The 106,925-nt window shown below is 35.5% G+C and overlaps 5 protein-coding genes across 22 annotated transcripts; 2 read left to right on the top strand and 3 right to left on the bottom strand.

Moving 5' to 3' along the window:
* Window positions 1-2,024: 2,024 nt before the first annotated feature.
* LOC18431876 (uncharacterized) lies at window positions 2,025-18,688 on the bottom strand. Of its 8 annotated transcripts, none has more exons than XR_016056591.1 (9): window positions 17,736-18,688; window positions 16,325-16,568; window positions 15,755-16,096; window positions 15,441-15,502; window positions 15,214-15,291; window positions 12,583-12,692; window positions 12,421-12,492; window positions 12,198-12,308; window positions 2,025-2,765 (listed from the first exon to the last, which is right to left on the bottom strand). XR_016056591.1 is itself a non-coding variant. In XM_020665795.2 (9 exons), exons 2-9 carry the CDS (start codon window positions 16,508-16,510, stop codon window positions 2,337-2,339), a joined length of 1,377 nt encoding a protein of 458 aa, XP_020521454.1. In that variant the 5' UTR covers window positions 16,511-16,568; window positions 17,736-18,688; the 3' UTR covers window positions 2,025-2,336. The 8 variants fall into 8 exon arrangements, 4 of the variants coding, with proteins under 4 accessions (XP_020521454.1, XP_006842059.1, XP_088724547.1 ...); XR_016056589.1 differs by having other exon boundaries at window positions 12,583-12,695; XR_016056592.1 differs by having other exon boundaries at window positions 16,325-16,561; window positions 17,736-18,096.
* Window positions 18,689-33,919: 15,231 nt separating this feature from the next.
* APX6 (ascorbate peroxidase 6) lies at window positions 33,920-43,379 on the bottom strand. Of its 10 annotated transcripts, none has more exons than XM_088868427.1 (11): window positions 42,950-43,151; window positions 39,641-39,754; window positions 39,161-39,283; window positions 37,259-37,329; window positions 36,995-37,040; window positions 36,376-36,434; window positions 36,196-36,292; window positions 36,030-36,113; window positions 35,354-35,475; window positions 35,139-35,205; window positions 33,920-34,663 (listed from the first exon to the last, which is right to left on the bottom strand). In XM_088868427.1, the coding sequence occupies exons 5-11, from the start codon at window positions 37,033-37,035 to the stop codon at window positions 34,561-34,563; spliced, it is 573 nt and encodes a 190-aa protein (XP_088724553.1). In that variant the 5' UTR covers window positions 37,036-37,040; window positions 37,259-37,329; window positions 39,161-39,283; window positions 39,641-39,754; window positions 42,950-43,151; the 3' UTR covers window positions 33,920-34,560. The 10 variants fall into 10 exon arrangements, 8 of the variants coding, with proteins under 8 accessions (XP_088724553.1, XP_088724552.1, XP_020521559.1 ...); XM_088868426.1 differs by lacking the exon at window positions 36,995-37,040 and adding an exon at window positions 42,541-42,558 and having other exon boundaries at window positions 33,920-34,917; window positions 36,376-36,418; window positions 42,950-43,075; XM_020665900.2 differs by lacking the exon at window positions 36,995-37,040 and adding an exon at window positions 42,541-42,558 and having other exon boundaries at window positions 36,376-36,418; window positions 42,950-43,074.
* Window positions 43,380-48,562: 5,183 nt separating this feature from the next.
* On the top strand, window positions 48,563-51,121 carry LOC18431874 (Nucleoside transporter family protein). 2 transcript variants are annotated; one of them, XM_006841994.4, is made up of 2 exons: window positions 48,563-49,908; window positions 50,107-51,121. In XM_006841994.4, the coding sequence occupies exons 1-2, from the start codon at window positions 49,422-49,424 to the stop codon at window positions 50,886-50,888; spliced, it is 1,269 nt and encodes a 422-aa protein (XP_006842057.2). In that variant the 5' UTR covers window positions 48,563-49,421; the 3' UTR covers window positions 50,889-51,121. The 2 variants fall into 2 exon arrangements, with proteins under 2 accessions (XP_006842057.2, XP_088724555.1); XM_088868429.1 differs by having other exon boundaries at window positions 48,578-49,854.
* Window positions 51,122-52,433: 1,312 nt separating this feature from the next.
* On the bottom strand, window positions 52,434-56,192 carry SD2-5 (S-domain-2 5). The gene has a single exon (XM_006841993.4). It carries the CDS (start codon window positions 55,081-55,083, stop codon window positions 52,612-52,614), a length of 2,472 nt encoding a protein of 823 aa, XP_006842056.3. The 5' UTR covers window positions 55,084-56,192; the 3' UTR covers window positions 52,434-52,611.
* A 17,410-nt stretch (window positions 56,193-73,602) lies between these two features.
* On the top strand, window positions 73,603-97,778 carry LOC18431883 (ubiquitin carboxyl-terminal hydrolase). The gene is made up of 5 exons (XM_006841991.4): window positions 73,603-73,694; window positions 74,682-74,931; window positions 91,081-91,328; window positions 91,419-91,794; window positions 97,272-97,778. Exons 2-4 carry the CDS (start codon window positions 74,688-74,690, stop codon window positions 91,770-91,772), a joined length of 846 nt encoding a protein of 281 aa, XP_006842054.2. The 5' UTR covers window positions 73,603-73,694; window positions 74,682-74,687; the 3' UTR covers window positions 91,773-91,794; window positions 97,272-97,778.
* Window positions 97,779-106,925: the final 9,147 nt, after the last annotated feature.

Consider the following 106,925-nt stretch of genomic DNA (forward strand, 5'->3'; position numbering starts at 1 on the left):
TCTTTCAATATCTTTCACCCATGTCTACCGCGAAGCTAATGACATCGTTGAGGCATTGGCGAAAAAGGGTGTTCACTCTCTTCTTTTGTTGTTTCGAATAAAGTAATTTCCCTTTAGTTTTTTTAATGAATTTGTTGAACCTTGGTCAAAAAAAAAAAAACAAATTTGTAAAAAAATAAAGAGGAATTGAAAATTAAGTATACCGATTTATATGAAAAGTACATTTCTATGGATCATAAACCCCACTGAAATTAGATCAAAATCGACCAAAATCTGCACTGTCATCTTCATTTTTGGTTGACTGTTAAAATTCCAAGAACTTTTCGTGCCTTTGGAAGCAAAATCAATAGGGAACCATAGTTTAATCGAACAAATTCCAACAAGAATATTGTCTAGAATTCAATTATCTTCAAATAGAAACAAATTTCATAAGATTTGGTTATAAATGGATGCTAAAATCTCAGAAAAGGAGAATTTGTACAAAACCTTCAAAAAAACCCATTTTTCAATCCACAAATCTCATATTGTTACTTATAATCGATTGAGTCTAGGGGTTTATAACCATTTTTTATTGATTTGAGAGCACTAATTCTCCAAAAAAGTGTCGTGGATGAAAACTCATAAACAAAGTACATCATTGTTCGCGGTTGAAAAGTAGAATTGCCTACTCTACTGTAGCATCACTACGGTGGAATTGTCGATTGTAGGGGTTACACGGCCGAATTCCGATATATTGCGGGAATCGGCTTGGGTAGAACGATTCTTGATCCAAATAGGCCGATTTTGATCTACATCGATGATTTTTTAAACTTGCCTCTAGCCATTAAATTCCAAATTGAATAGCGTAGAACGTGCCATAAAGTTCGAAAAAGAAATTTGAAATTGAATCTAGTCAATAACATGCTCACAACTACTCAGTTTAAAATCTAAAAAGCAAGAGTGATTGTAAAGAAAAATTGTTTCATGTGAGCTGAACCACATTTCTACAATATGTGGTCCCAAGGTATAGAGCAACCATCTTAAAGATGGATGCAAATAGGTGATCCATCTAAAAAACAATTGAAACTACCTGTCCAAATGTTTTTTTAAAAGGATTATTATTTCTAGTTTTCAAAAAAAAAATTTATTTTTTTATATTCATGATCTCTACGTTAGTGATTATATGTTCTTAAAGTGTGCCGAACCAACTTCAGGCTTCGAATTCTAGAAGCTTCACTATCAGTCCGGCATACTTTAGTGCCGAACTTTTTTTTATTATTTTATTTTTACCACGGTCTAATAAGAAATGTGTTAGATCAAAGGAACATGGCAAAAAATACCATTCAACAAAAAATGTACAGGACCGATTATCAGAATTTTTGATGACCGGTCCTGCACACATTTCTACCGGACTGAATTTTTAGCCATGTTCTTCCAATCCAACACTCGTTTTATTTGAAGAGTTTTTACATTTCAAAAGGATATCCATAATTTTCCCTAAATTATCAAATTACAAAATACAACACTAGTGAATGGATATCACCATTAGTACTAATGACCAGTGAATTCTAATGACCGGTCCTGCACACCTTTCTACCGGACTGCCACGTTCTTTTCTTCAAACACTTGTTTTATTTGAAGAGTTTTACATTTCAAGAGGATATCCATAATTTTCCCTAAATTATCAAATTACAAATTACAACTCTAGTGTACGGAAATGCCATGGATATCACCATTAGTACTAATGACAAGCGGTGGGGATTAATCCATCTGATCCAAGTGATTGTCAAAGGGTGATCTTCCAATCTCTGATCAGAAACGGACTGTTGATGCCAGTGGTATACTGTATACCGTACATCAATGGCGTATAATTCACATGATGTATGCAACTACAATTATATGCAGTGCTGTAAAAGAAAACATTAATTTGTAAAACATAAAAATAAAATAAAAATAGGAAGAAATTCTACAGGGTTACTAATTAAATATTTGATAAGAAAACGTACGTAAAAAAATGCATGTAAATAAGAAAGGGGAAAGCAAAAGCAGGTGAAAACTGACACAAATTACAGTATAAAATAAGGTAATGTTAACAGTAGAAAGAAAAGGAGAGGATAATTAATACAACAGAGGTAGTGCTCGACATTCAAATTTACCCAGCAACAGAAGAGAGAGAGAGAGAGAACAAAACTCTCTGAAGCTCATGACACTATGAACAAAAGAAGCACCCACAAACCGTAGCATTCTCTCTCTAAAAGTTATAAATAGACTTCCTCGACAATCTTTGCTACTCCCAATACTCAATGGCGACCTGACCTCTTTTATTTACTGGCAATCAGCCTTCACATTGCGTTGTTTCAACACTTCTCGGTTGCTGGTTCATCCTCAGGTACAACAACTGGTTCACTGACTTCAGTCTCACTCTCACCTTCTTTGTTCTCCGAAAATTGAATCACCGCTTTTCCTTCTCTTTCTTCCACCATGGACTCAATTTCATCTGGTTTAGCAACAAATTCTGGCGTCTCATCTGAGTTTGGAATCTGATTATCAAGGGGTCTTTCCTCTGATTCGAGGAGGGTGTTCGATTTCTCGGAGGGCAATTTGGGGAGAGATTTGCGTTGCGATTTTTTTGGATTTTGAGAGGGAGGTGTGCTATTATTGTTTGTCTTGGTCTCGTCCAGGCTAAGGCGCGCTGATCGGCAAGAGCGCCCAGTGCTTCCATCGCTATCGCCGCTTGAACTCTTGTGGCGGCCAAGCTTCGGGGATTTCGCTCTTGTGGGCGGTATCTAAGTGTGTAATAAATAGCAAACATACCTTTAATAAACTATACATACATTATAAACATGTTTTATCAAATATCTATTACATGTTTCTAATAGGGAAAAGTCATTATAAACATTATAAACACGTTTTCAAAGGATAGTTTGCAGATTGAATTGTATCAGGAAGAAGTATTCATATATTCATGCATAAAGGCTGAAAAAAGCTTTGGATAAATAAATCAGACACAAATAAACACAGCATCCCCTTGTATAATAGTGTTGCCGACATTGTGATTACAATCTCCATATTCCACAGATAGACATAAAAGGAAAAAGATCAGGGATCCTCCTAAGGTTTAGTCAGGTCAGGTATAGCAAACACTGGTTTAGGGCGATGGCCGAACATGATTGTCACATTGTGCATATAGATTGGGTGGGGGTTTTTGGGGTCCATTCTTTATAGAAGGTGTCTCCATCCAAGACAGCCAAGGCATTCTCTTTCTTCATATCTCCTTCCTTGAGCTCAGAAACAGAACTATGGATTCATAAACCAACAACATATGCAATCAAAGATGGTTGCTTACATCAATAGACTGCACATGCATTAAACAATTGTTGCAGCAAACTTGTTCCAAAAAATGGTCCAATGGAATTCATTTCTCAGCTCCTAATGCACAAGTCCTTCGGCATGCACACTTTTCGTTCCAATGTGTTAGCCAGGCAATGTGTTTTCTTGAAAGACTAGAGGCCAAGGGTTGCAGTTGAAACATTAAAAACAGGGCTCAAAAGAACTAGATGGAAAACCGCAAGGATGCAGAAAATCTAAACCAAATTGAAGGTTCAGGCTCCCAAAAAAGTTAATACAAGGATGAAATTTTTGATATGCAGTAAGGTATGATCCAAGACCTTGTTAACTTCTCTATGAACATGCCAACAAGAAAAAGAAACCCTCCCAGCTTGATCTCAATTCTCCTCAAGAATAACTACCAGGCAGCAACTAAAACATTTCCCTCAAACTGATCTCATGACACTAAAAGCACCCCTGAATGTCAGCCTGCCATCTCAATATCAAACACTCTATAAGCTTGTATTGAACCACAGTGTTCTGCGACTAAGGCACCATCCCCATTGTTCTGCATAGCATCACTAAAGTCCCCCTCTCATCACCGATCTGAAAGGAAAAAAATTCAGGCTCACCTCTTATCATTGAAAAAACAACCAATATCCCGAATAATTTTGTACCACCATACCTGAAGGCAGGGCCAGGGTGTCGTCTATTGCATACAACCAATCCTTAAAACAGTTTTACCAGCTTTATCCTCTCAACTCACTTTGACAATCGAGGAGGATTCTAAAAACATAATCGCCTGGGCCTTAGGATCCCCCCCATGCCTTTGGAGGCTGGATCACATTTTTTACGAAATTTCCCATATTTGCAAGCATATTCACTTTGTTTGGAGGCATACCTGGGGGGAAGACAATGCAGTAGATGATGCCCTGACTAAAGAGGGAGCCACACAGGATGCAACGCATGGGACATTTTGGGCACTTCTTTAAACACCTGAGCCCCATCTTTCGTATATCCTTTCTTGTTGTCTATATACTGGATGTATAGCATTTTCTGAGCATGGTTGGGGCTAATCAGGCACCCAGTCTGTGGGTTCCCAATCTCCTGTAATTTTCTTCACCTAAACAACAGTTTTTTTTTTTTTTTTAGGAAGTTAATGGTTGTATTAAAAGTTAAAAAATATTATAAAAATGAGTCTCTGAAGAGGAAGAGACTATGTACAGCCAAAAAATGGCAACTCATCGAGTGGGAGCACTATACAAAATTCACCTATGGTGTAAAGAAAATAGTAAACCGGGGACAAAGTGCCAAAAGCCCTGCAAGATGTGGACTGAGTCTGCAAAAAATTACTAGTCACTAGCATTAGAAGCACCCACCTTCGCAAGATTATCCGCTTCAAAATTGCTGTCCCTCCATATGTGGCTCCAGTAGATAGTGTAACCCTTACTGAGGTGGGTGATTTCATCAAAGATATGCGCCAAGTACCAGGGACAAGGTGCTGAGCCTGAAGCCCATGCTATTACATTGCTAGAATGACCTTCTGTGATCAGTCCTGGACTCCATGAGGGGTTGAAGAGTTTTGAGGCCTTCGAGTAGAGCAAGGATCTCAGCTGTTTAAGAGTCTGAGTGACCACTAAATTTCAACAATTTAACAATTTAAAAACAAAAAACTTTACCCTCTCAACTCTTTGCAAATAAAACTACGATATCCCCAATCTAATCCTATGTCTCACACTCTATTACAAAGAAGCAACTCTCTAGAAACTATACTATTGCTCTCTATGGTGGCATGACCGACAATTCGCCTAGGTGTAGCCTAGGCAAGGGGGGTCTAGTCGGGCAATGCCCAAGGCACCCCATTAGGTTTTTTAGTGAAATTTTGAAACCAGTTGAAACTTCACCAGAAGCCCATCTCGAGAAAGACTAGAGACCCCTTTTTCACATATTACATTAAGTTAAATCAGATGCATCCGTGCGCGTTGAAGACAATACAACAAGCAATAAAAATAGCTCCATGCATTGCCTGAAAGTAGTCACCAGTGGTAACACACTCTTTGAAAACCCTAGTAGCCTTTGTCAAACTAACGACAACCATCCCTTTATTTGGATCAGTCCGGTGAATCCTCTCAACTACCTTTATTCTATCATTATGCTTCGGCAAAATATATTTGAGTTCCCCTGCCATCAAATACGCTCAGGCAGATAGGAAAGGTCCACTTTCCTTTAGTCAAAGGAAAATTGTTTTATGCGGGCTAGACCGCATTTCTACATATGCAGTCCAGAAAGTGTAAAGCATCCATCTTAAACATGGATGCAAGTGTAAGTGTTCTATCTAAAAACAGTGGAAACTAACGGTCCAAATGTTTTCTTACTAGAATTATTATTCTAGTTTTTCAAATTTATTTATTTATTCATATTCATGATTTCCATGTTATAGATTACATGTCTTTAAAAATTAAGTCTTAAAATCCATCTAAAAAAATATTTATTAAGAGGCCCGCATTTCTACATATGCGGGCTTGGCCACATAGAAACCGGGTCCTTAGTCAAAACCTTAAAGATAGGAACCCGCACCTAAAACTCCTTTCGGTAATACTCCTCTATCGACCCATGACCTCTCAAGAGATAAGTCACAAGGCCTAAGTTAAATTATATGTTTCGGAAGGAAATCAAAGGTTCCAACCTTAAGAAAACTCTGGTGAAATATGAAATAGCACTGTCCACCAGAAGTCTTCTATCAAGACATGAGCTATAAGCTTACATGGCAGAAGTGATGTATGAAGTCCTACTTCAAAATTATCTAGATTATATGTGGCCCCACGAGGATCAATATTTGTTGACAAAGAAACATGTGTCAGCATATGATCTCTTTAAAGTTGGTGAAATCAGTTCCCATAACGAGTACTATGACACAATGACCGGGGATGACGGTATAACTACCTGGCACAAGTCTATAAAAGAGACCAATAGTGTCAAGCCTCAACATATAGATGGTCAGACACTCACACAAAGATGCATATACAAACAGCCATATAGCCACAGTTCACTACCTGAAACCCAAATGTCAAGAGAAATGCAGTCAAAGGTGAAGGTAGTATATTGTAACCTATATTCCGTTTCCCTTTCAAAGTTGTCATCTATTATCGATAAATAGAGTGTTTTGTCCCTCCATTAATTAACATGTGAATGTAACCAACAAGGTATCTACAGAGCCTAGGAACAAATTTACCCATAAATTAAAAAAAAGAAAAAGAAAAACTTTGTCCAAGAATAATTACTTGGCAGGGTGGGAATTTTAAGCATTTCTGGAGTCACATTTGTTTATCCATTCACGGGCTCCAAAAATCACCCAACACTAGGTGCCCAAGACACCGTCGAGGTGCCCACGTACAGCGGGTACCTAGGCGGCATCTTGGCAACCCTTGGCCAAGAGCGGAAATAAGCCCTTTGCCAAAGGGGTTTTTCATCATTTTACCCCTTAAAACTCTCTTAAAAAAAAAAAATTGCAATTTATCAAGAAATAAAAAAAAAAAAAAAAATCAACGTTTTCAAATCAAAATCGAAAGATATTCTACCAGATTCTTTTTGGAGCTTGGAGTGGTTGCAAAATAGGACTTTTGGCAACCAAAACTCGCTGATTTGGGTCAATGTCGATTCTATTTTGAGAAGGTTCGTGTACTACAACATTTTTAATTAGGGTTTTGTGTTTTTTGTGTAAAATGTATTAAGATTATTCTTCCTTCCCTTTTGGTTTTTTTATATTTTTAATAGTTTCTATTTGGATTACTATCCCATATTCACTAATCACTATGGTTTTGATTTAGGTTCTTTCAAAAAAAAAATTCAATTGGGAAATCCAATTATTGAAAAAAGGCATTAATCTCATGGTTTGATACTTGTGATTTTTAGTTTGGGAAAGAAATTAAAGGGGAAAAGTCCATTGCCCCCAAACCTTTTTTTTTTTTTTGCATGAGTTAGTTTACTTACATGATTCATAATTTTTTTCCCATTCTTTCTTTAAATCATTGCCTTATTGATGGGCAGGTTTTACCTTGATATTATTTTGTGATTGTTAGATTGAGAAACCAAATCAATAGAAAAAGTCCATTGCTCCAAACCTTTTTTTTATTTTTTTGGATGAGTCAGTTTACTTGCATGATTCCTAATTTATTTATTCAACTTGATGCTTTAGATCGTTGCAATATTGATGTGTAAGTTCTACCTTGAGTTTTTTAACATTATTTTAGGTTTCTTTTCTCAAGCATGCTAGCTTTACTTCTTCCTTGGATTGTCAAAATATTGAAAAGGGGCAATATATTATTCTTTCTATATATTATTCTTTCTAGTTTGTCACCTATTGATAATTTTTCAGATAATCTTTTTTTAATATTCTTTGAATGATCAATTTTAAATTTTAAATATTTAGACAACATAGTCATGAGTTAATCTCACTTTTGTGAATTTATCTACACATTGGACTTCTTGTTAATATATTCAAGTTTGTATTTGGTAGTCTTGTTGGTCTAAGAAGGGTGATGACCTTAAACTTTCCCTTAACCCATCCACAACCAACATAAAATTGTGCCAAAACCCACCATGAATCCTGATAGAGCAGAATGGAGAACCATGATTCAAGTAGCCGACCCCAATTAATTGGGAAAAGGCTAAAATGATGACGATGATAATGATGATGATGATGATTTGGTAGTCTTGTGTAAGTTTAGGGATTCGGTGATAAGTCGATAACTAAGGGCTGTAGTTATGTCACAATGTCTTCTTCAAGTTCAAATAAAAACATTTATCTGGATTGGAACTATGAACTCTGCCCCAATCATAATGACAAGAACAAGGTAGCTTACAAATTCTGTAAACAGGAGTACAGCTGGCATTAATTGATTGAAGAAACATTTGGCTAGCATTAGAGGGGCCGTAGCACCATGTACTCAAGTCCCTAGAGATGTTAGGAAAGCGATGTTGGACATTTTACAAGCAGTCCAAAAGAAAAGAGAAGAGGCAACAATATGAGGCATTGAGAGATTTGTAAATATTTATGGAATAAACATGATGAGAAAGGGACCTCCATATCCAAAACAAGCACATTTGGGTATAAGAGGCCTCAAAGAAGGGGACCTATTGGTACATTCTTTACCCCTCCCAATCATGAGGCGATAGTTCGAGAAAGCGCACAGGCGTAGACTAGTCTGGAGAGTCAAGCAAATCTGTCATTTAATATTGCCATTTTGAAGAGGTTCCAAGCTATGTTGGAGGCAGTAGGGCAGTTTAGCCCAGGATATAACGCCCCTTACACCTTATGAACTCAAGGTTCCTTTGTTTAAAAAAGAAGTGGAGCTCACAAATGAGTACCTGAATACACACAAGGATGCATGAGGCAAGTGTGGGGTAACCATTATGATAGATACTTGGAGCCATAAGAGGGCAATAAGCATTATGAATTCACTGGTAAATTGTTCTATGGGAACTTTTTTTTTTAAGTCCATTGACACATCTGCTAAGATTCCTGATGTAAGTTTCATATTTGGAGTAGTGGATAAGTGTATTGAGGAGGTGGGGGGGGTGGGGGTCACATTTTGTGTGAGTTGTCACTGATATGGCTACGGTAATATGGCAGTTGCTAGATTATTGGGGATTAGGAGGCCACTCATTTTCTAAACGCCTTGCACGATGCATCACATTGACCTCATGCAAGGCAATTAGCAAGAAAAAAGTGAAGAAGGGGATAATAGATAAAGCAGAAGCTGAAACAATTTCATTTACAGCGACATCAATGTCTTAGCCATAATTAGGAAGTATAAGGGAGGGGCTGACTTGGTGAGGCCAGGGATCACAAGGTTTGCAACTTCATACTTGTTTTTGGATTCTCTTAATAAACAAAAAGACAAGCTTCGAATCATGTTTGTCTCTTCAAATTGGAAGGAAAGCAAGTGGATTAAGGAGGCAAAAGGGAAAATTGTGTATGACATTGTTATAACACCTTGGTTTTGGACAGGGGTTCAACATTATCCTCTTGTAAAGGTGTTGCGCATTGTGGATAGTGAAAAGGAACCGGTAATAGGACATGTTTACAAGGCAATGAGGTTGCAAAAGAATAAATCAAGATAAAGTTGAAGAATGATGAAAGTAAATATCGCGCCATTTTGAAAATTATAGATGACAAATGGGATTTACCGTTGGAGAGGCCCCTACACCTAGTAGAGTACTATCTCAACCCTACTTAGTACTATAGTGATTCTGAGATAGAGAGTATTGGTTGTTCCAAATGTTTAAAAAAGCGGATTGGACGTCAAGGCAGTTTGGGTGCCTGGCTGCCTAGGCAGTTGGGGGGCTGCCTAGACAGGCACCCAGGGACAGGTTACCCTCACCAAAATCAAACTCCCCCCCCCCCCCCCCCAATCCCAAACATAAAAAAGAAGGGAATTCTTAAATGAATAACTAAATATATAAAACATTTTAAGACTTTAGTTTCACTTTCACATAAGACTTAACCCATTAAGAAATCACATAATCAATTATTTCTCAAATAGACTAAATAAAAAAAATAGAATATCAAAATAAGATACATTGTACAAAAAAGGAATCAATTATTCATAAAAGAATACGATATATGCTCAATTTCATCATCCAAGTGAAAAAAAAATCTATAAATCACCAAAAAAAATCAATCTTTTAACTACAAACATGTAAATATATCGTAAAAGAAAAAAAAGTAAAAGAAACAACGCATGATTCATAACATAATATATTGTAGCAAAATAAAATCAAAACCCCTTTCAAATATGATAATACATTAAAAATTTCAAAATCAAATCGATGTCGGTGCAAACCTTGTCTATTGGGTCGCCAAAAGTTTCCAAAATCAACTACTAGAAGCTCTGAATCTACACACAAACTATTGCCTTTGATTTGGAAAGAAATCGAAAAAATAAAAAATCTATCGATCTTTCGATAAATCGCAAAAGAGTGGTTTTTGAGGGGTTTTTCTCACCCTAAAGGCCATGAATTTTCTATTGGGGGTTTAGAATACCCCCTCGAACCCTTCTCGCCCCTTTTTAGGGGGGGGGAAATTACTTTTTTTATGCTCACCAAGGGTTTTTTTCCACCAACCCACAAGTTGTCACGGAGTGGCGCCTAGGTGGGCGCTCAGACAATAGTGCTTAAGCAGCGCCTTGACTGCCTAGGCGGGCGCCCAAAAGCAAAACGCATAATGCCCCCACCCAAACTGCGCCTAGGCGTTTAATTTTCGCCAAGGTAGTCGGGCAGCCAAATTTTCGAACATTGGTTGTTTCATGGAAACAATTACAAATGTAATGTGAAGCTAAACCTCGATTCAAAGTGTCTATAGAACTTGACTTGTATCATTACTCAATGGGGACAGTTAGGATGGACATTACAATAAGGCAAAAGATGAAAACATATCCATGTAAGACGAAGATATAAACGTTATTTAAGTTTGTACTTTATCATCATCATCAGAGCCTTTTCCCAACTATGTGGGGTCATCTCTACAAACCATTCTGCTCTATCAACATACACTCAGTGAGTCTATTAATCCCCATATCTTTTCTCACTACTTCCAACCATGTCCTTTTAGGCCTACCTCTTGCCCGTTTTGAGCCTTCCACTCGAACCAACTTGCATCTCCTAACATGTATTGTATTGGGTCTGCGTTGCACATGGTCAGCCCGCCTAAGTCTACTTTCTCTCATCTTATCGCCTATTGGAGCCAAACCTAAATTCTCCTGAATGTATTTATTTCAAATTATATCCCTTCTTGTCTTGCCACTTATCCATCTCAACTACATTCATCCTATGGGTATGTTGTTTCTTGACCGCCCAACATTCCACCCTATAAAGCAAAGCTCGTCTAAATTGAACTTGACTTTTAATTTTCCACATCTGCTCATATGTATGTATTCCATTTAACTTGAATTCTAATATATACGTTTACTCATATGAAAGTATTCATTTATTTTTAATGTATTGTAGCTTCATAATGGACCCACCACGAACATATTAACCTCTCACAATTACCAATTCAGCCAAAAAGGATAGCCTAATGCAAGCAACACGAGCGATTTCTTATTATTATTCTTTGTTGCTGTTGCTACTACTCCTACTACTACTTCTCCTACTATTGTTATTATCATTATCATTATAATTATTATTATTATTATTATTATTATTATTATTATTACTATTATTATTATTATTATAGTTGAGAACAATATGATCTTAAACAGTAATGGTAAGGAGATTCGATAGACAGATAGATAACCGAAGTACAGCCAATGACATGAGAACTGGAAACAAACACGATGATCATAAGGCTGCCATCCAAATTTAAAGATCAGCCTAAAAGGAAAGTAGCTAAACAATCAGCTCTTTTGAAAACAACATGGCTGCTGGATTAACATCAAAACATTAAGGACCAGTGATTATAACTAACCTTCCAATTATTCATAACAAATCAAAGTAATGCCACAGATGCTATGATTTAAATATTCGAACCATCACTTGTTACCTCAAAATCTCATGAATTACAAACTGCAATCATGAACCAGTTTCCTAATTGACGTTTAGTCTATGCAGGACTTCCCTGTAAGAGGCGTGGATTGCTAATATGGAAGTGCAGAACTGGCCATGATCCAAGTGCCACTATTTCAATGAGTATCAATATATTCTCAATTTGGCAGTATTGAAAAGGATGCACAAACTTAAAGCCATACTGGATATAACTTACCACAGGTACTGCATTCAGGATGACAGAAATTCAAGTTGGTATAATGTAAGAACATTTCATGCCAATTGCCAATGAATAAAAAAATTGATCAGTTGGAGAAAGACCATTTTCCATAATGCATTGTATTTACCTTCTTCAGCTCAACTTTTGGTGGTGCAGGTTCCTGATAAAAGGTCGGCATGGGATTGGCCTTAAATGTCAAGCTCTTCCTAAGAAGCTTGATCTCAGCCTCTAGAGTCTCCTACAGAATGAATACAGGATGTCACTTACACCTATGTTAAAATTAGTTAAATGTATATGTACCATAATCAGCAAAAGAAAAATTGTTCAATACATTGACTTATATGCATCACCTTTGATTTGGCCTGCAAGTTACTTTTCTCCACTTCTTTTGCATGAATCTTCTCCTCTAGCTTTGAATAGAACTGGTGGATAGACAAATGAGACAATAGTTAGATACCTGAATGCAGATGCGTGGTATAGAGATGTTTTAATTAAAAACATGATTAACGCACATAGTTATTGCACCTCTTTTCTTTTCTCAGCTCGCTCATCACATCTGAAGCTAAAACCATAGGAAGGAGTTGTACCGACTCTTCCGGGCTTAGTTTCTGCAAGGCTAGGACTGCTTAAAATCCTTAAGGTTTCACATAGACTACGGCTACAAGTAGGTGAACAATCCCAAAAACTATTTATATGAATGTATACAGGATGTGGCTAGAATACAGCTCAGGCTTTACAACAAAAAGTAAAGCCGCATCTCAAACCCCAGCAAAAATGCAATTTCAATGGAAAAAATCTTTATGATGGCCTGAAAATCCATTTCCACCCTTGATTATGAAATCTAAACCTCCAAAAATGGTGCAGATCACAACAATTGAAGTCTAGATTATGTATCACAAGATACACTATTTTTACGGCTTGAAATCCATTTTGTTTTTAAAAATCCATAATTTTCAAGGTCGAGATGACCAATTTGTAGGTTTTTTGGTGCAAGAACAACATTTTTCAATAGTTTTCGAGGTGTGATTTAACTTTTTGTCATAGAACAAAGGCTCCTTTCTATATATATATATATATATATATAAGGCCTAAGCTTTATGAGAAAAAGTAAAGCTAGATCTTAAATCTCATTGAAAATTGCAGTTCTGGCATTGGAAAATCATCAATTGATCATCTCGACCTTGACCATTATGGATGTTTAAAAAAAAAGGACTTCAAGCCCTAAAAGTAGTGTATCTTGTAACCCATTATCTAAACTGTCCATTTTCAAGTGTTGATAGATCTACAAGCTCTGTACCATTTTTTAAAGCTTTAAATTTCATAACCAAATGTGAAAAATTTTCGAGCTATCATAGGGGTTTTCTCATGCTAGAAAATGTTTTTTTGCCAAGCTTTTCAAGTGAGGCTCTAAAAAGCCAAGGTCCAAAAGGACATTTGATGGAAGTCATGGGAAGAGATTTGATAACCTATGGACTGATTGAGGATATGGTGCTTGATAGAGCGGAATAGCAAAAAGGATTCATACAGCCAACCCTAAATAGAAGGGATATGCCTAGCATGATATATATATATATATATATATATATATATATATATATATATACCTGATCGAATTAAGATGGTTGGGATCGCATGATAGTATTCAAAATTTTTTTTTTGGTTAATTAGATAAATTTGAGGCGTGTATCTCACACCATCACACACCCAATAAAATATAAAAGATATTTCACCTAAAATAAAATAACCAAAAGAACCCTAACTTATTATAGAAGTATTATAATCATTTATCTTATGTGAAATATTTTTTAAATTTTTATTAGGTGTGCCTATGAGGGCACACACCCTCAAAGTTTCATGTGAATTGGATTTGTAAAAAAATAAAATAAAATTCAAACACTATCGGACAACCAAGGCTATCTGATGGAATTTGAACGGTGATGAACGCACTTGTTGCACCCCAATTTTGAAATGTACACTTTGTTCATTCAGATGAACAATCACAAGAAAACAAAATTCAAAAATGCAACCCTAAAAGTGATTACTTAACTTACACTGTTTTCATTAAGATGAACACTCTTAAGAAACCAAAATTTGAAAATGCAACTATAAAAGTGATTTCTTAACTTAATAAACATACGGCCTCCATTTCATTGGACGCTTAGATCTAGGCTTTAAAGGGATTCCTTTTCATCCCAAATTTAATTAGATGAACAATTTTAGGAAAAAAAATGGATTTTGAGTTTTTAAGGATCTTCATCTCAATGTCCACTAAATGGACAACTAGATCCTTAGTTGGGAAGGACTCATTTTGACCTTTGCTAGGGTGCAAATCTGGGTTTTTTTGCTCTTTATGGGAGGGGGATTATCGGGATGAAGAGTGCATGTGCGAAATTTTGGGTCATACAAAACATTGTTTTCAAAAGGAGTCATGTCATTATATTATTATGAAACACTAACATGAAATCCCTTCCTCTTATATGTGTGTGTGTGGAAGACTTGCATACTCCGAAGCTAATCTCTACATCATCAGCTCACAAGCCAAAAACTCCTGAAAAAACTGATCCATGATGTGTTTGACCCCATAATTTGCACATATACACTCTTGAACCCACTAAACAATATTAAAAATAAAAATAAAAATAAAATAAAATAAAAATAGATGAAAGGAAAATAGATTGCATTAGATGAGAGAGAATTTAGTGAACAATGGCTGTCCATTTTATATCCAAGTCTTTAATAACTCAAAATCAACTTTTTTTTCTATTTTTAAACTGGCCATCTACTGATGATAAGAACATCTACAAAATTTGGGGTCAAACAAATCCCTTATGGCCTTGTTTTAAAACCGCTTATTCTTTGACTTCTTTCCTAAAACAGGAGGCTTTATGCATTGCATTTTCTCTCTCCTAAAAAAAGACCATTTTGAGTGGATTCCCTTCCGCATTTTTGTTCATGAGCTTGTTCATTGGGATGAATATGGGTCCTCTACAAAACTTGGGGCCAAACAAATCTCCCCAGATGGATTTTTTTTTTTTTTTTGGAGTTTTTGGCCTGTGAGCTAAGGATGTAAAAATTACTCGGCAGTGCATGTTCTGTTTCCATTTATATGTGTGTGCCTGTCAATTATAAATCAAGAAGGATACGAAGAAGTAGAATGAGCATCTTCTTCATCTTTGTTGGATGATTCTCCCTTGGACGGCTTTAGATTTTGGTCCTCTAATCTGCAAAGTGACATGTCCCAGGAAGAGAGAAACAATCTGATCAGAATCCAATCACACACAGAATGGAATTGATTTCAATACTCGATAAATGACATGTTACAACAAGTCTTGCATAGCTTAACGTAAGACTTGAGTGCAAGCAAACCTACTTGGTGCTTTCTGACTGTGAGGCCTTAAAAGCGGAGGAAGCTGATCCACTATTCCCAGAATGCTGCTCAATCAAACATAAGCCACACATATCAGTACAACCAACACAAAGAAGCAAGCCAAAACCAAAACTAAAACAATATTTGCACGCTATCATTCACAATCACACCCACTAAATCAGTTCCTTACTGAAAGAATAAGAATCTTAAGACACACAAGGGAACAAAACCCAATCATCGGTATTTCTAATATGTTCTCAAAGTATTCTCAAAAGGATACAGGTCCTATTTTTAAGTATCCAGGCAAATTTATCTACCTTGGGCTGCCTTGAAATTGGCATAGACTTGGATCTAAGCTGTTGACCTGAACCACCATCTAAATTACTGTCGACAGGGTGCACCCCATTGAGAGATCCCCTGTTGGTTACAAGGGCAAAAGGCTGGATGGCATTGTGCTTTGAACGAGAAGTCGAAGTAACAGAACCATTAGAAACATGTGATGCTATCCCATCTGTATGGTTACCATCTTTGTTCTTTTTCACCCAAGTAGCCACAACTCTTTTCGGGCTTTGGGGCTTCTCAATGCTGGAATTTGATTTCCCAGATTTCCCTTGAGCCTTCTGTGACTTAGAGCGATTGGGCTTTTCACTTCCTAAGTCCTACATAACACAAAAGAGTATGCCATGTCAAGCAAGGGTCTGTATAGTCATGCAATACTCTGTTTTTAAAATGTATTTGCTTCTTTTCTCTGTAATGAAGTATAAAAGAAACTCGGCTCACATCAATCAAAACACAAGCAACCCAACCAATAGGGTCATATTTGGCAGTGGAAAATAGAGTAATATTACTGATCAGAAAGAAAAAAAAAAACAGAAAACGATAGCTACCTTGGCATGGACAGAGTTTTTGCTTTTGGTAGAAGTGGGTCCAGCTTCCACTTCCCCTTTGAGCGAATTGAACACCACCGATTCATCAGTTTGAGGTGAAGTCTCAGAATTTCCATCTGCTTCTTTACCCAAATCAGATAGCCCATTTACCTGGTCTGATGTGTACATTTTTAGGCCATCATCCATTTTGTGAAGCTCAATTTGCAGGTTTTAATAAAATCCTCAGTTTCTTCACAACTGGCAACTACAGCAATAAGCACCCCCAAATCAGGCCTCAATTTCCATGTGCAAGGAATACCAAAATATAATAAAGCAAATAATTTGCACGCTCCAAGAAAGGCAATATATAGTCAGAAAGGGATTTCATTTCAGTAGAAAAAGGGCAAATAACTTGAAACCATTTAATCCATGAAATTAAATCCTACTTTTATGAAAGCCATAAATTGAAGATATGAAGGAAAAGCTGATAAATTAAAATTTGTTTCCCTGAGAGAACAAGAGAGACGCTGGAATTAGGGGCCAAAATAAAATTTCCTCAACTTCATAACTATTCCAATGTAGTGACATCCATTTTGAGCACTGCCAGAAACATGCTTATTCAATTCCTCACACGAATTACTCTAAAAAAAAAGATCAAAATAAATGAAAGGTATTCCTTGAGAAACATTTTCAATTCGACCAAACAACCAGGGGATCAAAAAAATTAAATGGAAATTAGCCAAATGCCTTATATTTCAAATCAAAATTATATCCTTACACGAGTACTAAACATAAGACAATGGTCAAATCATGAAACCCCAAATGTCACCACAATGAATATGAATCAACCAAAAGAGTACTTAACTACACTTTTACAGAGAAACATAAATAATTTTTTTCTCTACAAAAGAAAAAAGCACAAAATAAAATCAATCAGCTCAAAAGTTAAAAATATCAAAATAATAATCATAACAATAATAATCAGCTCACATAAAAACTTAAAATAAAACAAGTACACCAGGAAATCAATCGGTTCAAAAAAAAAGGTTAAACAATGAATAACTTTCTACTTAAATAAATAAAATCCAAGAAAAAATACAAAAAAATGAACCAGGTGAAAACGATAATCAGAATCCATTTCTTACTAAAAACACAACATGCATAAATGACTGAGAACAAAGGAAAAACAGTGGAGGTTTTCAAACCTCAAAGGATTATGCAAGCATATTATATAATCCACAGTGGATTAAAACTGTCGTCGATCCAAACACGTCCAAGACACAAAATGGACAATCAAGCACAAACATAAATCCATAATAGATTGCTAGGACTCTCGCGGTTAGAGATAGCGGATGGATCATAATGCATTCAAATGCATAACGTTTTGGACACACACAAACAGCAAAAAGTAACTTTCACGAGTTTGTGTTACCTTAGTTTACCGGATTTGAGTATCAGAACGCCATTAAAGCTCTGGATTAGAGGGAGGAGCATAGATCAAGAGGTCTACAGCAAGAATAAATGGGTAACGAATCGGTAGAGAAAATGCGAAGCCATCGTTTCCAGAGGGAGAAAGATCGAGGAAGGTCTGCAACCTCCTTGCTCCTTGCCAGCGCCTTAGGATCTCACTCCTTCGAGATTTAGAGAGAGAGAGCGAGACAGAGAGAGAGAGAGAGGGACAAGTGAGAGGAGGGGAGGGGGAATCGTGAGACGGTTAAATAATTGCAAAAAGGAGAGAGAGAGAGAGAGAGAGAGAGGGGGGAGGGAGGATTTAAAAAGCGAAAATTGAAGACAGGCAGGGGTGGAGCGGGACGGTTAAATAATAAGTGAAAATATCAGAGAGAGAGAGAGAGTGTAATAATAAGTGAAAATATCAGAGAGAGAGAGAGAGTGTGTGTGTAATAATAAGTGAAAATATGTGAGAGAGAGGGAGTGTGTAATAATAAGTGAAAATATCAGAGAGAGAGAGACAGAGAGTGTGTGTGTGTTAAAAAAGGAGGGAAGAGAGACAGTGAGAGACGGTTAAAAAAAAAAAAAAGTGAAAATAGGAGGTAAGAAATGAGGAGAGAGAAAGGGGGAGTGATTGATACTTGATAGTGATAAGTGAAAGAGAGAGAGGGGGGATGGACGGTTAAATAAGTGAGAAAAAAATGAGAGAGGAAATATAGTGAGAGGAAGTTAAATAAGTAAAAATGGAAGGGACGAGCTACGGAGAGAGAGAGAGGGTTTGATGAGAGAGAGTGTGTTAAATAAGTGAGTGAAAATGAAGATGGAATTTAGTGGGACGCTGTGAAATGTGTCAAAATAAGAGGAGGGAAGAGATAGAGAGGGAAAGATGAGAGACGCCTAAATACGTGACAACTGACAAGTGACTAGAGAGAGAGAGAGAGAGAGAGGAGAGGATAATAAATTTATTTTAAAAAAAATTGAAATAGAGAGAGACGGTTAGATAAGTGAAAATGAAAGAGAGGCAGTTAAATAAGTGAGAACTTACGAGGAGGGGATGGGGTCTGTTTAGGTGAGAGAGGGAGACGGTTAAATAAGTGAAAATGGAGGGAAGAGAGAGACGGTTAAATACGTGACAAGTGAAAATGAGAAAAGAAAGGAGTTTAAATAATAATAATAATAATAATAAGAATAATGTGGGAGTGAAAATTATTTATAAAAGCTAAATTGTATGTATATTCTATTTACTGTAGCAATTTTGATGATAAATATTTAAAACTATTATTTAATTTTAAATATTTATTCATCAATATTATTGTCAATAATCATTAGATTTTGCTACAGCCATTGCGAGGGTTGAAATAAAATAAAATAAAACACAAAGAAAAGTTGGTTTTCTTCTTTGTTTATTATTGTTTGAAAAAGGGTGGATAAAAAATAAAAATAAAAATCTAGTGCGTGGGGTTGATTTGGTTTTTAGGTAATTTATAGGGTGGTGTCATATATGATTTTTTACAATTACATTTTTTTTTTTTTCGAAAATACATGAGGTCCTAAAAACATTTTTTTTTTTTTTTTTTTCACGATTTTTACAAAAATACATTATATAACTGAAAAGATTTTTGTTTCAATGAATTTCGGTCACCTCAAATAAGAAGATGAATTTAGTCACCTCAACTAAAAAGAACGATGAACGCTTCCCAAACACCAGCAAACGAGGCCGTCAAAATTTCCGGAGAACGAATCATTCGGCGAAAGGAGCGCGCGACTTAACGTTCCACTTTAATTTATTTATTTATTTTTATTTTATTTTATTATTATTATTTTTTTATTTTATTTTTTTTCAGGTGGGGGGTATTACAGTGACGTGGTAAGAAAGTGTTGGATTATGAGGTCGATAGAGAGAGACAATAATGACGTGGCGACAAAGCGACAGGCGAGAGCCTGGCTGAATCAGTGGGGTCCACCCGCTCAATTGAAACCGAACCCACCCCGACCACACCCCTTGCTCCCCGATGGCTCCGGCGCGGTCCAAACCCACATGACTCGCGCCCCCTCTCTTCTCTCTCTCTCTAAGAGTAACCAACCTACCTCGTGTTCATAGACACGTGTCCCATGCGTCTTTTTATCTTCTTTAGAATCGGTTAACCATTGGAAACTCTAATGTTAATCCATCTCTTTCTAATTAAAATTAAAAGAAAGAAAGGTTTACATTAGGTGTCAACAACTTTGTACCATAAAAGTAAAACATACTCCAAAAATTCGTACCCTTTTTTTTTTTTTTAATGTTAAGATTTGTTTCATTAATTAAAGGAGCTAAGCTCCAAAACTACAAAGCAAAAAAAAGAAACCTAGAAAAAATACAAAGTACTCCCAACATTTAAAGATGGACAACAATATTTTTAAATCTCTATCAAAACTCTAAACCTCGAAGTATCCAAAACCACCCACGAATCGAAGCCTCACAAACAACCTAACTTAAGAACTTGCACTCAATAAACAACTTTCCTTTTGCAATCTCCTCAAGGATAAGGGTTGGGGCGACGTGAAGCCTATACTAAGGCGCCGCCCGTATGTGAAAATTAGACAGACCATGGCGGCATGCAGGAGGGTGTCCATAGACAATAAGTGACCAAACAAATATGAACAAAATATCTATCCATAAAAAGCAAGAGAAATAGAAAAAAAAAAAAGGAAAAGAGAAGAACATAAAGGCCAATATGAAGGAGAGGGACCGAAGATGTAAGAAGTAAAAGAAACCAGCTCAAAAAGCTCACTAAACAACTACTATCTCTCCATCGAAATTTCAAAGGCCCAATAGGGAGCTTAAAATACCACGACAAGGTACACTAATGCTCAGAATTAGGCACGGCCTCATCTGAAGCGTTAACCTCATACACCTATAATCATTCATCTTAACCTCGAGAGATGTGTATAGATATGAATAAAAGGGTACTTGAAATCCTAATGTATCTTGTGGTGCATTATTTAGACAGTTTATCTTTCAAAATTTTAGAATGAAAAAATTTCAAATGTGTCAGTGAGAATGAAAATCTAGACTAATAGTATGAAGTTCTAGTAGTGCTACCATCACGACCTTAACCCCATTTCCAAAAATTATACATATTTTCAAATTTCTATAAGACGGCACAGGAATGTCGTATTCTTGGAATGCCAAACATGCAAAGTCCCTTAAAATACATCCCCCTATTAGAAACATCTACCACAATGGTCTTTTTCCTGGATACGCTTGATATGAGGAGAAGAAGGTGCATTATTCATCATCAGTTACGTGGCCATGTGGCACATCGACAGCCATAGATCATGTAGTCATCAAAGGAGATTGATTGCACGTGCCGCCCCATACAGGTAAAACAGCACGAGTGAGAGAGACGAGACAGGAAGAAGCAAAAGTCTGGAAGAAATATGTGTGTTTTGTTGGGACATGAAGGCCATTTTCATATGTGCATGTCTGCCTTGTCCCTTTCACAACAACATTCCCCAAACAACACACGTGTGTATTCAGTAATGAATGAAAGATGGCTCCTAAGCCCGATATTTGGGTCCCTATAGTATAGTTGGGGGACCATGCCGTTATTTCGCATAATAACTAGGGTTGGTAATGGGTCGGGTCGCTTCCAGGTCCGACTGGACCTGGACCCAATTGGATCTGACCAAAATAATAATAATAATATATATAAATATAAATCTATTAAAATATTATCTTAAATATATAGATATATTATTTAAATATTATAATTAAAAATATATAGTTACATTTATTTAAATATTAACTAAATATTTAGTTAATATTATTTAAATAACAATGCTACTCGGGTTCGGATCCACATGGGCCCGGACCCGAGTTGGGTCTTATCGTTGGTCCTGGGTCCGGGTCCCTTTCCACCCCTAATAATATGTTATTTTCAATGAACAATTTATTGTGTGTCCCATAAATGCATGTCTGCCTTGTTTTTTACATGGACTCAGGATATGAAACACATCTTAATCATAGAAACTTTATTTTTGCCATAGATCCATCCGTTTGAAGATCCAAAACTATGGTAGATTTGATGTTCGGCAAAGAAATAAACAGAAAGGTGATAAAGGGTTTAATATAGATTTTCTCTTTACAAATTTGTAATCACGGTGGTCTAGATATAATATTCCTTCAGTTCTATTATTGTGGTTTATACAAGGTGTCAATTGGAGACAATCAAAATAAGGCATGCCTCTAAATCTCGTTAAATGTATTTCCCGTGCCGAAAATCCATGGCCTAAATATCTATTTTCACAACTAATTATAAAATTTAAATATCAAAAAATGACGCAAATCGAGCAAATCTATAAACACTCTAAAATTTTGAATTTGGATGATTTAGATAATAGTAAAAATTACAAAAAACCCCAAGATTATACTTTTATGCAACTTATCCTTAGCCTAACTTTTTTTCTCACTTTTTTCCTCAAAATACACTTTTTATGCAAATACGCTTAACCAAATAAAAAATAAAAAAAATACCTAAACTACCCTCCCTTATTTTTATCTTACCCACGCCTCTCTCCTCTATCACACCAAAATAGGGGCTCCGGGTATTAAGTGTAAAGTGCGGTCTGGTAGTAGACGCCGGTACTATGTAAAGTGTGGTCCGGCAGTTGCAAAGGGAGGTATGGCAATAGATGTTACTGGATTCCAAGGTTTCGATACTATGTAAACGGCAGTTCGACATACTCAATTTTGGTCTGGTAGTTGTCTTAGGGCGGTCCGGCACTTATATGCTCTGGTAATGTGATGATTGTGCTCCGACAATGTGTTATTGGGGTTCAAAAGTCAACGTTAAATCTGGTCAAAATGATTTTTGTGTATGAGAAGGGCATTTTCATATAAATAAAATTGAACTTTTTTACTTGGGAGAGTATTTGCATAGAAATATTGTTTTGGGGGAACAAGTGAGAGAAAAAGCTAGGTTGGAGGTAAGTTGCATAGAAAGTGTGGTCTTGGGTTTTTTTTTTAAAATTTTTTTTCTTAGATAATATATTACAAGATGCACTACTTTTATGACTTAGATTTTTTTTTATTTTATGCATCCATAATTTTGGAGGTCATGACGATCAATTGTGGGGTTCTTTAACATCGAAACCATCATTCTTGAGCGGATTTTTGAGGTGCACCTTAGTTTTATGATACAAGGTTGACACCTAATACTAAGTTTTTACTTTACTAAAAACATGACAATGCTATATGTTTTTTATGAAAAAAAGTTTACATGAGGTGTCAACTTTATTATGTAGAAGTAAGGTGAACCTAAAAAATCCACTTGAAAAGGTTGTACCAATATTAGAAAACTCTATAATTGATCATCTCGACCTCAAGATGTATAATCATCATCATCAAATCTTTTTCCTAACTAATTGGGGTTCGCTACACAAATCATGTTATGACATTCTGCTTTATCAAGGGCTATACCCTCAGTGAGGCGATGAGGCTCATAGTTTTTCTCACTACTTCTAACGATGTCCTTTTGGGTCTACCCCTTATCTTTTTTTAACCCTCCGCTAAAATACCTCACACCGCCTAACCAATGTTATACTGGGTCTATGCCATACATGTTAGCCCACCTAAGTCTATATTATCTTATATTATTATTTATTGGTGTTACACCTAAATTCTCTTGAATGTATTCATTTTGAATTATATCCCTTCTTATCTTGCCACTCATTCATCTCAACTACAATCATTCCATGGGTATGTTGTTTCTTGATCATCCAACTTTCCACCTAATCAAACAAAGTTGGTATCACAGTTGTCATATAGAACTTGCCTTTCAGCCTCATTGGTATGCAGTGGTTATATAAAACTTCGGTTGCACATCTCCACTTCATCCACCCAGCTCTAATTATATGTGTGACATATTCTTCAACCTTTCTATTTTCCTTAATTCTCGGCCCAAGATATCCAAATTTTGTATTTTTTGGCTGCCAATCTTTAACTACTTCTTCGTCTCTACTCCTATTATTACTAAACTTACATTCCATGTATTCTGTTTTAATCCATATAATTTTAAAACATTTCAAGATATATGAATATGAAAAAGAAAAGAATTTCAAGTCTAGAAATCGTGCATCTTGTACTCAATTATATGACTATCCATTTCAAAAAAATTCAATTTCATTTTTGAAACTTGAAATTTCATAATTAGATATCAAATTGAAATTTTAGGTTATCTCAAGGGTTTCTGGTACCAGAACTATATCTTCTAGTAAGATTTAGTGGTTAGTTTGATTATTTAAAGTTGATACCTTATAAAGACCGTAATCTTTTCTTAGAGGCATGTTTTATAATTACAAGCCCATATTTCAGTTGTCGTGCCTATAAATAACGGCCGGTACTTTTTGAAAAGAGTGTGTATATTATGCTCCCTTAGGAGCATTCTATACATTTACTTCCTTGGGTAAAACACTTCGTAAAATAATTTTTATTTGAAATTTTGGCATCCAATCAATTATAACTAGATAATTATATTCAAGTAAAAAAAAACTGAATTTTGAGTTTTTAATCATCTAGACCATTCCTAGAAAAGTTGGATGGTTACAATGCAATCTTGAGATGCCATTTTTTTAGGCACATAGAAAGTTAGGGTTTTAATTTTTTTCACTGAGGTTGGTTGCTTTGTTCTAAATATCACATTCCCAAAAAATTTGGGATCTAAAAGATCCTCCTAGCTTTAAGTTTGCCCAAGGGAGTATATGGATACTATACTCCCGTAGAATCTTTTATCTCAAAAGGAAAAGTTTATATAGAGCCTAGGCTCTAAACAATCTAATTAGAACCTACTTCAAAACTTTCACTAGAAGGGGTTGTTTTGATGCCCAAATATCCTCAAATTGATCATCTCGATATCAAGATGTATGGACTTGAGAAAAAAATGGATTTCATGTTGTGGAAATAGTGCATCTTGTAACTCAATTTTGGACCATCAATTTTTACGTTATTAAAGTTTTCATAGATCTGCCCAATCTACACTATTTTTTAAGCTTTAAATTTTATAATTAAAGATGAAAATATCTTTTACATCTAGTCAAATATCTCTAGTAATGAAACCACATTTCTCAACATTATTTGAAGATGGACTCTAATTTGATTGTTTAGAGCCCCGGCTCTATACAAACAGCACCCCTGAAGAAATGCACCATATTTGACCAAACGCGACAATTTTGATTTCATTATCACTTGATGTATCTAAAAACGAGGGAGGGTCAAGAAATTATATGTGTAGCGCCCAAATTCATTTAGTCGGTGTAGCGATCCCTAGTCCTAGGTGTGAAGGCTTTAAAAGCCCTAAAATTTGGCCTAAAATTGAAAATTTTGGATGTCTTCTTAAATTTGAATTGTAAAGTTCCATTTGAAGGTATGTTTGAATTTCTCTTTTGAGGAATGTTTGGGTGGGCAGGATCACCCATGTATCAAGATATGGATAGCTAGGGTGGATCATTCGACCCATAGGTTCATATCAGATTGCTGGATCGGTCTAGAGCGGTCAGAATCAAAGTAAAATAAATAAAATAAAAATAGAGGTTTATGAAGTGGAGATTTAGGATGACTTAAAAAAATATTAGATAAGCTTACAAAAAAACAAAAAAAGGGAATAAAAGAGGCAGGGCTTTAGGGGGGAATCAGGTCAATACCCATACCATCTCAGAACTTGTTCAGTTACAACTGATTCTCCATACCAATCGGCGATTCAAAACTAGGATTACCGAGTTAAAATACTATTTTGGATTATTGGGTGGAGGTAGGTGCATCTATGGAGGTCTCCTTGTCGAGTGGTGCATATTAATTTGCCCATGCATTCAACAACTATTAATGTGTCGGTAAATAATGAAGAGCTTAATAATACAAGAATTTTTTTTTTTATCAAAAAGAGCTTACCATCACTTTTAATTGTCAAATGTGAAATTGGGTGGTTAGAACTCCACCATTGTCTACAAGGGTGCTGTTGGCATACATATGCATTCGGAGGTATAGAGGTACGGTGCACCTTCAAATTTTATCATGGTATATAATTTTGATGTAAAATGTTCTATAATTTTGATGTAAAATGGTATATAATTTTGATGTAAAATGGTAAATAATTTTGACGTAAAATGGTATATAATTTTGATGTATATAATTTTGGTGTAGAGGTATATAATTTGATGTAAAATGTAAAATTTTATCATGGTATATAATTTTATCAAATTATAAAATGGTATATAATTTTGATGTAAAACGTATATAATTTTGATGTAAAATGATATATAATTTTGATATAAAATGAACTATTTATAAGACTTAAAATCTTTTTATTTTTCATAGCCATACATCTTGATGTCGAGATAATCAATCAAAGGGTTTTTCAACATTAAAACTACCTTTTTTCCGATAGATTTTTGAGAGGCATCCATAGTTCTACATTGTAAGGTTGCATCCTTATATAAACTTTTTCGTTGTCTACAATCAAAGTCTGAAATGTTATATTCTAACTTTCTGCCAAAAAAAAAAAAAAAAAAATCCATGCCCCAACCATCTGATTTTGCATATGATTAGTAACCGTTGCACAACATAAAATCTCTTCAAGACTTCCTAATTTTCACACAAGGTGGTTCACATGGTTTGAGGTGCCACTTTAGCTGGTCCCATTGGGAACATGACATGACAAATTGAACCAGTTGTGCCAGTACTACTGCTGTGTAAGTTTTAAACAAAGCAGTTATTGCTCTTCTTAAAAAAAACAATAAAATGGAGAAAGGGGTACATATCTATATCCCAGTCTAGGGAAAGGAATGCACATTTCAAGAAATTGAAGAATAAATATGTGCTAACAAAGAAGATGGTTGCCAGTGTATTCGTACCCCTCATTTATACCACCCTTGCTTATTCCTTGTTACCTTATGTGTGTTACTTATGCTGGGATCTTAGATAAGCCATAAGAACATATGCTTCTTCAGGTGCATGTCATGCAATTACTTCCTTGGGTAAAACACTGCTTAGGAGTAATCTTTTGATATACTGAATTTTTAGTGCGTAACTTCCATTAACTCAATGACCAACATTAAATAATTCATATGCACACTATATTTACTAGAGAAAACTAATGTTTAAAGTAGTGCTTCGAAAACTGTTGATCCGGATTGGGAATTGGTGGGGATCAACTTAGTTTCTAATCAAAACTAGGAGTCACTCCGATTTTGATAGACATGCATGATTCTGTTGATAGAACGAGGCGAGTCCATCAAGGAAATGGACGATTTGGATCATCCGAATTCACCAGTTCCTATCCATTTTATTTTATTTTTTTCAAATTTGAAATTATTAATTAAATTCTTCTTAGACCGTTTCCATACAGGACAATCGGTCTGATCCAACCAGGATGGGCAGTTTGGATTAGTTGACCGTTCGGCCTCCCATTTTAGGTTTTAGAACGTTGGTCCTATGATGGAACAGAGATCTGTCTAGCTCTGGTACAATCAAATATAAGTGTTTAGAAAATAATTTTTATTTTTACTTTTATCTTTTGAAGACATTCATTTGCTAATTTTAAAATGGATCCCAAAATTACATATCGACAAAAACTCCTAAGCTCTTGAGTAGATCTTTTGCCTAAGGCAGCACCTTAGATAACCATATGAGGAGGTTATAATTGAGAAAATTATCAAAATACCCATGAGAGATGCATTATTTAACAATTTACATTTGATAAAAGTTCATATAAGGTCAGCATTATATTTTAGAAATAAGTTACATCTAAAAACTCCACCAAAAATAGTTGTCTACAAATGACCATCTCAACCCCAAAAGATCTATGTATATGGAAAAAAAGATTTGAAGTCCTAAAAATAGTACATTATTTAACATTATAACCTGACCGTCCATTATTAGAGTTTCAATTTTATAATTAGGTGTGAAAATGGATTTTTAGGCCAACACTTGATATGCATTATTTTAGTAAGGTTTAGAGGCACGTCTTATTTTGATTATTTAAGGTTGATACCTTATACAAACTGCACCCTTTAAAATTAAATTAAATTATATGAATAAAATATTAAATAGTCCATCTCTTATAGATGTTTTATTAAATTTTATGCTGCATGTAACTTTGTGTGCTTTCCATTCAAGATGAGGGAGCTTAATAGGGAAATATTAAAAGGTGGACCCTTCTACTTTACATGATCCACGTGGGGGGAAGGTGGTTGGTGCATTTGTTTCTGAAATTTGAAGTACGCCTTATCTTCATAAGATCAAGACAAAGCCCTTCTCATTTTTCCTTTTATTTTCATATTATTCCTTTTGTATTGAGACTCGAAATTTCCCTGACTTTATCCTAAATTCGGGAAATCGGGCTTTTGTCGAATGTCGTATTTTTAGGAAATTGCTTTTTCTACTGGCCCTTTTTTTGACTTCCCAGCCTATAGTTAGGAGAGAGAGAGTTGCAGAGGTATTCAATTCATGATTAAAAGAAGCTGAATATTTGGTTAAGGGTTTTGTTTGTATATATATGACGAACATTCAACACACACCTCTCAATAGTTTTGGTGCTAGAAGCCCATGCGATGGTATGAAATTTTATCTCTAATTATGAAATTTAAAGCCTTAAAATTGGTGAAGCAGATTGTTAAAGTCGGTCTAGATAATATGCTATAAGAAGCAAGACGTATTATTTTTTGGACTTGAATTCCCATTTTTCTTATATTTATATATCTTGAGATCGAGACCTTCCAACATTGAAACAAACTTTTCTTGTGAGATTTTTAAGTGTACGTTGTTTTTATAATATAAATGTAATAAGATATATAAAGGCCTAAGACTTTATACAGAGATGAGATCACTGGAAGAGATTTCACAGTGGAAAGAACAATATTCAAATCAGTTGTGAGGTGGGATAAAATATCCGAGCTACATATCCATTTGGTACACTCTTTGGGAGCATCCAATTAAAATGTTGTTACACTTACTAAGAGGGAAATGTGAAGCTGGACCTCAATATTGCAGATTTTTTTTTGGAAAAATTACAAAAAACACCCTAAAATGAATTATCTATGCAACTTACCCCCTACCTCAATCTTTTCTCTCACTTTTTTCCCCTAAACAACCTTTCCTCGCAAATAACCTCCACACCCAAAAGTAGCATGAAATAAGATTAAACTACCCTTGTTTGTTTTCACACAGCCTTCTCTCTCCTGTTTTCACACATGCTCCGGCAATACAAACACGAGCTCCGATAGTACAAACACGCGCTCCGACATTCTGAATGTGCGCTCCGGCAATATAGGTCTGAGCCGCAGTGCTCCGGCAATGAAGTCTCTGGAGCCACAACACTCTGGCAATGAAGTCTCTGGAGCTACAACACTCCGGCAAATGAGGACCGCACTCCAGCAGTATAAACAAGTGCTCTGACATTCTAAATGTGCGCTCCAGCATTGCAGGTATGAGCCACAGAGCTCGACATTATGAGAATGCGCTCCGGTAGTGTAAAGACATGCTCTGGTATTACAAAGACGTGCTCCGGCAGTACGCTACTTGGGACCCACGAATTGATTTGGTTTGTACAGGAAGGGCATTTTCGTCTAAAAAATAACAACTTTTTACTTTGGGGGGTTTTTGTGAGGAAAGGTAGTTTTGGAGAAAAAAGTGAGAGAAAAAATTGGGGTCGGGGTATGTTGCATAGATAGTCCATTTTAGGGTATTTTTTGTAATTTTTCCCTTTTTTTGGGCTACTTCAGTGTTCGGAATTGAACTTGAGATATAGGGATTACATGATTTTTATTTATGAATTTTCATCTTTGTGTTATTTCAAAATAATATCTTTTTTGTTCCATAATGTTTTAGAAAGTATATGTATTAAAAAGTGTGTTTTGTCTTATATGTAGATTGAGAAGTTATAGCTTTATTTATCCCACATTGAATATATGGACGAGGGAAGCCTTGCTCATATCCTCTTCACTTATGTTCAAGAACAAAGGAAGAGAAGACGTGTGCATAGCACGCGCAACATGTGTTCATGCTCGAACTTGCATTGACACATATCCAATGATCTGGTATTGTCTAAGTCTATTGGCAATTCCAATTGTAAATCCACCTCTACTATATCTTTAAAAAGTCACAATTTCTAAACTCTGAAAATAAACTCCAAATTTTTAAAAAATAAAGAATAAAAATAGAAAAAAATATAACATTACTTCAAGGGAGTTGCAAATCCACCTCTACTATATCTTTAAAAGGTCACAATTTCTAAACTCTGAAAGTAAACTCCAAATTTTTTAAAAATAAAGAATTAAAATAGAAAAAAATAAAACATTTACTTCAAAGGACTCAAAACCTGGAGTTTGGGGTTTGGATTAAGCTGTCGTTTGTGACCATCTCCTTTGTTTGAATGCTTCTTTTATTGGAAATTGATTAGAATTGTGTACAACAGCAGGATTCAGGATTGATGTCGCACGAGATCATGACATAAATCTGCTCTTCACGAGTAATTTAAGAATAGATGGATGGGGTTGGGTCGAATTCCAATCTAAAGGTGATCGGATCTGACATTATAGATTGAATCTTCTTCGGATCGTTGGCAGTGCCGGGTTGAAATCACATCAAAGTCTAAAGATGAATAGAAAAACTCTTGATAATGAATGAAACATGGCGTAAACTAGCAAAATAAAGTTGAAAGATCAAAATGAATTAAAGCAGTGAAACTTATGAGCTGGCCGGGACCTCACAGCCTGGCACCCGAAGTAGAGGCATTCATTAGAGCTTAAATTGATTGAATAAACTCCTTGTGATGAAATAAATTAACGACTTTGATATTTGAATGAAATTGGTTAAAGAGAGATCTAGGATCCTAATAGTTTAATGCCATAGATAATGAAATGATGAAGCTTTTCTTATCTGAAATGGGTGGCCACGGTTGTTGGAAAACTAGGGTTTCTAAAGTTATCGGTATAAGGTTTCTTAGATATGCGGTTTGGCAGTATCAACATATCATTCTTCCATCTCACTAATAAACCTACCATTTTTGGTCCAAGATTTCTGAAAATAGATTTTTTTCATGGGATCCTAGGGAATTTAAGGGATATTATAGGCTAGATTATGGTCTGGTCATGACTATGGTTTAGTGTGTCCTATGTTGTATTAGGTTGGTATAGTCCCTAGGGATTAAAATGCTTCATCTAAGGCCTTGTCTATGTATTTAGGGATCATTTCCTATGCTTGGATGGATACTTAGGATTAAAAGAAAATGTCAATTCAAAAAAATTGGGTATCTACAATATGCGAATGCCGGCACTTTGCACTTTGCCTCGATGCATGAGGCAAGCACGTGTGAAGACAACTCTGGTGTTGTAGATATTGTATTACTTGTAAATTTGTGTTGGCGAGATAGTCTTCACAGTCATCTGCTCCCATGTATCACGAGGACAAACTTGTCTCGTAAAAACTTAGATGCAAACTTATTCTTATCAGTAAAAATTAAGTATTATGTTGAGAAAGCAATATATCCGGCCTAGAATCAAAGATAATATAATATATTTTGTTTCTTATTGTGATCTATTTTACTCCCTTATTTCCAACAATGCGCACTCAAATTTGTATGTGATTTTGATACGTTAGACCTTACGTTATGTTTGGAAACGCTTAACATGGTTATAGGGTGTAATGCTTCATGTTTCTTATGCTTGGAGCTCCAGAAAGCTTCCTGACACAAGAATGTCCAGGTTGCAAATGGTTTTTACATTATGCGAAGGAAAAAGCTCATAAAAGATAGCAATCTCATAAGGTAGAAGTAATATATACCTCAAAAATCCAAAAAGAAAAAGTAAAAATAAAATATAAAATAAAAGGTTGTTTTGATGTTGAAAACCCTTCAATTGATTATTTCACCCTCAAGATATATGGACATAGAGAGAAAAAAAAAGAACTTCTAATCCTAAAAATGGTTCATCATGTAACACAATACCATCCACTTTCAAGATTTTCAATTGCTTATAAATATACCTGATTTGCGCATTTTTTGAGTTTTAAACTCATAATTAAATGTAAAATAGATTTCAAGTCATTGTTGCAATTTCCAACACCTAAAATGCATCTTTCGAAAAGGTTTGGTGTTGCATTTTACTTGGATTGTTTAAGGTTGACACCTTATAAACTTATACGTATTCCCAACACTCAATTTTTATGTGGCCAAGCCCACATATATAGAAATGCGGGCCTATTAATAAATTTATTTTTTAGGTGAATTTTTGGACTTAATTTTTAAGGACATGTAATCTCTAACATATAGATCATGAATATGAAAAAATAAGTAATTTTAAAACATTAAAAATAATAATTCTAATAAGAAAACATTTGGACCGTTAGTTTCCATCAGTGGTTTAAAAAACGGATCGGTGACTCAGATCGGGCACATCAAAAATCCATCCGGATCGGTGAATCAGCAATCCAGATCAGGAATCGGCCGAATCGGTCGGATTAAGCCTTAAAAAAAATCTGAAAAAATTATTAAAATTCATTATAAATGTTTATTTTTAAGAATCCAATAAGAAATAGGGTACTACATTATTGTTCTATTTTTTTCATCAATCTATGAATATTGAGATGTTCTTTCCCTGTTTAAACTTATGTTAACCATTAAATTTGCATTACGTAAAAGAAAAATCATAGAATCATCATGGATAAAATATATAATCATATATGGACTACAATAAATAATGGATTAAATTGATCAAAAATTGCCACAAAAATCTCGAATTATTGTATTATTATATTGTCTTTTATTATTATTTTTTTTTGATGATATTATTTTCTTCCTTTTACTTTATTTTCAGAGGATAAATTGTTTTTTAACAAAAAATGCTTGTTGCATTATCTTTTATTTTACTTTTTTCTTTTATTTTTTTGATGATATTCTTTTTCCTTTTATTTTTTTTGAAAGATAAAAATAAAACTCTTTGTTTCCTTTTTTTATGACATTATTTTTTTCCTCTTTATTTTTTTTGATGACGTTATTATTTTCCTTTATATTATTAAATTTTTCTTTTTATTTTTTGATGATATTATTATTTTTGTTGATTTTTTTCACTTTTTCCTTTTTTTATATGAAAAAGATTATTTTATGTTATTTCACTTTTTTTCTTTTTTTTTTTTATGACATTCAAATTTTTTTCACAACGTTAGCATAGGGTTCAAACTCGAACCTAGGACCTTTTGCTTAAATAGCAACATAATAACCAAACCCCTTAGACGCCACATTATGTTAGTTTCCCTATAATAAAACAATATATTGATTTGAGGTCGAACGTTGGGCATTGAATTGTATTTATCCCACATCGAAGCGTGATAGGACATAAAATGGTGATATAAGCACTTCCAACATAACCTCTCAAGAGGCATTAGTTGAGGTGAGAACCACATGTGGTGCACGCGAGGCATTCGAGATTTCTCCCCACTTATGATGTCATATGGGCGTTTGATGACATCATGTCCATCTGTGATGTCATGCGAGCGGTTCACAAAATGAATCATTTTGTGTTGACTCGGGTGAGTTCGTGACGATTCGTCGATTTTTTAATCAGCCCGCAAGAAACAATTTTCCTTGTGTTAAAAAAGGGGGCATGACTTTGTTTTTGTTTTCCCTAAGCACTAGCAACTCACAAAACCCAAAAGGTGAAAAGAAATCCAAGGGCCACAACAAAAAACCCTCCTTGAAAGAGAAAGAGTAAAGAGAGAATTATTGACATTAAGTTGGGCTGGCAATGGGCCACGTTATCCATGGCCATAATCCGGACCTATTCCCTTGAAGGTCAGCCCAAGGGTCCATGGTCCTATCAAGACCGGGCTGGGTAAAATTAAATGGAAAAAAAAGAAAAAAAAAAGAAAAAAGCATCCAGCTGGGCCTGTCTTGGCTTCAGACATTTTCTGGCCCAAGCCCGGCCTTCGGGCCATTTTTTGGCCCAGGTCCTAGTTTTTTAGGCCAAGCTGGGCCATCCGTAACCGAATGCTTTATGTATGTGTGTGAGAGAAGTGACTTTTTTAGGAGAAAGTTAATGAGGCAATCGGCATCTCACAAAATCCGAATCAGGGAAGAAGCACATAGATACCAAGAAGCCCTCACAAGAGAGAGATCTGGATTGGCATTTAGATAATGCTTTGTTGTAGAAAGAGAGAGAGAGCTTATTGACATTGAGAATGCTTAGTTGGGGCTCCATGACCAGGACCCATGAAAATGGGGAGCCCTTTTCCGCATGCGTACAATCGTATACACGTGCAAAAGAGGGCAGTCGGCAGCAGCGAACCCTTAAAATCAACAACAAAACAAAAACTCGTTTCCCTCTCCACTCTAACAAAAACAAAAAGAACTTCTTTCCAACACTGTCTTTTCCCTTTCACAATTAAAAAGTGAAAGACAAAAGAAGGAAATTTTTTCCCATGTTTTGGTAGTTAGTAGATGGCTACTTTGGATGGGAATGGATGGTCCAGATTCAATGCTTCCAATTCATCTTCATCATAGTCTTTTTTCAATTAATTGAAGTCGGCTAATGTTGGACCGCCAATAAGCCAAAAAAGAGACTCAAAGCTTTAGCAGTCCATTCTGTGTCGTTTTCCTTCTTAGAAAGAGATCCAAGCCATTTCATTACCAGCAACTGGGACAGGAAAAGAGAGAGAGAGAGAGAGAGAGAGAGGCAATTTGTAGCTTCTTGGTGGGAGGCTTGAGACCATAACTAGGAGGTACACCACATTGGCACAACACATGACAAAACACCTCTCTCTAACGCTCTCTCTCTCTCTCTCAAGACTTCTGCCATCGAGCACCGCTATTCACGAGCTTAGTGTATGCAGTCACGAAATCGCTGAAAAATCTCTTCTCATTCTCAGCATATAATGTGATCCACCTGAGAGAGAGAGACCACACCAACCAATGTTGATCTCAGATTGCATTGAATACAAAGGAAAACCAATACTACACTCCATTCATACTTATACCTAGGCTATAAACCAGCGTTTGAAAAATCACCGATCCAACTTGGAATCACCCAAGTAAGACTGGGAATAGTATTTGGGCAATTCCAATTTGAGGAATCCTGGAATTCCCCCCAATTTTCCCAATATCCTCTTTCTCTTTTAAATTCCTTCACCATCTATGCACCTGAATCAAACAATCCAGATCGGAAATGAAGATCCAACTCAGGTTTCCTGTTTTTGTATCACTGCTGAAAACCATAGTTTTGGGCTTAATTTACATATGAGATTAATACAATGAGCGGGGCTCCCATGCAAAACCTCACTAGACTAGAGGAAAAAAAGTTAAAAAAACTCTTCAAAATCAAGAGGAGGTTAACCAAAGAAAAGAGAGGAGAGGTTCTTCACCTTAGGCATTCATCATCCTCAGCAAGTGCATGATCCGAAGGGAGCCCAATCATACTAGACATGTCAGCTGTATGCATATCAATATTATTACGCAATGCATGCGAATTTTGTGTTCTTTCTAAAAATGATGGAGATTTTTGGGATACATAACCCATGGAAATACACTAACAATACCATCAAAATTTTATAAGAGAGAGAAGTACAAGTGTCTGTACCAGAAGAATTCCATGGTTTCTCGAGTAGTATCTTGAAGTAAGAATTGTCGAAAACGGTGGGGTTCCCAAATCCTTTGCCACCCAAGGTGTGTGCTCCAGATAACGCGACAAGATCTTGTGTGCTGCCATTGCCAAAATACCATTAGTCAGCTCATGCTACATAAATTCGAGTCCAATAAGACACAATCCAAGTTAACAAAATTTACAATATCTGAAAGTGAGTTTGAGAAAACTAAATACATTTTCAAAATTTACTAGGAGGTCAAAAGAGAGTTTGATCAGTAAACGAAAGAAAAAAAAAAAAGGGTCAAGTGTTTATAATGATGCAGTGAAAGTTCTGTGGGAAACTTCACACAACCCCAGCCGTTAGATGTCAAGAAGGGATGGCTGAGGACTGTAGTTCCCCTCAAAGTGCATCAAGATTTTCAAGGAACTTTGAGCAGATGAACAAGACACCCTAGCATCCCTTGGTGACATTGAATGGCTAGGGTGATGTGATATTTTTCTACAGAAACTTCACTGCATATATGAACCCATAAAAATATCTCAGGTAAGTCCTCAAAAATATGCCTATGATCATTGTTTATAGTTCTTTCAATAAACTAAAAAAATCATCGACTCCAACTAGTTAAGGGAGGGATCCCAAACTTCATTTTTTCAATGACAAGGAACTTACGAGAGGCCTTTTCTCTGAAAACATGTCTTCAGACTAGAAGCATCAGAAGACTCTTCAGGAAGCCTACCTTCTGGATCAGGTACTCTAAAAGGCACATAGAAAATATTAATTTTCAAATTGAACCACTACTTATTAGAACCAAAACTAAAAATTTATGAGAACCTACAAAGCATCGAGCCTTCCTAGTTCTACTGGAATTTTAGGGCCTCCACATAAGGAAACTGCTTCAGCTCCTGCTAGAGCAATCATGTCTGCCCAGGATACTAAAACAAAAACAAAATATTCAATCAGTTAAAACAAATAGGAATTTAAACTTAAACTTAGTAGAACATTTTCCAGTACCTACCTGGAACAATCTTATCGATATTTGTCTTTGCCTTCGCCAAGACCTGAAACAAAGATATGCTAAAGAAGCACATAAGTCTAGCAATAGAAGACTGAAGAAAAGAGGTGTAGATGGAATTCAGAACATACCCACATGACAAGCGTTTTCATCATTTATAGAGCCAGATGATTTGTTTCCAATGGCATTGACATGCATTTTGAACATGACATAAGCAGAGCTTGCAGAGGGAAAACCTTTTATTTTGAATTTTTTTTTTGGGTAAATTGCAGTTTGCAGATGGGGTGACCTCTTACAGAGCCAATATAAAAGATATGGCCATGTCAAAGAGAAAGCATGATGAGGATTTAGAGAATGTTAGAAGCCTTAACTTCTAGAAATTGAACTTTAAAGTTCCGGTAAAAAACATTATAAGGATAAATGTACTTTTGAAATTAGTGCAAATTCCAGAATTCAATTGTCAATTTATACTAATAACATTAGCAAACTGCAAGCTTGGTTCCATTAACACAGACGAAAACCACAGTCATGGCATTGACATGGAAATTCCACCAAAAGGGAGGTGTTCCTGTGTGGCAACTGATTTCTTTTCCCTTAAGGCGAGCATGGGGAACTCTTGTACCTATCTTCTTGTCCAAGTTGATAGGAGGCTTGACGCACCATTTATGCTGCCTCATGTTAACAGAAATTCAGTGAGAATCAGTGTTGATATGATTCTTCTATTCATTCATCGAAATTATGACTGAGCAAATAAGGGAATGGTAAATATGGTGTGGCTTGCATATCTTGTAAGTTCTAACATACCCCATGCACATCGAAGGAGCTAAAGCACCTAATCCATATATCAAAATTTAAAAATATGAAAATTCTGAAGGTGGAGTAATACCTTCAAAGGTTTCCTTAGACCTGCATTTTCAGGTCTGTCAAGCTCAAATACTAGGGAACCATTTATGCCACCTACAAAGAAAAAAGTAGTAGGGGGAACTTCAAAATGAAGAAACTTCTGTGGTTCAACATTAACAATGTTCTGAATTTCAAACAATGAAGTAATGCATTATGATGAAAAACATGCACTGCTTCAAACGCCGAGAACAAGTTTATGGAGCAATAAGAGGTTCAAGCTCATTTCCGCAGGTATTTCTTCAGTCGAAACATGATGAGTAAATTTGATAAAGAAGAATTATTTGAAATAACTGGTCAAGAAATATTTCATGGACAGAGCATGGAAGGAAAATGAACCCATGCATGATATATTTTAAGCAAAAGTATTAAAATAGGTAACAAGCTCACAAAATAGGAACTATTTATCCACAGCCTATAACTTTGTATCATATGTTAGACTAACTAACGCATGCTACTAGGGATGCCGTTTGGTTATTTGTTGAGTGAATAAAATGGCAGTTCGTGTAAACAGAAAACACCGTATATCTTAAAAGAATAAATAAATAAAATAGAATATACTGATTTAATAACTGAAATGCATTCTAACTCTGTTGAGACCAGAGACACGATAATAAGGATCAAGTTTTCTTCTTTTATTTTCTTTTCTTTAAATGATTAGAAATTCAAACTGATGAAACCAGATTTGATGAGGAACAGTGACATGTGGTCAAAATGAAAGGTTAAAGGATGAACCATAGAATACTTATTGTAAACTTGATAAAGGAAATAACTGTAATACTTATTGTTGTACTACTAGCATTAGTAATGATAAAACTAATGCCAAAGGTTTATATGCTCCCATGGGAGCCGATTGCCCATTCACTCCCATGGGTAAAACCATATCTAGGAGTTTTTTTAGGACCCCAAGTTTTGGGGACGTAACCTTATTGACCTACTGATCAACGACAAAAAATTAAAACAAAAAAGAAAAAGAAAAACACATGGACTATATATGTGCCTGAAAAAAATAATGCCCCAGAACTGATAAGAGACGATCCAATTTTTGGATGGTCAGATCTAAGTTCATAGGAACTCAAAATCCTGTCTTTTTTTTTCTTTTTTTTTGTCTTGGAAAATATTCATGTAGTGATTCTAATGGGATTGAGAAAATTCTCATAAGTAGGTCTTTTGCCCGAGGAAGCAAGTGTACAATTTGCTCCTCAGACATTCAGAACTTCATAACGCCATGCACAATCATTTCAGTATAAAAAATCATTTTTACTTGGTAATAGACACATTTCTTGAAGTAAAGTCTGAATTACAAGCAAAGTTGTGGTAATTTAATGCACGTGACATTAGCATTGTATTTCATTCGCATGTGCAGATCTTGAGTGCTAAGTTGGTGCAGAGTAGAATAGAGGTGAATTCATCGAGTCCATTTCAACTCAGAGTTCTTGAAAAAAGTAAAAATTGTTATGGGACTTGTCCCTATCTTCGTAGCCCTAACCCTAGTGGTTCTATGATTGTGCATTGGCATTTGTAAAGTGGTTTCAACTATCAAGAGAAAGCCTTCTGCTGGTTCCACTGGTCTCAGTCTTTTAACGCCAAGGAAGCAACTCTTTAGAATCATATATTGACTTTGAAAGCTTTTTACAAGATAATTACTGCAAGAAGAAGTTTTGTGTTGTGTATACACATGTGTACTATTGTAGTATTGCATGCCAATTCCTTCACTAATAACGATGACTTTCAAAGCTGCAACCTACAAGCTGAGACACAGACTCAATGCCATTAAGCAAACCCATCCTTCTTTCTTACACAAATTGGATCCATAAGAGAAAGTGGTTCGAAATACATAAGATACCATTGTAAAGGTCTTCTAACCACATATCCTCTGGATGATTACCTGAATCATCATCCAAGTCGAATGTCCCTGCATCATGAAATACAAGGCGTAGCAAACCAGCAGCTTTGGCCTTGGACATGACTTTCCTTAGCTCATCTCTTATAAGTGAAGAATCATTATCCTCTACTCGTCCAACATACACCATCCAAAACATAAAGTTTAGCCAACAAAACATGCACAGAGAGCACCAAAAATTATTCAGATCAATTTCGAAAGTATACTAGTGGACCTATTCCTACACATGTTAGAAGACAAGAAGGGGCAATTCAATTCAGAATCATTTTGGTTGCATGTAAATAACTAAAATACCCAATGCAGATCACATATATATAAGAACTTCAATTGTATGTAAGAATCCTAATCTAAATGTGTGAAGTTGCTAGCAGCATTCCCAATGAGTTTGGCAAATGCAAGATGATTCACAATGGTAGAAGTAAAAACACAGGAAACCATGAAGAAACAATGGGTATCTGAAAATACCTACAGCACAGGCATCAAAACTTTGTGGCAGATGGTGTAGAGGTAGCAGCAGTGGCAGAATTGAAGAAAGGAGAAGTGCTCTCCTCTTATGACAATTACAGGAGTTCTTCCTATCTGCACAATATAGAATTCATCAAGAGTTACATGCAATGAAAGAATCAAGTTCAATATACCTAACAAAAGGAAGTCCATATGTTTACTATATATTAGAGACTTCTGAATTTATAGTGGTTCTTAGTACTTTACCCAGAATTGGGTTTTGGATCACCTGTGAACCAATCTGGATCAGTAGAACCAGGCGATTTGGATAGGCTGAAACCGGGAAAATAATTATAATATAATTAAATGGGTGGACGTCAGGCAACTCTCCCATCCATCGAATCTGGTCCGACTTGGGTTATTCCGATCTGGATCGCCATTTTTTAAAACCTTGGCGGTTCTTGATCTTGCCAATATTAGGTCACAAAAATCAAAGAAAATGCCTAGCGATTACCACAACAAAAATTTTGCATAAAATAACACAACTACTAAAACCAGTGTCTTAAAACTCAACGACTTGCCTCAGGACTTGCCCAAGTCAACTTGCCTTGGGACCCTGACAAGTCCCATTGCAAGTACCACAAAACTAGCATGAGTGGCACACTTTTTGACCCTTTTAGTGCTTTTTCTAAATACACTCAGATGGGTTTCAACCATACTCGAACAGGTTAATTCACCTACCTCATGCTTGGGACCCTACCAAGTCCTGACCCGAGTCTGTGTTCTAAAAGACTAACTAAAACAATTTCTTTGCAAGTAATAGTTATTGTAAAGTCTCTTTAACATCATTTCCACAATTGTCCCCCACAAACTCAAATGAAGAGAGAGATTTGCAAGTAATAGCAGGATGGGTGATTGCCAATCAATCATATCCTGAGTGAACTATGTGAAGAGACCCACAAATTAACAGATAAGTTGATTCACCGCTGGAAACACCAAAATTTGCCTGTGAAATGGAAATTTCATGGTTTAATTTAAATGATCAGTAACATGTATCTGTCATATAACTTTCTTTGCGATTGAATATCCCCATCTTGTATGTGTATAAACTATAAGCCCTTGTTCATTTTAGTTAGATGATCACGTTATCAGCTTTATGAATCCTTCTCATGGCAAAGGGACCAAAAAAAAAAAAAAACATGAATAAATAAATCTCCTAATTTCTCTGAAAAACAAAACTATATCTGACTTCAAAATCTAAATCAACAAACATTTTGATAGGCCAAAAATTATTTCTTCCCAAATCGAACAAGAAATAATATCTGATGTTATGTTGGCTATGTCATTTGCGGTGAGATTAGAGACGGTGTCATTAGAACATTGTAAGGATGCTCTAGAATCTAAAGATTTTAAAATTAGTCATACTAAGACAGAATATATAGAATGCAAGTTTAGTAATAATAGGATTAGAAACTGGGAATTAGTTAAGATTGATGGCCAAGAAGTACCTAAAAGATAGTATTTTTAATATCTTAGGTCGATAATCCATGAGAATGGAGAGATTGAGGATGATGTCACGCATAGAATTAGAGCTAGGTGGATGAAGTGGAGATGCGCTTCCGTAGTCTTATGTGATCATCGCATACCAATGAAACTGAAGGGGAAGTTCTATAAGACAGATGTAAGACCAACCATCCTTCATGAGATAGAATGTTGAGCGGTAAAAAAATAACATATCCATAGAATGAGTGTAGCTGAGATGGGGATGTTGAGATAGATAAGTGACAAGACAAGAAATTATAGAATTCAGAATGAATGTATTTGAGGGAACTTAGGGTTGGCTCCAATAGGCGATAAGATGAGGGAAAGTAGATTTAAGTGGTCCGGCCATGTGCAGTATTAATCTAGAACAAAACAAGATAGGATGAGCGATTTGGTTTAGGTGGAAGGCTCTAAAAGGGCAAAAGAAAGGCGCGAAAAGATATGGATAGAAGTAGTGAGAGAAGATATGGTGACTTATAACCTAACTGAGGGTATGACCCTTAATAGAACAGAATGGTGGAACGGGATCCGTGTAGCCAATCTCAAATAGTTGAGGTAAGGCTCAGACGATGATGATGATGATGATATTATGTCGGGCTATCTACATCACCAAACATTTTCATCCATTACAATTCATTTCTCCAATGAATAAACCAATGTTTTTAACTTGACTCAGTCCTTGGCTTGAGCTGAGTAACGTGGCGGAGTTCGAGTGGACTCGACCGAGTAGTGCACATGTCAAAAAAGGTCAAAAATAAAAAAACATGTAAAAAATTGTTGAAAAAGGCTAAAAATAGGAAATGCGAAATAAATAATAGAATTTACTAGAAGTCCATAAAAGTCAGAAAAAAAGTACATACAGGATGGATTATTGAAAATTTTGATTTATACCTTAAAATATTTGGAGAAAAAATGAATCATAAAAAATTGGAGTATGTTAAGATAAAAATTCCCAATCATCATAAAAACCTTATAAATGATCTAGAAATGTATTTATAAATCATTTAATTAAGATTTTTTAAGAAAAACTAGCATTTTTACTCATTTTAAACGGGCTCGAGTTGGCCCCAAGAACTCACCTCGGTCGTAGGCCAAGTTACTCGGTCGTGCCCTTAAATACTGGAATAAACTATTAAAGAACCCCAAACACGCTAGGAGATTGAATTGAACATGACTTCATAATTTATAGAAAATAAGAAATATATATTAACACAACAATGGAATTTTGTTTATTCACAATGCCATCTTGCAATAGCCTGGCAGCACCAAGGTCAATTAAGAAGTTGGATGCAACAGCTCATTTGGTTATTCAAGTTGCAACTTATATTTAGTATGAAACACAGTTTAATTCAATTTTAAAAATACCAATCATATTTTACCTCAACCCACCTTGCCACCTGCAAAATTTGTACACATTCTACAGTTCATTAGCAACACTGATTTCTGATATAAACTCAATGCAGCAGGGAAGAAAAACCCCAATGCCAAATTAAAAAGAAAGAAAAAAAGGATGCAGCAGAAAAGAAAAAGGGGAGAGAAGGTGAGGGAGAAAGACACAATTGAAAATAAAAGACTCCGAGCAAACTTCCCAATGAACGTGGATTGACAAGACAATATGGAACATTTACTTAGAAAAGGAAAAAGAAGAAGAACATGATTCCTATTTCCAAGAGTAAGTGATTCATCATATGGTGCTTCAGATGCCACATGAATTATTGGACACGAACATAACATGTGATATCAAAATTTCTGAAAATAAACATAACAGAGCACAAGATTATGACTTACTCTTGATGGGTTTGGAGGAATAATTGTGATTAGTGTGAGAGGAATTGAATGGTTGAGAGATGAGAGAGAAGGAGGGGCAGGGAATTTGAAGAGTATGAGGAGAGCCCATTTTAAATGCAAGGACTGCGTCCTCTGGCTTTGGTTTTATCAGCGGAAACTGTGAAATAATCTTTGAGTGCGGTTGTATAGAGCCAGAGGCCCTAAACAATCAAAGTAAAGCACACCTTCAAATAGACTACCGACAAATGTGGTTTCCATACTGGAAATTTTTGTGATCGCCTTAAAATACATTTTTATTTTTAATTGTAAAATTCAAAGCTTCAAAAATAGTGTGGATCAAACACATTCATGAAAATCTTTAAAATTGACGGTCAAAAAATGCGCTACAAGATACACTCTTTCCAAAACTTGAAATCCATTTTTTTCCCATGTTCATATATCTTGACATGAGAGAGGATATTTGAGCATCAAAACAACCTCTTCTAATGAGATTTTTGAGGTTGGCTCTAATTTGATCGTTTAGAGCCTCAGCTCTATATAAGCTTTTTAAGATTATTACTCTTTTTCCTTGTGTACATTGCATGGGGTATAACGTAATCGTCAATTTTTCTGCGGAACAATCGCATACACCAGAAAGCCGTCGGATGTACAATCGGATGCTGCATATGTCATTTCTCCGCATATTCTTGGAAAAGTTTTTGGGGACTTTGGCTCCCCAACCCATAATAAGAATATAACTCAATATGTCACGTTGTGGCCCTTTGTCACCTTAATTGTTGTGCTTGGAAGCACAAAATCCGATTAGTTGATTTTTGACAAGTAAAGTATGATAAATAAAATACGAAATACATATCACAAAAACACAAATATTTATGCGGTTCACTCCAAAAGAGCTACATCCATGGGGCTACATGCATGGGCACGACAAAATCTACTATACCAAGTTACATCAAAGATTTTGGAACATATAGTTACCTTTATAACCCTCGACAAAACTCAGTCGTGCCTTTTAACCATTACTTATTCATTCTATTTACTTCTAGCAACTATTACCGACATTTTAAACTACTCTTTATTCCTTCTATTTACTTCTGACAACCATTACCGACAACACTATATAGAGACGCGAGAACAATAGAAAACTGATTTTTTCTCTAACATCAGATAGAGACGTGAGAGTAATGGAAAACTAATTTTTTCTCTACCTAAAAGGGAAACAACTCAAAATCTCGCCAATACCTGATACAGATACGAGAGCAATAAGAAACTGATTTTCTTTCTAATTAAAAGGATAAACAGCCTAAAATCTCCATGTTAACCTCTTCTCTTAAAAAACTGACTTTCTCTCTAACTAAAAGAGGAAACAATCCAAAATCTCCATAAGAACCGCTTCTCTACAAGAAACAAGCTTCTCAATCTTCATGAGGCACAATACCAATGTTTTTCCTCCATATGAAGCTCTTTGCTCTAAGAGGAAAATGTTTTTCTTCATTCTTCTTTAAGAGGAAAATGTTTATCTCCAAAGAAAGCTCTCTTCTCTAGGAAGAAATTGCATTTTATGCACGTGAGGCTTTGCCTCCCTCTCTCTCTCTAGAGGAACTACCATTCCCATAACCCAAATAGGACATACAAATTCTCTCCACTTTCATTTAATATATATAAGATTAGAAGTCCACACCAAATACAAAATTTAAATAGATATTACATATATCTCAAAAACCAAGAGATATATCTAAGAATCTTAATCTTTTTGGATTTATATTTCCTTTAAGAAACTTATCAATATCAATCTCAATCCTATATAACACGGATCAATCTCAATCCCACATAATATGAAATTTCCTTACATGTGTGATATTGGAATACACCAAATCCAACACTAACTATTTAGCTTTGAGCCCATTCTCTTGGCTTTGAGTTTGCATACGCTTGAGAAGTTTGGGTCCACATGCTCATCCTTCTATAAAAAAAGAACGGAAATTTATCAAAATACATTTAGCAAACAACCTATTTAACATTGGGATTGTCTACAAAGAGACTATTTATCTTTTGTACCATGTAGGTTATAATCATTCTTGTCCCTTAAATTTCAATGAAAAAGCTTTCTATGTTCTCCCTACAATATAAAAGTTCTATCCTCCCCCTTATCCAACGTCCAATTTTGAATGGAGGGTTGCCACAATCACAATGTCACGTTTCTACACTATTTTATTTTTAATTTTTTTTTTTTATAAACTATTTTGACACCTCTATTAAACTTGCACTAACGAAACATATAAAAAAATATTTTCAATAAAATAAAATAATCAAAATACCCCTGAAAGTTTCAAGGGGTATTTTGGTCATTATTTTTTAATCAAAAAATTATTATTATTATTATTTATAGGTGTGCCCCCAATGAGAAGATGTCACAAACCAAATTTCATATTCAAAAAAATTATATTAAAAATAAAATACTTTGAGACGTCGGATCTAAGATCAAACGGTGTAGATAATATGTTGTAAAATGCACTATTTTTGAGACTTAAAATCTTTTCATTTTTCATGGTCATACATCTCGATGTCAAGATGATCAATTAAAGGGTTTTTCAACATTAAAACTACCTTGTCCGATGGATTTTTGAGATGCATCCGTAGTTCTATATTATAAGGTTGCATCCTTGTATAAATTTTTTCCAAAAAAAAAATTTCTTCAACTTCGTGACTCACCCCATGTTATCAAATTTGATACTCAATGAGTGGGAACCACTGTGACCTTCATGTACAAAAAATAAATAGTCTCTTTGTAGGCAATCCCTTTAATATTTTTTCATATATTTTTAATTTAATTTCAAAATATCTCTCAAAATACATGGTCATAAGTTCGAATAGTTGAAAAAGGAAAATCTCTTAAAGTGTTAAAAAGTTAGATGTATTTTGATAAATTACGCCAAAAAAAATTAGACATGGCGAAGGCGACTAGAAAAATTATAGGTCAAAACTCGTTCGATCTAAATGTTTACAAACTCAAATTTTATTTAATAAATAAATAAATTTAATATATCTAAATATTTACAAACTAAAATTTTATTTTTTAAGAATATAATTTGATAATTCTAAAATGGAAACCAAAATTTCAAATAAAAAAACCCTCTCAAGTCTTTTGCCTGGGGATTAAGTACGCAATGCCCTCCCACGGAGTATCTTATATGCTCTCATGAGACCACACAAGAGAAAGCAGACAATGAAGCCTATTTGAATGCACTTCTCTATTTTAGCAAATTTATTCCTGGATATAATTATCAGAGATAAATTTATAGGCCATTTTATATGTAAGTTTATCTTTTTAAAAAGCTATTTTTACTTTAATCACAGTAATTTGTTTTAAAAATACCTTTTTTACTAAAAATAGCTAAACTAAAAAGTTTAAATAATTAAATAAAATTATACATAATGCAAGATACAAACCGAAGGGCTACCTAGATAATATGATCCAAAGTGTATTAATTTTAAATAAAATTACCCTATTCCAATAAAATTAATTGACCTTGAGCCCTATACTTTTGTAAAAAAAAAGACGTTCCATTCTCACTGTTACATGTGAAATTAGGTTGTTATTAAAATTAGGAGCTAGGTATGCATTATTAAACACACTCAAAGTCCAAGAAAATTATTGGGACTCAAAGGGTTGACCCAATCCGGTTTTGGGTAAGGGTTTGTTTCGGGTCTAAATTTTATACCCAACCACTATTAAGGTCTAAGTCCAGGTCCAGGTCCAAGTCCAAGTTTGGGTCTCATATCATTTTTTTCGATCTGCGTCTGGGTTCGGCCAAACTCGGACCCGGACCCAGACCCAGACCGGACCGTTGCCATCCCTGTAAATAAATGGGAGGGAACGACATCATCATGAAGCCATCGTCTACTTGTTCATGTACGTGACAAACCTAAACAAAGGCCATGAAACAAACTTATTCCCATAAAATATCTTATATTTTACCTTAGCCACCTAGGTGTCTACCATGTGTTACCATTCTCCCCTTCTCTTAACTGTTGTATCAGTGTTTTTATTGGAGAATATTCTTTGCTGCAATTATTTACTCCAAAAGCAAAGGTAAAACCCCAAAAGCTGGACAACTCTTTACCGTGATGGAGGAGCATCAAACAATCAAAAAGAGAAGCTCTTATCTGGCCACGTTTCTCAGTCTTGACCGTCCAATTCACTTGATGATGATTCTGCTCACCAGAATGTGAAGAGAACATATATTCCCCATGGTTATTTCTTGACCAAGAAAAGTGTGAACCAACAAAATTAAAAGAATACAATAGAAAAGAAGTGAAAAATAGACAGAACATGTACAATGATGTTGGTATACAGAAGCAAAATCGCCATATAAAATTGGACGGCTAAGAATGCGCCATTGATCACACTCAAAGTGTGAAAATCAACATACCAAGCACAAAAGTGCGAAAATCAACACACCAAGCACCATACTTAGATTTATTGGATGTTACAAAATTATTGATCTTAAATCCGAAACTTCCGACAGATGATGAGTGGCCCAAGGAAATGAAAGAGTTGGTTACATTTTTCAATTTTTTCTTTGATTTTCATAAGGAGGAAAGGACAAATTATTTCACATTTGATGGTTTAAGGATTATTGTGCCTTTTTTAAAAAAAAAAAACAAAAGTAAAGGTCTTATAGTCTAGGGAAAAGTTTATATAGAGCCGAGGCTCTAAACAATCAAATTTGAGCCTACCTCAAAAATTTCACTAGACTAGGTTATTTTGATGCTTAAATATCTTCAAATTGATTTTCTTGACATCAAGATGCATGGACATGAGAAAAAAATAGATTTCAAGTTTTGGAAATAGTGTATAACGTATTTTTGGACCGTCAATTTTCAAGATTTTCAAGTTTGATCTACACTATTCTTTAAGCTTTAAAATTTATAAATAAATATAAAAATATATTTTAAGGCTATCACAAAGATTTCCCGTATTAAAACCACATTTCTCGATACTATTTGAAGGTAGACTCCAATTTGATTGTTTAGAGCCTAGGCTCTATACAAACCACACCGATATAGTATATAATATGTAGCATATAGTAATTAAAAAAAAAAAAAAAAATATTCATGGGCTTTGTGCTTCTTGGGATCAGTTATGGATGCATGTATAGAGGATAGGGCTTGGGCGTAGGCGCACAAATGAATAGAACACATAAAAAGAATAATAAATGTGTCCCATAAAGCTTGCAATCTTTCTTGTAGTGTGTTATAGAATTAACTGCACACAAAGGGATGCTGAAAGGGTTATTTTTCAGTTTTTATAGTATCACACATCGGAGAGAGAGGGGCCCAAATTTATTTATTTTTTGTTTTTTTGGGTGATTCAATGGGGAAGACATGCCCGTACCCGTTTTTTCAAATAATTTAAGAATTAGTTTTTTTTTTGAAGGTGTTAGTGGGTGACGGAAATAAAAACCACCACATGGTGACTAGGGTGCGTTTTTTCAAATAATTTAAGAATTAATTTTTTTTTTGAAGGTGTTAGTGAGGGACGGAAATAAAAACCACCACATGGTGACTAAGGTGCCGGGGTACTAACACCACGACCCAGCCCCTTTACCAAGAGAGGTCCAAATTTGGCGCTTGCATAGCATAGACAGCTGCATAGATTTCTCAATATATTCTAATGCAACTTTTGTAGAGAAACATGTGAGAGAGGGGAGTGGTACATATTTGTCACCATATTCTAATGCTACTTTTTGTTTGGGCGGGAGAGAGAGAGATTGTACATCTTTCTCATTATATTCTAGCACAGCTTTTGGAGTGAAACATGGGCCAAAGCCCCGCATAATGATATTGGGAGGACTTTACAAAAGAAGCCTCGAGATTTTTTCTCTTCTTATTCGGTTATAGTAGCGCACTCTGTCACAAATCAAAGTATTCTTGAGTCTCTTTCCAGAAGAAATGGACATCAACTAAGCGTGTCCAGAATAATTGAGGCGTGCTTTAGTCATATCTGAAAATGGGAAATGAGTATAGACTCGAAAGCCTTCAAAACCCACGAATGAGAGAATCACACAGTTTCATTTGCCGAACAGTATCACAAGAAACTGTTGTTCTAAAGTAACCGATCAAAAATGCATTGTCCAACTCCAAACTCAGGCGTGAGATGCACTATTGACATGGTCCCGTGACACCAAGTTGAAGTTTTAGTAGCATAATAAAAGTACATTGTGATAACATCCGAAGCCCGTGTCCGCACACTTTAACCTGCATATAAGGAGAGGAAGCCAACCGAGAAGGCCCATTTGGATGAATTACGCGAGTTTGAGAGGCGCCAGCAACTCTCATCTCAGTTGATCATTACAACCTCAGAATTTGTGATTTCAAGGCATAAAACCAAAGCTCTCCCCCTCCATCAGATGAGAGAAGTGTGAAGAAGGTCACCCACCTCGACCAAAAGAATGGTGCAAGTTTGGTAGCGATGGAAGGAGGGGACTCTCTCTCTAAGATGATGGTACCTCCAAAAGACTGGTACAATCTAGCTTATGTGATCCATTTCTTGTTGGGTGCAGGCAATTTGCTCCCATGGAATGCTTTGATCACAGCTGTGGACTATTTCAGTTATTTATACCCGGAGAAGCATGTGGACAAGGTTTTCTCGGTGGCCTACATGGGTTGTTCTTTACCCGTTCTGGTTGGTCTGATATGTTGGACTAATAGGCCAAGCGTTAGACTGAGAATGAATTGTGGATTTGCCATGTTTGTTCTCTCTTTGATCATGATGCCCATTTTAGACTGGACTTATATACAGGGGAGACAAGGGTTAAGTGGAGCTTACAGAGTGACCGTCTCAATGGTGGTCATGTGTGGTGTAGCTGATGGTGTCGTGGCAGGGAGTCTTATAGGTTCGACAGGTGAGCTTCCTGAACGTTATATGCAAGCAGTATTCGCTGGAACCGCAACCTCAGGTACTCGAAAGAAATAGTTTAAATTCTACTCTTTCTTATCATGTTTCCAATGCTCCTGAAATAGATTTTTCTTGCTTTTCCATGAAGTAATAACATAGTTGCAATAGCTCCATAGCATCATCCAATGGTTCTTGCACTTAGAAAGAAAATCAAGAAGATTTGGTTCTCACTTATTAGGTGTTGTCATTTGTGGTGCAGGTGTTCTTGTTTCCACTCTGAGGCTTGTCACAAAAGCTTCCCTACCCCAAACACCACAAGGCCTACAAGCGAGTGCTCACCTCTATTTTATCGTCAGCACATCAATAGTTCTTATCTGCATAATATGCTACAACATCCTCAACAAGCTGCCCATAATGAAGTACTACAGAGGCCAAAAGAGCGTGGCAACTGAAACCCTCACTGGAAACTTCAAAAACCCATGCCCTGAAGCTCCCAAACTGCCAACCCGCTCTAATCTTAACACCAATCCCAAACCTAATTTGCTTACAGGGGCATTCTGGGCAGTTTGGAGAAGAATCCGATGGGTTGCCTCAGGCATCGTTTTGATCTATGTCATTACTCTCTCTATCTTTCCAGGATACATAACTGAAGATGTGCACTCAGAGCTTCTAAAAGACTGGTATGCCCTCTTGCTTATAACCACATATAATGTTTCAGACTTAGTGGGTAAGTCCTTGACCGCTCTATATGTTCCAAAGAAGGCCAAAAAAGCGGTATGGGCTTGTGGAGCAAGGCTCTTATTGTATCCATTCTTTGCGGCATGCCTTCATGGACCCAAGCTTTTCAGGACGGAAATTCCAGTGACTACACTAACAAGCATACTAGGGGTGACCAATGGGTATCTGACAAGTGTTCTTATGATTCTTGGTCCTAAATCTGTACCCTTAGAGGAGGCTGAAATGGCAGGGCTTGTAATGGTTTTATTCTTAGGTCTTGGTTTGGCAGGAGGATCAGTTCTTGGATGGTTCTGGGTCATTTAGTTTCTATAGTGTGGATTCAGAAGCCCAAAGCTTCTGAATTGAGATGACTTTATATTCTATCATGTTATGCTCAAAGTGGCGAATTCAGCAGACTAGTAAAAAGCATGAAAAAGGTGCTTTATTTATTTTGGTTTTTGTAGTGCTGTATGTTGTCACTAAGCAACCTGCCACAAACTATGTATCAGAGACAGACTCGTAATATTTAAAAAAGAAACAAATCGAGATGTTCGCAATCCAGGCCACATAAGGGAGAATTAGGCAGCAATTTCAGTAATGGATGCTCTATTCCCACATGGATTTGTCTATAATGCCCCCTATTCCCGATTCCTAACTCACTAAATTAAAGATTTCAGTGTCAGATGTGAAATCGAGACAGATACTTTTATTGACTGTATCCACATTTAATTCCATATTCATTCACTGTTAAATATCTGTATATTAATAAGAAACTCTCATCGGATAGACTATGCTTTCAGCACAAAATCTGACATACAATCATCATATACGCAATGAATAGAATAGAACAAAGCCTTAAAAGTTCAACACCCTACAAAGATCCTGAATTCCCAAGAGATTGGTGTGTTCCTCAAATACAGCAGTTTGAGAGCTCAGGATTTGAACAAGAATGAAAATACCAGGTTTTTTAGAAGAACAGAATGTGTGGGTACTATAATATTCTGCTATAAAAATTTGAAGGAAGCAGTAATTGCAGTTTGAAATGCCAAACTCTTTGAAAAAAATCATGCACCATCAATCCCAAATTTCCCCATGGCTGTGGTGTCAATAATCACGTGGGTTGGGCATATATAGTCATTCAAGGATGCAAAGACATCACAGCGTGATGCTGAAGAATTATTCCACTAAAAGAATCTACAAATACATGTTGATCAGCAACAAATTCCTAGTTAGGCAAGCAACTTATCTTATATTTGGACCTCCTCAACCTGTACAAAACTACATGCATAGGGACTTTATGAAGAAATGTACAATTTTGCTCAATCAAAGGACACAAAAATAGAAAGTCATGGACAAAGGAGATCGAGTTCAGCATCACAACAAAAAGAATAGTATGCTTTTCTACAGGGTCCCCCTCTAATCATACTGAATTCTGTATGGTCTGAATTTAACAATGGGGAGATGAAGGTGGTAGTAAGTATTGCTGCTCTACTGAAATGGTGGGGAAGAACCCATAATGTCAGAGATACTGCCTTTTAATCAATGGACCTCCTAGAACTAGTTTCTCTTAGTACTTATGTAGTTGGTTCCTTATTGTTTGTTTGCATTATTAGAACTCTCTTTTTGATGTTCATTTCTTGATTGGATGTCTTCCACTCCAATCATCTTGAATTTATGTTGAGTTTGATAGATTCTGGACAAAATGAAAAACTCAACAAGACAGGACAAAGTATGAGAATAGGAAAACTGGGTATTTTTTTTGTTTGTTCGATAATAACAGAAAATCTATGAATCTTACACTAAATTGATCAATCTCCATACAAATCAGAGAAAAGAAAACGAAGAAAAGGCATCATGGTACAATGAATCTGGACTAAAGTACATTATAATCTCATTCAAAACCTCAACAAGTACAAGGATGTAAAAATCCAAGCTACCCACATCTATTAAATAACGCATTTTTCAAGCCATTGAAAAATCCTAAAAAAAATGGCTCATTTCCATTAACGCCTTGATGGATGAGCTGCTTCATAATCTACTCCATAAGTTACCTGGGTCCAGATAGACGGACTGCAGACAGGAATGCATCACTGTTGCAGTCAGATGGATCTGACGAAGTTCCCCCTTCACTTATAGGTTTCAAAAAATTTGAATATACTCGGAAGCCAAACTGAGAAGAAGTGGGGGGCTGGGGCACCTCCATGATGCCTTCAAGCATTTGCGCCACCTTGGTCATAGGCGGCCTCAAAGACATGTCTTCTTGTATACACCACAATGCTATTCTTATTGCAATCTCCACTCTTTCGTCCTTCTCGTCACAGTGCAAGTTTTCATCGATGATGTCCTTCAATTTCCCTTCTTCCATTTTCTTGAAAGCATATGAGGGGAAGTGGGCCTTCTCTGAGCTCTCAACAGGATCGAAATTCTTCCGCCCCCCAATTATCTCCAACAAAACCATACCAAAACTATATACGTCACTCTTCTCCGATATGGCATAGTTTGTGATCCACTCTGGAGCAAGATACCCCCTTGTGCCCCTGAGCGTGGTGAATACGTGACTCTGTTCCCTAGTCATAAGCTTAGCGAGCCCAAAATCTGAAACTTTCGCCACAAAATTATCATCCAAGAGCACATTTTCTGGCTTTATATCACAGTGAACAATTTTCACGTTGCAATCTTCATGCAAATAGGCCAACCCCTTTGCTGTGGCCAAAGCTATGTTGTATCGAGTGTCCCAGTCCAACAAGAAGCACCCCTCATCTTTTCGAAATATCCATTTGTCCAGAGAACCTTTGGCCATGTACTCGTAAGCAAGCAGCCTGTGTGTGCCCTCAGCGCAAAAGCCTCTTAGCCTCACAAGGTGAACGTGGTGAATACCCCCTATGATGCTCACTTCGGCACGAAACTCTTTCTTCCCTTGACCTATGCCCTCCAATTGCTTCACTGCGATCCTGGTGCCATCAGGGAGCACTCCCTGATAAACCGAACCAAATCCACCTTGACCGAGCTTGTTGGTAAAGTTATTAGTAGCCAATTGGAGCTCTCTATAACTGTAACGAACAGGCATTCCTGATAAACCCTCCAAGAATGTATCATCTTCTGATGATTCGCGTAACGATTCAGTTGATCTCCTCTTCCTGTGATATCTATATACGAGAAAGATGAGACCCATGATCACCACAATTGTCATCACAGCTATGATTATAATTGCAATGATGGGTAAGTGTTTTTGGCCCCCGTCCTCAGGGTTTGAGGACCCATTGTCACCAATATTTGAAACCTTAATATAGGCAGCATAGCCATTAGAGGGACCACTAACCTGTTGCAGGCTTCCTAGCTGAGAGTACAAAAGGCAACGCCTTGAGCTATTGTCATAGAATAACGCGATGCAAGAGCAATTATTCTGGCAGGCACCTTGGCAACTCGAGAGGCTCTGTTTTTCCAAAGGGGAAATGAAGTCATTGGCGAAATAGCTCAAACCATCGCCTATCTCTGCAAGCCGGACCGACCCATTTGATCTACAAGGGGATGACACAACTGAGGAAGCACAAGAAGTCGCAGAGCTCAAGATTGGGGGACACCTGCAACTTGAATCTTCTTGACAAACATAATAAGGACCACAAATCTCGGGCTTCTGGCAAACACTAGCCGGAATGGTGGTCGATTCAGCCATTGAGCCCCCACTTTGCAGGTTATAGAAAGATATTGACCCATCGGGTCCCAAAACTGCAGCCCAAGTAGCATTAGGATCAGAAGCGCCTGAGAAGATGACCTGGCCCAATAAGGTCCCCCTTTTGTTATAGGTCATCCATGAATTTGAAGTTAAAGTCGCAGAATAGATGTCACCACTAAGTTGAGCAATGGTTTGCCTGGTATCCTTCTGCATGGACCAATACAATTGTGGTGGGTTGAAATCGATAAGGAGCATCATATCCCCCGAATCGATTCTTAGGTGGTAATTACCAGAGGAGATGTTACTGCTACTCGAATTGCTCACAAGTTCCATTCCTTGAGTGAAGTTCTGACCAGATAGAAGAGTATCAGTTGGGTTGGCGAAGCTTTGCCATAGTATCCTGGAATCATTAGTGAGCAATACCAAGTTACCTGAATCCTGCAATTCTAAGGAGCTCCCTCCTTTTTCTGATGTGTTGGTCGACCAAATTGGGGACCCATTTGACTCCAAATATGTGTTCCCATCCTCCGAGAACACGAAATCATCGGAGTTTCGAACCGGGGAGTCCCTATTTGCGGTCCAAACAACCCTCAAACTTCTAACATGCCATACTGATAGAGTGAACAACGTGACATCCCCTATGTTACGGAAACCACAAACGAAACTTTGGCCCTTGGAGAAGAGGAACGAACCCTGGTTATCGATCCAATTCATCTGAGACCCACGAAAACCAGGCTCGATGCGACCGGAATTTGGGGTAGCACAGAGACTGGTTCTTGAAGAAATTATCAGAACCATGTAAAGACCTCCAACCCAATTCACAAAAGCCATGATTCTCTTAGCCATAAGATTGTGACTGTACTTTGTTTCTATATCACCAAAATTTCACTTCTCAAAAATAGCTCTGAGAAAACAAAAACATGTACAAATATAGAGTGGCAAAGAATACCTGATGAATTTACAGGAAACCTAATTTCCCTGGACTTTCTTCACACCAGGAACCAAGAAAATGAGCCCAAGATATTTTCTTTCAAACTGCATATCTGAGTCCAACCAATTTTATAGAAACCACCGCATTGCATCAGGTAATAGAGGTGTGACCATGAAATTCACATCAAAGGTCAACAAAAACCAAAATGTACAAAGGTAATTAGAAGACAATGGAGAAAGAGAATTGCTATCTAATGTGAAAGAGAACAAATACGTGAACTTGCTCTGTGAGCATAACTATGATAAAAGCTTCACCATGAAAACAACCGAAGAACCACAACAAATTTCACAACGGAATTGAGCGGGACCCAATCTCTCAACAATGATATTTCTGCTGTTAAAGAAGACCCAATTTCTCCAAAGCCCCACGTAGAACACAGAATTGCAGTACTTGGCCAAGGAAGAGTCCCCAGTGCAGCAGAAACCTATCCATTCTTGGGCTCCTACCCTTAGTGTCCAAGAGAAGCTCAAAGGTGAACATGAGAGAGAGAGAGAGAACCCACTTTGAAGTTTGAACAAGTGGTTGAGAGAGAGAGAGGAGAGAGAGAGAGAGCGAGAGAGACCAGGATGAAGTTTGAACAAGTGGGTTGCAGAATACCTGTGAACCTTAGGGAGAGAATGGGGCAGGGAAGAAGATAGAGAAGATTTACTGACTGAACAGAGGTTGAATGAAGTTGTTAAGGAGCATTTAAAGCCACCGTGTCTGAAACGAACATCCCAACTGTGATCCAGTTCTCCTTTTCTGCAACATCCCAACTGTGATCCAGTTCTCCTTTTCTGCTTTTAAGGATGCTTCCTCCCTCACTCATGCCTACCCTTTTAAAACGTTAAACCCCTCCCCCCTCTCTCTCTCATCTCTTTCTCTCTCTTCTCTCCACTTCTCTTCTGCCTTTTGAAAACTCTGGCTTCCTCTCTCTTGAATTAAAAAAGTCCACCTCTCACCCTCTCTGCAGTCTTCGAGGGGATGTTACAAAATCCAAGCCTTCATGCACCCCTCTTTCTTATATTTTATTACGTGATGGGTCCCAAACCCAATTCCCCTCCTACCATTTTCCCCAAATTCCGGTTTCGGCATTGATTTTAGGGATGGCGAAAGGTCGGGTACGGATCCGGGTCTGGGTCCAGGTCTAGGTCAAATATGCAAGACTCAACCTTTCATATCTAAAATTTGGACTCATACCCAAACCCAAAGTCAGATCTACCCGTCCTATCCAAATTATGGTTAGGTCCATTGCCACTCTTACTGGTTTTATGTTTCCACTTCGGGAATTGGTAATTTCTCTTTCTCATTTTATATTTCCACTCTTATTTTATGTTTCATGTTTGCTGAATTTCGGTAAGAGCAACCACTAAAGAATTAATGGATAACCGTTCTAAAAAAACATTAAAAGTTGAGTTTTCTTAGATCTTCTCGTTTGAAAATTGGATCGTCTCCATTCAATCTTGATATATTATTTTTTTCATGTGAATAAAAGGTCTAACTAGGAATTTTTCCTTTATTGAGCTTAATATGTGGGTTTAAGAGGTGACAAGGAGGAGTCGACAACAATGTCGTTTGGTAATGGATGCGGTTTTCATGCAGCTAGCCTGCATATTGCAGAAATGCGGGCTTGGCAATAAATTTATTTTTTAAATATAATTTGATCTTAATTTTTAGATAATATATAATCTTTAACATGAAAATTATGAACATGAAAAAAAAAAAATTGAAAACTAAAAATAATAATTATATCAAAAAAACATTTGGACCGTTAGTTACAATGGGTTTTAGATGGTAGATGTTTTATACCTCTGGACTAAAACAATTTAAATAATAATAAGTGCACCTATTGCATTATTATCAACTTATTCATGTCTCTTTATAAATGATGGACAAGTTATTGTTCCTTAGAAGTAAGTTCCATATGTGTTCCAATCCTACTGCATGTAGGGGACCCCTTCCCCATTGATCTAATCAAATAAATAAGTTGCATATATGTAGAAACCAATGCTTTAAATTCCGGTGATTTCCGTTTCGACTTAGAATAAGTTGAGACTAATCCAGTTCTGGGATAGTAATGGGTCCCGGCCTGGTTTCCCTCTAAACTCCTGGTATATATTTTTTCTTCTTTGTTTTTAAGTTTATCTAATGTTTTTTAGGTCCTCTCAATCCCCATCCTATAAATCTCTATTTTAATTTTTATTCTATTCCATTTATTTTTTAATATTTTTTAGATCATCTATTTCGACCGATCTAGACCCGATCTCGATCGTCAATCCAGTAATTCAACATGGATCTATAGGTGAATGATCCACCCCACCAATCCGAGTCCTGAAATACTGGTTGAAACTATAATTATCAATATCAAATTGAACTGCTAGTCTAAACTATTAGACTATCTACTGGTCCTTTGGCTGGTCTGAATCAAAGCAAATCTGGTTTGGTAAAAAATTAGTCATTGTTTGGTAAACATTAAGAAAAGGCAAAAAAAAGCAATTGGTTAACTAGTTTTGATTGATATGACCGGCCAGTTTTAAAAGGTTGGAATGGTTAAACAAAATGGTATTTCTTAAATATATTTTATATTTTTAACTATTTGTTGGGAATCCAAACTAGCACAATCATCCTTTGTTGCAGTACACCCCCCTCTACAACAAATCTAATACCTAAAACCAACTTTTATATCATCGGAAAATCGATTCCAATAAATCCATATACCCAAGAACTATATATGGTGCAATAAATTTTGGAAATATAAAAGGAATTTCAGAACAGTAAAAATAGGAAAGCTAAAATCACAATGACATGCTAAAGACTACAGTTCACCCAAAATTAGGTACATCTATGGGCAGCTGGTAACGAAACGATTTTATTATCATGGAAGAATTACAAAATCAGTGGAAAGATATGAGTTACTTCAAAATCAATAAAGTACTACCAATTTCCCTTTCCACTACTATAAAAGAGTCATCGATTTAACCTTCATTGTTGAATCCGTATCTATAGATCTACTGTCGATAGAAAACATTGTTGCAACCACCCGAAATAGGGCCCAATGGTAGCTATAATTTTTCCTTAAAATCCCCCATCTCTACCTCATAAGAACTCTTCCTCACAAGCTCTTCAATTTCTTTTTTTTTTTATCTCTATGCACAATGGCTTTTGGGATTGTAAATTATGAGACTATTTATTTTTTATACACAGAGGTCACAATCAATTTTTTTGTCATTTAATATAAAATCTAATAGATGAAAGTGTATCACAACATTAAAAAAAAAATATTTTTGATTTTGTACCCAAACAGTAACACATCATCCACTTCTCGATTTCAAATCTACCAGTTAATGATGATAGTGACCTCCTTGTATCAAAAGTAAATGGCCTCATTGTATAGATTTCCATGACCTTTATATGCCCATAAAAGTCACTATTTCATTTGGTCGAAATTGCCCTTGTATTAAAAAAAATACCATATGTTAAACACTATTATTTTTATTTTTAAAAAATTTTAGTCCAATCCATTCAACTGATAGTGAAATTGGATTCAATGAATTAGAATCTTGACTGAAATAGTTGTAAGTCTTATAATGATAATATTTGGCCAATCATATCCCGATATTAGTGTTTAACACGCATAGATTTTCGCAAGCCTTGTAAATTTCAACAAAGAGAGGAGAGGAAGTGTTGCATGTTGTAAATGGATGGCCCGTAAAGAGGCCATTTATCTTTTGTACATGGAGGTCACAATCATTAGTGTCCCTTAAATTTCAAATTGGGTTGGTGTAAGAGTGTTATTGAGTAGATGCAAAGTTCCAAAAAAAAAAAAAAAAATTGAATTTCGTAACTCATCCCAAGCCATCTAATTTGATATCTAACGAGTGATAATGATTGTGATATCTATATACAAAAGATAAATGATATCTTTATAGACCCTATAAAAGATGCCCAGAATATTCAGTAGCTGCCAAAGTGACAATCATTCGAATACAAAGAATACAATATGATGTATTTATTTGAAGACGAAATGCGTGGCATATGTCCATCGAAAATTATCGTTGTCGTGTAATCAAATCAATGCCCTTGTTTCTTCCACCGACCTCTTATTTGCTTCATCTTCTCATTTTTTTTTCTTCAAATAAATAAGCAAATAAAATAGAGTATAAATAAGGGAAAATTATTCTCATATTACCCATTCATCATCATCATCATTGTAGATTTTTTTCATTTAATTGACGTCGGATACACGAATCCTGGTTTACTATTTTGCTCTATTAAATGTCATATCCTCACTTAGTCATAAGTCCCTATATCTTTTCGGATTACTTCTAACCATGTTCTTTTGAGCCTATCCATTGCCATTTCAGTCATTCCACTTGAACTAACTCGCACCTCCTAACATGTGTTGTACTTGGTTGGTGTCATATATGACCAGCCCACCTAAGTCTACTTTCTTTCGTTTTATCGTCTATTGATGCCACGCCTAAATTCTCTCGAATATATTCATTTTGAATTCTATCCCTTATTGTCTTGCTACTCATCTATCTCAATATCCTCATCTCTGCTAAACCCTTCTTGGTAGATCCTTATGCCCAGGTATCTTGGGTTTTTTCAAACTCAGCTGGCCTAACACGTCAAGCTTAGTCCAAGTATCGATAAATTGTATTTGCCTAACATATTCCACAAGAGGACCACATTCTCACTGAATTTATGTTTCACTATATAAAATCCTCATATAAGCTCTCATAATGCATTTAAAGGCCATATAAACGCAATATTTATTCTAGAGCATCCCTCTAAAGTTTTAGCTTTGTATTAACACTGTTTCAGGTCTCATCAATCAAAACTATACCATCTGTAAACAACATACACTATGATACTTCATATTGTAGGTTCCTAGTTAAGTCATCCATAACTAAGAGAAAGAAGTATGGGCTCAATGCTAACCCTTGACGTAGACCTATTGTCATTGAAAACTCACTCGTCTCACCACTAGTTCTTCATACACTAGTATTCACTCCATTGTACATATCTCTTACCAAGTCGATGTAGTGTCTAGAGACATCTTACTTTTCCAACATCCGTCAAATCAAAACTTGAGGTACCCTATCATAAGCTTTTTTTAGATCAATAAAAACTATGTGGAGGTCTTTTCCCTTCATCTTAAACTTCTCAATCAGTTGCTTAAGTTGAGAAATAGCTTCAGTGATTAACCTTCTTGGTATAAAACCAAATTGGTTTTCAAATACATTCGTTTCATGCCTTAGTCGTTGTTCAATGACTCTCTCCAGAGCTTCATTAAATGACTCATAAGCTTGATTCCTTGATAGTTTGTATAATTATGTATGTCTTATTTGTTTTTGTAAATAGATACTACAATACTTTTCTCCAATCGTCTGGCATTTTCATGTTAAGAAACTTTGTCAGTCAATTAATGTCAGTTTTTCTTATGCACTTCTAAACCTCTATCGAGATACCATCTAGTCCTAAAGCCTTTTATATGTTTATCATTTTCAATGCTTCTTTCACTTCCAACATCTTAATCCTACGAATATATCTATGACCTCCCTCGTCACTTGTACCAACAATCCCTTCTACTATTATGTTTCCATCATGTTCGTCATTTAATAACTTTTTAAAATCGACTCTCCACTTTTCGTTAACCTCACCCATCTTAGCCATAATGAGATTAAAAATGTTCTTTAACCACCCTCCTCGCCCACCTTTCTTGCATATGGGACAGGTTATCTCTCTTCTCTCTCTCTAACTGCGTATGGAGCACATTCTCTCTAGCTGCATATTGAGCTCTCTCTCTCTCTCTAACTGCATATGGAGCAGTCTCTCTCTCACTCTAACAGCATATGGGGCACATTGATTATGATGCTTGAAGAGAGAAACCAGGTAAGTGTCGCCCACTTCTATTTGTTTATTTTTTGCGGGTATGTTTTTAGGACGCTGGTTGCCCAACGCTTGAAAACAGAATCACATGCGTCCTTGAGAAAATAAATACCTTCCCGATTTGATGTTTATAGAAAGTATAAATATTGACATTAGACATACCCATCATTTATTGAGTATTATTTTAGGAGCCCGTTATATATATTACATTTTTAGAGTAGAAAGATGTTAGGGTGAGCTCACTAGGTTACAGAAAAAAATGAATCGGTTCAGATTGAATCTGGATCGATTTAACGATCACGGATGTCCGATCGTGTTTAAATTTTAATTTTTTTTCTATAAATCCAAATCACTTGAAATTTTAGATGATAAAAAATAGGCAAATATTCGAAAAATATTAAAAAAATATTTGACATTAAAATAAATGACCAAAATACCCTTATAAATTTTCGGAGGTATTTTGGTTATTTTTAATATTACGGATTTTTTATATATATATATTTTTATTAGGTGCGGCTTGATGAGAAAAATATTCACCTAAACTTTCAAGTAATTTGGATTTATAGAAAAAAAAATTCAAATACTCTCGACCGTCAGATCGGCCTAGATTCAATCTGAACCATCAAGTTTATACTATTATGTGAGCTAATGGGCTCACCCAAGCTTTTTCCTTTAAAGTAAATGCCATATATAAATATAGGACTGTTCTTTTACATATCGCAACATTGATGTAAAGAAAATTACCTTGCGAACTCCTAAGTTTCATTTTATTTTACTTTATTTTATTTTTTTTGAAAAGCATGTGATTGAAATAGTCAAACCACCTCAAAAATAAATGAAGTGGTTAAATAAAAAATTTCCAATAAAGTGGTTATTTTAAAAATATTTTCATTTTTTTACCTCTCCAAATTTTTTTTAAAAGCTAGGTTTGTGAACTTGAAGAAGTAAGAGAATTTTGGTCTCATGCTCGGTTAAGTCATTTGAGCGAAATGACCTAAAACCTCAACCTGTTTCGGGTTCTATGCCTGAAAGCAAATTTATTTTTACTGAAAAATCTTATTCGAGTTAGTGACCAAGAACAAATAGGAGTATTTTGATAATTAAATCATATTTAGCCACCCGAACCAAAAAGATGTATATGCCCTTTGTTTTTTTCCAAATCTTGAACAAGGTTTTCAATAAAATGCATATTTCATATTTGGAGCTTAACACAAACATGGATATTTATGTTATTTGACTCAAATAACTTAGTATTGAATAATCAAAATACCTTATCTTATTCCATATTGTAGCCCCCACCATGGCAGTTTAGGCATTTTCTAGCATAATAGTTTAGAAGGTACCTCAAGGAAATACTTTTCAAAAAAGAATTATTTTATTGGTTGATTTAACCACTTTGTTGATTTTTTTGGATGGTTTAGCCATTTTATTAACATTTTCCCTTATTTTTTTTCAATATTGCAAAATCTTTCTATGCTCTAATAGTGGAATGTGTAATGCATATCTAGTTGTCAAATCAAACCAAGATCCAATCTCAATTGAGGATTGAGATTGATTATTTACTTGGGTTCATTAGCTTACTTGAGCATAGGATTACTTCATTTGGAATATAGTAATAATTTGAAGTATTTGACAAGGTACTCATTTTTTTAAGGATTAGTTTGCATTAGGTTTTAAAAAGAGAATTATAGGAGCCCTTAAGACCTGTCTTGAATATCCTTGTCCCATGAAGAGATTGGCTCGCATTGCCATCAACAATAATAAATTGTGAAAAATGATAATAGATAAAGGAAAAAGCCCCACCCACAGATAAATAAGTATAGTACAGATAGTTGTAATTCTTGCAAGGCACGCCAAGGCTTCAATCAAATAACATCTTTACTCAAGCAACAAGGGTTTTCACTGCAAAGGCTATGCATAAGTGTCAAAATCCATGAAGATTAAGAGAGAGAATCAATCTTTAACAAAGTTAGAGATATTCACCTCACCTAATTCTCATTGTTTAGCATATTGTGGAGAGCGAATTCAATTTCCCATTAAGTGCTAGTGAGGCCAAGCTGTCTTGGACTTTAGAGAAAGAATTTGATGCATAGTTAGTGTTAGGTATCAAGTGGATGATTCATGTTGTACATGGGGAATTTAATATGCATAATCCACTAGTGTTGAGCCTAAACTCAATTCTAGGGTGCAAATGGGAATCTCATATTATAAATTCCATATATATATATATATATAATTTAACACCCATTTATGTTAGTGAGCTTAAACTTTTTGGGTTTTAGAGTTAAGAGAATAGGGAAATGATCTAATGCAACGGTTGTATAGTAGTATAATGCAATCACACATCTAGAAAATCATATTTTTGGCATTTGTATGACCCTAAATTTTGCACACACATTCTCTTCATCCTTATAATCAATCCTACAATTTTTTTTTTCAATTTGCACCCTAGATATGGTCAAAATTAATACCCATACAATAATGAATCTCGACCATTCATTTAGTGAATTTCAAGATCCAGGCCTTAAAAAATTAAAAATCACTTCTTCTTTTTTTAGCATTATTAATCTAATAATGATAACGCTATAAAAAAAATTTGGGAATAAGAAAATCATTATGAGGCCTATATCTAACCATCTCAATAAAATGGACGGCTTATGTTAATTGGGCTAGAATGAAAACTTTCTAGAGAATTTTTTCAAAATTTTATTTTTTGTGACTGTTCTTCATAATGAAAAGAGTGTACATTTAAAAATTTGTGTTAAACAAATGTCTCTAACATGGTTTTTGACGATAGTTGCATTTTATTACTATACAACTGTTGCATGAAATCATTCCCCAAGAGAATATATTATCCTAATGGCAGATTTTTAATCTAAATTTTTTGGGATCTCTTTAGAATAGCGCTACAATAATGTTCAAAATAAAAATACAGATTTTGAGTTCTTAAACACCTATATCTGACCGTCAAAAATCGAATAGCCTTTGTTCAACCCTAGGATATGGATGGTTTAAGCATGCTAAAGCATGTTTTAAAATACCAGATTCATTTGGCTACAGCCTACAGACTTTTGTGTCCTCAAAAGTATTTCTGGTTAGGGCTTTTTCCCGAGGGAGCAAATAGACATTTTACTCCTACGGGAGCATGAAATCTTCACACTAATACTATTATACATATTCAGTGTCAATGAGCAATTGAGAAGTTCCTAATCATGCCTTTGGCACTTGTGAGAGATTTATGCCCTCACATATAAATTAATGTCATGAAGGGACCCTGTCAATCACTTATAATGCTAAACAACAATAAGTTTATAAACAAAACAAAAGTTTCAAACCTTGATAGTTTAATAGTTTATAGGTCACCTAAATTTCAAAGGTGCATGGTTGGTATATCTATGTCTACCCTCACCAGTCTCATGCAGTCCCTCACCCTGGCCAAAAGTTCTTAATTAATTGTCAAAATATTATTTTGCTCATGCAGGAGCATTTTATATGTTTAGTCCTTCGAGAAAAAATCCATTTGGAAGTATTTTTAGAACTTCAAATTTTGGGATGCAGTCTCTTCAACCTTTGTGACCAACATCAGAAGAGAAATGGAAAGTATATACACACACAATGCACCTCAAAAGACTAACATGCTTGAATGAATAGAGACCTGCTTTTTTGGATGCTTAGATTTAAATGTTTAAAAACTTAAAATCCAATTTATTTTTCATTAGTAATACTAATATGATGACTATTAGTTGGATATTAAAATTTCAGATAGAGAATCGTTTTAAGTCGGTCTTTTGCCCGGGGGAGTAAGTCAGCAGTGTGTGGCCAGGGGAGTACTGTACACATGCTCTAACAAAATAGGATTTTGAAATGCTTAGTGAGAATGAGGCTACATACTCGATCAATAAATATATGCCAATACTTTTGACAAGTTCTATGATTGCACCTATTATGAATACTTATTTTTTTGAGGAAAATCAAATCACAAGAATACTTACAACGATTTTAAACCAAATGAGATCAGGATTAGAAACTATTCATTTGGATTAAATAAAATAAACAATCACTTTCGTTCGTTCGAAACAAAGGGTTTGCGCCTTTGAATAGGGACTCACAAAGCAAGAGACAATAAATTATAAATGTATGGAAGGCTCTCATCGTGCAAGAGAGATTCTAGAAGGCACCCTCACACTTGTTTGAAGCACTGAGAATGTTTAACATTGCTGAAATATTGGTATGCTCCCGAGGGAGCACATCTTATGTTTACTCCCTCAATTAAAACAACCCTTTAGGAGTAATTTTAGAGCTATTAAATTTGGGATGTTGAAAAGGCAAAAAAAAAAAGAAAGAAGGGAATGAACAGAAATAAATATTCATGTGCCCTCTATATATCAACTTGAATAAATAAGACTCTGATGCTGATGATGATGACGAATATCAAACATAAAGTGTCTAATTTTTTAACGGCATGTTTTTATGCATTGCATTTGGGAGAAAATCATTCTCTTTTCTAAGAAAAAAAAAGAGCCTTGAAAATCTAGACCAAGAAAATTCTTTTAAACAAATATCTTCCTGAGGGAGTAAGCATATAGTGTGCTCCCACTGGAGTGGGCTTTGCACTCTCTCAATTATGGCAGGGGAAAAAGACATTTTGATGAGACTTGATAAAAGATAAGGGCACAAGGAATTGTAGGGTTAGGTACTTGCACTACCATCCTCAACTTTTTGAACTTTGAGGCCCTGGCTAGGATTAAATATGCATTCTTGTTTTTCTACCTAGGGAGAAAGAAGAGCAACCATTAATTCCTTTAATGCTATTATTTATTAAATGTGGGCCAAACCAATTGTTTTGCGTAAAAAATAACTTCTTTTGACTATAATCCCACTAAGGGAGCGAGGACATCGTTGCATTTTGGGCCCTAGCAGGAACAAGAAGAAATAGCAAAAAGTTGGAGCATTTATTCCTAGACTTCCATCACAAGTGGGCTCGCAACGGGCCTGGGTCATTATTAGGTCAGTCGTAGCTAAGCCCCAACCAAAGGGAACCGGCCCTCCCCGGTCTCCATTAGGTCAGTCCAAGCCCGGCCAAACCCGAACCAGGGTCCCTTTTAGGTCGGTACAAGCCCAAACCAAGGGGAAGACGGCCCTGTCTAAAGAAAAAAAAGAAAGAAAAAGAAAAACATAGGGCTGCAAATTGCCCCTATTGTGGCCCTGGCCCAGACCTGGCCTGGTTCTCGGGACACATTTTGTGACAGGCGCTAGTTTTTCAAGGCCAGACCATTGCCTGCCCAAACCTCAACCCATGAGAGCAATACGAAAATAAACAAATCAAAATGAGTAAGTTGGAAATTCATGTTGGATAGGATACAAACAAAATTTCATGGTTGTAAACCATAGGTGTCAGAACTCCATTTAAAAATCTTTTTTTCCTTTTTCTTTGACATTAAATTGTGATTTTGGAAATAACTTAAAAAAAATGTAATTTTGGAAATAACTTAAAAAAATGTCAAATTTATGGAAAAAAAAAAAAAACGAAATATTGCCTTTTTCATCTTTGCTACAAATTTTTTTTTTAACCACCAGTCCCCATATTTGCTTTAATTTTTTCATTTCTTATTAGCATTGTCCCTCTCTTGAAACTCTCTAAATATATATTTATGGAAAATTGTTTCATGCGGCTTGGACCGCATTTCTATATATGTGGTCCAGAAAGGGTAAAGCATCCATCTCAAAGATGGATGCAAGTAGATGTTTCATCTAAAAACAATGGAAACTAGCTGTCCAAATGTTTTCTTACTAAAATTATTATTTCTAGTTTTTTAAATTTATTTATTTATTTATTTATTTATCCATATTCATGATCTCCATGTTAGAGATTACATGTCTTTAAAAATTAATTCTTAAAATCTATCTAAAAAAAAGAGATATTAAGAGGCCTGCATTTCTACATATGCAGGCTTGGCCACATAGAAACCAGGTCTTTTATTTGTTATCTAGACTATATTATTAAGCGAGAATTAAAGAGTGGACGCATGTCACGAAAATAAGAAGGGACTCTAATTCTGTTTAGATTGTAGGACTCATTCCCGTTTGGGGAAGAGAGAACAAAAATTTAAGAGGGTGAGAGATAAATAATATGTAGAGGTTTTTAAGATATAAAGATAATTAAGATTTCAAAGAGTAACAGTAATAGCAACTTCCCATTTGTTGCAAAGAAAATTTGAAGTGATCGTTTAAGAAAATTTGTGAGATGATCTTTCAGGAACACCACATGGATTTGAGATTGAAATATATGAATATATGTATGTGAAGCTTTTTAGGAAATATAGAAAATTATCTAGAGCTTTAAAACAATAATAATATGATCTTCCCATAGGATTGAAATAATTTAAGATGTGTATGTAGATATAGTTATCTACATTTTTTAACCAATAATAATGGGGATTTTGATTCTTTTAGGAAATTTTTTAAAAGTAAGATATACATACAGGGCAATGATTTCATGCAACGGTATCATACCATAATGCAACCACACTTTTAGAAAACCATATATGTGGTATTTGTATGATCCAAATTTTTGGACATAGACTCTCTTCATCTCAATAATCAATTTAAAAAATATAATAATAATTTGTACAATATATATGGTCAAAATGAGTCTCATTCAACAATGAATCTAGACCGTCCATTTGATGAATTTCAATATCTAGGCCTTTATAAATCATTTTTTTTAATATGGTTAATCTAATGATAATAAAATTATCTAAAAATTTTGGAAAAAAAGAGAGATCATTATAAGACCTAGATCTAAGCATTTCACCAAAACGAACGGCCTATATTTATTTGGCTAAAAAAATATTTTATAGGTTACGTTTTCAAATTTTTCTTTTTTGTGATTGTTTGTTAGAATGAAAAGAGTGTATATTTTAAAATTTGGATCAAACAAATGGCCCTAACAAGGTTTTTGAAAGTTGCTGCATTACATTACTAATACAACGGGTGCATGAAATCACAACCTTTACATGTTAAGAACTTTTAGCATAAACAACCACATATTGTTTTATCCACGTAATACAAAATTATAGATTTGTAAATGATATTAATTTACAACTAGCTATTTTAAAAGAATAACAACACAAACTTCCTTTTTTTAAGAAAATATATTTTGTAAGGATTTGATATGTATATTATAAATAGTTATCTAGAGTTGTTTAAAAACACAATAACGGGATGTCAAATTTTTATAGAAACGTTCTATTTTTTAGGATTTATATATATATATATATATATATATATATATATATATATATATATATATATATTTATATAGGTTTAATATTAAATACTCTTTTATCCCCTAAAATATATCTTGTGTGGTTTGTATAGAGCCTAGGCTCTAAACAATCAAATTAGGGCCTACTTGCAAATAGTGTGGAGAAATGTGGTTTTAATACTGGAAATCTTTGTGATAGCCTTAAAATATATTTTTGTCTTTAAATAGTGTAGATTGATATAGCTATGAAAATCTTGAAAATTGACGGTCTACAAAATACACTATTTCTAAAACTTGAAATCCATTTTTTCTCATGTCCATCCATCTTGATGTCAAGATGATCAATTTGAGGATCGTGATGCCTCAAAACTAGTGTTTAAAAAAATGCCGAGTCGAACCAGACTCGCCCAGTTCGACTTGGGAATAGCCATGGACGGATCGAATCGGCGAAAAAAACGGGAATTGTCCGGTTCTAGAGAGTACCGGACGATTCTGCACAGTGACTCGCCGATTCACTGTACGGAATCGGCGAGTCCCGTGCGGATTTTTTTTTTTTTTTTTGTTGTTATCCATGATAGATTTTTTTGTAATACTTGATCGATTTTTTTGTAATAAATGATCGAATTGTTTTTTTTTTTTTTTTGTAATCCATGATCGAATTTTTTTTTTTTTGTAACCCATGATAGAATTTTTTGTAATCCATGATCGAATTTTTTGTAATCCATGATCGAAATGTTCGTTTTTTTTTCTTGTAATCCATGATCGAATTTTTTGTGTTTTGTTTTTTTTTTGTAACCCATGATAGAATTTTTTGTAATCCATGATCAAATGTTTTGTAATCCATGATCGAAATGTTTGTTTTTTTTTTGTAATCCATGATCGAAATGTTTGTTTTTTTTTTGTAATCCATGATCGAATTTTTTGTTTTTTGTTTTTTTTGTAACCCATGATAGAATTTTTTGTAATCCATGATTGAATTTTTTGTAATCCATGATCGAATTGTTTTTTTCTTTTCTTGTAATCCACGATCGAATTTTTTGTTTTTTTTTGTTTGTTTTTTTTTGTAATCCATGATCGAATTTTATGTAATCCATGATCGACATTTATGTAATCCATGATCGAATTTTTTGTAATCCATGATTTAATTTTTTGAAAATTTGTGATTTTTTTTTTTTAATCCATGATCGATTTTTTTTTTGTAATCCATGATAGAATTTTATGAAAATTTGTGATTTTTTTTTTTTAATCCATGATCAAATTTTTTTTTTGTAATCATGATAGAATTTTTTGAAAATTTGTGATTTTTTTTTTTTAATCCATGATCGATTTTTTTGAAATTTTGTTATTTTTTTTTTAATCCATATTATTCAAAGAGAAAATGAGAGAGATGATGATTCTGAGGCCACCCTATCCCAGCCATATTATTCACATATCGAGTCCCAACAGCAACAGTGTAGGGATGAGCACGACAGTGCAGGTGAGCATGAAGGATGGACAATCTTCGGCGATTTTAGATTGGGAACACGACAAAACACTAACACTCAGGGATTTGGGAATAGTCAGACGCTTGCTAATATCGATGATTCGTTTTTAGATCGAATCAATGAATTGTTAAACGAATTCAATCAATGGCACCAGCGTGACCAAGAAGAACAATAACGTCGTCTATCATTTTATTTTTAGATCATATGTTACTAATTTTATGCTTTATTGTAGTCCATGTATGTTGATATACTTATTCCATGATAATTCTATGTTTATCCTTTTGTGTGATGTAAATTAAATGCTGAATGGCGGTTCATGCAGGGAAAGAACATATCAATATTGGCATAGTCATTCAAAAACATGAAAATTCTTAATGGAGTACCCTCATTTCTTATTGAATTCCTAAAAAACAATATTTATAATGAATTTTAATAATTTTTTCGGATTTTTTTTAAGTTTTATTCTGACCGATTCACCTGATTCCCGATCCGGATCGCCGATTCGCTTGTCCGGATCGGTTTTTTGGGGGCCCGATCCGGGTCAGCGATCCATTTTTTAAACCATTGCTCAAAACATTAAATTGCCCATGACCATCATGGTAGTGAGTGAACTGTTACGTCTTCATGGTTTTAATACTACCTTGAAGGAAAATTTGGTTAAAAAAAATAAAAACTGGAGAAAAAGGGTATGCAGGAGGTTTTAGATAGTTTGGGGTTTATTTCCAATAACCCAATAATATTTTTTATAACTTCCTTAAATAAATGGCAAATATCTTTCCAAAAATATATCCCAAAAAGTATTCAACAGATCTTTGTTGCTATTCGTTGAGGTTCTGGGAGGCGAAACCCACCACCCTCTTTGTTGCTATTCGTTGAGGTTCTGGGAGGCGAAAGCCCACCACCCCCTACCCTATGCCCAACACCTCTCTCTCTCTCTCTCTCTCTCTCTCTCTCTCTTTTGTACGTCATACAAAAAATTGCACTAAATATTTAGGGTGTCCCTCTTTTTCCGGTCTAAAGGTTCTCTCTCTCTCTAAAATTGTACACAAAATGTATTCGTTAGAGCTATCTCTCTCTTGGTTCAGAAAAGACATGATCCCTCTCGATTTATATTCGAAAATACAGACAAGAAACTCGGTCCCGTCTTGGTTTCGAGCGTAAACTTGTCAAAAAAGTTGATGGAGAAAGAGTATCGTCAAATTGCATTATGCGTGGGAGTCGAGCCACTCAAAATGCCGATAAAGCCGGCTTCCTATACACCTTAGCCTTATAGTTTAAGAGAGATTTCAAAATATTTAATGAAGAGAGGGAGTGGTTTGATGAAAAACTTTAGAAAAAGAGCAAAATCAAATAAAACAATAAATGAAGCTAAATAAAGCTATGTAAAATGAGATTAACTGAAGCTCATAGATATCATTAATGAAGTCAAAGTAAGGAAAGAGGGGCTCAACGCCTGGAGTTGGTGCCGGTTTAAAGTAGATTGTTGCAAGGCCAATCCCAGTCTTTCAGGTTTTAACGGACAAGTGAATATAGGCAAAAGAGGATCCGGAAGTTATTGTTATCCTACCCGCCTTTAAATTAAAGTGTGGTTTTGAAGGTTCAAAAGTTTGGATTAGGGGTTGGGTAGGATTCGAGCTCGGTCTAAGTTGGATTTTACATAGCTTGGTCTAAGTTATTTTTAATACTCAAAACTTTTATTTCTTTGGGATCGACAATCGAAAGTATCAATGTGTTGCATCTCATTTTAAAGGAAAAGTTATACTACATAAAAAGTTGTTTTGATTCAGAAAAATGTTCTAATTGATCATCTCGACCTTGAGGTGAATATATATAGGGAATTAAATATTCTAAATCTAAAAAAATGCATATCATAACATATGGATGTCTGTTTTCGTGATTTCAAGTGTTTATAGATATGCTCGATTTATAATATTGTTGAAGTTTAAAATTTTATAATTAGATGTGAAAATAGATTTGTTATCTATTCCAAGAATGTCTGACACCAAAATTATATCTAGAATTTGGAGATCAACCCTGTTTAGATTGTTAGGAAATTATTAGAAATATTACTTAATTTTGGACTAATTGGAAGAAAAAATCTCAAACTTTTCTAAATATATATATATTTTTTGATCAAAATAACTTTCATGGAGGTCGTATTATCATGAAGACATCAAAGTATAACAAGTGCAGTGACTACCTTAATATTTTGAAGCATCACAATACTAAAATAGCGTAATGAACTTTTAGATGTATTACAATAATTACAATACCGTAATGATCGAATGAAATATCACGGTGCTTAAAAAAAACCGTAAAAATCAAAGAAACCCCACTCTTCATGGCCGTTTTGTTCTTCCTCTGTACTCTCTACGGCAAAAAACAGGAGCGCTTTCATTATTTTAACAACAGCTCAAGCTGGGTGTGAGTTGAGTGGTTCGGGTTCGGGCCAAGCCCTCGGGTTTTCTCTCAACGGCGAAACGAACCGAATAACGAAACTACCGTTGTCAACTTTATAACTTTCCATAAGCAAGCAAAAGGATTAATGTCATGTAATGAGAGTACAAAAAGTAAAAAGCCACCTTACTTGCAAAATAAGAAGGCAATACCCCCTTCAAAAATACCCATATTTTTGAAATTTTAAAAAACTTTAAGTACTTTTCATTACTATGCTCTTTCTAATTCTAGAGGCATTAAAAAATAAACTTAAAATTAGTAGTAATAGAATAATATTTCAATCATTTTATTTAGTAATAAATTTATATATTATTAATTTTCTGTTTTTATATTATTTATAAAATTTTAAAATAAAATTTTACATAAAGACTATCACGGTTTTTTGAGTTATGTGATACCTTTTTCAGCCATCATCGCACTTTAAGTACTGTGATATACCTAAAGTTCATTATGATATTTTTAGGTATTGTGATGTTTCAAAACATTAAAGAGACACTCGTTTTCACGGTAATACAGCTCCAGTGAATGTTATTTTGATAAAAAAAAAAAAAAAATTTATATAAGGATGCAACCTTACAATGTAGAACTACATATGCACCTCAAAAATCTATTGAAAAATATAGTTTTAATGCGGAAAAACCCTTTGATTGATCATCTCAACATCGAGATGTCTGACCATGAAACATAAAAAGATTTTAAGTCTCATAAATAATGCATTTTACAACATATTATCTACACCCTCCATTTTTAAGATTTTCATATGTTTATAGATCTACTTGATTTTAACTAATTTTTAAATTTAAAATTTTATAATTAGATATAAAAATATATTTTGAGATAATATTAATAAGAACATTTTACATCAAAATTATATACTATGATACAATTTGAATTTGTACCTTACCTCTACACCTATGGATGCATCCGTATGCCACCTGCACCCAAAAAAAAAAGAAAAAGTGAAAAAAGAGAGGGGTAGATGAGGTTCAAGAAAATATGGGTTTTTTTTATTTGTAATTAGCCCAAAATTAAAGCTTCCCTTCCTTGTTTAAGGTGAAACGTCTTATACAAATCATACCTTTAAGTTTATTGATTTTGGAAAGAGACTGCACGAAAATAGAGTGAGCCAGCTGACCCAAAGAATCCCCATCCATTAGATTAACAACTAGAGAAACCGATACCACCCTCATCAAATCCCACATCGCGGACCTCTCTGTATATGTGAAGTGCTGCTGTTGCACAATAAAAAACAAACTTCGGCGCCGAAACGAAAACCACCCAGCAAGCATTTCGGCAGCACGTTAGGAGCTCTCTGGTTCTTCCATTTGCGTTGGATTTGAGTGCCTCCTCCATTTCCTCTTCATTCTTCTTGTTCATTATTGAGGTAATTAATCCACCTTCTCTCTATCCATCTCTTTGTTTTTTAATATGGTTATTATTTTTAATTAAACCACATACTCTCTTTTTCGACGAATTTTTTTATTTGTGCTAGTGGAAATGCAGTCGAATTTTGGTTCTAATTCTAGGGCAAATCAGAATTCTTTCCCACTTTGTTATTGACTCTCAATCAAATACTTTGATTTCCGTTTCTATTCCTAGATAAGTTTCTGGCTGCCAAAATTTGTAAGGGGCCACTTGCATTTGTTCGGTTTTTTAATTTGTTATTTTATTTTTAATATGCTCTTCTTATTTTGTTGCGTTGGTTACTTGGTTTTTACCTTCATGTCAGATTGGAGGCTGAGTCGTAATTGCTGCACAATAGTTGAAAGTTTTTTATTTCTTTACTAGTTGTAGATGGGGTTGAAGTCGCTTTGTAACAATTCATGTGGTTCTGGTTATATGTATTGTTAATGGAATAGAATTCGTATAGTTATTTAGTTTTTTTTTTTTTGTTTTTATTTTCCCCTTTTCCTTTTCTTTTTTCATCTGTTCTGAAGTGCTTGGCTCCGGAACTATGAAATGGAAGGAACTATTATGTGACCCGAGAACTATGAAATGGAAGGAACTTTTCTTGTGGGTGTTTTAAGTTTAATTTGAATCTTAACTCTATTTTGAATCTTAACTCTATTTCCTTTTGTCTCTTGTTTGAGCCCTGTGTGGACTTTGATGTATACCTTGTATCAGGGCATGTTTTGTTAACTATATGGAAAATAAATAAACGAAGAAAGACACACCCCCTGAATCTTATGCATTGCTCATTAGTAATCATCATCATCATCATTAATATGGATTCTTATTTGATGTTTCCTAAATATTAGTACTATGGATTTCGTAGTATGCCGTAGTTTTTGTCAAGGATTATGGGAACTTCTCTTTCTGCTTTTACTAGTATTATTTTTTCCTTGATAGGCGCAAAGTTTGGTGAATGCAGGGAAAAATGAGAAGACAAAATCAATATGCAGGTTCTGCTGTCAATCCAATGGTTGCTGCTCAAATGCAGCACATGTCTGCTCAGAGAATGCATCATAGTAGTGCTATGAATGCTTATCCTGGCAGGTCGGATGCACCACCCTTGGATGAAGAACAGAAATTTATGTCATTAAAGGCTGAAGCACAGTGGCAGTGGGATGGTGATGACTTGAAAGGACAAGGTTCATTGGCATCTCAAATGTTCAAAGATGGTGAGTACTTGATGTCTCCTACCCTATTTCTCGTCCTAGAACATTTTTGTTAACTTTAGAAGTGTATATGTTGTTTGAGTATGAAAACGGGGGGGGGGGGGGGGGGGTGGGGGTTTTGTTAGTTCGTGCAGGTGTATGTGTGTTGCTAATGGGATTAATTCTTGTACTACTTAGGTGCATCAATGATCTTTGAGCTTGGCTTCTGTCGATCCCCTCCTTTTTCCATGCAGAAAACCATTTTTTGGTAGATTGTCACGACTTGTTATTTGTATTGTGTTATCCAATGACACGTAAAGCTGAAGGTGCCATAATGTTGGTTCAATTAGAATTCACCTACTTTCAGGATTTTTGTTTTTGTTTTATTACTATGTTTGAAAACAGAACGATTTTTTAATTTTTGATTGTCTCTTTCTTGGTTTTTCCTGAGCGGGTAAGGTAAAATTGGATGGCTCTTAGCCCCTGACACTTTACCACTAAACCAAGAGGCTGAACGTGGTGTAGCCTTTTTTTTGTTTGCCAGTAGCGTGCCCTGTTGCCTAGCACTTCACTGTTTCCTTTTGGTAAAGGAGGCAGACCCCAATAAAGATGCTGATTCTCTTGATTTTCTTTTCCCTTTTTAGTGATACATTCTCTTGGATTGATTATCAATAGAAGTTACTTATTTCCACGCAGCAGTGGCTTCCATAAATAACGTCAAATGGCATTCTTTTGGAAGCTGCTAGATACAGCAGCTTCCAAAACAATGTCACACTTTCCACACGAAGTGCTACAATTGTGGAAGCCACAGCTCACACCCCTAGAAAAATAAAAGAAATTCTCAATAGGTACACATTTCTGTACATTTCGTACTTTGAATCATTTTCTAAGTTTCAACCGTCAAAATGTAACTTGCATGAACTAGTCCACTCCATACTTTACTGGTTGCTTATCCCATGCTTTTCTTCTTTGGTTTCTCCTGACCATGCAAAGATGTCTATGGAATTTAGACCTTATACAGTGTATGATGATGTCGCTATTTGCAAAGTGGCATCTGTTCAACTTTCTTGGCTTTACAAATTCAGTAAATATCTTCTTTTGTTTCTGGAGGCAAGGATACACATACGCCTACACAGAAACACAAATGCATATATACATGTATTGATTGGCGAAATGGCTGGATACTGTGGGTTCCCTTAGAGATTTGTATGCTGTTCTTGTTACCTTCTACTTGGGAGGGAACCTGTTGTTTGCAGATTGTAATAGGGTCAAACAAAGTTTGAACCTGGTTAGGAAGTTTTATATTGATCCAAGCGTAAAGTGACATGTAAATCTACTTACTAAGATACTCTTAATGTTTTCCAACCTAGTGACACTGTTTGCACTTGCATAACAATCAGTTTTGTAACCAAGCACATGCACTTTGCCTCTTTGGAGATTTTACTGGTGCTGGTGAAGCATGCTTATTGCTCCTCATATCTATGCCTTTTTTCCTTTCTTCAGAGTCAATGTTTAAAAAATGCCGATCCAGATAGGAATCGGCGGATCCGAATTGGGAATCGTTTGGCCAAATCCGATTCCTGTAATATATCAAGAACTAGCCGAGTAAGTGTCATTGAGTTTATTCTAGAGAGAGCAATCTCTGAACAAGTGTCATTTCTCACTGAACTATTTTACTTATTTAATCTCCTCTCATATATTTTATTGCATTTTCACTCTCTTATGTAACCGTCTATCCCTCTCATTCTCTATCTCTTTCACTTATCACTATCAAGTTCTCTCTCTCTCTCTCTCTCTCTTGGATTGGATTTTTCCTCTCTCTCTCTCTCTCTGCCCCTCTCTCTCAATTATGCACTTGATTTGGGCCCCAATCCTAGAGATAAATTAAATAAGACACCTCTAGAGAGATAAAACATTAATAAAAATAGGAATGTAAATCAATAACTAATTCAATGAATTAATTTTCAGGAAAAGAGAAAAAATAAGAAATGATTAGGCAAGCCTCCTTGTCTTTACAAGCACAAGTAGCCTTGGGGATTATAAAAATACAAAAATAAAAAAGATCCATTTTATTGCAATGAGTTGTATTATGAATTTCATTTTGACTATAAAATGAATGTAATGGATAATTCTCAATATTTTATGTAATTTCAGTAAAATAATGAAAATCATAATGCAACAACACTATTTGTTATGGAAACCTAAAAAATAAATTTTAAAGAAAATGTAGTATTTTTTGATATTCTTTTAAGGCCAGATCTGACCGATCAGCTGATTGGGATTAGTAGATGGCCAATCTAGGTCGCCGATCCTTTTTTCTAAACATTATTCTGGTTAGTTTATTCTACCCTAGAAGGCCCTTTAATGGAACATCTAGCGAAGAGCCCAAGACAGTGATAGTGATCTTATTAAAAGAGGTATTGGAGGTCTACAAATCCCCAGTATATATCTTTGAAAAGATGAGTGTATTTCCTTAAAGACCAGTACTTCTAAGTGGTGTGCATTTGTACCTAAAGTTGAACTGGATTTGGTAGATGGTCGATCTTGGTCGCCGATTCTCTATTTCAAACATTATTCATAGTTTATACCCTAGAAGTCCCTTTAATGGAACATCTAGCCAAGAGTCCAAGACAGTGATAATGATCTTATTAAAAGAGGTATTGGAGTTCTGGAAGTCCCCAGTATATATCTTTTAAAAGATAGAGTGTATTTCTTTAAAGACCAGTACTTTCAAGTGGTGTGCATTTGCAACTAAAATGCGAAAGTGAATCTCACATCTCATGCACATGTATGATGAACTTTAAATTGTGGGAGTGATCCCACATGCATATAAGGATGCCTTGTTGTAAGGAGCATTTTCTGGATGTTTGTTATAAAACTGTCCCTTGAACCTAGGTGTCTAAAGATTCTATACCAATGACATGACATATAGTGCGCAATGTGTATTCTGTGCAGGTTGTAATACATTATGTATGAGTGGGAGCTGCAGAGTCAGACTGACTTCAAACTGCCGTTACATGCGTTAACATTATGGGATGCTTTGATTTGCATCACTTTAAAACTGCATGCAATTTCATTCAGCTTTTATTCATCAACTTTGATTCTCATTGTGAACACTGTTGTGATGGTGATTATGCTTTCTTTGCTGCTTGTGCTTAAATTTTGACATAAATTAGTTATAATTCAGGATTTTAGGAAATGTCTTGATGCCTCCTCAAACCATGGTTTGGGGGCATTTGGGTGATTGGTCTTTTTGTAAAACTAAAAACTAAACAGTCAATTATGTGGCATGTGTGAATGCCCATACAATGTAAAGGTCACTTGTAAATACAAAGCCAAACCACAAATAAAGAAAAGGAGGTTAGGCTCTCTCTTTTTCTTCTCCAAAAGACTAATCACTCACCGGGACTCAAATTTATCACTACCTTTTTCCTTTTCTGATACAATCCATCTGAATTGGAGGGTTCGAGTCCCTAGCAGTCAAACCACGAAGATTGAAAAGTCACAGAATCAGGTCCAGATGAATGAACTTATTAAAGTTCCTGGTCTGATCGAGTTCAAAGATATAATCTAGATCTATTCTAATAAGCAAGTATTAGCAAGAAGATGTGAAGAGGAAGAAGTAAGAGATGAAGAATGAAGGAGAGAGGGGCATCATAGAGGGAGAGGAGAGAGGAGTGCGTGGAAAAGAAAGAAGGGGAAACAAGTGTTGTGACCTCTCTTTGGGATTAGTCATGCATTTATACTATTGCTGAATAGCAAATTTTTTTTTTTAAAAAACCATTGTATAAGTTAATAACTCACACATAACCTCATTGAATCAAATATTCCATTTATGTCCCTGACATTGCAATACTCCGAACACTTCCCACGTGCTGAAGCTTAGATATCAATCATGCCCAATGTGACCACTATATCTTGTAGTTTATTATAGGCAACTGCTTTGGTGAAGGTATCGCTAGTTGATCTCTGAAATTCTCATGACGGGTACAAATAATTCTGGTTACAACTTTTTCCCTTATGAAATGGTAGTCTACCTCAATATGCTTTGTTCTCTCATTAAATACAGGGGTTTTAGCAATGTGGATGGCTGCTTTGTTATCAAAATAAAGGGCCATAGGTAATTGAACTTTAACTTTCGGATCAGCCAATATAGTTTCCACCCACTTTAGATTGCAACACCCATATGACCATGATTAGTATACAACAAACCTCTCCCAAGAGGTGACTTGTGATACTTTTGGGTGTCGTAGACAACATGTAAATGAGGTTCTCGAGGGGCATGCATGATGCAAATAATTTTCTTTTTGTAATTTTTGTATTTTTATATTTTTCTAGGATATAGAAAATATGTTATTTGGATTTTTAGTTTTCTATAGGGTTATTATTGTCGTTTTTAGCTGTAGAGATTTAAGGGGTAGAATTAGAAGTTTTTTCTTTTTCTTTTTAAGATGGATATGGATACGGATTTGCATGGTTGGGTTGGTTAGGATATTTTAGACTTGTTGTTTAAGAGATAGTGAATGGAGAATAAAGAAAGTGCTTTGATCTTGTGAAAAGATCTTTAGGGTGGACTCCCTTGTAGACCTTGAGAGGGTATAATCTCTCAAGTCTCTTATTTTATTTTTTATTTATTTTTCTGTTTATTATATTTTCTTCCTACATCAAGTTGGTCTCAGAGCCTTATGATCATAGATCCATACACCATATGGAGCGTTTGGATCGATTTGATCAAGTATTTGAGCAATTGGATCAACAATTTGAGAAATACATGGAAGATCTTCACAAAGTAATACAACAATATCTACAAGATTGACTTAGTAGATTACAAGAAGAGGAACAAGAACATGAAGAGGTAGATCTCAATGCAAACGACGATGTCAATAACCGAAAAATGCAAGAAATTTTGAAAGTCAATTATGAAGAAGAAGACATGCGTGATGTAGTACTTAAAATCCATCCTTGTGAGTCTGAAGGAGAAATCAAGATTAAGCTTGATATAAAAAAAAATCCCTACCTTAAAGAATATATATAGTCTTGGACTACACTCACTCTTTAAGGTTATGAGCAAGAACCCCAAAGGTTGGGATCTTGATCCTTAACATTTGGGGATCTAGATCGCTAACATATATATTGCACAGACGACACTCCAAACCATGGAGATCTTTGAGCATTTCACAATCCCCTCCATCTGATCTTGTTCCCACACCTAGTCTTGTTCCTGATTGCAACAACTGATGTTTAAAAATTGGATTGGTGACCCAGATCGCCCATTCAAAAAACCGTTCTAGATTGACGGATCGGTCAGATCTGGTCTTTAAAATTCAAAAAATCATTATGAATGATGTTTTTCGGTTCTCTAGAAAAAATGAGGGTAGTGCATTATGAATTTCATCATCTTACAAAAATAAGTGAATATGGAGATGTTGTCTGATGAGTGGTGAGATAAGAAAGGATAGATATCAGAATGAATACATTTAAGGAAATTTAGGTTTGGCTTCAATAGGTGTAAAATACCTTGGTTTGTAGGAGCAGGGAACTACGATTCAATCAACATGGAATTTTGCTTCGATCTCCAAGACACTTGTTTGATGTCAAAATCTCTCTTTACCCACATGTTTTTTAATTCATGCAATAATGCATCCATGTGTGTGCATGATGTCTTGACTGAATTTCTCCCTTATCACAATGGCATAATGTGAATCCAAGCAAAATAATAATAATAAAATAAAATAAATGAAATAATAAAAAATTTGAAGTACAGAAGGTCCAATCTCCTGAATAGTTATCACTTTTTAAAGGTAATTGGACTAGAAATTTCCACTCCATTTGAATGCTTCTAATTGTGCTAGGATTGGCTCGAATCACATTTCTAATTGTGCTAGGATTGGCTCGAATCACATTTCTAATTGTGCTAGGATGGACTGCCTTTTCTTTGAAGTATAATTGGTAACCACAACCCATACAATAGATACCATGGCATTGAAAATCTTATTTTATCTGTATAATAATGAAGTCAAGATCACAATTTAGAAATATATGGATAACATTGTATCTTTTGTAGATAATTTCCCTAGTGGACTACTTGACCTTAAGTTCAATAATCTATATATCGACTTCAAATCTAAGGAACTAGGGATCTCAATTCCAAGGAGGTCAGAATCTTGATTCCATATGTGATGGAATCTCGATTCTATTTTGGTCAATTCTCGATTCTTAAAAAATAGAAAGCTCTCTCCCCGTGATTCCCATTGTATGGACGTTGATTCCAAAAATAGTAATCTTTTAGCTGGCTGCGATTCCGCGATTCCAATTCCTAAAACGATTCGGGTTCCCAGGCGCGTTCCAACAACTATGGGCAAACAAACTACCAATAAATTTGGGAGGTATAGAAAACAAAGGAGAATTGAGAAGAAGTGTTTGGATAGGAGACTTGCCTTGAAGAACCTTTGATGGCATTTGATTTATCAAGAATGCCGCAGTAAGAGAAACTTCTGACCATAAGGTTTTTAGGACTTTTTTTCGAAACAAGGGAGAACGATTAACTTCCAACAAGTGTCGATTTTTTCTCTCAGCAACTCCATTTTACCGAGGAGTATAAGAATATATTGTCTGCAACTCTATACCTTAATCCTTAAGATAATCCCTTAAATCCTTAGAGACCTATTCACCTCCATTATCAGAACGAAGTACCTTACACTTGCTTTATACTGTGATTTGACCATTTTATGATGAACTTGAAAAAAAAAAATTGCAACTTCATCCTTATGTTTCATTAAATAAAGTGAAGCCAATATGGTGCTATCATCCAAAATAGTAACAAAAAAGCGAATACCAAAAAGTGGTACAGCTGGGGAGGGGAGGGTCCCCACACATCAAAATGTATGATAGAGGAGTATCACTCCTTCTATTATTACTGATAGGAAAGGAAGTTCTTCAATATTTTGATAACTGACAAATCTCACATTGTAATTAAACTTGATACAACAAAGAAAAGTTTTAGGAAACAAATAATGCGAAATAGATAGAGGAGCATGACCAAGACGCCACAAATATACCCATTTTTTATTAGCAATTAAGAAGGGTAAGGACTTTAAACTTTCCCTTAACCGTCCCAAGCCCGGGTAAAGGAGGTGGGTTGTGTTAGGTAGGCAGCCAATGTAAAATTTACCAAACTTTCCATGAATCTCTTTATTAGCAATTAAGTACAGGCAGTGTTTTGAGTTTCTATACGAGCCTGTTTTGGTGTCTTCAGAAGGTACAAACTCTCCATCTTCACGACCACGCCTAAATGCCCTCCTCGTCACCAAGTCTTGAAAGAAATAATAAGATGGGGGAAAGATTACACAACATTTCAAAGTTGTAAGATTACTAATAGATAGAAGATTATTGATAACTTGGGAATATGCAAAGTGGACAAAAACAATCTATGGAGGAAGTTACTGAAACAATCCCTTTTTCTTTAATAGGTATAGGGGTTCCATCAACAATCTTGATAGACCTTGGTTTGAATAGGTAGCATAAGTAGAAAAGTGATTGGGCATACTAGTTATATGTTCATTGGCTCCTGAATCAATTATCCAAGGAGCTTGAGGAGTCATGGAAACATGTTGTGCAGATACAAATATTTTGGATTGGGTGAAATGTGACTTCGATGAAGAAGAGGGCTCGTCATGACTGAAGCATTGCTTCTCTCATTCGGAAATGATCACCAATTCATCCTCATATAAAGAAGCATAGTCACGAAGTAGATGACATAGACCATCTTGTTGTTGTGACTATTTTCCGTATTAATCATAAATGCATAAGTTTGAATTTTATTGCACTTAAGGGCATTGCATGAGATCCCTACACATTTCCTTAGTGTGTTCGAAATTTTCCACAATGGGTACATTTCAGCTTATCCTTCTCATAAGTGTGAGGCTCCTACTACTACCACTATGCCCCCCTCCCCGACCACCACTACGGCCACCACCATGATTATTAAAATAATTGGAAGTTAGGGCTGATCTTTCAGGTTCACTAATTGACACAACCATGACTTTTCAGCGAGTTTCTTCACATTGGAGAGGGAAAATATAGTTCACAGTGATAGTAAGGTTTCACCATCCAAAATATTTGATATGATATTCTTATATTTGGGATTAAGACTACCTAAAAAATCAAATATCTTCTTTTGTTTCATCTTTTTCCTATGCTCTTTGGCACAATAAGAGCAGTTTATGGGCTGATAATGATTTAACACATCCCATAAACCCTGTAGAGCAACATAGTAGTCACCAAATGATAAAACGTTTTGCTTGAAATTGCTGATTTACTGCTCCAACTCATAGATTTTGCTATGTTCTTCTTTTGTGAGTTGGCCTCAACCATGGCATCTCATAACTCCTTTGAAGTATTACAATTCATAAATTGATGCAAATAAAAAATCGGGGTTGTTTAATTGTTTATTTTATATTTTTTTTAATTTTAGAAAAAGGTGTTATTTGAGATTTTAGTTTTATTTAGGGTTGTTATTGTCTTCTTTAGTTGTAGAGATTTAAAGGGTAGAATAGTAAATTCTCTATGGGAATTGGTTATGATAGATTTTTATGAGGATATAGTTTTTATTTTTGTGGGGGTTGAGATGGGTGGGGGCCTCCTAAAATTATGGGGTTTCACGTGGAAGTTAGAGATAGAGAGAAAGAGAGATAGGTTCACATGATGGAAATAAAAAGAAGATGGAGGGGAATTGCATGGGAGAGAAGAAATAGGAAAAGTAGGTAGAGAGAGGGAGAAAATCATACGAGAGAGATAAATGTGTTTTATTATTGTTATTATTAATTTTTATTTAATTTGTATTTAAAGGGATAAGGTCCCTTCTTTGTAAACAACAACGTTTTAAAATGCGAGATGCGGTTGAAAGCGGTGGGGGGGCCAATGCAGCGATGTGGTCAATAAATATAATTTTTTTTAAAAAAATCTAAAAACATAGGTTAATGCATAGGAAAAAATATATGGAGGTGATATATGTGATAGTAGGTATTTAGTTTATTCATTAACTCCAAAAGTATTAGTTGTCGGAGATTCTGTATCTATCATTCCCTGATAGAAACTAGAAACTTGAAATTAGCTTCATAAAACATTCAACAATTAACAACTATAATCACAAATCTGCAACCACAATCTTTAAAGTTACAAAATACTACAAACTAAAAGTCCATGAAGATTAAAGAGTTTTAAAGTCAAGCTCAAGAAGAGTCAATACAATCATCATTTTGTTTGGGGAGTTTAATACCTCCCCAAACCCTTTCCCCAAATCAACACCACCCAAAAGATACAAATTAACAACCAAGCATCAATAAATGCACAAATCGAAGAACTTCAACAAATAAAATTTCTACCCAATTTTTTTTTTTTTTTTTTGATTCAATTGATCCAATAAAAGTCACGGATGTGGCTGAAAAATGTTGTTTGGGGTCTTTAATGCTTCCCCAAACCTTTTCCCCCCATTTTCGAAGTTCAAACTGACATTATTACCTGCCCAAGGGTTACAATTTAGAAAACAAAATGGCGGAAGATTATGCTACCTGATGCGGTGAGATGCGGGATGTGGCTCTGATGGCAAGAGATGTGACGCATATGCGGGCACATCTCTCCAAATCGCATATGCAAGGATTTTCGATGCGCTGCCCAGCCGCATCTACAGTGATGCAGCTGCATTTTAAAACACTAGTAAACATGAAAGATTGGAATTGAGTAAAGAATTTGAGTCTTGTTAAAAGATCTTTGGGGTGGACTCCCTTGCAGACCCAGAGAGGGTATAATCTCTCAACCCTTTCTATTTTTATTTTTATTATTCTGGTTATTAGTTTCTCCTTGCATTAGTTGGTATCAGAGCAAGTAAGATCCATCAATCACAATGCCGCCGAAACCTGCTCTTACACTCGAGGTTATATTGCCCAAATCATGGAATTTTTGGGTCAACAAATTAAGGAGAGCATGGACACAGCTATGGAGGGTATCCGAAGAGACATAAGTGAAATTAAATAGCCGGTGCAACAATTGAAGAATGCTATTATTTGAGAAGAGGGTACTCGCAACCATGAAGATCAGACACCAGATTTTGTTGTCGAGATGAATTGAGGCCCACGAATAATTAGGGGTGACAATCACATTGTGATGCAAGAACCATGATCTGAGGAGTATCCACATGATTTTGGTATTCAGCTCGATCTTCTCAAGTTTTACGAGGAACTTGAGAAAGAAATCACGGTTGAGCTCGAGATCCCTGTATTCTACTTCAAGATGAGCACAAAGTATTTGATGAATTGGTTTATTGAAGAAAGAGTACCGAGGCGCATGGTAGGACTACATCACCAATTATTTGATTGGCTTCTAAATGATGTAAGCTCAAGGTCGAGCTTCTCCCAACCCCGGGAGAATGATCCAAATAAAAAATTAGGGAGGTTTAATTTTTCATTCTATATTCTTTTTAATTTTAAAAAAGGTGTTATTTGAGATTTTAGTTTTCTTTAGGGTTATTATTGTCTTCTTTAATTGCAGAGATTGAAAGGGTAGAATAGTAAATTCTCTATGGGAGTTGGTTAGGATAGATTTTTATGAGGATGTAGTTTCTATTTTGTGGGGGTTGAGATGGGCGGCGCTTCCTGAAATTATGGAGTTTCTTGTGGAAGTTAAAGAGAGAGAGAGAGGTCTACATGATGGAAAAGAAAAAGAAGATAGATGGGAAATGTATGGCAGAGAAGAAATAGGAATAGTAGCTAAAGAGATAGGGAGAAAATCGTAGGAGAGAGAAAATGTGTTTTTTTATTATTTATTTTATTTTTTATTATTTCAGTTGTATTTAAAGGAGAAAGGTCCATTCTTTAGAGTGGATTCTCTTGCAGACCCAAAGAGAGGATAAAATCTCTCAAACCTTTTTATTTTTATTTTTATCATTCTTGGTATTATTTTCTCCCTGCATCATAAATATTCTACTCAAGTTTGGTTTCATGGAGCTTAAAATCCAATTCATAATAATCATCTCATGGGCTTCCCAATCAGCATAAGATGACCTTTTTACGTCAGGTTTTTACTGTACCACCATCAATAGAACCAACTTTTTTCGACCTCCAAGGAATAACTTTACTGATTTAAAAGTTAACCGATATCCCCCCCCCCCCACAAAAAAAAAAAAAACAAAAAAAAAAGGAGAAAAAAATCCTTACTCACTTGGGCCCATTCTAGGGAGTTTGTGCCATCAAATTGAACCGTAGTGATTTGAAGTCCAGAGTACTCTATATTTGATGTTTTGTTGTGACATTTTTATTTTTTGAAAGCAAAAGACGTATTCAAGTGTTACTGAAATCTAGACATACCCTCTGAGTTCTCCCTAAGCACTCTTTGCAAACATTGAAAGCACTAAATAAGCCATTGGCGTGTTGACTGTAAAATTGTGATTGCAAGTTTCAAATGTAACGTGGTTGTAGAACTACTCGATGCACATTAATCAGCTGTTATCAAACCCCCAAAAACTAAAACTTAATTAATCTATTTCAGATTTCTCATAGGAAGGAACGAATTGTGCAACCTAGTTGATCTAGTGTTGCGAGAACCTTGGCCATGGTCCCACCTCAGGAACTCGATCCCGCGGTTTTTCCATGGGATCTTAGAGGAAGCTGGGTTTAGAGAAATAGGGATCACGCTCCCTATAAGATGGTGTTAAATTAATTGATAATTTAAGTTTTTTAGTTTCAAAACATTTATTTATTCTTTTTGTGTGGAGGTCCACTTTAATTTAGTGGTCTTTGTGGACCATCATCACTTTCCATTACATTCTTATCTCTTCTTCATATTGTGGGCCCCACACCCTTTCATCCTTGTTTGGTTTAATGCCACGTTCTATTGATGTGGCCTTAGGCTACTTCTTCTTTTACGTCCTTCACATGTTAACTCTCTCTTTTACCACCTCATCTCTTTTAAGATTTTATTGAATATTTTATTCTCTCTTTCATATAAATGAGAAGAGGTGAAGTACGAAAGTTGAGATTAGAAGAAGATGCTTTTAAAATTAAACAGAGAAGAGAGTAAGTAAGAGAGCTTTTCCTGAGAAAATCCAGAGAGAATAGCTTTGATAAAATTAAGAGAGAGGTGACCGTATTTTACTGGTTAGGGAGCAAGATCAGTAGTATTGTGATTTTGAGCGAGTCTTTGAACGTTCAACTCAGAGATTCAAGAATTTCTTTTTGATCTAGCTGTATCCTGGGAATGTTCATGCTGGTACTGTTTGCATATCGGTTTTCTAGCCGAGTTGGGGGCGTTAAACACTTCAAAGAAAGCGAGTTCCTCTCGTGCCTCCAGATGGAAGACATACTTAGTCTCTCGAAATAACAAATGGGACGTCAGTATACATGCTTGTAGGATCCCTCCAAGGAGAGGAATTATACTATTAATTAAACTATTGCTCCTCTCCTTGTTATTATAGATTTATTTCTTTAAACTGTGTTAAACTGTGGCGCATATCACATCGTGATATACTAAATTATGGTATTAAAAAACTATAGTTAAATATCATAGTGAGCCAATTTATGATATTAATAATAGTGTTATTGCATTAACTTTGAGTCTATTAGTATTATTGATAATAAGCTAAGATGTGTGATAATGGATTGAGCGGGCATTGGCTCAATCCTAATTTTATCACATACTATTAGTTGATGTAGGTTTATGTATAGTGGAGCTTATACCCCTCCAAGTCAAAACCTCGATCCCAGTGACATGGCATCTCTCTCCCAGGTATCCTAGGATCTAGCTCCTTAACTTGTTGAATGTACGGACATCGATCATAATACCAAGGAGCTTCTACCCTATGGCAATTCGGCTTTCCTTGAACTGATCCCGCTCCCGCCTCCACCAACTATGAGTTAATCATTGGATCAGTCATCAATGGATCACGAATTTTGGGGACACGCCATTAAAAAAATTGGCATCTTTCCCAAAAAACCAGGTCAACTAAAAAATAAACCCTGGAAAACACACTTTCTTTTAAAACATTGTATATAAGAATATTGTCACCATGATCTTCAAAAATGAGTTATGTTAGGGTTTCTTCTTTCTTAGCATTCTTTCATTGTTTGGCCGTTACATTGGCAGAGTTTCACCACTTGACTCTCATTTCTTCAGATTTGACCCTTTGATACCAAGTTGAAAGATATAATCTAGATCTATAATAATCAAGTATTAGGAGATTGAAGATGTGAAGAGGAAGAAGAATAAGATGAAGGAAGGAGAGAGGTGCGTGAGAGATAGGGAGAGAAGAGAAGAGAGGAGTCCATGAGAATTTGAAAAGAGGAAACAAGTGATGTGACCTCTCTTTAGGATTTGTCACATATTTATATTATCGATGAGGAAAAATTACAAAAAATACCCTTGTATAAGTTAATAACTCACACAGCCCCTATTGAATTAGATATTACATTTATGTCCTTAACTGATACAATTTCAACAGTCCCAAGGCTTTGTTCAAGAATTTGGAGGCGAAATTATTCAGTGGCGATCTGGGATCGTAGCACTACCCTTATCAGCAATGCAATTTGTTGATAAGATCTTGGCCACTTCAGCTGAGACCAGACATCTTCGATCACTAGCCCTAGGGTTTCAACTTGCAAGCCTGGTTTTGCAATGGCTTATAGCTTCAGGATGGATTATTGTCATTTTGATACTAGTGTCCTCTCGCAACCATTAATGGCTAAGAGGCAGTGATTTACCAGAAAAATTGGATTCTCAGTATTCCTTAGGAAAATATCAAAGTTATGCTCGATCCAACCTTTGATGGAATTTTCAAAGTGTAAGATTGCACCATCCACTGTTTTCTCCTCTAAAACCTTGAAGGCCTCCTCAATTTGATTTACAGGGCAAAGTTTTGCAGAAAGTGTAAGATTTCATGGTGGTTATTGACAATAAGAGCCACTAACGTTTCACCATGAGATGCGTACTGGATGGAGAAAACGTTTTGTCCTGCATTGGAATATAATGGGTTTTGAGGTCTGGTTATTGCCTGAAAAGGTTTCTCCTTGGAGGGGGAGCAGCTCCATTTCTTCTCTTTCAAGCCATTATCAGAGGCTTTAATGCATTTGGGAAAATGGGATTTTAGTGGGAGCCAAACTACCTAAATCATGATTTAAATGCAGTTTGTGAAAACCCAACGAATGGCCATCAGAAATTTGAAAAAAAATGTAGATTTTGGAGCCAAACAAGGGGTTAGTTTTGTTGTAATGCTTCTCTCAGTCCCATATTGTGTGGGACAGTTGGTCTTTCTAGTGCATATTTCTCAGGGCATTTTGATAGACTATGCTATCTGGGAGTAGCCTATAGGGCCCTATTTGTGGTTTCACTTTGTGATGGTTTGGGTTGCTGGAGTTTATTAAATGCAGAATTACAAAATCATAAATATATTCACTTGAGGGGAGGTTCCAAGTAGTGTTTGAAAAATCAGACCGGTGGGTCGAACTGGCCATCAACTGGTTCTGAGTTAGAGTAGAGAAAACAGAAAAATTTTGGGGGATGAAGAGAATGGAAAAAAATAAAATAAATAAGAAAAAACTCTTAAAAATGAGAAATGAGAGACAATAAAAAATTAAGCTCAAAATGGAAAAAAAAAAAGGAAACAAAATTTCATCTTTTGACTTCATCTATGCAGCTATAGATCGAACAAAATGATTTAGATCTTATTGAGTAACTGCAAGAAAGATAAAAATTGTCTTCTTTCAAGGAAAAAAAAAAACAGAGGAGTGTCGAAGAAAATGGTGAAACTAAAGGCCAAAATTGGTCTTAGAGATTTTTGGTTGTGATATGAAAAATTTTAAGGGCTTTTGTAGATCAATGTGATGGGAATATTTTGGGACAAATTTAATATAATTTGGTGAAACAATAAGGATGAAATTGACGATTTTCAATTTCGGTTTCGAAAAAAATCTCCCAAACTTTGGACTCTCCTTTTCTTCTATTTTGGTTTTTGATAAAAACAATGGTTGGGTGGATAGGAAAGAGGCCTCAAAAACTAAAATGATAGGAAAGAGGGCTTGAAAATTAAAATCGAGTGTCATGATTTTTTGTGAAGAAATGAGGGAGAAAGATTGAGAATGGCGATTGGGGGTTTCATGAAAAAGATTATTATTTTTTTATATAATAATTGGGTAATTCCAGGGGGGACTCGGAGTGGTTCCCATCCAATCCCAAGCTGATTCTGGTGGCTCTGAGTTTGGCTGGTGATTTGTTAACACTGGTTTCAAGTGTCATCTTACGGGTTTCTTTATGTCGCAAGGACTTCAAGACAGGTGACTGATAGACTTGGCAATTTGCATTCTCTGTCAGTTGCTCAAGTGAGAAGAAATAAATCCCTCGTGTTTGGGACATAGTTTTTTTTGTTGTTTTATAACTGAAAAGGATAATGCATCCTGCTTGAGAATTATTGACAAAATACAGTTACTACTTTCCTGAAGAATGAGAAAACACTTGTTTTTAAGAAAGAATGGCTTATACTGTAAAATATATTGATCTGTTGTGATTTTGGATACATAATTGACAATATTTGGATGTGTTTGTAATTAGTAGCTGGTACATAATATTTTCATACAAGCAAATGCCCCAACTCACTGCATCATGAAAGTTACGTAGTCTCTACTTGATAAACAAGGTTCCACATAAATGCTCTAGGTGCTGTGGGGTTTCCTTGTAAACCTTTTATATGTCCATCCTCAGTTGGCTTATCAGTATGTACTTGTCCTACATCTTTCAAAGTTAATTTGGTAGCTCATTATTTGGCCTTTCCCTGTCTCTCCGGGAACATGCAATTTATGTTCATACAAGAAAATGCCCCAACTCACTATCATGAAAGTTTAGTCTCTACTTTATAAACAAGGTTCCACATAAGTGCTCTAGGTGCTGCAGGGTTTCCTTGTAAACCTCAGTTGGCTTTATCAGTATGTGCTTGTCCAACTATCTTTTAAGGTTAATTTGGTAGTTCATTATTTGGTCTTTCCCTGTCTCTCCTGGAACATGCAATTTCATGATATTTTTCTATGTATTAAATGTAGTGTGTTCAATGCAGTTCAGCTATTCTCTGTGATTATCGACTAGACTGCGGCTTTCTTTCTTACAATGAAGTTAACCAGAAGTCTGGTCCTTTTGCAGGACAAGGTACTGAGGCTGGGAACCCTTACTTTCATGGGCCGAAGTCTGATTCAAAACTAGGAATGGATAAAGCAGCCAACAAAGATCCAAAATCTTCAGCCCATGAATCTGATATGCAAGTGGGCTACGAGGAATCACCTCTCCCTGAGACTTTAGAATCTTTGGAACAGAAATTTATGGACGAAATCACTAAATTAACGAAGGAACAGCATGATGTGGAAAATGAAGAAAATGCTAGGCATCGAGAGGTTTCAGTTCTTCGATTGATTTTTTTTATTTTGCTGGAGAGCGACGTGTTTCTTAGACATGTATTTTGAAATGGAATCATTTGCTTGCAGAGGCTTAGGGAAATAAATGATCAGCATCAGGATAAGTTGGTTGCACTTCGTGCACTGCACAGCAACGTTCGGGAGGAGTTTCTCCGTCGAGAATCACAGATGCGACACCAACAATATCAGCATGCTGCTGCAATGAGCCAGTATAGTCACCAGAACAATGCAGGTGCTGTTGAACCTCGTGGCTATGGTGGTGAGGGGCATCAAGGCTTTTCTGGTGGAGGGTATGACTCCTACAGAGAAAGGATGCAATTCTATGGAAATGCTTCTCATCCACATTCTAGGAGTCAAGGATCTGATGCAAGAGGTCCATATCCTGGAGGGCGGATGTATGATTCTGGAAATCGTTTCTACTAGAGGAACCTCTCAATGTCAAGCGGTGATCCCCTCTCTCTCTCTCTCTCTCTCTCTCTCTCTCTCTCTCTGTGAGTGCGTGTGTGTTGAAAAGTGGACTATGTGACCGGGTAAATCAATACCAATTAAAATTTTTCCTATTTTTTTTCTTATTGTATTGCTAATCAAGTCACTTATAAGTGTCCAAATACAATTTAAATCAAATAAGATTGCCAAGAACTCTCAATTGCTTGCCATTAAAACAAAAACATAGATTTGGAAATGGAAGATGTAATAGAATTAAGAGTGCATAAACCAACTTATACCTTGTCTCAAGTTACCTCCAAGGGCTTCGTATACCGGGTCCCCTCCACCAATAGCACACGGGATCTCAGTTCAAGATCTCATCTCACAACTTGGTAAGCCTAGGCAAAAACCATCAGAGAGCGTGACATGAGATATCCCTTGACCAAGGCTCAACAGATGAGCATAAGGTCAAGACCTAGGGCTAGGCTATGTGGCTTGGTGCCACCCCTTAGGGTTTGATTTCCTTCTTAAAACCCTAAGAACTCAAAACAACCCAAGGCTTAGTTGCCATAAAGCAAAATAGGACAGTTTGGAGGTGGGGCACACCACCCATGGGCAGGCCATGTTGGCCCCATGCCCCATATATTGGTGGGCACAGTGCACCCCAATGGGCCCCCAATAATTAAAATAATATTTTTAGATAATAAAATAATTTTTTAAGTCTCTAAATAATTTATTTTCTCTTTGATTAAAATAAATCCAAAAAATTGATTTTTTCTTATTTAAAAATTATTTTTTAATAAAATAAAATGCCTAGAGAGATCTAAAAATTCATTTTAATTATTTGAAAATTTATTAAAAAATATTTAAATATATTTAAGTAGATTCGATAGGAATTTGATTTATAGAGTTAGGATTACGACTAATATACTAAAGATCCATCATCGTCTTTAGAGATCGTATCTCACTGCACCTTCTCAAACTGACCCAACAGATCCTATGACCCACAACCTCTCGTAGGAGTTCATGATTGGACTGTCAAAGTCGGCCAATAAAGTGCAGGAGATACGATTCTAGACCATCGATTACAGGTCCCTCGCTGAGGACAAGTTTATGTCCCATTTTAGCAGTATGATCCATGGGTCCTTCCGACACAGTCCAATGTTGCAGGGAGTCATCTCGTCTGCCGCTTCTCGGACGGTTATTTAGTGTACATGCCGTGTGATGGTATTCTTCCAGATTTTAGGCCCTTGTCCTCTCAGGCCATCCATCACACAACTTTGACCTCATTAAGAGCGTGTTTGTTTTTCTGAAAGTATTCTTTCAGATTTTCAAAAAGTTTTGCGTTTGTTTCAGACTTTCTTTGAAAAGTTCAGAAACTAATCTTTCAACAAAAGTTCCCATTCCGTTGTTAAAAAGTGAAAGATTAAGTTCTTAGGGGTTGTAGGAACTTAATCTTTCAAAACTTTTTTGTTGATCACTATTCACTATACATAATATAAATACATAATATTAGTATTATTAATATGATATAATATAATATAATATTACTATAACATAATATAATATAATATAATATTATAATTTATAATATCATATTATATTATATTTTTATATTTATTTTATTAATATAATTTATATTATATAGTATATATTGATTATAAATTATATGTAATATATAATATTATTATATATTTATATTATATTATATATATTCATTATATTAAATATTAATATTAAATATATATTAATATTTAATATAATATTTTATATTATACTAAATATTATATATAATATTTATATTATTATATGATAAATAATATAATTATTATATTAAATAAATATTATAAATAATATAATAAATAATTCTATAAATATTATATACATAATATATAGATATCTTATATTACACTATATATTATATATAACATATATAATATATACTTATTATATTATATAATATTTGTATTATTATATGATACATAATATATTTATTATATTAAATAAATATGGTATGTAATATATGTATATATATATTTATTATATTATATAATATTTATATTATTATAATATATATAATATAGATAATATATATAATGTATATAATATATATACTATATATAATAATGTAAATAATATGTTTATTATATTAAAGAAATATTATATATAATATAATATAATAAATAATAATATAAATATTATATACATAATATACAAATATCTTATATTATACTATATATTATATATAACATATAAAGGAAAAAGATTATGTATGCCCATGGGCGTACTGCTACAGTAAACACCCACGGCCCAGATTGAATCTGGGCCGATCTGACGATCACGGATGTCTGGTAGTATTTAAATTTTAATTTTTGTTTTACAAATCCAAATCATTTGAAATTTTAGGCGTGTGTTCTTAAAAAATAGGCGAATCTTTGAAAAATATCAAAAAATTATTTTACATGAAATAAATTGACCAAAATACCTCTGAAACGTTTCGGGGTATTTTGGTAAATTTGTTTTCGCAAATCATTTTTTTTTATATATTTTTATTAGGTGCGCCTTGATGAGAAGAACACACGCCTAAAATTTCAAGTAATTTAGATCTGTAGAAAAAAAATTAAAATTCAAACACTACCGGACATCCATGATCGTCAGATCGGCCCATATTCAATCTGGGCCATTGGCGTTTACTGTAGCGGTCAGCAAGTGGGCGTACAGAATCCACTCCCATATATAATATATCTTATATTATATTAAATGTTATGTTATGTTATATATGATACAAATGTACATTAATAAAATATATAAAATATATTATATTATATATTGTATTATGTTATATATTTATATTTATATGGTTAATATGCATATATTATCAAACACAGTACTCAGAACTTATTTAAGCCTTCTTGAACAAAACATTCAACTTTCCATAAGATATTTTTCAGAAAAACAAACGCGCCCTAAGGGTTAATTCTACATCGAAAACTGTTATCATTGTGTTCACACATGCGCAAGACTACAAGGTTTTGGACATCACATTGAACCATAGCCAGTCAATGCTCAGATGTGTCTAGGCATTAGAAATGCTTTACAGTCCAATGTGGACCACACTCCCATTGGAGCCAACATTTCACTATATGTTTTTCAGTACATGCTCTCATAAGGTCTTTGAATGGCCACAAAATTCCAACATGTGTGTGTGTGTGTGTAATATCAATATTCACTTCATTGAGTATGTCTGTATATTCTAAAACCTCCTTTATGTCTTACCTGTGAAACAGAAACACATCCCTGAAAGAAAATTTTTTGCACATTTTCTCATATATTATACCCCAATGCGAAGTCTTCCAACCTTCTCCAAGAGATTGAATTTCTGAGACACATCTGGCATCATAACCCTCATGTCTGTACTTGCTTCTACTATATCAAGCACCTACACCTCTACCTCATACCAATAATGCCTTGTCAATTGTCACCCATACAACCTACCCCTTTTCATCCAATACCTTTCATCTCTTTGCCTTATTGCCCCTCCCTATTGAGCTCTTCTACTAATTTGTTTCTATCAAAATTCTTTCTTTCCCATTTCCTTCTATACCACTTGGAACTGCCTTCAAAATTACTTCCCTCATGGGCTCTTCTTTGGCCCTTCTCTCCATCTTTTTAACATCCCTACCCGTTGCCCACCTGCTGATATAACTTCGAATGCTCATTACTTCGGTAATTACGGTGAATATGCTCTTAATACGTTCTAAAAGTCTATCAAAAGATTAGAGCTCCTATCATAATATATCTCCCAAAACAAACGAAAAATAAAATCTCGTATTATCAAGTACAATTGTGCCCTTAGGCTACCCGCATCATATCTTTGATACTCCATCATTAGTCATAGATAGATGAAGTAAGTTCTAGGTTGAACTATTAAGGATAACTTTTTAAAATTTTAGGTTCCTAGGATTAACTTTAGAAACCCTAACAATACTATAAGATCATCTTTTCCTCATTTTAGTTACTGTATTGTTTTACTTAAACCAAGTATCATGTGTCAAGCAACAAGTACATGAAGAATGTGGATGTTACCTCATTGGCCAACTTTGTTCCCATGCGACAAAAAGTTTCATCTTCTCTTTTATTCCAGACACAGCACTTCTACTCGAGTTTTGCTTGTGGCTTGCTTTCCTTTCCTTCAATACTTCCCTATCATTTTACTGTTGTGCCCCTTTAATAGTTATTTTCAGAGTTCCTTCCATCCCCTTCACCATTTCTCTCTGGCACCGAGTTCCTGTCTTCTCCCAGTTTTTCCCTGTTTAGGCGTAGGGACACCAGTGCCTCCTCCCCTTCCCAACCCTGTGATTCCATGTTATTTGGAGGACCCATCTTATTTCAGCAATGCATATTCACTTCTCTTACCCTGGACAAAGAACGCTGGATATTGTCTTGTTGGCTCTTTGGCCTCTTTGTTTGCTTACTGTGCTTGATGAGGAGCACTTGTTTTTTACTTTGAAGGTGTGTAGATCTGGATATCTTCTCTCTCTTTTCTGGTACAATTGAAAATTGAGCAACTTTCTAATCGACGATTCTGTGTACACTGGAGAAAAAAGGAAGGTTCATTTGTCCAGGTGCTAATAGAATGCTTGATGAGCTACATGTTCGTTACAGCAGTATTATTAGTTCTGCTTTATACAACCAGGGTTCCAAAATTCAGCAAGCCGACTCAGAACCCCCTGGGTTGGCTCGGGACCAGTGGGGACCAGTCTGAGTTCCCCATGGAATTGGGACATGGAACATTTCCCCCAATTTTTTTTTTTGTATTAATGTATGTATATATTGTTTATAAAGTGATTTGAGTATTCTAAACCTTGTTTAAAATTTTAAGACAAGTAATATTTGTATTAAATATATATATATTTTTTTAAAATGGGCTAGTTGGCCTAGTCAGATTGCCTAGTCAGCTGACCCGACTCGGAACTGGTCGATGACTGGTTTGACCCACTGGTCTGATTTTTAAACACTGTGTGCAACAAAGTACACGCCATAATGTCCTTTAGATCCTTTATGTGAGGCTCATGTGAATGCTTCTATTAAGCAGATCTCAAATGCATTTTGTTTCTTTAAATACTGTGTTTTGTTGACGTCACCTGCATTTCATTTCCTTTATTTTGAATTCCTTGATTGTGATTGTCAGTTGAAGGGAGTTTCTGTGTTTGCAAAGGAGCTACAAGTCTTTGCATTTCTATTACAAATCAGTTTCACTTCTATGTAATAATAAAGCTGATGTTGCTGTTCGATGCCTGCTTTCTTGATGCTGCATGCTGAATCTCCACATTAATTTCTTGATGCCTGCTTTCTTGATGCTGCATGCTGATCTATTCACATGGAGCTTATACATTAATTTTTTGAATGTAACTTATGATAGTTGATCAATTTTGAATCCTAAAATGGCAAAATGAAAATAAACGGATTGTAATGAAATATGGTTTTGCGGTGCAGATGTTGCAAAAGATTTGGAAACAATAAAAAGCTTCCACAGTAGAAGAGAAACAGTTCATTGTTAGAGCTCTAGTAATGGTTTTAGCATTTGCCCTTTGGAGGAAGCGGCAGGATACAATTTGTCGTCCCTGTATACAAAGACTTTCATGGAAGGGTTCACTGCACACTTGAACCTGAATATCTTTCGATTGAACAGAAGCCTCATGCTAACATTCGCTAATGAGTTTGGTGTTCGTTGCTATTTCTGGTAAATGAGGCTCCGTGTAGACATATCTATAGGAGGCAGAATCCAGGCATATCTGTTATATGTGGAAGCACATATCTGTTATATGTGGAAGCATGGTTTACATTAGTCCTATTTCTAATACATGACGTAGTGGCATTTAGTTCATAATGGAGATATGTTTATAGCTTTTGGGGTGTTCTTGATTCTTATCGAATGGTTCAGGTGATTCTTGCTCATGGAGAATATTTATAGCTTTTGGGGTGTTCTTGATTCTTGTCAAATGGTTTGGGAGAATCTCTCTCTCTCTCTCTCTCTCTCTCTCTCTCTGTGCGCCCTCCACTTTTCATTCACGTCCAATGTGAGATACTAAATATGAGATTTCAGTCTCACCACCTGAGCTATGTGCCATTTTACCCTCGATGCAGGTCCTTCCCGTTAAGGTTCATATGTACAAAGATTTTTCTTACTCCAAACTTTTGCATCATGCTTGAATATGTGCTTACATATAGCACGGGCATGCGTATTAATGGTTTTTTTTTTGTGTCAACTGACACGACAGCTGTCTTAACACTAAAATCCCACTTACTCCCACTTATTCATTTTAAAGTTAGTGTTTGGATGTGTCATGTTTATAAAGCCAATTTTATTATCTGTCTTTCTAACATAGATGCTTAGTAACGTTTACTGTCCAATCTGCCGAAAAATTTCGTTATCTTTTGAAGTTTTCAGAGCAAAACGCTTGTTTCTGAATTGGAGGTGAATTATGGAAGTCAGTTATTTGTCCTCTAGAGGAGGAAATCAAATGAAATGGGGAAATATGGAAGCCCATCACATCAATGTTGAGACAGAAGAGGGCCCCAAGTTGGAGACGGTTATTCAATTTTATTGACACATGTAAGGAAACAACTCTTATAAAGTAATTCTCATTAAGAAACCAATACCTGGATGAAGAAGGAAAACAATTTAAACTACAAAAACCAAATGTCAACAACATAGAAGCATTTGATTCTATGATCCTCAAGGAATATGAATGTAATTGGGGTGCTGGTTAGTGGCCAAGACGATCACATGACTGAGACAGAGTTTCAAGTTTCTTTTGGTTCACAATCTTACAAAACAAAGTCATTTGAGTTTTATAAAGAAAATCTTATAAACAAAATGATGGTCTATTTATTAAAAAAATAAAAAAAAAGGGCCATACTTGTGATTTGGCAAGGCTCATGCTGTGTTTGGGAAGAGCTTAAAATGCATTATATATAGCACATGGTTAAGAATATGCGGTTGCGTTTTCTAACAAATGGGTGGGTACTGAAAAGATCAGTCCTATTCAAATTTACCGTACAAAAACCAGAAAGCCTCAGGAGCTCTTTTCTATTGTACTGAACCATTTACATCGAAGCACAGTGGGCTCACTGGCAAGCGGGGAATGGAACCTTAGGCTGTAGTATTTGGGAAGGGTTTTTTTTAATGTGGTTTTTTCTTTTTGGCTAGTTCAAGGATAGGAATCGAGCTTGAGATATGGCATTGTTAATCTCCACTGCTAACCACTGCCCAATTTCTTAGGGAAGTGCGGATTCAATATTGTTTAGATTGTGTTGATCGTTGTCAGCAGACCAATGTCTCGCTAGTTACTTCTACGAATGGGCAGGTAATCGGAATGCCCCCTCCTGTACAGTGTTTTATGATAGAAAGTAAAAATCTTCAATGAAGTCCTTTATTTTATATCTGATTATTTACTGTGGAGTGTTTAGGGTGATAGATTCAAGTGGGGATTTCGGCCCTCTACCGAACAAAAACTTAACGAAGTCTTTGTGTTGCCTAGGGCTGGCAACTGACCCGGCTTAGACTGGCCTGCGCCCGGATAGGGCCAAAGAGGGCCTAGCCCCAGGCCAAGCTGGGCGAAACAAAAATAAAAACACCTCAAAAAATAAGGGCTGGGCTGGGCTAGGTTAAACTGGGCTGGCCCTGGCCTAGCATGGCCCTCGGGCCACATTTTTATGGCCCAGGCCAGGCCGGGCCACGCGGCCCATTGCCACCCTTAGCGTTGAATTGCCTGTGGTGTTTTTACCTTGCATTCGGGGTTTGAAGGACAAAGTTGTGATGTTTGGATATCAAGTGTAGGGGCATCAATTGCCATTTGGATGGTCAAGTTGTTGAATAAGTTCGCATTTGGGTGGGACCAAATTTTAGCAATAGGACCGCTTCTTCCCCACCACCCATTTGAAAGTGAAAAACAGCTCACCTTACTTCTCTCCTATATTCATGGCCTGTGATCCAACTAACCAAAAATTGCCCCAAAAAGACAAAAAATTATTTTTATTTACTGACAAATGACTCCATCGCTTCAGCCATTTAAAATGGGGCACATACATACATGTAATTGGGCTCTTGCACTAAATGAACCCAACATGGGAATGTACCACAATAAGTGAATCAAATGAAAAGTAGCCGTTATGTGGGCCGCCATATCTATGCCCAAATTGAGTATGGTGTACAGTGAGTAAAATGTACAGTTTCAAAAGATGTTGGTAGAAAAGAACAAGGCTGATTACAAAAGAAAAAAAAAAGAAGGCTGATGAGGTTTACCAAAAAACGAGCTCTATAAGTATAAAAAACCAGCCTCAAAATGTGTATAGCGTAGCCCATTTGGACAAAGGTCTATACTCACTTTTCCATATTGGTTCAAGGGACTCAAGCTCTGGGAGACCCCGGACTTTGCTAAAAAAAAAAAAAAAGCACAATATCACTCATATTATTTCTATTCACATGCCGAAGCTCTAAACCCAATGGGTTGATTTTTAGTAAATAAAATATGAGAAATAAAGCATGAAACACATACTACAAGAACACAAAGATTTACATCAAAGATTTTCGAATAGAAAGTTGCATCTCTAATACTCGAAAAAACCCAGTCGAGTTAATCCTTTTAAACTACTTTCCCTTCATTCTCTTTACTTTTTGTGACCATTATCGACAACACCAAATAGAGACGTGAGAGTAACGAGAAAATGGCTTTCTCTCTAACTAAAAAGGGAAACTAACCAAAATCTCAATGAGAACCGCTTCTCTACAAGAAACAAGCCTGTCAATATTCAGAGTCTACAAGAGGCACTATCACAATGTTTCTCGCTATAAGAAGCTCATTTTCTCTAACTAAAAAGGGAAAACTAACCAAAATCTTAATGGGAACCACTTCTCTACAAGACACAAGCCTGTCAATATTCAGAGTCTACCAGAGGCACCATCATAATGTTTCTCTCCATAGGAAGCTCCCATCTCTCTAAGAGGAAACCTTGCATCCTATGCATATGAGGCCTTGCCATCCCTCTCGCTCTAGAGGAAGTCATCTTTCCCATATGGTGACTCAACTAGGGCACACAAATTCTCTGCACTTTCATCCCATATATATATAAGATTAGGAGTCTATATTAAATAGGAAACTTCCTATCGATGTTACATATATCTAAAATGGAAAAGTCTTCCCAGCGCTCATAGGGGAAAATGAACAATGATTTTGCCTACCTTCATCACCGTCCAAAGTTTATCGCATGATCACGATTAGCCGGTAGTGTTTTATTTTTTATTTTTTACAAATCAAAATGACTTAAAATTTGGAGCGTGTGTACATCTTAGTGAGGAGTACTTAATAAAAATATAAAAACTATAATTCGTGAAAACAAAATTGACCAAAATACATTTGAAACTTTTCAAGGATATTTTGGTCAATTTTTTTCATGTAAAATATTTTTTTGATATTTTTCGTAGATTCGCTTATTTTTTATGAATACACACTCTAAATTTCAAGTCATTCTAATTTATATAAAAAATAAAAAATAAAACACTACCGGACAATCGTGACTGTATGACGAACTTTGGACGGTGATGATGGTAGCCGAAATCACTGTTTATTTTCGCCTATAGGTGTTTTGTAGTATCCTCCATCTAAACAATTAAGAGATATATCTAAGAGCCCTAATCTTTGTGGATTTCTATTTTTTTTAGGAAGCTTTTCAATATCAATCTCAATCCCATATAATATGGGATTTTTTTATGTGGGTAATTTTGCATAGCATCAAATCCAACAATCTCTACCTTGATATCAAAATTACATGCTTACTATGCCAACATCAATTTGATAGGTTTATAAATTTTTTATTTTTTGCCAAATAAATTCTTCATCGTTCTTGCGAAAAAAAAGTATTTGCCATCAAATTTCTCCACCTCGAACCTTGCATTCAAAACTTTTACCACCATACCGAAAATCCCAAACCAGGCTCTTATACCACTTGTTATTAATAGAAGCTTTAAACCCTATTGGTTGATTTTTGACAAATAAAGTACGAGAAATAAAATATGAAACACATACTACAAGAACACAGATTTACATGACCTGATCATGACTAAGATTCATAGGCTTTTAGCCTCTAATGAATGTATGGAAGCTTTTTCTTTGGTTTCAATTAAAGCTCTACCTAGACTCTCTTCGAATCACATTCATCTATTGCTTAACTCTAGTAATATTATTGGTAGACCAAAACCTTTTTGGAAGGAAATAGCGTGGTTAGAAGAAATTGCTTAATGTTAAGCATAAACTGATTACTTGGAAGAAGGAAAATAGTCATTAGAGCCAAAATTGATAGTACTTTGGTAGATATCCAAAGTCTTAATCAATCTGTCTAGGCTGAAGGTGTGATTATGGAAGATATTATTGTTGCTCGAAACGAGAAAATGAAACTTTTGAATGATCTTTGTAAATCTATTGGAGACAGATAAAGAGTAATGGCTGAAAGAAGGTGATTTAAACACAAGGTATTTTCATGCAATTTCTAGTGTTCGTAAGAGGCAAAACGATATTTATGGTTTAATGATTTCGGGGTAAATGCGAAGGATGAAAATGCTCTAAACCGAGCTATTATCTATCATTTTCGTAGAGCTTTTACTTTTGAAGAGCGTTTCACTCCCCTAATGGAACACATTCCCTTTAAAGTTTTGCCTGCCAATTTAGCTTCTCGATTAGAGAGGGAAGTCTCTATAGAGGAACTTTAGAAAGCAGTCTTTGCACTAGAGGTGATAAATCACCAAGATCGGATGGTTTCCCATTGAGATTCTTCCAAAAAAATTTAGTTGATAATTTTTGAGGAATGTTTGGACATGGTGAGACATTTTATGATTAGGGAATAACTATTTAGGGGGATTAACTCTACGTTCATTGCCTTGATCCCCAAGAAAGCGATGATAATGGGTCTTTGGGATATAAGGCCTATCAGAGTTTTAACCAGCTTGTACAAGTGGCAAAAGTGTCGTGAGAAAGACTCAAGGTAGTGTTGAACTGTGTTATTTCGGGTCTCCAAACAGCCTTTATCCAAGATCGTTTGATTACATATAGTATTTTGGTTGCTCAAGAATACGTTTACTCCAGAATAGAGAGTAAAGAAATGGAAATTGGATATGGAAAAGGCATATGATATGTTGGAATGAAGTATTCTTTAGAAGTGATGAATAAAATGGGGTTTGGTTCAAACTGGAGAATTAGATTTTTCCTTGTCTATCCTCAACCCATTTGGAAGTTTTGATAAATGATAGTCCCTAAGGTTTCTTTAAAGCTTCAAGAGGATTGAGACAGGGTGATCCATTATCACATTTCTTTTTTACTTTTATGCAGAGTGCTTTAGCCTTATTATTAATAATATGGTGAATAGGGAAAACTTCTCTGGTTTCTCGTTTGGACATGGAGAACCACTTATTTCCCACTTACAATACATGGATGACATGCTTATTTTTAGTAAGGCATATTAATAAGGAACATTGGAATATTCCTAAATTGCTGTGACGTGACACTGGGGTTTAAAGTAAATTTTGATAAGACCACACTTATAGGAGTAAACTGTGATGAGGGTTAGGTCAAGAAACTGGTAGATGCTTTAGGTTGTAAAGGGATCCTTCCCATTTACACACCTAGGCTTACCAATCTGATAATAAACTGACTATCGTGGTTTGGGATGATGTTCTTCAGCGGGCTCAAGTTAAATTGGATTTATGGAAACCAAAGTACTTATCATTGGGTGGAAGAGTTACTTTACTGCGCTATTGTTTAAAAAATCTACCAACCTGCCAAACGTCCTCGATCACAACACAATAGGAAGTAATGATGCATAATTTTCTTTGGAGGTCATTTGGTGAAGATAAAAAATATTATCTTTTTAGGTAGGATAGAGTTTGCACTTCGAAAAGAGAAGAAGGCCCGAGGATAAGGAGAGTTTTTCTTATGAATGAGGCTTTGCTTTGTAAGTGGTGGTGCCCAGTGCTGCAAGAAAAATATGGGGTCGATGGTTTTGGAATGTGGATTGGCGATGGAAGAAGTAGTACAAATATAACTTTTTTTGGAAGGATATTTACTTGTGTAAACCTTATATTAAGACTAATATTCGATGGTATCTCAAGACGGGTAGTCAAATCTCCTTTTGGCACCATAAATGGCTCGGGGATTGCCATTTCAAACTATTATATCCTGATGTATGTAATAAAGTGACTAATCCACAAGTAACAATGGCGAAGTTTTTGAAACTACTGCTGGACAAGTGGTTTGGTCCTTGCTTCTGCCTTATAGTAGGGTACAGAATGATGTTTTAACACAGTTTACTGCACTGATGTCTCAATTGAACGGAGTGTACATTGCTAATGGGATGGTAGATGATATTGTTTGGGACTTGGATCCAGATGGGAGATTCTCGGCAAAATCGGTATACGCTTTGCTCTTTCATGATCGATACCGTTGGTCTTTACTACAAATTGCATAGGTCTGGAAATGGTTAATACCCCATAAGAAATGGCCAATACCCCATAAGATTCAATGTTTCATTTGGTTAGTTGGCAAAAATAAAGAGCTGGCGATTGATAATCTCATTAAGAGGGGTAAAATTCTCCCGAATATGTACTTAATGTGCAAGAAGGATGTCAAGTGCACACCTCTTTGTGCATTGTGATTTTATCTCGAAAATCTGGGAATTCTTTTTGAATATCTTAGGAATGAGGGTAGCAAAGCCCCATGTAAGGGGTATTATCACTAAATATCCTTTCATACGTTACCAAAATTGGGGTGCATGATCTAAAAGATAGTTAGGGGAGAAGTTTTGTGGGAGGTTTGGAAGAAGCGCCATAGAAGAATGTTTAAAAGTGAGAGTTTTTCTCTTCATAGAGTTCTTAATGGCATTATCCACACCCTTTGGAGCTAGATTTTGGTTACGAAGGAGGGCTAGGGTGTGTCTGAGGTGGATGTGAGGTTGAAACTTACTATCTTAGTCTTCTCAAGGGGAGCTAAGAGTCGGCTTATTGGACGATGGCTACCTCCACTGTAGGGATATTTCAAATTGAGCTGCGATGGAAGTTCTTTTGGAAACCTAGGTGATACCGGTGTTGGAGGGCTGGTGCATGACTGGAGAGGAATCATCAAGTTTGCATTTGCAGGACCTATTGGTTTAGCTTCTGCTAACCATGCTGAGCATTCTGTCTTATTTCATGGTCTAAGATTTTTTAGTTCTAAAAATCTAGGTCCCATTTGCATGGTGAAAGGGGGTTCTTCGAACGTCATCAAGTGGTGTAAGAAGGAACTAAGGGTCTTGTGGAATATGTGATTTATTATGGTTTGACTATATCCTTCCACCATATTTATAGGGAGGAATCTGTGATTTTTATGGGGCCAGATTATGGTTTGTGATTTTTATGGGGCCAGATTATGGTTTGACTATATCCTTCCACCATATTTATAGGGAGGCTAATGCTATTGCCGATCGATTAGCTAAGAAAAGAGTTACTCTTCCTTCCATCTTATTATCGAATGATGATGTAAATTTGTAATGATCTCCTTTTATCAATAAAATTCGATAACATTTATCAAAAAAAAAAAAAAAAAAGCCTATGGCATGCGTCACCAGCACCGACACCACATCACCCGTTTGGGGGTTGTTGCACTAAGAGATGATATTGTCTGAATCACCATCAACCACCAGTGGTGCAATTTTAGTCTCCCAGTCCAAGGTTCATGGTAAGGGTTGTTTCTATTTGAAAAACGCAAAAAAATGTTGAACATATATGTTCATAAATCCGCCTACTTCAGGAAGAAAAAGAAACTACTGGTCTTCATAGATAATCTGTGTATTGTTTAGAGATATGGGACGGTCCAAAACTGGAGCTGTATGATCACCTCAATGGAAGGTGATGACTCGATAGATTATGAATATGTTTGTATGGATCGAAGGTGACGAAGACAGTGGATCGTAGTCCGTCCCTTAAGCCAATGGAGGGTGATGTCCGAGATGATGGGATTATAGTACTTTCCCTAAATAAAGTGAGAGTAGGGTGTAGGGGTTCAGATGCGCCGTTTATTAGGCCTCACAAAGGACAATGCGAGCATCTTTTAACAGACATCCTCATTAAGAGAAAGAGAGAGAGAGAGAGAGAGGTCTATCTATTATGGCTTTTAGAGAGAGAGGGAGACTTCCAAAAGCTATTGCGGTCAGACTGCTCTCTCTGCCACCCACTATATTGCTTCTGATACAATAATTACAGTTACACTTGCTCTTGTGAAGTTGTATTAATGTTGTATATATTATTGAGCCCTATGATTATTTATTTATACATGGCACACGACTTATCCATGCAATGCAATGCAATGCAATGCAATGCAATGTACAGTGACATGATGTGTGATGTGAGGCTTCTCTACTTTTCTCCCTCTATCTTTCACTGCCACCCCCAATTGAAATAAAAGGAAGACACGACGTGACGTTTCAGATTCTGTGTCCTCTTTATCCAGGCAGGCAATGGCTTTTGCCTTTAATCTCTCTATTTATTGTTATTGGTATTCATCCCTTCTCTCTATTATTATTTATTTACTCATTTTCATCTACCTTCCCTTCCTGATGCTTGCTTCTTTGCATGCTTAAACATTCTTCGTTTAAAGCTGCTGCCTCTGATGCATCCAACGTCCTCTCTCTCTCTTACTTTCTCTCTCCCTCTCTCTCTCTCTCTCTCTAACAGTTATTTACACAGTTGAGAGAGACCTTACATATCTGCCCTTGGGTTTTGAAAATGTACGTGTCTTTAGTCTTTAAATTGACAGTTGGTTATTTTCTCCCATGTTATAACTCAAATACATTTCCACCCTTCAGTTTTGAAAACTGTACCAGTCTGTTTAACCTTTAAATAAACAAGAAGTTATCAAAATGCCCATAAGAGTTTACTTATTTAACATTCTGTCCATTTATTATTATTACAACTCAAGATCATGTTTTTTTTTTTTTTTTATGAGTATTTTTAAACAAAATTTAAAAATATGGTATGGGGTTTGTGTTTTTTTTTTTTTACAAGCATTTTTGGTAAATGTAGCATGGTCTGACTCGGGATCAAAGACCTACCGGGCGGCAGGCCGA

Source organism: Amborella trichopoda, chromosome 5 (assembly GCF_054954075.1).
Source record: "Amborella trichopoda isolate Santa Cruz 75 chromosome 5, AtrichopodaSantaCruz75HAP2 v2.0, whole genome shotgun sequence".
Lineage (NCBI taxonomy): Eukaryota > Viridiplantae > Streptophyta > Magnoliopsida > Amborellales > Amborellaceae > Amborella > Amborella trichopoda.

Bases quoted from the DNA above. Each gene is read 5' to 3' on its own strand.
- LOC18431876 (XM_006841996.4), bottom strand. From the start codon at position 16,510: ATGGATGATGGCCTAAAAATGTACACATCAGACCAGGTAAATGGGCTA. The intron at 16,097-16,324 runs GTAGCTATCGTT...TGTGTTATGTAG, and splicing joins AAAACTCTGTCCATGCCAAG to GACTTAGGAAGTGAAAAGCC. The intron at 15,292-15,440 runs GTAGGTTTGCTT...GTCACTTTGCAG, and splicing joins TCACAGTCAGAAAGCACCAA to ATTAGAGGACCAAAATCTAA.
- APX6 (XM_011624157.3), bottom strand. From the start codon at position 43,058: ATGGGCTCTCCTCATACTCTTCAAATTCCCTGCCCCTCCTTCTCTCTC. The intron at 36,419-37,258 runs GTATTACTCCAC...TCTTTGTTTCAG, and splicing joins GTCTAAGGAAACCTTTGAAG to GTCTTGGCGAAGGCAAAGAC. The intron at 36,114-36,195 runs GTAGGTTCTCAT...TGTGCCTTTTAG, and splicing joins CTAGGAAGGCTCGATGCTTT to AGTACCTGATCCAGAAGGTA.
- LOC18431874 (XM_006841994.4), top strand. From the start codon at position 49,422: ATGGAAGGAGGGGACTCTCTCTCTAAGATGATGGTACCTCCAAAAGAC. The intron at 49,909-50,106 runs GTACTCGAAAGA...TTTGTGGTGCAG, and splicing joins CGCTGGAACCGCAACCTCAG to GTGTTCTTGTTTCCACTCTG.
- SD2-5 (XM_006841993.4), bottom strand. From the start codon at position 55,083: ATGGCTAAGAGAATCATGGCTTTTGTGAATTGGGTTGGAGGTCTTTAC.
- LOC18431883 (XM_006841991.4), top strand. From the start codon at position 74,688: ATGAGAAGACAAAATCAATATGCAGGTTCTGCTGTCAATCCAATGGTT. The intron at 74,932-91,080 runs GTGAGTACTTGA...GTCCTTTTGCAG, and splicing joins ATCTCAAATGTTCAAAGATG to GACAAGGTACTGAGGCTGGG. The intron at 91,329-91,418 runs GTTTCAGTTCTT...ATTTGCTTGCAG, and splicing joins AAAATGCTAGGCATCGAGAG to AGGCTTAGGGAAATAAATGA.